Raw genomic sequence first — 143,178 nt, 5'->3', positions numbered from 1 at the left:
TTAGCTTCCTGTCCTGTACTCACCCTTCTTCTTGTGATGATGGGAGATGATAAAACGCCTACGTGATGAGATGAAGTGAGGGGAATGACGTAGGCTCGTGAGGTAGTGTTAGGCCACTAGGGACTTCTGACGCCGTGTCAGATAGAGGAACATCTGCTTCCGGACCTCGGTTGACCACAGGTAACTGAAACTGTGGATGGGGGGAGCTGCTGTAATTTCATATTTTTCATTAAAAACAAGGCCCCTACCACAAGCTTGAGGCCCTACATATAGTTATGGCCCTGCTCCCACTCTCTAACCAACCACCAAGTCCAGACGGCTGTGTTGTCGAAATACATTCATGATCCAACCCCTTCTCGCCACCTGGACGGCTACGACTCCAGCTCAAGCCGCTGCCACCTCTCCCTTGGGTCCCTGTGATAACCCCCTGACCGGCCTCCCTACTTCCTCCCCGTCATGTCCCCTCCCGACAGTCTACTCTCAACAAAGTGAAGAGATCTTTTAATGCAATTATTTAGATTACGTAAGTATTCTGCTCCAACCCCCTCCCCCAATAGCTTCACATCCCGCTCAGAGAAAACCACACGCTCTGAAAAGCAGCCCATACCCCACTTCATGATCTGGTGTCCTTACTGTTCCTCAAACACACCCCACAAAATTTCCCCTTAGAGGTTTGCAATGGCTTCTTCTTCCCCCTAGAAAGTTCTCCTTCGGACATCCCCATGGCCTTTTCTCTTACCTCCCTCAAGTCTTTGCTTAAACACCACCCTCTCAAAGAGGCTTCCCTTGACTTTCCCATTAAAATTTTCACCCACCTCCCTCTGCACTCCTGATTCCACTTACTTTGCTCTCTACTTTTTCTTTCTTTTTTTTCCATAACGCTTATCGCTTTCTAAAACACTGGACAGTTTACTTATTTATTATGTTTATCATGTTCATCTCTCCTCCTTCTAGAATGCGAGCTCACAGGCACAGGAGTCTTCATTTTACTCACTGCTGTATCCCCAGTGCTTAGAATTGAGTGCCTGGCACCTAGTGGGCACTCAATGAGTATTTGTTGAATGGATGAATCAATGAATCAGGAGTGGTCCGGGCAGTGGCATTCCATAACCCACTGGAATGAAAATAAACTTTAAAAAAAAGAAGAAAGGGAAGATCAGCCCCTACTCCCACTGTGTAAGTTAGCGTAGAGGATTCATTATTCATTCAGTCAGTCAGTCAGTCAACAGATATTTATTGAATGCCCGCTATAGGCCAAGCACAAAGATCCAGAGATGAAGAGGGGTGTGGCTTGTTCAAGGAACTCAAAGAAGACTTAAGGAAAAAGATCAAAAAAGGAGAGCGGCCCTAGCAAGGCAGACAGGTAAGAGGTGATGATCTCAGACTAATTTGGGCAGTGACAGTGGATATGGAGAGAGAGAGAAGTGGAAAGATCTTTTGTTTAGGGAGTAGACTCGGGGAGCTCTGATGATGAACCAACGGTAGAAGGGGTTCTGATGAAGGAGTTAAGATGGAGGAAGAGTAGGAGACACCTTTTTCAGCCGGTCCCCCGAGTCGAGCTGGATAGGTACCAGACCAGCCTGAACATCCATGGAATCAGCCTGAGACGCAGGAAGATGCATCTGGATCTCTACAAATGAACATCTCCAGCGCTGAGTATTGAGGTACGAAGTGGGGAGCCATGAAACCGTGCACAGATATTGGAAGATAAACGGAAGGGGGAGGGAGCCGCCGCGTTTGGGCGCCAGGAAGTGGCAGCCACTTGCATGGGGGAGCAGGCGGGCTCCCGGACGGCACCCCCAAAAGAGCAGACTGAGACCGTGAGCCGGGAGCGCGCGCCACGAGGCATCTAGCGGAACACCGGAATCCGGAATCCCGGTGTGCTCACTGGATCCAGACTGAGACCGGGAGCTCCTGGAGTGCGGGCGGGGCGGCTGGCGGTGTTAGAAACACAAAGGACAGAGACGCCTGGGTAGCGCGCAGTCGTTAAGCATCTGCCTTCGGCTCAGGGCGTGATCCCGGATTTCCGGGATCGAGTCCCACATCGGGCTCCTCCGCTGGGAGCCTGTTTCTTCCTCTCCCACTCCCCTGCTGTGTTCCCTCTCTCGCTGGCTGTCTCTCTGTCACATAAATAAATAAAATCTTAAAAAAAAAAAAAAAAGAAAGAAACACAAAGGACAGAGACGCGCCGGCTCTGGAAGTGAGGGCTGGGACGCCGGGTGTGGGGCGCACATCCCGGGACGCTGCAGGGTTGAGCAGCACCAACAGTAACAGAGTTAAAGTGGCCAGAACACCAGTGGAGAGTGGTCTGTGATACCTCTGTTCTGAGACAGAGGCTGAAATTTGGCCGCTGCTGCTCTGACTCTCAGAAGAGGCACAGCAAACCACCAGGGAAAGCCGCCAGAGAACAAAAGCCTGGAAAGACCGGCTACAGTGTGCCCATCCCCATCCCCCCTCGCAGGGGACACGGAGACTCTACCCAAACAGGGTTGCCTGAGTATAGGCGCGGCAGGCCCCTCCCCCAGAAGGCAGGCTGAAAAATCAAGAAGCCCACAGCCCGGGGCGCCTGGGTGGCGCAGTCATTGAGCGCCTGTCTCCAGCTTAGGGCGTGATCCTGGCATTCCGGAAAGGAGTCCCTCATTGGGCTCCTCCGCTGGGAGCCTGCTTCTTCCTCTCCCACTCCCCTGCTTGTGTTCCCTCTCTCACTGGTTGGCTCTCTGCCACATAAATAAATAAATAAAATCTTTAAAGAAGAAGCCCACATACCCAAGATCCCTATAAAACAAGGGGCACGGCCTGGGACCCAGTCAATAATTTTGGCTCTGGACAACCCCGCAACCTCTCCTCATCAGAATGACAAGAAGGAGAAGCCCCCCCACCCAGCAAAGAAAAGACAGTGAGTCTGTGGCCTCTGCCACAGAAATAATGGATATGGATGTAACCAAATTATCAGAAATGGAATTCAGAGTAACGATGGTCAAAATGATGAGTAGAATTGAAAAAAGTATTAACGAAAAGGTTACTGAGAATATAGAATCCCTAAGGACAGAAATGAGAGTGAATTTGACAGAAATTAAAAATTCTATGAGCCAAATGCAGGCAAAACTAGAGGCTCTGATGGCCCGGGTCACCGAAGCAGAGGAACATATTAGTGAATTGGAGGATGGGTTAATAGAGGAAAAAACGAAAATAGAAGCTGGTCTTAAAAAAATCCACGCCCACGAATGTAGGTTATGGGAGATTACTGACTCAATGAAACGATGCAATGTCAGAATCATCGGCATCCCCGAGGGGGTGGAGAAAAACAGAGGTCTAGAAGAGATATTTGAACAAATTGTAGCTGAAAACTTCCCTAATCTAGCGAGGGAAACAAACATTCATGTTCAAGAGGCAGAGAGGACCCCTCCCAAGCTCAACCACAACAAACCTACGCCACGTCACATTATAGTGCAATTCGCAAATATTAGATCCAAGGATACAGTATTGAAAGCAGCCAGGGCAAAGAAATTTCTCACGTACCAAGGCAAAGGCATCAGAATTACGTCAGACCTGTCTACACAGACCTGGAATGAGAGAAAGGGTTGGGGGGGGGCATTTTTAAAGCTCTTTCAGAGAAAAACATGCAGCCAAGGATCCTTTATCCAGCAAGGCTGTCATTCAGAATTGATGGAGAAATAAAGACATTCCAGAATCACCAGTCATTAACCAATTTCGTAACCACGAAACCAGCCCTACAGGAGATATTAAAGGGGGTTCTATAAAGATAAAAAGGCCCCAAGAGTGATACAGAACAGAAAGTCACAACCGATACAAACAAAGACTTTACTGGCAACATGGCATCATTAAAATTCTATCTCTCAGTTCTTAGTGTCAATGTAAATGGTTTAAACACTCCCATAAACGCCACAGGGTTGCAGATTGGATAAAAAGAAATGACCCATCCATATGCTGTCTACAAGAGACTCATTTTGAACCCAAAGATGCATTCAGACTGAGAGTAAGGGGATGGAGTACCATCTTTCACGCAAATGGACCTCAAAAGAAAGCTGGGGTAGCAATTCTCATATCAGATAGATTGGATTTTAAACTAAAGACTACAGTTAGAGACGCAGAAGGGCACTATATTATTCTTAAAGGAAGTATTCAACAAGTGGATATGACAATTATAAATATATATGCCCCCAACAGGGGAGCAGCAAGATACACAAGCCAACTCTTAACCAGAATAAAGAGACATATAGATAAAAATACATTAATAGTAGGGGACCTCAACACTCCACTCTCAGAAATAGACAGAACACCCTGGCAAAAACTAAGCAAAGAATCAAAGGCTTTGAATGCCATACTCGACGAGTTGGACCTCATAGATATATATAGAACACTACACCCCAGAACCAAAGAATACTCATTCTATTCTAATGCCCATGGAACATTCTCAAGAATAGACCATGTTCTGGGACACAAAACAGGTCTCAACCAATACCAAAAGATTGAAATTATCCCCTGCATATTCTCAGACCACAACGCTCTAAAAGTGGAACTCAACCACAAGGAAAAATTTGGAAGAAATTCAAACACTTGGAGACTAAGAACCATCCTGCTCAGGAATGACTCGATAAACCAGGAAATCAAAAATCAATTTAAACAATTTATGGAGACCAACGAGAATGAAAACACAATGGTCCAAAACCTATGGGATACTGCAAAGGCAGTCCTAAGGGGGAAATACATAGCCATCCAAGCCTCACTCAAAAGAATAGAAAAATCTAAAATGCAGTTTTTATATTCTCACCTCAAGAAGCTGGAACAGCAACAGAGGGACAGGCCTAATCCATGCACGAGGAAGCAGTTGACCAAGATTAGAGCAGAAATCAATGAATTAGAAACCAGAAGTACAGTAGAGCAAATCAACAGGACTAGAAGCTGGTTCTTTCAGAGAATCAATAAAATTGACAGACCACTGGCAAGACTTATCCAAGAGAAAAGAGAAAGGACCCAAATTATTAAAATTATGAATGAAAAAGGAGAGGTCACGACCAACACCAATGAAATTGGAAGGATTATTAGAAGCTATTATCAACAGCTATATGCCAAAAAACTAAGCAATCTGGAAGAGATGGAGGCCTTCCTGGAAACCTATAAACTACCAAGACTGAAACAGGAAGAAATTGATTTCTTAAACAGGCCAATTAATTATGAAGAGATTGAGTCAGTGATAAACAACCTTCCAAATAACAAAACTCCAGGCCCGGATGGTTTTCCTGGGGAATTCTACCAAACATTCAAAGAAGAAATAATACCTATTGTCCTAAAGCTATTTCAAAAAATAGAAACAGAAGGAAAGCTACCAAACTCATTCTATGAGGCCAATATTACCTTGATCCCCAAACCAGGCAAAGACCCCATAAAAAATTACAGACCGATTTCCCTAATGAATATGGATGCCAAAATCCTCAACAAGATCCTTGCTAATAGAATCCAACAGTACATTAAAAGGATTATCCATCATGACCAAGTGGGATTCATCCCTGGGATGCAAGCGTGGTTCAACATTCTCAAATCGATCAGCGTGATACATCATATCAACAAGAAAAGACTCAGGAACCATATGGTCCTCTCAATTGATGCAGAAAAAGCATTTGACAAAATACAGCATCCTTTCCTGATTAAAACCCTTCAGAGTGTAGGAATAGAGGGTACATTTCTCAATCTCATAAAAGCCATCTATGAAAAGCCTACAGCAAATATTATTCTCAATGGGGAAAAGCTGGAAGCCTTTCCCTTAAGATCAGGAACACAAGGATGACCAATCTCGCCACTACTATTCAACATAGTACTAGAAGTCCTTGCAACAGCAATCAGACAACAAAAAGGGATCAAAGGTATCCAAATCAGCAGAGAAGAAGTCAAAATGTCTCTCTTCGCAGATGACATGATACTCTATATGGAAAACCCAAAAGAATCCACTCCCAAACTATTAGAAGTTATAGAGCAATTCAGTAACGTGGCGGGATACAAAATCAATGCTCAGAAATCAGTTGCATTTCTATACACGAATAACGAGACTGAAGAAAGAGAAATTAGGGAATCCATCCCATTTACAATAGCACCAAAAACCATACGTTACCTTGGAATTAACTTAACCAGAGATGTAAAGGACCTATATTCTAGAAACTATAAATCACTCTTGAAAGACATTGAGGAAGACATAAAAAGATGGAAAAATATTCCATGCTCATGGATCGGAAGAATTAACATAGTTAAAATGTCCATGCCAATCAGAGCAATCTACACTTTCAATGCTATCCCAATCAAAATACCGAGGACATTTTTCAAAGAACTGGAACAAATAGTCCTTAAATTTGTATGGAAACAGAAAAGGCCCCGAATCTCCAAGGAACTGTTGAAAAGGAAAAACAAAGCTGGGGGCATCACAATGCCGGATTTCGAGCTGTACTACAAAGCTGTGATCACAAAGACAGCATGGTACTGGCACAAAAACAGACACACAGACCAATGGAACAGAATAGAGAACCCAGAAATGGACCCTCGGCTCTTTGGGCAACTAATCTTTGATAAAGCAGGCAAAAACATCTGGTGGAAAAAAGACAGTCTCTTCAATAAATGGTGCTGGGAAAATTGGACAGCTACATGCAAAAGAATGAAACTTGACCACTCTCTCACACCATACACAAAAATAAACTCCAAATGGATGAAAGACCTTGATGTGAGACAGGAATCCATCAAAATTCTAGAGGAGAACATAGGCAACAACCTCTGCGACATCGGCCAAAGCAACCTTTTTCATGACACATCCCCAAAGGCAAGAGAAACAAATGATAAAATGAACTTATGGGACTTCATCAAGATAAAAAGCTTCTGCACAGCCAAGGACACAATCAAAAAAACTAAGAGGCGGCCCACGGAATGGGAGAATATATTTGCAAATGACACTACAGATAAAGGACTGGTATCCAAGATCTACAAAGAACTTCTCAAACTCAATACACGAGAAACAAATAAACAAATCAAAAAATGGGCAGAAGATATGAACAGACACTTTTCCAATGAAGACATACAAATGGCTAACAGACACATGAAAAAATGTTCAAAATCATTAGCCATCAGGGAAATTCAAATCAAAACCACACTGAGATACCACCTTACGCCAGTTAGAATGGCAAAAATTGACAAGGCAAGAAACAACAATTGTTGGAGAGGATGTGGAGAAAGGGGATCCCTCCTACATTGTTGGTGGGAATGCAAGTTGGTACAGCCACTCTGGAAAACAGTGTGGAGGTCCCTTAAAAAGTTAAAAATTGAGCTACCCTATGATCCAGCCATTGCACTACTGGGTGTTTACCCCAAAGATACAGACGTAGTGAAGAGAAGGGCCATATGCACCCCAATGTTCATAGCAGCAATGTCCACAATAGCAAAATCGTGGAAGGAGCCGAGATGCCCTGCAACAGATGACTGGATTAAGAAGTTGTGGTCCATATCTACAATGGAATATTACTCAGCTATCAGAAAGAACGAGTTCTCAACATTTGCTACAACATGGACGGCACTGGAGGAGATAATGCTAAGTGAAATAAGTCAAGCAGAGAAAGACAACTATCAAATGATTTCTCTCATCTATGGAACATAAGAACTAGGATGATTGGTAGGGGAAGAAAGGGATAAAGAAAGGGGGGGGTAATCAGAAGGGGGAATGAAACATGAGAGACTATGGACTATGAGAAACAAACTGAGGGCCTCAGTGGGGGAATGGGATAGACCAGTGATGGGTAGTAAGGAGGGCACGTATTGCATGGTGCACTGGGTGTTATACGCAACTAATGAATCATCGAGCTTTACATCGGAAACCGGGGATGTACTGTATGGTGACTAACATAATATAATAAAAAATCATTAAAAAAAAAAAGAAGGGGTTCTGATGAGAAGAGTGTGGTCATCGGTGCCCACTGTTGCTAGGAGGTCAAGCCACCAAGGCCTGGAAAGTGTCTGTTGGAATTAGTGACAGGGCAGGAGTTGGCAATCTTGTCAGGAGCATTTCCAGGAAATGGAGACGGTGCAAATCCGCCTGCCACGCCAGTGCCAAGTGAGTGGGGTCTGAGGAAGTGGAAGCTTCTTTACGTGTCCACAAAGCACCTGACACCTAGCAGGCTCCCAATACTTTCCTCCCACCTTTCCCTGTATTCTTTTTCTATTTAAGTGATCTCCACCCCCAACGTGGGGCTCAAACTCATGACCCCGAGATCGAGAGTCGCACGTGCTACCGACTGAGCCAGCCAGGCGCCCCTTCCTGTCGCTGGATTAATGGTGTTGCACATCTGCAACAGTATTGCTGATTAAACTCTAGGTAAAGAAAAATGTTAAATTAAAATAATACCATAAGTAGTCAAATATTTACTATTCCTCTGGTATCAGGTTTCCTAAGGTAAAATATTAAATTCAAATATTAATGAGGAAAACAGCTGGTACTGAATATTCAAGCTCCCAGAGGACCACACTAATGAATCATTTTTAAAGCTGGACAGCTTCACACTTAATCTGTTCAAGGAATAGGAACACGGTCATTTCTCAATTATTGTTTTATAAAATGAATATAAATTTCTGATTAGTCTGTTCCTGAAATGGAAACAGCCTTTTAGCATTATAATAATAAATGTTTGTTATAGGAAATTCAGGCATTAACCTAGTGCATAAAGAAGAAAGGGGATAGAGTTTCAGCGTTGCGAGATGAAAAATGTTCTGTGGACGGACAGTGGGGATAGTTGCATAGCAATAGGAATGTACTTAGTGCCAATCAATGGTACGCTCAAAAATAGTCAAAATGGCAAATTGTATGTTATGTAGATTTTTCAATTTAAAAAATAAACCATTAAAAAAGAAGAAGAAGAAGAAAGGGGGGATGATTACTGGGGGGGTGGGGGGGTGGGGGAAATAGGTGATGGGGATTAAGGAGGGCACTTGTCCTGATGAACAGTGGGTGATGTATGAAGTGTTGAATCACTATATTGTACACCTGAAACTAACATAACACCGTATGCTAACCCCCTGGAATGAAAATGAACTTTAAAAAAGAGAAGAAGAAAGGGAAGATCACCCCCTACTCCCGAACTATGTAAGTTGGCATAGAGGATTCATTATTCATTCAGTCAGTCGGTCATTCAGGAGACATTTATTAAATGCCCGCTATATGCCAAGCACATGTCTAGGTGCTGAGAATACATTAGTGAACAAAAGAATGTCCCTTCCGAGCCGAGATGCCCTTCAACAGATGACTGGATTAAGAAGTTGTGGTCCATATATACAATGGAATATTACTCAGCAATCAGAAAGAATGAGTTCTCAACATTTGCTACAACATGGACGGCACTGGAGGAGATAATGCTTAGTGAAATAAGTCAAGCAGAGAAAGACAACTATCATATGATTTCTCTCATCTATGGAACATAAGAACTAGAATGATCAGTAGGGGAAGAAAGGGATAAAGAAAGGGGGGGTAATCAGAAGGGGGAATGAAACATGAGAGACTATGGACTATGAGAAACAAACTGAGGGCTACAGAGGGGAGGGGGGTGGGGGAATGGGATAGACCGGTGATGGGTAGTAAGGAGGGCACATATTGCATGGCGCACTGGGTGTTATACACAACTAATGAATCATCGAGCCTTACATCGAAAACCGGGGATGTACTGTATGGTGACTAACATAATATAATAAAAAATCATTATTAATAAAAAAAAAAAAATAAAAAAAAAAAAAATAAAATAAAATTTTGAGTATAGAAACGGTACGCATACAAATGAGACAGTGACTCAGAATTTGGTATTTTCATACTAAACATATTTGCTTAGTTTAAAAAAAAAAAAAAAAAAAAAAAAAAAAAGAATGTCCCTTCCCTCGCAGAGCTTATGTCCAATGGGGGAGAAAGCAAATAAACAGGGAAGCATGTATTAGGTCAGATGCTGATAAATGATATAAAGAAAAATAAGGCAGAGAAGGGAGAAACTGAGTGATGCAGAAGTTGTAATTTTACATAAGGAAGGCCTCACTGATTAGGTGACATCTGAGCAAGGATCTGAAAGCAGAGCATTCCGGGCAGCAGGAACAGCCAAGGCCAAGGTCCCAAGGCAGAAGCAGGTTTGGCATGTTCAGGGAACAACAAAAAAGCCAGAGTGGCTGGAATAGAGTCCATGAGGGGAGAGGAGCAGGAAAGGAAGTCAGAGAGGCATGGAGGGGCACCAATCACGTGGGTCTCTGAAGGCCACTAAAGGACTTTGGATTTTACTCAGAGGGAGGATGGAAATCACACAAGAGTTTGAGCAGAGGAGGGACCTGATATTAACTCGGTTTTTTTAAAAAAAATCACCCTGGCTGCTGCACTGAGATTAGACTAAAGAGGGCAAGGCAGGAAGTGAGGAGAAAAATTAGGCTATTCCAATAATCCAAGTAGAAGAGATGGTGGCTGAGACAAGGATGGTGGCCAAGAAGACGGTGAGATGTGCTCAGACTCTGGACATGTCTGGAAGGCAGAGCCAACAGCACCTGCAGGACTAGATGCAGGCGGGGGGAGATGGAGGCTTTGTGAGGCCTAGAGCTTATATAACTTGGTGGGGGGTGCTCTGTTAAGAAGAAGGTACAATATCGGGGCACCTGGGTGGCTCAGTTGTCTGCCTTCAGCTCAGGTCATGATCCCAGAGTCCTGGGATTGAGCCCTGCATAGGGCTCCTTGCCCAGAGGGAAGCCTGCTTCTCCCTCTCCCTCTGCCCCTCTTCCAGCTTGTATGCTCTCTCGTTCACTCTCTATCAAATAAATAAATAAATAATCTTAAAAAAATAAGGTGCAAAATTACGTACAAAAGTGAGTGTTTATTTCAAATGAGAAGAGAAATCCCAATATATTACAAATTTATAAAAGCTGACAAAGGGGTGCCTGGGTGGTGCAGTGGGTTAAGCGACAGACTCTTGGTTTCAGCTCAGGTCGTGATCTCAGAGTCACGAGATCAAGCCCCTCACAGGGTTCTGCGCTTAGCATGGAGTCTGCTTAGGACTCTGTCTCCCTCTCCCTCTGCTCCTCCCCGCTGCTCTCTCTCTCTCTAAAATAAATAATCTTTTTTTTTTAAAAAGCTGACAAATACTACAAACATCAGAAAACATGGAAAATAATATTAACTTCCTGCCCCACCCCTACAAGGTCTTTTTTCCTATATTGCTGGTTGCATACCATTTATTCACCTGTCCATATGATAATTTTACAATCTTGTCTATAAAAGAATAGAAGGATAATTCTCTCCTCTAGCATAGTTGATCAAAATTTTGTATTTTATCACTGATACTTCAGTTTCATTTTTACTATCGACCGAGTATTTAATTGTCATTGTGATAGGCTAGTCTTCCTCTCAGTTTACAGATTTAGCTTCCTTCCTTTCATATTTAAATTCTCATGCATTAAAAATTGCCAAAAACATACAAAACTGATCTGAAAATAAGGCATTTATACAGGCAATTAGAATGTGTTTAAAAATTTGGGACGCCTGGCTGGCTTAGTCAGTGGAGTGTGCGACTCGACCTCGGGGTTGGGGATTTGAGCCCCATGCTGGGTGTGGAAATTACTTAAAAGTAAAAGCTTTAAAAAAATTGGCACTGCATTGTATTGAGTTATGTAATTGTATAGTCAAATACTGTTAATATTGCACACATCGATTTATTGATTAATATGTTTAGGCTTTGGGGTGCCTGGGTGGCTCAGCCGGTTAAGCGTCTGCCTTCAGCTCAGGTCATGAATCATCCCAGGGTCCTGGAATAGGGCCCCACCTTGGACTCCCTGCTCAACGAGGAGTCTGCTTCTCCCTCTCCCTCTGCCCCTTCCCCCACTCTCTCTCCCATTCACTTTCTCTCTCAAATAAATAAATAAAACCTTTATATATGTGTGTGTGTGTATCTAGGCTTCCTGTGACTAGAACACTTGTTTCTTCTGGCTAGTTTGCTGTGTCCGTGACACTTGAGTGCACCATTTCATCTGAAACTGCCAGACTTCATCAGAACAAGTTAGTCAGATATGATCCAATACGTGAAGAAGTATAAAACATGCAGGGCGCCTGGGTGGCACAGCAGTTAAGCGTCTGCCTTCGGCTCAGGGCGTGATCCCGGCATTATGGGATCGAGCCCCGCATCAGGCTCCTCCCCTATGGGCCTGCTTCTTCCTCTCCCACTCCCCCTGCTTGTGTTCCCTCTCTCGCTGGCTGTCTCTATCTCTGTCGAATAAATAAATTAAAAATCTTAAAAAAAAAAAGAAGTATAAAACATGCAAATTCACACATGGAGAAAATCACAATTTGTAGTACTGCTATAGGCTCGTGTTCTGCAAACATGAGATTCTGGATAAATTCTAGTTCACAAGATTCCCATGAAATGTGCTGTAGTCACTATGGACGACAGTATGGCGTTTCCTCAAAAACTTAAAAATAGAACTACCATGTGACCCAGCAATCCCACTTCTAGGAGGACATCCAAAAGAACTGAAGTCAGGAGCTCCAAGAAATGTCTGCATGTTCCTGTTCATCACAGCATTATTCACGATAGCTGAGGTACAGAAACAACCTCAGCGTCCACGGATGGGTGGATAAACAAAATGTGATCGTGACGCATGATATGGAATATTATGCAGTCTCGAAGAAGGAAATCCTTTCATGGGCAACAACATGGAAGAAACTTGAGGGCATTATGCCAAGTGAAATAAGTCAGTCATAAAAAGACAAATACTGCATGTTTCACAACGTATATGAGGCATTTCAAATAGTCAAACTCAGAGGCAGAGAATCAAATGGTGGTTGTCAGGGGCTGGGAGAGGGGGTCATGGGGAGTTACTCTTCGATGGGTTATAACATTTCAGTTAGACAAGACGGATAAATTCTAGAGACCTTCTGTAGGACACAGTACCCAGAGTCAACAATAACGTGTTGTACACTTCAAATTTTATGAAGGGGGTAGAGCCTCACATTACGCGTTCTTACCATAATTTAGAAACTGGATGGAGCATTTATAGTTGCACAGGCTGCATTACTGAGTATGTTAGTAACAGACGAGAGTTCCCATTTTGACAACGCAGTGCTGAACCCTTCATATGTAGTTTCACATGTCCGGTGAATGGCAGAATTTTTCACAAGCTAGTTTCTGGCTCTGTACATTCCAAACCTCATTTCTCCTCAACCATCCATATTTCCAATACCAGGTGCTGTCAGGATACATTAGTACCAAGATAAGACCTGTGGCCCTACACCCTTAGTCAGCATAGTGTGACACGAGAGTATTCTTAGAAGCCGTTCTTACGCTAGGATGACCTAGAAGTGACTGCGAGCCATGTAAATGCATCTGATCAAACCCAAAATAAACATAAACCTTGTTCAACTTCCCCTCTGTATGGTCTCAAAATCTCCACAGCCACCCAATGCCAACCTGGTCACGGAGGCAAGAATGACAGAGGCTCAGCTGGAGTGGAAAGAGACAGCTGTCTGAACTGATGGTAATTAATTATTATTATTAAATTTAAAAATATTTCACTCTGGCAGATGTTACAAAAGCACATAGTCAAGTGATCCCACTGTTAGGGCCTTGTGCGAAGCTGCCACAAAGGAGGAACTCTGATGTTTCATTAACTTTGCGGTGAATGTAGGACTAGGTGCGGAGTGTGAGCGGAAGAGAGGAGTCGGGGATGATGCCCGGGGTTTGGGCCTGAACACCTGGGGGAGTGGAGTTGCCGGTTACTGAGATACAGAGAATGAACAGAAGTTCTCGGAGTGAACATCGGAAGTTCGGTTTGGGACGGGAGAAGTTGAAGTTGTCTCTTAGACAGCTAAGAGGAGCTACCGAGTAGGCAGACATGGGCATCCGAAGTTCGTGGAGAGCTAGAGCAGGGAGACGACAGCACAGGGACTGTATTTGAAGCCGTGAGAGCGGATATGGAGTGGGAAAAGGGAGACAAGAGGTGGACCAGGATGGAACCCTGGGAAACTAGCACTGGGGACATTGATGAAAAAGGAGGCTGAGAAAGAAGCCAGTGGGGTGGAAAGAAACTGGGAGTGTATGGGGTCCTGGAAGCCAAGTGAAAACAGTGTTTCAAAGTGGAAGGAGTGTTCACACCTTTCAAGTCACATGAGGACTGAGAGTGGAACATTAGACCCAAGATGGAACGTTCACATCAGTGAGGTCAAGGATGACGGAGAACTTACCAAGAGCTGCCCGGAATGAGTTGCAAAAATGGAAGGAGCAGAATCACAGACATTGGTCATACTTGGTGTTCGAAGATCTGCTCTCGGGATTGTTCCCTATCAGCACATACAGATCTACTTGAGTTTTAAAAAGTTGTTTAGCGCGGGGGCGCCTGGCCGGCTCCATCCGTGGAGCAAGAGACTCTTGATCTCGGGGTTGTGAGTTCAAATCCCATCTGGGTGTAGAGATTCCTTTAAAAAAAATCTTTTTTAATCTTAAAAAGAAAAGTTGTTTAGTGTAAGGGTTGCTCGATTTGTCCAGTTCCCCTTTGATGGACATTTAGGCTGTTCATCCTGGCGATTATAAATAACGCTGCAGTGAATCTCTTTGCACATAACATTTTTCTGCACGTGCAAAATATGTCTCTAAAATAGATTTCTGAATTCTGAAATCGCTAAATAAAGAGTGTGCACATTTCCAGTTTTGACGCATGCTGTCAAATTGCCCTCAATTGACCTTCTCATCAGGAACATATGAGAACTGCCCTTTCCCCACACCTTCCGAAGCACTGGATACTAATAACCTTTCCATCTTGCCACTCTGATATGTTTTTAAAATAGCAACGTTATTTTATTTTGCATGTCTTTGATCACCAGTAAAGTAGAACAGCTTTTTGTGTTTATTTCCATTTGTATTTCTTCTTTTGTGTCACAGAGGAGACCTTTGTCCACGCTTCCATTTGAACGTGTGTCCTCTTTTTATTCTAATCCATTTGTTAGAAGCGTGTCATATACGTTGCAAATATTTTCCCCCAAATGTTGTTTGACTTGTAACGTTATTTATGGGGTTTTTATAGCGTTGGGGTTTTTTCTATGTGGTCTAAGCTTTCATTGTTTTATTTTAATGATGGCTGCTTTCCATATCACAGCTGATCGTTTTTTAACAAGAGCCACAGAAAATAGATTTTAAGATTATTAACCCAAAGCTTAGAGAGAACACGTTCTCTTTTCATAGCTAATCAGACATCTGCAATGGGGACAAAATTGCCCCTCCCCACCCCCAACTTTAATCAAGACGTTTCTCTTTATATTATTGGCAAAAACTACCGCCTAATTGAGACTTCTGAATACTGGATGAATGCGTCTGTGTATTTGGCCTCACAATGCCCAGGGGCTAATAGGACCATGTGCTTTCTCTAACAAACACGAGAACAGACATGACTAAGACAGCCTATTATGGGCTTTTTCAGCCCTTTTGTAAAATATAACATTTGCAGCATGCAAATTACATAAAATGGTAATAATGCAGTTTTCTAGGTTTGAATGTGTTTCAGTTCATCCCATTTATAAAGCAGACTTGAAATAAAATAATTCCATTCCAAAATATTTTTTAAAGATTTTATTTTATTTATTTTACAGAGAGACAGTGTGTGCAAGTGGGGGGAGGGGCGGAGGGAAAGACTCTCGAGCAGGACGTCGGGCTCTAGCTCACAGCCCTGAGATCGTGACCTGAGCCAAAACCAAGAGTTGGATGCTTAACTGACTGAGCCACCCAGGAGCCCCCAAAATACTTTTTAAGCATGAGTTTCTTTAAAGCTCTTTAGGCAAGATGTTTTGCCTTACGTGAGTTGGAAACCACCACTGGCCCATTAAATGAAGTGGTTTCCACTTATATGAATATTGCAAGTTGAACTTTATTTTTTAAATTTATTTTTTAAATTTCAAGTTTTTATTTAAATTCTAGTTAGTTAACATATAGTATAATATTGGTTTCAGGTGTAGAATTTAGTGATTCATCACTTACATATAATACCCAGTGCTCATTACAAATGCGCTCCTTAATACCCATCATCCATTTAGCCCTCGTGCGGCCCGATGCAGGACTGGATCCCAGGACCCCAAGATCATGACCTGAGCTGGAGGCAGACACTTAACCAATTGAGCCACTCAGGCACCCCTGTTTTATTTCTTAAATTCCACATAAGAGTGAAACCATATGGTATTCGTCTTTCCCTGACTTATTCTGCTTAGCATAATACTCTCGCTCCACCCACGTCATTGCAAATGGCAAGATTTCATTCTTTTTTATGGCTGAGTAATATTCCATTATATATATATATATATGTATGCCACCTCTTCATCATCCATTCATCAGTCAATAGACATTTGGGCTCTTTCCATAGTTTGCTTATTGTGGATAATACTGCTATAAACATCGGGGTGCATGTGCCCCTTCAAATCAGCCTTTTTATATCTTTTGGGTAAATACCCAGTAGTGCAATTGCTGGGTCATAGGGTAGTCCTATCTTTAGTAAGCTGAACTTTCTTTAAACCTGAAAGCTGACAAAAAGTTTCAGTATGAACTAAATTGTTGCAGCAATTTTCTTAATGATTAGCAGATCAACCCAAAAAAATGCTGTCAGCTATACACAGAATAAAGATCTCTCAATCTTATTTCTTTCCCAAGGCGTCCCAAGTGTTTCAGAGGTGAATTTGGAATTCAGTAAGTGTCCAAAGTAAGAAAAACTAAATAGAGCCCCTGGACTTCAATTACCCAAAAAAAAGCTTACAAAATCTTTCCGATCACCAGAAACTGTGAAGTTATTAAAATATCAGAATGCAGAAACAGACACATTAAGCACTCCTGTCAGGGGAGCAAAAGCAGGAAAAAGAACATTCTCTGTTTTAAATGTTTTCCTCAGACTTATCTGAGATGACTGCTTATGAGATTATCATATAAAATCAATAATCAGACTTTATCATAGAAGAAATTATCCTATAAGAGTAATAAAACCCATACAATATCTAGGACTAAATAAAAAATGAGCAGGAGGACTTCTAGAAAGAAAAAACTCTTGTAGGACATAAAGTAAGACCTCGATAAACGGAAACATATTTTACCCTTAAATAGGAAGACTCAACATTATAATAATGTCAGTTTTCCATAAGTTAATCTAGAAATCTAACACTCACATAATGAAAATTCTAGAAAGAAATTCACTCAAGAGAGAGATGGGGAACTTGAAAAAATAATCATAGAGTACGTTAAAATCTGGAAAAGGAGAGTAATAAGTAGGGATCGATCCTACCAGACAGTAAAGGACATTATAAAGCCATACTAATTAAAAGAGCGTGATACAGGAATTGACAGGAATTGGCAGTTCAAAGGATCAGAATGGAGTAGAGAAATAGACTCAAATATAGGGGAGAACATAGTACTATATGATAAAGTTGACATGCATTCAATCAACAAATATTTATTGAGCCATATGTGATATAGACATGCAACACTCAAAATTTGGGTCTTAAGTGGAGTTTAAATTCTCCTGCAGGAAAAAAAACACAATAAATAAAATATATAGGACAGCAGTGTCATCAGTCCTATAAAGAAAAGTCAGGCAGGAAAGAGAGATGGGAGTTGAAAGAATTGTGATCTTAAACTGAGTGGTCATGTCTGAGAAGGTGACACTTCAGCGAAGACCAAGAGGTGAAGTCAGGGGCCATGTAGGTACCTGGAGAAAGAGTAGTCTGGGGTTCCTCAACCTGGGCAATATTGACAGCTTAGGTGAGATCATTCTTCGCTGTAGGGAAGGCTATCATGTACATCGCAGAATGTTTAGCGGCATCCCCTAGCCTCTACCCACTGGATGCCAGAAGCATCCTCCCCCAGGTTGGGACCACCAGAAATGTCTCCAGGGGCGCCTGGCAGGCTCAGTCGGTGGAGCGTGTGACTCTTGATCTCAGGGTCATGAGTTTGAGCCCCACGTTGGGTGTAGAGCCTACTTTAAAAAATATTTAATTAAAAAAAAAAAGGTCTCCAAACATCGCCAAATGTCACGTGGCCCCAAATAAGAACCTCTGAAGTGGGGAGAACAGTGAGGGCCAAGGTGGCTGCAGAGGGCGGCTGGCATGTTGAAGGAACAGCAGGGGAGCTACTGTGACTGGAGTGGAGTGAGCGTGGGCCAGGGGTGCAGGTGGGGAGGGAGGCTGGGAGGAGAACTGGTAGAATATAAGATACTAGATTTCCGGGGGGCAGTCTGGGGCAGATCGTACAGAGCCTTGTAAGACACTGTGATGACTTGATCTTTTACGCAGGATGAGATGAAAAAACCATGGGAGGATTTCGAGCCGAGAAATTATTTGATGTTTTATATTTGCAGAGAACCACTCACCCTGTGTGCTGTGTTGAGAGCATATTACAGGGAGCAAGGAACATGCAGGAATACCAATTATTGTTATAAGCCAGAGAAGAGGGGATGGTGACTTCCAAAAGACTTGGACTAGGGACATCGTAGTGAACGTGGGGAGAAATGGTAGGTTCTAGATCTATTTTGATAGTAGACTCAACAGGATTTGCCAACAGATGCGAATAAAAGAGGGCCATCAAGAACAAGCCCTAGCATGTTAGCTTAAGCGACTGAGAGACTTGACGTTTACTGTTTTTTGTTTTTTGTTTTTTTATTTATTTATGTGACAGCCAGCCAGCGAGAGAGGGAACACAGCAGGGGAGTGGGAGAGGAAGAAGCAGGCTCCCAGAGGAGGAGCCCAATGTGGGACTCGATCCCAGAACGCCAGGATCACGCCCTGAGCCAAAGGCAGACACTTAACGACTGCGCTACCCAGGCGCCCCGTTGACGTTTACTGTTAATGGGGGAAACTTCCGGGCTTGCAAATTTTGAGAGAAGATTGGGAGTTGGGTTTTGGACCCGTTGAGCTTGAGTGACCTTTTGTACATCAGAGTGGAGGGGAGGTGGTCAGTGGATGTGTGGCTCTGAATTTCATGAGAGGTCAGGGCTGGAAATAGAAATTTGAGGTTATTAGCATATGGGTAGTATTTAAAGCCTTGAGAGCAGATGATTCTCTCTCTCCCTCTCCCTCACCCCCCCACCCCAGTTCTCTTTCTCTTTCTTAAAATAAATAAATTTTGTTTTTAAAGTGAAGTTGTGTAATGCAAAATTTCGGTGGGGGTGGGGGATAGTCTTCGCTTTATGCCATTTCGGTTTACGAAAGGTTTCAAGCTGACGCTCTACTTTCAGATAGTGGGGGAAACCTGAATAAGGATGTTTACTATATGACGGTTTCTAATAGTAAAACTTGGACACATACAAATATCTATCACAGGGCACTGAATTTTTTTTTAATACCATATAGCCGCAGAGTGTAACATGCTGCAGCAATTTACAAAGATTGGGGCAGCACTGCGTGAGCTGACACAAAAAGCTACTCAGGCAATATTTTAAACAGAAAAAGCATGTTGCAAATCACAGGAAAAAGAGGATCTTTTTTTTTTTTTAAGAAGAAAGAGGGAGGAGACTTAAGTACCATGAGCCGATGACAGCAGTTTCCTAAGGGCGGTGGGAATGGGGCAGGAAAGGGGGTCAGAAAGACTTCACTTTTTACTCTATACAGTTCTAAGTGACTTAGTTTCTACAAGACATTTCTTAATTTTGTAATAATTTTTAAATAAAATATTTTTAGAAATATCAGATGAAAACGGAAAGACATACCATATTTGTGGATAGGAAAACACAACATTAAAATATAACAATTCGTGTGCCTGGGAGTCTGACTTCAACTCAGGTCATGATCTCAGAGTCCTGGGATCAAGTCCCACATCTGTCTCTCTGCCCAGCGGGGAGTCTGCTTCTCCCTCTCCCTCTGTGTTCTCCCTTCTCTTTCTCTCTCTCAAATAAATAAGTAAATAAAATCTTTAAGAATAAAATATATCATTCTTTCTAAGTTAATTTATAGCTTTAATATGATCCCAGTAAAACTGTCTACTTTGGGGGCTTAGAGAAGCTTATCTAATGATGGTATGGAAAAATGAGCGAGGAAGAGTAACCAGAAAATTGCTGAAAAAGGAGAATGGGGCAGGAGGGACTAGTCTTACTAAATACTAAAGCATATACAATATATATAAATAGCAAGGGCGTTTATTACCTCAATAGTTGTATTAGAGACAAACTGTAGATCACTGAAATACCTACCGATAGAGGACTAGTTAAATGTCATATGGTTCAACTATGTTACAGAGTACTAAGCAGTCATTAAAAAGAAGGAAGGAGGGGTGCCCGGCTGGCTCAGTCGGGTGGAACATGAGGCTCTCGATCTCAGGGTCATGAGTTCAAGCCCCACTTTAGGTACAGAGATTAGTTAAATAAATAAAAGACTTAAAAAAATAATGAAGTAGAGGTGCTGACAAGGAAAGGCATCCATGATGTATCGCTAAATCCAAAACAAGTTGTAAAACAATGAACATAACGTAATCCCATTTATGAAGGAAACACACACGTACATATGAACACGCATATATTACATGTATGTAATGCATGGGGATTAGATGGAAATTGTGCCCATGGAACTGATCACAGTGTTTACTTCCAAGGAGGGCACTGGGATTCAGGTAGTGGGTGGAAGGATGATTGATAAGGACTTCTCTTCTATATATTTCTAGAAACTTTGAATCTTTTTTTAAAAATTTTTTAAAAGATTTTATTTACTTATTTGACAGAGAGAGTGAGAGAGCACAAGTAGGGGGAGCAGCAGAGGAAGAGGGAGAAGCAGACTCCCCACCAGACAGGGAACCCAATGCAGGATTTGATTCCAGGACTCCGGGATCATGACCTGAGCCGAAGGTAGACGTCCAACTGACTGAGCCACCCAGGCACCCCGAACATTTGAATCTTTTAGGATGAGAATGTATTCATGTTACCTGTGTAACTTTGAAAAGTTTTTTGTGTGTTTTAAGAAGGCTCCATGCCCAGCATGTGCCTTGAACTCATGACCCTGAGATTAAGATTCACACGCTCTACCAACGGAGGCAGCCAGGCACTCCCTACCTGTGTAACTTTTTTCAAAGTAGCTTATAACTTTACTGCAAGAGCAGTTACAACCTGCTTTCTTGCAAATGTTTGGACAAACTGGACCACAAGCAGTTTACTAACGAGTCAGTGGTGATTCATTCAGTCATGTGTTCATTTCTTCATTCATTCAACAAATATGGCTGAAGTTCCTGCTAAGTGCCAGACCCTTGGTGCCCTTGGTGATTCACAGACACTGCCCCGAGGCAGCTCCCTCAGGAGATGTTTACTAAAGCCCACAGTCAGCCTGAAGGCACTGAACCCCGGAGCAGTTGATAGGGCCTTCATCAATTGTGTATGATTAACGGCTACTAATTAAATAAGAAGTGAAGGCCTAGCTCAAGAATGTCCAAGAAGTGGAAGAGACCATGACATAAGTTGAAATAATTTTTTTTAAGTTTTTTTTTTATTTATTTAAGTCATCTCTACACCCCATGTGGGGCTCAAACTCACGACCCTGAGATCAAGAGCAGCCTGCTCCTTGGACTGAGTCAGCCAGGAGGCCCCCAGAAGAAGAAAGTTTAAATCTAATGATACAAAGAGAAAAGCCAGCAACATTGGAAAATCCAACATGTCTCTTGTAAAACTTCTGCCTCGAGCCTTTCTAGCTCTTGGAAGTGACGATAGACTGGATTCTGCCCTTGCTTGTACTTTCCAGGCTGCCGGAGTGGAAACCCACCCATGGAGCTCTGCATTTTCCTTCTGTACATTACGGACTCAGGGGGCAGAGAGTGGCAGGGTATTGCCAGGGCAGCCGGTGGGGACCTCGGCAACCACAGATCTGCAGCTCACTATCTGAATCCTCCCGTCTTGGGGAAAATGGGTTTTATGGGGCCAGAGCCAGAGGGTGAGGCTTCTACCAGAAGCAGCATAGGCTGCCAAGAACCCAAATAGCAGGTCAAGTCAAAGCCCTTAGGAAGAAGTGTAGGTCTGATCACCAGGAGGACCTGGTGCAGGACCAAATCCGAAGAGCCAAAGGGAAGATCTAGACGGAGCCAAGAATCTGGCGCTATGTCTCCTCTCGGCGTGCCTGCCCCCATCCCTCTGAGCTACTGAATTCCCTCCTCACATTCCCGTTTCCGTCCTCCCACATCCTTTGGACTCAAGGCACTATGTTGGCTTTCCTGTTAAAACCTTGGCTCTTCTCCACATAATGCTGCCTGCCCCAGGCTGCTGGAAAGGCCTGAGACAACCCAGCCCCTGGGACCCTACTACCCAGAAGTCAAGCCTATGCCCAGCATCTCCCCCACCCCATTTGCCCTAGTCCCTTTGCTGGGGGGAGACCAGGACCCAGAATACTGGTGTAAGGATCTCACTAAGGGACCCCTGGCAAGGCCCTGTCTGAACGGCCCTCCCTTCCCAATATTGCTCTCTTGGCAATACTTGCAACACTTGGCAAGCAGAGTTTTCAGTGTAAATTCTCAAATTGCGTTTCTGGATTAGCAATCAATCACTCATAAATCTAGATAGGGCAATTCTGACCCTAGACCAGAAGGCTCCTGGGGAAGCCAACAAGACAAAGTTTCCGAATCTTCAGATTTGAGGAACAGACACTAGATCCTTTCAGACCCTAGGTCCTTGGGAGGCCCTGCTCATACAGCCAGCTGGTTTCTTTCTTTACACCTCATCATGGCAACAGGCAGAGTCCAAGGGATGATCCTGAAATGTAGGACCCTCTCTGGAAAGGCAGGCTTAAGGAGGGCCTGCAGGAGAGTCCCTGGGCAAAGCACAAAGGGTGCGCAAGCATATGGCAGTAAGGAGGGGTCAACGGCAAAAACGAAGATGCTGGGTGGCAAAGTGGTTAAGAATGTGGGTTCTGGGAGTGCCTGGTTGGCTCAGTTGGTTGAGCATCTGATTCTTGGTTTCGGCTCAGGTCGTGATTTCACGGTTGTTGGACTGAGCCCACGTCGGGATCTGCACTCAGTATGGAGTCTGCTTCAGATTTTGGCTCCCACTCTCTTTCTTTCTCTCTCTCTCAAATAAATGAATAAAAATCTTAAAAAAAAAAAGAATGTGGGTTCTGCCTGTGTTTGCCTCTCAGCCCAGCCACTTACAAACTGCAAGACTCTGGGCAAGTTAATTAATGTCTCTGAGGCTGTTTCCTCATTCGTAAAATGGGATCATATTAGCACTTACAGCTACATTATAAGAATTGAACGAGATAGTATCACAGAAGACTTAGCACAATGCCTAACCCAGAGGAAGCACTCAGGAAATATCACCTGTTTCTAGAGGAGAGAGTACAGCTGAGGAGGTTCCAACAGGGAGGAAAAGAGAAATGAAAGAGAGGTGACAAGGGCTCAGATAAACTTTGCCTGATTCTCACTTTTTCTCTAGGGCTGACCTTGAGTATTTCAGGCATTTACCCAGAATGCTTTTGCATGCTTTGTACATTTCCCCATCATTACTGATTTCCAGTCCCAACTCTGTCCTCGTCTAGTTACATGACTTTGGGCCAGTCTCCTGACTGTTCTATGCCTCAGTTTCTCCAAATGTAAAAACAAATGGCTATTATAGAAAAATGTTAAGGTCACTCCTATTCTAACATTCTGGTTCTACCTTACATTCTTGTCTTTTTCTCTAGAAAAGTGTTATGGGTTGAATTGTGTCCCCCCAAAAGATATGTTGGAGTCCTAGTCCCTGGCACCTGTGAACATGACCTTATTTGGAAATAATTACAGGGGCGCCTGGATGGCTCAGTCGGTTGAGTGTCTGCCTTCAGCTTGGGTCATGATCCCAGGATCAAGCGCCATATGGGGCTCCCTGATCGGCAGAGAGCCTGCTTCTCCTTCTCCCTCTGCTGCTCCCCCTGCTTGTGCTCTCTCACTCTCTGTCAAATAAATAAATAAAAATCAAAAAAAAAAAGAAAAGGAAAGAAAAGAAAAGAAAAGAAAAGAAAAGAAAAGAAAAGAAAAGAAAAGGAGGGACACCTGGGTGGCTCAGTCGGTGAAACATCTGCCTTCGGCTCAGGTCATGATCTCCGGGTCCTGGGATCAAGTCCTGCATCTGGCTCCTTGCTCATTGGGGAGCCTGCTTCTCCCTCTGCCTGCTCTGCTTGCCACTCTCCCTGCTTGTGCTCACTCTCTCTCTCTGACAAATAAATAAATAAAATCTTTTTAAAAAATTGTAAAAGGAAATAATTACAGATGTGATCTCATTAAGAGGAGGTCATTAGGGTCGGCCCTAATCCAATATGAGTGGTGTCCTTATAAGCAGAATAGCAGACATTCGGAAACACACAGGGAAACATTTAGCTGTGAAAAATAGGTCAACAGACACATAAAATAAGTGTCGCGTTCCATTTTTACACTCAGAATCATGCTTTTAGAAACAACTGTCTTAAGCATCAAATAACGTTCACGTGCAGATAACGTGACCCAAAATAATTTTAAAAATCATCAAAGACCTTGATATACCTTTCAGAGTATGTATGTCTATAAGATGAAGTAGCATTTCTACCCTGAAATTTTCCCAAACTAAGAAAATAGCCTTTAACAAATTCTCTAGTCTTATTTTTCTGACTTCTGTGGCATTTGATAGCAATTTAAAGCCTTATGAGACATTCCACAGTATTTTACAGCAGCCTGCAAAATTTACCTTCTACTCTTTACTCATGAAAGAAACTTTCTAATAGACATTAATGAATTTTGTATTAGTACAGTAGCATGTACAGAAAACCACGCTGTTTCTCGAGTTTCGATTAATGAGCTGAAAGGAAAGCTACCAATTGTTAAATATAGTGTACTTAAAGTGTACTTATCCTTTCATGAGTATGGAACCCACACCAGGGCATCTGGAAGGCAGGCTTAGTCCACATGCTTTTTTTCTGAAACGGTATTAACACAGCCAAAAACCGTAACCTCAAGGAAGCCATAAAGTTTAAAGCGCCTTAACTTTTAACGTTTCCAATAAAATGGTTTAATATATGCTTTTGTTGCGGCGCCTGGCTGGCTCGGTCAGTAGAGTGTGCAACTTTTGATCTCGGGGTTGTGAGTTCGAGCCCCATGTTGGGGGTAGAGTTTACTTAAAAATAAAATATTTGAAAATATACATATATGCTTTTGTTTAATAAAAAAGGAAAGAAAGAAAGAGAAAGAAAGAAACAAACAAACCACACAGGGAGAAGACAGCCATGTGATGATAGAAGCAGAGACTGGTGGGGTGCCTGGGTGGCTCAATCAGTTAAGCGACCAACTCTTGGTTTGGGCTCAGGTCATGATTTCAGGGTCTTGAGATCAAGCCCTGCATCGAGCTCCACACTCAGCATGGAGCCTGCTTGGGACTCTCTGCCCCCCTTCCTCTCCCCCCTCCCCACCACGCTCGCACGCACCTGCTCTCTCTCTCTCTCAAATATACAAATAAATCTTGAAAAGAAAAAAAAAAGAAGAAGCAGAGACTGGAGCAATGCCTCCACAAGCCAAGGAACACCCGCCACTGTCAGCAAACAACAGAAGCTTTGAGAGAGCGAGAGAAGGAAGCTTTCTTCGCAAAAGGTTTCCGAAGGAGCAAGGCCCTGCTGACACCTTAATTTCAGACTTCTAGCCTCCAAAACTGTAAGAGAAAAATTTCTGTTGCTTTAAGCCCCCAGTTTCTGGTACTTTGTCACGGTAGCCCCACGAAACTAAATCAGAAAGTTTTCCCTGAATCATGTCTATCTTCGGCCATCACACTGTGATTTCCCAGGGTCCTGATGCTTCCATCTCTCCATTTCTAATTAAAGGTAGCTTAAGCACAGCATTCTAAGTTCCTGATTTAGTAATTTCATTAAATGATAAAAATTAATGCATGATATACCAGATATTCAGAAAATGTAAATTGCTAGAAGATTGTTATGGCAACATCCATACTAATTATCATGTCTTAAGAAAGGCCATGCATGTTTAGCAACTAATTAGAATCATACAATCAAAAGAATAAAGAGTACTTCCTTGGAGACGTAAAATAAATAAATAACTACAATATTTTCATTAGATAGTTGGCAATGTTCTTTTAAACCTATTTGAGTGTTAGAAATTGATGTATAAATTAAATGGTTTTATAGTTTAGATTTGATATTTAGAAGACTTAGGCCATTAGAGAAAATTGTCTTAAAATGTACCAAATGTTTGAAAAATGCTATGGTGCTTAGGATGCTATGTGAAGAGAATGAACTGTAGCTCATTTAGAATCTTGAAGAATGTTTTAGAGACCCATTTCCATATTCTTATAAGACCTGAAAATTTCTTAAAAGTTCAGAGGGTTGGATGAAAAAATGCACCAATTCCTAGATCGGGGGTTGGCAAATATAACCCACAGGCCAAATTCATCTCACCACTGGTTTCAGCCCATGAGTTAAGTATGGGCTTTTTTAGATACTCTTATTTGTTTCAAATATAGATTTTTTTTTATTAAGTAAACTCTATGCCCAACGTGGGGCTCAAACTCACAACCCCGAGATCAAGAGTCACAGGCTCTACTGATTAAGCCAAACAGGTACCCCTCTAATTTTTTTAATATTTTATTTTTTATTGAAGTATAGTTGACACACAATGTTACATTAGTTTCAGGTGTACAACATGGTGATTCGACAAGTCTGTATATTTTGGGGTTTGTTTTTTTAAAAAAATTTATTTGAGAGCGAGCGAGAGCATAGCAGGAGGGGGAGAGCGAGAGGGAGAGAGAATCTCAAGCAGACTCCGCACTGAGAGCGTGGAGCCACATACGGGGCTCGATCCCACAACCCCGAGACCACGACCTGAGCCAAAACCAAGAGCCGGCCACTTAACCAGCTGAGCCACCCAGGCACCCCTCGACAAGTCTGTATGTTATGCTCTGCTCGCCATGAGTGTAGCTCCCATCTGTCACCATATGACGCTATTACAATACCAGTGACTCTATTCCCTGTGCTGTGCCTTCTATCCCCTAGAATAGTTTTTATATATTTAAATGGTTGGGGAAAAAACACAAAAAAGCATAATATTTTGTGACACACAAAAATTACATGAAAGTCAAATTTCAGTGTGCATAAATAAAGTTTTATTGGAACACAGCCTCTCTTGTTCATGCATTTGCATATTGTCAATGGCTACTTATGTTAGTGTCCTACCATTGTATAACAAGCTACCACAGACTTCGTGGCTTAAAACAACACAAATTCATTACCTCACAGTTTCTGTTGCTCAGAAGTCTGGGCAGGCCTCAGCTGGTTCTCTGGTCAAGATCTCACCAGGCTGAAAGGAAGGTGTCAGCGGGGGCAGCACTCTGATCTGAGGCTCAGAGTCTTTTATCAAGCTCACATTGGTGGTGGCAGAATTCAGTTCCTTAGTTATAAGACCGAGGCCTCCTGTGTCCTACTTGGCCATCAGCCCTGGGCTGCTTTCAGCAACTAAAGCCCGCCCCTCCCCCATTCCTGGCCACATGGCCCCTCCATCTTCACAGCCCGCTACAGAGAATTTCTCTCATGTTGAACTTCTTTAACACTTTGAGGGTTTTTTTCATTAAAGATTTTATTTACTTGAGAGAGAGCACAAGACAACACAGAGGGAGAGGGAGCCCAGAGAGAGAGAGAGAGCAGACTCCCCGCTGAGCAGGGAGCCCAATGCGGTACTCGAACCCAGGACCCTGGGATCATGACCTGAGCTGAAGGCAGACGCTTCACGGACTGAGCCACCCAGGTGCCCCAGCACTTTGAATCTCTCTTACTGGGAAGAGTCCCATTCCTTTTAAAGATTCACCTGATTAGGGTAAGTCTACCAAGGACGGTCACATCAGCACCTACATTAATGTCTAATGGAACAACCAGAATTAAGTGTGTGTACATCAGGGGCCAGGAATCCTGAGGACCACCCTAGAATTCTGCCTGCCACATTGCTTTCGAGCTCCCACGGCAGGGGTGAGTAGTTGCAGGAGAGCGCATGTGGTCCACAAAGCTGACAATATTTACTATCTGGCCCTTGACAGAAAAAGTTGGCTGATTCCTGCTCCAGACAAAGCTGAGTTTCAAGTTCAAGTTCAATAACTGTGTGATCCCCGTTCAGCAGATACCTCCACAGCTGGAGTGTAACAGCAAGAAGGGGCCACAAGGGTGGGAAAATGGTAGCATTACCAAACTGTTTAAGCTCTTAACTCAAGCATACACCAGAATAAAGGATCCTGAACTGGTAGCACTTTCTTCAAAGGAATCATTTCGAGCACACGCTAGGGGAAGAGTAAAATAACTATGTCATGTCATGACATCATCACTACCCAATTTTGTCCAATCTTCATATTTTTGCTTCTTTCTAAGGAGCAAAACATGGGCACTGACTTGAAGGGGAGAGCCAAATGTGTATTTGGATGAAGACTGTTCCGGGCAGAGGAAGACCAGGGGCCAAGGGTCTGAGGTATGAACAAGGATGTCGCAAATACCTTGTCCTCATCGTCCATGGCTTATTTTTCATTGTGTTCATGATTTCTTTACTTGTACACAAATTTTAAATTTTCCAGGTAGTAAAATGTATCAAGCTTTCACTCATGGTTTATCTCTTTACATTTTAAGAAATCCTTCCCTATCACAAGAACATAAAGACATTTGCCTATATTATCTTTCAGAAGTTCTCAAGTACTTGTTACATTTAGGTCATAAGGCCACTTTGAATTTGTTTTTGTATACAGTGTGCCGTCAGGATGTAATTTTATGTTTTTTTCCGTACAGATAACCAAATGGTTCCAGCAACGTTTATTAAATAATGCCTCCTGACAATAGGGGAAGGGAGGGAAAAATTAAACAAGATAAAATCAGAGAGGGAGACAAACCATGAGAGACTCTTAACTCTAGGAAACAAACTGAGGGTTGCTGGAAGGGAGGGGGCGGGGGGATGGGGTGACTGGGTGATGGGCATTAAGGAGGGCACGTGATATGAGCACCGGCTGTCATATAAGACTGATGAATCACTGACCTCTACCTCTGCAATGAGTAATACACTATATGTTAATTAATTGAATTTATATTTTAAAAAGAAAAAAATTCAAAAAAATAAATAATTCCTCCTCTCTGCACTGATCATGTGTCAAGTTCCCATTTATGTGTGGGTCTCTTTCCGTGCTCTCTCTGTTGTTCCACTGGTCTATTTATTTTTCTCTGTACTGTCTTAATTACTACCACTTACAAAAAGTGTTGACATCTGCTAGGGTATATTGTGCTGCTTTGATATTGTCTTGGCTATTCTCGGTCCTATTTAGAATTTTAATTGGAATTGCATGAAATCTCTAAGTGAATTTAGAGAGACTTGATATGATTACTTACTAAGTTTTCCTATACATAAACATATTTTATCCCTCCATTAACTTAGGTTTTCTTTAATGTCATCAATAAATATTTATGCTTTTCTGCATGCAGGTCTTACACATCTTTTGTTAGATCTATTCTTGGGTGACTTTCAGTATTTCTTGGTACTGTGAGCTCTAATTATTGCCCTACTGGCTTTTTCATATTGCTCTTATATCCTCAAACCTTGCTAACTGTTCCTAATTTTTTAATAATTTGTATATTCTCTCGTATTTTTATGTAGACCAGCATGCCATCTGCTAATCATAACCTTTGTTTCTCCTTTTTCAATCCCTCACTTTTTATTTACTTTCCTTTTCTTACTATACTGATTGGGACCCACAGTGGAATAGAACTGATAGTTTTGCTCCTTTATTATTGCGGTGATCCAGGGGACTTTCTTTTTCTTTTTTCTTTTTAAAGATTTTATTTATCTATTTGACAGAGAGAGAGAGCACAAGCAGGGGGAGCAGCAGGCAGAGGGAGAGGAAGAAGCAGACTCCCACTGAACAGGGAGCCCAATGCAGGGCTCGATCCCAGGACCCTCGGGCCATGACCTGAGCCAAAGGCAGAAGCTTAACTGACTGAGTCACCCAGGCGCCCCTCAATAGATTTTTCTAATGTTAAAACATTCATATTACAGGGGCACCTGGATGGCACAGTCAGTTAGGCGTCTGACTCTTGGTTTCAGCTCAGGTCGTGATCTCAGGGTTGTGAGATCGAGCCCCCTGTCGGGCTCTGCACTCAGCACAGTCTGCTTCAGATTCCCTTTCCCTCTGCCCCTCTGTCTCATGCCCTCTCTCTAATAAATAAATAAATCTTTTTAAAAAGCATTCATATTACGGAGATAAATACAACTTGGCCACAATGTATTTTTATACATTATTATTTCTGATCAGTCGTATTTTGTTTTGCATTTTTGCATGTATGTTCTTAAGTGAAGTTAGCCTGTAGTTGTCATTTCTCATACTAGCTTTGCATCATTTGGCATCAAGTTTACATTAGCCTTATAAAATGAGTTGGGGGCAGTGCCTGGCTGGCTTAGCCAGTAGAGCGAGCAACTCTTGATCTCCAAGTTGTGAGTTCAAGCCCCATGTGGGGTGTAGCGATTACTTAAAAAATAAAATCTTTAAAAAAATGAGTTGAAAGGGATTTACTGTGACCGTTTATGTAGTATTAAGATTATCTGTTCCTTGAATGTTTGATAGACTCATCTGTACAACCAGGTCTCCAGGGTGTGCATGGTGAGTTGCATATTTGCTTACTGGTTGGTTGCTGGATTTTAACCACTGCTTCAATTTCACTAATAATCATAAGTCTGCTTAGTTTTCCCGTTTCTTTTTTTTTTTAGATTTTATTTATTTATTTGACAGAGAGAGAGAGAAAGCAAGAGAAGGAATACAAGCAGGGGGAGTAGGAGAGAGAGAAGCAGGCTTCCCTGCTGAGCAGAGAGCCAGACACGGGGCTCGATCCCAGGACCCTGGGATCATGACAGGACTCTGGGATCATGACCTGAGCCAAAGGCACACGATCAACCAACTGAGCCACCCAGGCGCCCTCTTGTTTATCATTTCTAACTTAATTTCACGATGGTCAGAGATCTCCATGATATGACCTCCGTGACAAATATTCTTTGGTATTTGTTATGTACTTGGCAAGTTAATGATCCGTTTTTTTGAACTGTTATACATGTGCTTGAAAAAAATATGTATCACCTAATTGATGGATGTAAGATTCTATGTATGTCTAGTAGAGAAAGCTTATTAATTGTGCTTTCAAATCTTTTATACTTCACTAATTTCTTGTCTGTGTAACTACTCAAATATGAAGAGAAGTATGTTAAAATCTGTCCTATTTGTGTATATTTACCCTTTTCTCCTTGTAATTTTGCTTTTTGTGCTTTTTTATGATGCTATCATTAGATATATACAGGTTTAGAATTTCTTTATTTTTCATAATAATATTTTTATTATATTATGTTAGTCACCATACAGTACATCCCTGGTTTCTGATGTAAAGTTCGATGATTCATTAGTTGCATATAACACCCAGTGCACCATGCAATACGTGCCCTCCTTACTACCCATCACCAGCCTATCCCATTCCCCCACCCCCCTCCCCTCTGAAGCCCTCAGTTTGTTTCTCAGAGTCCATAGTCTCTCATGCTTCATTCACCCTTCCGATCGGTAGGAGAAGAAAGGGATAAAGAAAGGGGGGGGGGGGTAAATCAGAAGGTTTAGAATTTCTATACCTTCTTTTTTAAATTTTTAAAAAATTTATTTAGGTAAGCTCCACACCTAGCATGGATCCCAATGTGAGGCTTGAGCGCCTTGACCCTGAGATCAAGACCAGAGCTGAGATCAGGAGTCAGATACTTAACCGACTGAGCCACCCAGCTGTCCCATAATTTCTATACCTTCTTGACGGATTGTTCCTTCATCATGATGTAGTGCCCACATTTAGGCCTAATCGTGTTTTCTACCTTAAAGTCTAGTTTGTCCGATATTAATACTGTGGCACCAGCTTTCTTCTGGTTATATTTCCTGAGCATATTTTTTTCTGTCTTCTTACTTTCCAACTTTCTCTGTCCTTAGAGTTAGGTGTCTCTCTCATAAACAGTGTATACATGGATTTTTTAAAAACACGATTTGTCAATATATGTTGTTGAACTTGTAAGTTTCACCTGTTTACACTTTTGCTGCTCGTTTATTGGATCCTTCCCACCACCTTCATTTCTGCTTTCTATTTACCCTTCTTTTTTCCTTTTTCCTTTGTTCGCTATTTATTTGTGCTTGCAGGATTAGTGTTATTTTCATTCTATGGCAGGGTTTGTGGGGGGAGGCATTGAGCAGAGGGGTATTTGTTTGTTTTTGCAGGAAACTTTTTAATCCACACGTACCTTTTGTAAAGATTCGTTTAATTCATATTATCCATGAATTCACTTAACTTGGCAGAGTAAGTGGCAAAACCTTGCAATACACTGGAAACTGAAGAGTTAGTGCAGCAGCACTGCCAGCCCCACCATGTGCGGAACTCCTGCGTCTCCCTCAGGATACCCTGCGTCCTGCTTCTGCCAACTGTCACACGTAAGACTAAGCGAGCGTGCCCATGATGTCAATATATATATTAGACATTAATGTCTTACTTTGTGGTTTAAAAAATGAATATGTATTCTTGGGGCGCCTGGGTGGCACAGCGGTTAAGCATCTGCCTTCGGCTCAGGGCGTGATCCCGGCGTTATGGGATCGAGCCCCACATCAGGCTCCTCTGCTATGAGCCTGCTTCTTCCTCTCCCACTCCCCCTGCTTGTGTTCCCTCTCTCGCTGGCTGTCTCTATCTCTGTCGAATGAATAAATAAAATCTTTAAAAAAAATGAATATGTATTCTAGTATTTTTATCTCCTTCCTCAAAAGGGTTAGTGTTATGGGTTGAATATCTTCCCAAAAAAGAGATGTTGAAGTCCTAGCCCCCAGTACCTCAGAATAGGACCTTATGTGGAAAGAGGGTCTTTACAGAGGTAATCAGGATAAAATGAGGTCATCAGGGTAGACCCTAGTCCAACGTAACTGGTATCCATTAAAGAGGGGAAATTTGGACACACAGACAGAGACCTAGGGAGTACTCCAGGTGGAGACGAAGGCAAAGATGTGTCTACAAGCCAAGGAACACTGAAGACTGCCACCAAGGCACCAGAAGCTAGGAGAGAGGCATGGAAAAGATTCTTTCTCACAACCCTCAAAAGAAAAAAAAAAAAAGACCTGGGGCACCAGGGTGGCGCAGTGGGCTGGGCATCCGACTCTTGGTTTCAGCTCGGGTCATGATCTCAGGGTCGTGGGATCAAGCCCTGTATTGGGCTCTGTGCCCAGCATGGAGTCTGCTTGGGAGTCTCTTCTCTGTCTACCCCTCCCTTCTTTAAAATAAATGAATCGATCTTAAAAAAAGAAAAAAAAAAAAAAGAAACAAAGCCCAGGAGCGCCTGGCTGTCTCAGTCAGAACAGCATGCAACTCTTGATCTTGGGGTCCTGAGTTTGAATACCACATTGGGTATAGAGATTACTTAAATAAAGAAAAACTTTAACACCTTGATCTCAGACTCCTTGTCCCCAGGACTGTGAGACAATAAATATCTATACCCAGTCTGTGGTCCTGTTACTGCTGCTGTGTTAGCGATATAAATTAATATTAATATTAGTGTTACTGATGCAGTTGTGAAGCATTGACCTTGTCCACCACATTACTGGAACTAGAGAGCCATAAGGGCAATTTTTTACTTCTCAAATGCACAATTTTTTTTAGGATTTTAAGTAACCTCTATGCCCAACATGGGACACAAACTGACAACCCCAAGATCAAGAATTGCAACTTACCAACTGAGCCAGCCAGGTGCCCGTCTAATACACAACTTTTAAAATGCTTTTACTCGATGACAGAAAACAATAAGAGGATTACTAGAGTATGGTGTCCCAGGGGCAAATAGATGGAGAGCCAATAAGGATATTGTAAAGCAGCAATAGAAAAGAGGCTGAGGGTAAAACCCCAATAAAAAGCTATGATCCCCTGTCCAGTTCCTGACCTGAGTCAGTTTTCAGACCCAAAACCCGTTGACTAAAGACGTGGCTGGGTCCCCAGGAGGAAGAACACTGCATCACCATGGCAAATAATTACCATAATAATAGTACCAGTCTTGGACAGCTACATGGAAAAGAATGAAACTAGACCACTTTCTTGCACCATACACAAAAATAAACTTGAAATGGGTTAAGGACCTAAATGTGAGATCTGAAACCATAAAAATCCTAGAACAGAGCACAAGCAGTAATTTCTCTGATACTGGTCATAGCATCTTCTTTCTAGATAGGTCTCCTGAGGGAAGGGAAACAAAAGCAAAAATAAACTATCAGAACTACATCAAAATAAAAGACTTCTGGGGCGCCTGGGTGGCTCAGTTGTTAAGCGTCTGCCTTCAGCTCAGGGCATGATCCCAGCGTTATGGGATCAAGCTCTGCATCGGGCTCCCTGTTCCGCTAGGAGCCTGCTTCTTCCTCTCCCACTCCCCCTGCTTGTGTTCCCTCTCTCGCTGGCTGTCTCTCTCTCTGTCAAATAAATAAATAAAATCTTTAAAAAAATAAAAAATAAAAGACTTCTACATGGCAAAGGAAACAATCAACAAAACTAAAAGACAACCTACAGAATGGGAGAAGATATTTGCAAATGACATATCTGATAAAGGGTGAGTATCCAAAATATATAAAGAACTTATACAACTCAACACTAAAAAAAACAAATAATCCAATTAAGAAATGGACCGAAGGGGCACCCAGGTGGCACAGTTGGTTGAATGTCCGACTCTTGATGTCGGCTCAGGTCATGATCTCAGGGTGGTGAGATCGAGCCCCACATCAGGCTCTGCGCTCAGAAGAGAGTCTGCTTGAGATTCTCTCTCTCTCCCTCTCTCCACTTGCTCTGAAATAAGTAGATCTTTTTGGGGGGCGCCTGGGTGGCACAGCGGTTAAGCGTCTGCCTTCGGCTTGGGCGTGATCCCGGTGTTCCGGGATCGAGCCCCACATCAGGCTCCTCCACTGGGAGCCTGCTTCCTCCTCTCCCACTCCCCCTGCTTGTGTTCCCTCTCTCGCTGGCTGTCTCTCTGTCAAATAAATAAATAAAATCTTAAAAAAAAAAGAAAGAAAGAAAAAGAAACAATTAAAAAAAATGAAATAAGTAGATCTTTTTTAAAAAAATGGACTGAAGACATGGACAGACATTTCTCCAAAGAAGACATCCAGATGGCCAACAGACACGTGAAAAGATGCTCAACATCACTCATCATCAGAACAATGGAAATCAAAACCACAATGAGGTATCACTTCATACCTGTCAGAATGGCTAAAACCAAAAACACAAGAAATAACAGGGGCAACAACATGGATGGATCTAGAGAGTGTAATGATAAGTGAAATCAGTCAGAGAAAGACAAATGCCATATGATTTCACTCATATGTGGAATTTAAGAAACAAAACAAACAAGAAGAGACAAACCAAAAAACAGACTCTCAACTCTAGAGAACAAACTGATGGTTACCAGAGGGGAAGTGGGTGGGGGATGGGGGAAACAGGGAAAGGGGATTAAGAGCACAGGTATCTTGATGAGCACGGAGTCGTGTATAGCATCATTGAATCCCTATATTGTACACCTGAAACTTCTAAAACACTGTATGTCAACTATAATGGAATTAAAATTTTTAAAAAATACTTCCAGTTCTTCCCTGCACAGACTTATAACCATTACTTCGGTGACTGTACACTGAGGAAAGGGGGGACATTTAGAAGACGATAGGACGTTAATGACCAGAGATCCAAGGTGCCCCTTGATCAAGGGGTTCCAGGTAAGAAATAGGGAGATGGAACATAAATTTGGATAAAAGATAGTTTATAAATATAGAACTATTCCCCTGGGATACAGGATCTGACACCCTGGCAAGGACCCTGAAAGATGAAAGGAACACACGGCTAACATGGCTCCTAGAAGCACGGAAAACATGCTGATTCTAAGGTGGGTAGAAATGCCTGAACCGCCAGGACAGGCAGTGATCAGTAGGCTCGGAGAGGTGGCAGGCTGGAATGGAGAAGTCATATGGGGCCAGAACACGCACTAGCGGACTAGATTGTACCGAACAGCTTGGGGCGCACACTGTTCAGCAGGGCCATCAGGAACACGCTGGAGAGAGGGGCACCAACAGCACAAAGTTCCTGTGCCTCTCCTCTGCGGGGCAGGGCAGCCAGCAAGAGGGGCAATCCCAGCACTGGGCTTATGACTAGCAATGGGGACAATGGGACTTCTTCCGTCCCGGAAGGACCAGCCCTTCTTTCTCACGGAAATGGACACTTAGTCGTGGCACGGTTTCGCCTTTCCTGCCCCCAGGACCTCAGCCAGCATCATGACCCAGGGACTTAAGGAATGCCCGATCCACACCACGGAATCTGACACAGCACAGCATCCAACCAGGGACTTACTTCAAAGGAAGTGTGGGAGTATGCCTGTGACCACAGGACACGCTGGGCGCATGCCACACCACTCAGAAGTGGCTGACGGTCAAGCAGTGGAGTGGCTTGCTGTACGTACAGCTAAAGCACCAACTTGGAAGCTGTAGCCTGCAAGGAGCTGCTACCATCCTCCAGGACCCAGTGTAAATGCCAAACCAGAGACCTCTAGAGGACACCACCGCCCCAAGAGGAAAAACACGTGGGTGCAGGAACCAAGGGGTGGAAGCAGAAGTGACCCCATATACATTCATTCCCAACAACGTCCTAGGAAGGAGATTCTGTGCTTTCAGCCCCCATTACTTTGAGCTCTGCAGTGTAAGAGGTACTTGCCCCCAAAGGGGGCACACTCCTGCCAGGGGCACAGCAGGAGTCACACGAACTATAAATTAGAGTTGCCGTCAGTGCCCTGGGGAGGCTGGAGGACTGGAGGTAGGACTCCAAAAGACTGTACAGTATTATTTGAAGGTAGACTGGCTGGCTCATCAGTAGAGCATGTGACTCTTGATCTCCAGGTTATAAGTTAGAGCCCCATGTTGGGTGTAGAGATGACTTAAAATCTTTAGGGGCCCTTGGGTGGCTCAGTGAGTTAAGCATCTGCCTTTGGCTCAGGTCATGATCCCAGGGTCCTGGGATCCAGTCCTGCATCCAGGTCCCTGCTCAGCAGGGACTCTGTTCCTCCCGCTTCCTCTGCCCCTCCCCCTGCTCATGCTCTCTCTTGCAGGAGTGCACGCACTCTCTTTCTCTCTCAAAATCTTTTTTTTTAAGATTTTGATTTATTTGTCAGAGTGAGAGAGAGCACAAACACAAGCAGGGGAAGTGGCAGGCAGAGCGAGAAGCAGGTCTCCCGCCAAGCAAGGACCATCCCCCAATGCAGGACTTGATCCCAGGACCCCTAATGAGGGACTTGATCCCAGGACCCTGGGATCACGACCTGAGCCAAAGGCAAACACTTAACCGACTGAGCCACCCAGGCATCCCTCTCTCAAAATCTTTTTTAAAAAATAAAAAATAAAATAAAATAAGATCTTTAAAAATGTATATTATAAACTCTAGGGCATATATTGGTATAATTAGTATACTAAGAGAGGAAATAAAATGGAATCAAATAAAAAGCTCAATTACAGGGGCACCTGGCTGGCTCAGTCAGTAAAGCATGTGAATCTTGATCTCAGGGTTGTAAGTTAGAGCCCCACGTTGGGTGTAGAGATTACTTAAAAATTAAATCTTAAAAAAAATTCAACTGCAGCCATAGAAGACAGAAAAAGAGGGTGGCAAGGAAACAAAGAACAAATGCAATAAATAGGAAACAGTTATAGAGATGCAGATATTAATCTAACTATATCAATAATCACTTTAAATGAGAATGGTCTGGATGCACCAATTAAAAGAAAGATTGTTGGAGTAGATTAAAAAAAAAAGCTAGACCCAAATATATGTTGTCTATAAGAAACCTGCTTTAGGTATAAAGACACAGGTTAAAAATTAAAAGGATAGACACAAATATACCATCAAAACACTAACCAAAAGATAACTAGAGTATCTATATTAATATTAGACAAAGTAGGCTTCAGAACAAGGAATACTATCAAGAATAAGGAGGAGCATTATCTAATGATAAAGGGTCAATTCTCACCAACTGAGAATTAAGGTAAAAAATGGGCAGAAGACATGAACAGATATTTCTCCAAAGAAGGCATCCAGATGGCCAACAGACACATGACAAGATACTCAGCATCACTCATCATCAGGGAAATGCAAATCAAAACTGCAATGAGATATCACCTCACACCTGTCAGCATGGCTAAAATCACACAAGAAACAACAGGTGTTGGCAAGGATGTGGAGAAAAAGGAACTCTTGTCCACTGTTGGTGGGAATGCAAACTGGTGCAGCCACTCTGGAAAAGAGTATGGAGTTCCTCAAAAAGTTAAAAACAGAACTACCCTATGATCCAGCAATCACACTACTGGGGATTTACCCAAAGAATGCAAAAAAGCTAATTCAAAAGGATACACGCACCCCTATGTTTATAGCAGCATTATCTACAGTAGCCAAGATATGGAAGTACCCCAGGTGTCCATCAATTGATGAATGGATGAAGAAGATGTGGTGTATATATGCAATGGAATATTATTCAGCCATAAAAAAGAATGAAATCTTGCCATTTGCAACAACATGGATGGATCTAGAAAGTATAATACTAAGCAAAATAAGTCAGAGAAAGACAAATACCATATGATTTCACTCATATGTGGAATTTAAGAAACAAAACAATCGAGCAAAGGGGCGGGGAGAGAGACACACAAACCAAGACCCTTAGCTCTAGAGAACACACTGGTGGTTACCAGAGGGAGGTAGGTGGGGGGCTCGGGAAATAGGTGATGGGGATTAGGGAGGGCACTTCTCGTGATGAGTAGCAAGTGATGTATGGACTTGTTGAATCACTGTATCGTACACCTGAAACTAACATAACACTATGCTGACTATACTGGAATTAAGATAAAAATTTAAAAAACCAAAAAAAATGTTAACTTCATGCAGAAACGCCCTTACAAACACAACCGGGGGAAAAAAAAAAAAAGAGGGTCACCTGCCTGGCTCAGTGAAGCATGCGACTCTTTTTTTTTTTTTTAAGATTTTATTTATTTATTTGACAGAGATAGAGATAGCCAGTGAGAGAGGGAACAGGAGCAGGGGGAATGGGAGAGGAAGAAGCAGGCTCACAGCAGAGGAGCCTGATGTGGGGCTCGATCCCATAACGCCAGGATCACGCCCTGAGCCAAAGGCAGACGCTTAACCGCTGTGCCACCCAGGTGCCCCGAAGCATGCGACTCTTGATCTCAGGGTTGTAGGTTCAAACCCCATGCTGGATGTAGAGATTACTCAAAAGTACGATCTTAAAAAGAAAAAGGGAGGAGGAGGAGCATTACCTAATGATAAAGGGTCAATTCTCAACAACTGAGAATTCTTTTTTTTTTAAGATTTATTTGTTTGAGAGAGAGACAGAGAGCATGTGAGTAGGGGGGGAGGGACAGAGGGACAGGGAGAGGGGGAAACTCAAGCAGGACCAACTCCCCCCCCCCCGCTGAACACAGAGCCCAACCCAAGGTTCAATCCCAGGACCCCCCCTGGAGATAATGACCTGAGCTGAAATCAAGAATCAGACACCCAATGGACTGAGCCACCCAGGTGCCTCAACAATTGAGAATTCTTAACAGAACAATCCCGAATGTATTTGTACCTAACAACAGTGCATCAAAATAAATGAGGCAAACACTGACAGAACTACAAGGAAAAATAAATACATCAACCATTATAATTGGAGACCTCAATACCCTTTTGTCAGTAATTATAAGTCAAGTAGACAGAAAATCAGTACATGTGTCGAACACATGTCAGAGAAAGGAGAAGATGAGAGCCAGTGGCAGCGCTGATGGCAACTACAGCAAGGTGTAGCACTTCGCACTCACCTCTTCTAGGTTTTTCTTCAGCAAGAGAAGTCCACAGGAACATGGAGCGGGTGTGGAGAAGTGCATCCATGAGGCACGAAGGGTGGACGGTGGCAGGAATGATGCTGCATGCTGGATCTCCCCTCAGGAAAGGGTTTGCCATGTATCTCTGAGGGGCCCCGTTAGCTGACAGCCTCCAACTGCAGCACCTGGCAAGATCAGCTGCAGTAGTCCTGACAAAACCATGTGTTCTTCTGGAAGATTCTAGCCAATGACCAAGCACAATGGCAGTACCAGGGCCTTGCCACTTCAGCCCAACATGCGACTCTTCTACAGGCAGTCCTTCTTCCAGAACTCCCCATTGGGTTGACCAAGGATTTGTCACATCTGCCTTGCAGTCTAAGGTAGTTCCACCCATTTCCCTTCCTCCCCGGTCCCTTGCACATGGGGCAAATCTGCATCGTGGTCTAAGGGCTCTCCCTGCCCATTCGTGCTCCCTGCCCTTGTGTCTCTCATGAGCATTGTCCCCAGTCAACATCTTGCATTCCTAACTCCATATTAGCATCTGCTTCCTGGAGGACCCAAATTGGCACAATTAGCCACTCACCACTGCCATCCACTTTGGAGAAATTCTGCAGAAGACACTTAATCAAGCATTTCAAGAGTCTCTTCATTAAGATCAAAATGTTTACAGCAAGTTCCTCAGTTGAATTCAAAACTAGGTAATTCAGGCCATGAAAAACGTTTCACACCCCGAACCCCTCATCTCCATCAAGGCGGATGTGCTAAGGCCACAGTTTCTGCCATCTTGGCATTCAGTTTCTCTTGCATGGCACAACACTGACGAAGCATGCTGTAAACTGGGGCTGTTCCAAGTCAGTCCTCATCATGCTTATGATCATTCAGATTGAAGAAGTCGGGTTTTTTTTCCGCAGGAAGACACAGATTTTTCTTAAGGCTCAAATAGTCCCTCTCCCACTGCCCCTCCCCCCCACTCATATGCTCCCTCTCCCTCTCAAGTAAATGAATTAAATATCTTTAAAAAACAAAACAAATGAACCCTGCAACATCAGTGGCATAACACAAAGGTTGATTCCTCACTCACACAGAGTCCCATGAGATGGTTCCTGTCCAAACAACTCTCCCAGGCAGGCTTCCTCAAAGTGGCAAGCTCGAGGATCCAGGTTCCTTGCATTCCGCTCGGCCATTTTAGAGTCTTTTGCTTCCAGCCGCACCAACAGGGTCTCAGCATGAAAAATCATGAGGGCTATTGTACGGGTGCAGCCTGGAAGTGGCAGTTTTCGACCCCGCCCCACGTTCCATTGGCCAAAACGAAACCACGTGGCCCCACTCAGCTGAAAGGGAAGCTGGGAAATACACAGAGGCACACAGGTGTTGGTGTTGGTCTCTGCCCTAATAGACTTTGCTTTCAGTGTAGCAGCTTGAATATACGAATATACGAAACGAGCCGGTAAATCCGGTTGGATTTACCAGAGCTTCGACATGCTTCGTACTTCATCTTTATACATCACTTTCAGTCTGTCAGTCTTTCTCTTTGACATCTTTGAAGTGCAACAAACCTCATGCAAACTATATGCAAAATAGCAGCAACCCGGCAATACTGTGACAGGTCGGGCTAGTCTCCAGGCAGGATGTTAAACACCAGAACCATGTACGGCACACTCGCAGGAGGAGTTCAGCCCTGTGACCCCCAACTTGGCCCTTGGGCCCAATCTTGGAGAACACCCGGAAGGGACAGTGAAAGCCATCCCCGGTGCCCCAGTAGCAAAGGGCCACATGGCTCATGGTAGCCAGCTGCTACTTTCCCTGTTACCGCCAACACCAGCTGGCTAGAAGTAAAGGGACATTTTACACTACTACAGCTGAACCTTACAGGGAGGTGAGGGTGAGGATGAGGCTTAAGTTAGGGTTAGGGCTAGGTTAAGGTTAGAACTTCCCATCCATGATGGGCTAAGTCCCTAAAGCCTTGAACCTCTCCTCCGGATGTCCCCTCCACATCCTGCTGTCCTTGGCTGTCTGCTAACCCTCTGAAGTGCAAGCTGTCTATTCTGTCACCTCCCCGCAGCTCAATGCCTCCAAGAGAGCAGGACGTGGAGTTGGGGCTCTCCTTGCTCCCCAAAGCCACGTTAGGTCTTTGCTCCTCCCCACTCTTGAGAAACCTCCTCCTTGGCTCTCACCATCCCATGCTTTCACCTTTTCCCCATCCTGGTAGTAGTCTTGCTACCCTCCTGGTCACTGCCCTCATTCCTGAAGGCTTTAGTTCTTGGCTCACCATCTGTCCTCTTTGACTCAACTTCTCCCATCTTTTCAGTGATTTCAACGTTCACCTGGTCAACCACCCAGCACCCTGGCTTCTTGTTTCCCAGATCTGCTCGTTGCCAATGACCACTGCCATTTTGGGAAGCACTTCACAACCCCAGTATGGGGCCTTGTACCTTGAAGGTCCGTATACCTCAATGCATTCCTTTCATTGGTACATCAACACATGATTTCCAGAAGCTGATAAACTTTTAGTACAGGAAGTATGTAAAGGCGTGTATCGTTTTTATTCGGAATTAGGCTTGTGCTTCATTCTTCTCTGTCTTGTTTTCTGTTGAACTCAACATGGGTTGGTAATTACAAATGGGATTTTAAAGTTTAGCAGTGGATGAAGACCCAGCAATACCAAAATACATTTGCACCAAGCTATTCATTGTAATATTGTTTATAATTGCAAAATATTGGAAACAACTGAAATGTCCATATTTGGGAGTGCGGTTGAATATACTGTGATACATCTATACAATAGGATACTATGTGACTGTATAAGAGGGAGAAAATTCTGTATGAACTGAGTTGGAGTGACTCCTTGGATATAGTATTCAGTGTAAAAAGCCAAGTGCCAAGATTATATCCACAGAATGTTACCTTTTATGTAATAAAGGGAGATATTTTCATACAAATACCTATACACAAATATTCCTGGAAGCTTTATTCATAATAGCCCCAAACTGGAATCAGCCCAAATGTTCACCAATAGATGAACAGATAAACACACGGTGGTACGTCCACACAATGGAATACTACACAGCAATAAACAGGAAGAAACTATTGATGAACACAACAAAATAGATGAATCACAGAAGCATCGTGCTGAGTGAAAGAAGCCAGTGTCTAAAGGTTACATGCTGTATGCCTCCATTTATATGACATTCTCAAAAAGCAGAACTATAGGGACAGAGAGAAGACCAGTGGCTGCCCAGGGCTGGGAGTAGGGGAGGCCTTGACTGCAAAGGGGCAGCGCATGACAATGGTGGAGGCAGAAGGAGCAGTTCTGTGTCCTGAGGTGGTGGTGGCCACACAAATCAATATGTATGTTAAAACTGTTAGGACTCTACCCCCCAACGAAGTAATTTTACTACACGTGAATTGTCAACAGTGTGGAGCTGGAGTTTATGATTAAAATGTGACAAGTTTAGGGGCCCCCCAGGTGACTCAGTCAGTTAAGTGTCTGACTTCAGCTCAGGTCATGATCTTGGGGTCCTGGGATTGAGCCCTGTATCACATGGGGCTCCCTGCTCAGGGGCAGTCTGCTTGTCCCTCTTCCTCTGCCCCTCCTCCTGCTTGTGCTCTCTCTGTTTCTCTCTCAAATAACTAAATAAAATCTTTTTTAAAATGTGATGAGTTTAGAGTAGGCAGTTAGTTAGACATGAGCTAGAGGCAAGGACAGTGATCAGTAAGTTACACTTAGAAGCCCAGGGGCATGACGTTCTGACCTTGTGACTTTCAAGACTCTGGAGCTACCAGACCAAGAACCACAGGTGAAGAGCATGGGCTCTCCCCTTCCACCTCTGCCCCAGGGTAACTCCTAGACTCATTATAATGCGTTTGCACTGTGGTTATAGCCCCCTCCACGGAAAAAGGCTGCCATGACAGTTCCGTACAAACCTTGTAACTCTCCGTCCCAACCTGTGGGGGAAGTCCCCCAAACGATTGGAAGCAGCCTCCATTAGAGATCACAGTGTCCATGATGCAAGACCCCACTCACATAAAAGGAAAGGACCCCTGTAGCCTCAGGGCAGTTACCACCTCTGAGCCTGGCACTCTTGCTCTCCCACCTTGAGGGCGTACTGTCCTTAATAAAGCTGCTTTCTGCTTTCACTTGGGGCGCCGATCTCCAATCCTTTATTACGTTGGTGCTAAGAGCCAAGACACAGGCTCTTTTGCTGACACTAGGTCTTCCAATAGGCACTAGACACGTATCACTCTATCACCGGGACCCTCTCTTAGAGCTGTAAAAATACCAGCAGCCAGGAAACTAAAAGTATCACAGGACTACCATTAAAAAAACCATTGAAATTTGGAGTACTATGGCCTGGTAATGGGAGCTAATTAAATTCCATTAGGTGACGGCATAGTTCCTGATACATAGTAAGTATTGGATAAATATTTGTGCAACAACTAAATGAGCGATTGATGGAATGAATAAAAAGCCTCACATATTTTAATATGAAACCTTCCTGCTTCAAACTTCATCAAAACTTCTGAAGCAGAATGGGAGGATATTTGAACATCACCTAAAGTTAAATGCCATGTGCCAAGGGATAAAAATGCAAAAGCCGTGGAAGCCACATTTCATTTATTTATTTTAGATTGATTTATTTATTTGAGAGAGAGCACGAGCAGGAGGGGCAGAGGGAGAGAGAATCCCAAGCCAACTCCACACTGAGCACGGAGCCTGACACAGGGCTTGATCCCACGACCCTGAGATCACGACCTGAGCCGAAACCAAGAGTCAGACGCCCACCCGGGTGCCCCTGTATTCATTTTGTTTGAAGTTTATTTATTTAAGTCATCACTACACCCAGCGTGGGGCTTGAACCCACAACCCCGAGACCAAGTCACAGGCTCCACCAACCGAGCCCGCCAGGCACCCCTGCGGGGTTTATATCTCATTGCAAAGGTTAGCGATGCTGAAGTTACTCATTGCTGACACACTTGCCCAAACTGCTGCTGAAGACGTGATGGAAATGATGACTGGGGAGAAAGCAAGCGGCTCTGTCAGGTACCAGGTCACTTTAGAATTACCGATGTGGCTCTCAGCCGAGCATGGCAAAGCGCCAATTCAGACACGGCTGAGTGTTATTCACGGGAAATTGAGGCAGCCACTGGTCTTGTGAATTGAGCTAACCTTTTGCTATTTATCATACCTGAGTTAAAACATTTCAGGAAGACATTGTGTTTTGTTTAGTCTGTGCCAAACTGTACAACTGGAAAAGAGAGATGCCGTCCCTCCCTGCCTTATTCTCCCTTCCTGTGACTAATGATTGCCGAGCACGATGTGCCAACGAGCGTTCCAGGCATGGCTCAGAAAAGAAAGGCAGCAGACAGGGATAAATGCTGCACAGGGAACTGAAAGACAGCAATGTGGCAGGGTGAACGGGGCCTCTGTAGATCAGGTGGAAAGGCCAGCGCTGTGACAGCGGTAATATTTCAGCTGAGCTCTGAATGACAAGAAGGAACCAGCTCCGCAAACATCAGGGCAAAGAACTTTCCAAGTGCCGGGAGCAGCAGCTAGCCCTGTGGTTCTCAAAAGGAATGGCCCTGCCTTCCAGGGGGCACTTTGAAAACTGGGGGAGGGGATGCCGCAATGATTGGGGTACTCTGCTGGCATTTAACGGGCAAAGGCCAGGGATGCTGCACATTTGCAATGCTCAAGAATGTTCTCCATCCTTCATGACCTTCACAGATTCTACCAGACACCGTGTGGGTGGAAAGCTGTTAATAATTATTGGAGCTGAGGACCTAACTCTGCTTAACTCTTAAAGAGAAAAAAAACATTTTTTGCACAGTGTTTCTGTACACGGAATTTTCCAAGGAATGCAAGTACCATGTAAAGAGAAGGTAGGTCCTATTTGGTTTCATTCCGAACCTCACCGAGAGCTCTTCAACATTTCGAAACCAGCCCCTTCCCAATGACAAAACAAATGTCACAGGAAACACTGTACCTAATGGGAATGCTTCAGAGGACACTGATGATGGACGAGAGGGAGGGTTTTTTTTTTTCATTGATAAAGAGTTTTTTAATTGGGAAAAAGAAAAGAGTGGGGGAAGCCAATAGTACTGTGGGGAAGGTAAAATGACCTCTGCCCTCCAGGATTCTTCTAGCTGGACTAAGAATCAAATTGACATGAGACAAATTGACAGGACAAAATGAAATTTAATTTTGCACGCATAGGGAATCCGCACATGCATGAGATTCCAAAGACAGTCAGACAACATGAAATCATCCTGAACTAAGGAGAAAGGGGAAGGGGCCTGAGACTTCAAAGGGAAGGGATGCAACTCAGGAAGAATGAAAAAGAGCAAAGGTTTGGTAAACGAATGTTTATCATCTAGAAACAATGGGACATAGGATTTTGATCGACAGGCCTTGCTAAATTCCTCCCTGTCTACCAAACCAAGTTCATATTATAATGTGGGTGTCTATGGTGATAGCTCTCTTCCAGGAGCAGGCCTCTAATCTAAATTCTTTCAGGCAGGGGTGCCTGGGTGGTGGAGCGGTTAAGTGTCTGCCTTCGGCTCAGGGCGTGATCCCGGTGTTCTGGGATCAAGCCCCACATCGAGCCCCACATCGAGCCCCACATCGGGGCCCCTCCGCTATGAGCCTGCTCCTTCCTCTCCCACTCCCCCTGCTTGTGTTCCCTCCCTCGCTGGCTGTCTCTCTCTCTGTCAAATAAATAAATAAAATCTTTAAATAAATAAATAAATTCTTTTAGGCAGTTTTGGGGGGAAGGTCAAAGTTTCTTTCTGAACCATCCAGGCCTCGATTGTTTTTAGCTCAGCATAATCTTCACAGCTAAGTGACACATCTTGGGAGCGGTCGGCCTTGGCCCTTACAACACGAAAGGGCACAGTCCAAAGTCAATCTCCCTTGGACCTCTGTTCCCAAGTCTCCCAGTTTCCTTCCCCAGAGATAACCTAATTAACAGCTTTTTGGATATCTCTCCCAAGATTTTATCTCATTTTTGTTTAAAAGAAAGGCAGGCGGGCCGGCAGGAAGGAAAGAGGAAAGGGGGGAAAGGAAGACTCAATAATAAAAATTCAGCTGAGTACATTTAAAGATCAAATTGGCTTTATCCAGCGATTCACAAATTGGGCAGCATCCCATGTAGCAAACAGTAAGGAGCGCCACTGAGCTGCCAAAAAGAAAAGGTTTTTCGAGGTGGGGGTGGGTAGGATGGTATTATTAGCAAAAAAATGCATTGTTTTAGGCAAGGCGGCCTTCCTAAGGGGACTGGAAGGTTCCATCAGCGGATTACCTCCTAATGCTGACCAGAGCAATTCCAGGCTGTCTGGTTAAAGATCACAGTTCTGGGAGAAGCTGGGGAGCTGCAGTTAGATCAGGTCCCAAGTTCTGGTGGGGTTTAGTGTAAGTGACTCCAGTTTTAAGAGAAGGAATGAAAGGAGGGAGGGAGAGAAGGAGGGAGGGAGGGAGGGAGGGAGGGAGGGAGGGAGGGAGGGAGGGAGGGAGGGGAAACCCCTGTAAAAAAGAATATTTGAGCAGGAGAAAAATGCAAGGAAGGATGCTCTTACCACTGTTTAACTCCCAGCACGTGCAGGGGGACTTAACTCTCTAAATACACTTCTGTGCTGTGTGTCCTGGTGTATGACAGGTAGTTGCTACTTTTGTAATTTGCAAAATTCCATAACGCTAAAGAATGAAAGACAAAGAAAGCAGGAATCAACCAACGTTGGTATAATTACAGGAAGACAAACTATAATCTGACAAACATCAGCAAGTCGAACTAAGCTAATGTATTATTTTTTTAAAAAAAGAAGAAAAGAAAAACAAGCGCAAATGGGAGTCACTCCCCCCTTCCCCAAGACAGCAAACCAAGACCGAATTACAGTTTCTACCTCTCTGAGAAATGTGACTTTTGAAGTCAATCTGAAACGTCCAGATCAGCACTAGGAACGTAATCTGCATGAGAAACACCCCACCATTTCCTTCCCCCCCAAAAGAAGATATCCTAGCCTAAAACCAATCCTTTCTTTTCTTTTGTTAATAACTTCTTGCCCCACCACCCTCCTGCCCAGAATGACCTTCCACTTCATACAGTTTCTCTGAGCATCTCTACTTGCCACAGGGAATGCTGCCCTAGTCAAGAATCACTCAAGAGAGGCGCCTGGGTGGCTCAGTCGGCTCAGGTCATGATCCTAGGGTCTTGGGATCGAGCCCCACTGCGGGCTCCCTGCTCAGCGGGGAGTCTGCTTCTCCCTCTGCCCCTTCCCCTGCTGGTGCTCGCGCACGCTCTCTCTCTCTCTCTGTGTCTCTCTCAAATAAATAAATAAAATCTTTTTCAAAATCACTTAAGAATCACTTAAGAAAGAGGAATCACTTTAGGGGCCCCTGGGTGGCTCAGTGGGTTAAGTGTCCGACTCTTGATTTCGGCTCAGGTCATGATCTCAGGGTCTCAGAATCGAGCTCCATGCTGGGCATGGAGCCTGCTTAAGATTCTCCCTCTCCCTCTGCTACTCATGCCCTCATGCACGTTCTCTCTCTCGTTAAAAAAAAAAAAAAGGAAAGAAAGTCAATTAGATCTTCAAAGTTATTTGGTTGAATTTTTTTTTAACAGTACAGTGGAGAAAAGATATCACTTAGAAGAGAAAGTGAAAAATGACAGTTGTTGAATTTAAAACTGTTAGCATCTCCCAGAGCCTGGCCAGCGTGACAGGAGACTGCTTGCCTAGTGCCTTCGAGCAACCAGCCACCTTTCTCCTTCTGTTGAATTACTACTTCTCTGTTTGTTCGTTTGTTTGTTTTACTAACTGCCTCCTTTTAAAATTTTTATTTTAAAGTAATCTCTCGATTTCTTTATGGGGCTCGAACTTACAACCCCCCCGAGATCAGTAGTTGCACGCTCTACTGACTAAGCAGGTGCCCTCTGCATCCTTTTTTAAAAGTTATCATACATTTATTTTTTAAGATATTACGTATTTATTTGAGAGAGAGAGCATGAGTGGGGAGCAGAGGGAGAGGGAGAAGCAGGCTCCCCACTGAGCAGGGAGCCCGATGCAATGCGGGGCTCGATCCCAGGACCCTGGGATCATGACCTGAGCCAAAGACAGACACTTCACTGACTGAGCCACTCAGGCGCCCCTCATACATTTATTTTTAGCAGAGTACCCCAGTTTCACATCACGTGCCTTTCCCAAAGTTGTGGGTCCTTAACCTGCTATGTTTCTTCACAGACTTTTCACCAAGAAGCAGGAACGTTAGCCTGAGTCTCCAAGGCACCCTCCAAATACGTGACACACTCAGGAATTGATTAATGCTTAAGACCATTATATATAATGTTCCCAATGGTTAGCAAACGAATGAGGCTCTGACTGAAAATACGAACACAGCTCATTCTGTTGGCACCCTGTCACGAAAAGACAGAAGGCAACCAATACACACTTTGCTGTTACTCATTTTACTATTGAACCTGCAGTGAAACAAATATATACATTTTTACTGTCTAGGTTAAAATAAACCATCAGCTCCTGATTTCTCCTGGCCCACCACTATGAAAAGTACAAACCGTGCTTCTTGCCTCCAGTTCACCCGAACCATCTTATTCGCACGGGACAAAAAGGATGGCGGTGGTAAGGAAAGGCGTGTCCATCCCCGTCCCCAGGATGGGTGCCGTGGACCGCCTCACACAGGTTGCCTCCCAACAAAACGAAAACTGGCTTGAGCCAATCTCCATACAATGGGGTTACTGCATCGACTGTTTCATTCGCAGGACAGAGCTCCCGGAAGGAGCTCTAGGACAAAGGGCTACCTGAAGGTTTCGTTGCTGTTGTCCCCAAGTTCCAGTTCAAGGCCTCTTCAAGTCCATGGTCATAAGCCTCCTTTCCGCACCCTCCCTCAGCTGTGAAGTCGGCTGACAGCAGGACGGGAGAAGTCACAGAGTATGAAAAGTACGCGTTCTCCCATCTTTGAGAGCAGAGCAAGGCTTCTGTAATGAGAACGAGTCCTCTGAATCTAGGCCCTGGGATGCCTTTTAGAAAAGGTTCCTTTATCGTCTTGTGTGTTAGTAAATTGTAGGAAATAACTAGATAAGCCTCAGAGCAACCGTGCACCTGGGATGTCTTACCCTCGCAGATCGCTGACTGCCGCTTTCCTTTGCACTGTCATCATCAATGTGGCTTTTCAAAAAGAGAGACAGGGAGAAACTTGGAATTCTTTTTAACTTAACAAAATTCTTCTTGGATTCTGGCCAAATCGTTCTTAGCCCTTCTTTGCCTCCATCGTCCTCTTAAGCTAACAGAGCCACTGCAAATGTCCTTGCTTGAGTTATACTCTGCAGTCACAGGGGACAGGTAGTGTTGCTGTTAGTTGGCATGAAATCGACCTAGATTTGAATCCAGAATGCCTCTTGGAGCTGTGACCTAGAGTAAGTCAAGCTCTCCGTCTTAGTTTCCGCTTCCGCAAAACAGTATCTGATCACAGCTAACACACAGTGCTGCACAGGCCAAGGGCCGGCTGCCCCAAGATGGGCCACTTTGGCATGCCGACTGTTTTGAGCTGAGGCAATCGAGACCACATGAGCTCAAGAGAAACCTTTGCCCCTCCCTGAACTACACAAAAGAATCTAAATTGGGGGTCTTGTCCAGAATAAGGGTTAGTACCAGAGATACATTTTATGAATGACACATCTGCCTGGCAGGGCAAACATCTCACTGCCAAACATCTGCTCTTCTTTGTATTGTCCCGTGGAGTCCCAGACCCCTACCCTCTTCTCCTCAGCTCGGGGTGGCATGGATAACCTTGTTTTGACTGTCTTTGGAATGTCCACGGCAGCGTGGATTCAGCGTGCATATAAAATTAAATTTGATTTTCTCCTGTTACTCTGTCTCCTGTCCATCTGATTCTTAATCAGTCTAGAAGGACCTGGAAGGGGCCCGGAAATTCTTGCTGGGGCTGGCCTCTGTCATTGTTCGTTTAATCCTTACGACAAGCCCTAGAGGAAGCCCCTACAGGGGAAGCAACTGAGGCACAGAGAGGGGTTGGAGTGCCGCCCCCCGCCCAGGTCACGCAGCTGGAAAGCTGCCGAGCCAAGATGCGAAGGCGGGTTCCGGAGTCCAGGGCACAACAACGTCCTCCCCAAACGAGGGCAGTAAACGAGGACATGCCCATGAAGGGCTCTCGTGAGGATGAAACGAGATCGTGCACGGGACGCCGGGCGCTTGACAAGTATGAGAGGCAGCCGCGGAGGAAGCGAGGCCGCTCTCCCCTCTGCACCGCGCCGCGGACACGGCTGCTTCTCGGGGCAGAAAATGAGAGGTTGGCGGGAGGAGAGCCCGGGCCAGGGGTGGAATGTGGAAAGGGAGAAGGGGGGAGGACGGATGGGGGGACAGGGGAGGGGAGGCGGCGGGGGGGGGGGAGCGCTGGACACTGAAGGAGCCAGAAGTCGAGCCGCCCGGGCGCGGGGAGCACGGCGACTCTGCCCGGTGCACACACACCCCCGCCGGCTGCAGAGCACAGTCCGCGGGCCGGGCCTCCGCCCCGGGGCGGCCTCCCCACGCCCAGCCCCGGCGCCCAGGCCGGCGCGCGGGCGAGGACCCGGCTTCCCGGTCCGGCCGCGGCCCGCCCCACACGCCGGGCGGGGCCCCGATCCGCGCGCTGCGCCGGGGAGGCCGCCGGGAGCCGCGGGCCCGAGCCACGCGGTGGTGCCCCCCCCCAGCCGGGTCGGGCCGCGCTGGGCGGCCGGGGCGCCATGGCGACGTGGCGGCGGGACGGCCGGCTGACCGGCGGCCAGCGGCTGCTGTGCGCGGCCGCGGCGGGGGCGCTCAGCCTCAGCCTCACCGCGCCGCTCGAGCTCGCCACCGTGCTGGCCCAGGTCGGCGGCGCGCGGGGCCAGGCCCGGGGGCCGTGGGCCGCGGGGCTCCGGGTGTGGCGCGCCGAGGGGCCCCGGGCCCTGTGGAAGGGGAACGCGGTGGCGTGCCTGCGCCTCTTCCCCTGCAGCGCCGTGCAGCTCGCCGCCTACCGCAAGTAAGAGCCGGCCGCGGCGGGGCGGGCCCGGGCGCCGGAGCCGGTAGGCCGGCGGGGGGCGGGGGGGGTCCGCACTGCTTCCCGGGCTCGGCCTCGGGAGACCCCCCCGCCCCCCGCGGGGGGCCGCGGCCTCCTTCCGGATCGCGCGCGAGCCCCTCGGGGCTGTTCGGCCAGGAGGCGGCACCTGCGCAGGCCCCGGGGTGCACTTCGGGGCTCCCCGCCCCGCCAGGGCCCGTTTTGTGGGGCGGCCCCCCGGAGCTGGATGGGCGAGGAGGTGGAATGGGGCAAAAGGAGACTGGGGAGAAGGGGTGAAGACCTCCCCAGAGAGATGGCTCCGGACCGACCATTCCCAGCGTCCGCTAAGTTGGAAATTTTGCCTTGGGCTTAGGAGAGAGAGACCCTTCGGACGGTGTGTGTGTGTGCAGTTGTGCCTTTGCGAGCAAAGCCCCCAGGAGGTAGTGCTTGGTAGGGCCAGAGGGCCCAACCCATGGCCGCAAGAGGCCACAGATTTCTGCCCCCCCCCCCATGAAGCTTTGCCTTTAGGGCCCGACAGAGGCTGCAAACAGGTCCCTCAACTTACTGCCCCACCCCACCCTCTGCCCACCGGCCTCATTCTTCGCGCTTTTTTCACCTTCTCCAACAACTGCGGCTTCTTGGGAAAAGATCTAAACATGCAAATGCCAGAGGAGTCGGCAAAGGTTCCTCAGAGCTCAGAGATATTTGCATTTTAACTGAAAACAAGCCTAGAAGAATGAAACGGTACTGACGGAGCTTCAGGGCTCTTCCTGAAGAGGCTTCTGTACTTGGGGGAGGGTCCCTGTGCGCCTCATTCCGTGGGCACAGTGCCAGCTCTGAGGACTGGCCTTGGCTCTGACTCAGACAAACAGCTCACAGTCTTCGCCACCTAGTTGACGCCTTGGAGGCTAACAGTCGGGATTTTCACCTTTGGTGCTGGAAGGCTCACCTGGCAGCTGACAAGCCGGATGGAACCATCCTTCTCACTGAGTCCTCTGGACCAGTGCACATGTCACCTAGGTTTGGGAGAAGTTCCTTCTCTTCCCCTGGGGAGGAAAGGTAGTGAGATCCTGGGGCATTTGTCTCAAGGCTCTCTTTCCTCCTCAGCAACATCTGGCCTGATGTCTGTAAACAGTTCTCCCCACGTCCCTCTGTTCTCCACAAAGTGGTACGGAAATCTTCCTTTGGAATGTACGCGAAGGATTAGGAGGCAGAACTTTACAAGCGGGTTTAAGTATTGTGGCTGTTCTGGTCATCACCATCTGAGAGGAAGACCTTTTCCTCTGTCCAAGGTTCTTCCAGCCAGACGAAGAATTAAGTGGACGGGAGACAGATTCAAAGGAGAAAATCAAACTTAATTTCCTCCGTGCGGGGAACCCACACACACGAGTTTCCCAAGACAGGCAAAATGAGATACAGATGTCCTTCCGAGCTAAGGAGGAGGAGGTGGGGGTCTGGGACTTGAGAAGGAAGGAATGCAAGTCACAGCAGGATGAAAGAGAGCAAATGTTTGGTAAACAAGTGTTTGCTCGGCCACTCAGGAACGAGGGGACCTAGAGAGGAATTTTAACCGACTTGGCGAAATTCTTCCCTGTTTACCACCCCTAGTTCCTGTGTTATTTATGGCGAGCGCTCTCTTCCTGGAGCCGGTCCTCTAAATGCTTTTTAGGCAGTCGAGGGGGGTGGTCAAAGTTTCTGCCTGAGTCTTGGGCCTTGATTGTTTTCAGCTCAAGATCATCTCCATGCCATTGCTGCCCATCGTGGGGCGGCCTGCCCTTGACCACCGAGTATATGTACGTCATTGAATTTTGTTAACAGCCTTATTGAGATATCTCGACATATAAAAAGTGTGTACGTTTAAGGTGTACAACTTGATGTTTTGACGTACATACACATCAAGCCAAGCAATGTAGCCATCGCGTCTACCTAGTTACCCTTGAGTGCGTGTGTTGGATTTCTACAACTCCTGCCTCCTGCCCTGGAAGGTCCATCGAGTGGGAAGTATCATGCCCATTTTACAGATGCAGAATCAGGCTCAGACTGGCCGCACCCCTCCTCAGTGATAGAGCTGAGACCCCATCACCTGACCTCTGCCTCCAAATCCATTCCTCTGCAACATCACGCCGCCTTTCTCTCTGCATTCATTCGACATCAATACAGCCAGACTTCATTAAGTACCCACCGTGGGCGTGGTGTGCGGACAATGCAGGGACGAAAGGGGCGTGGTCCCGGTGCTCCAGGGCTTACAGAGGACTAGAAGAAGAGGAGTGTGTCTGTAGCACGTGGCTGAGTGCTACAGAAATTCACACTGCTGGGGCACCTGGCTTGGTCAGTCGGTAAGGCATGCAAGTCTTGGTCTCAGGGTTATAAGTTCGAGCCCCATATTGGGTGTAGCGATTACTTAGAAATGAAACCTTTAAAAGAAAATAAATTCACACTTCTGATGAGGAGGAGACGACGTGAGGACCTCACAGAGGAGAAAAACCACCTGAGTTTGGTCTGGGGAGAATGAGTAGGAGTTTGCTGGGCACAGATGGGGAGAAAGAAAGATTGCAGGTAACGTCATGAGCCAAGGCGCACAGGTGGGCAGGCATGCAGCAGGCCTGGAACACAGGGTGTGTCTACAGCAGTAATGGGAAGTACAGCAAGAAAAGCAGCTTGGAATGCGGTCTCAGAGAGCCGGGTTAAGGACTTTGGACTTCGTTCAGTATGGCCAAGGTTAGTTGTGGGAGATTTTTGAGGAGGTGGTAGGTGGTGGGAGGGTGATGACTAAAGCAACTCAACAGGAATTACCGTCACCTGGTGGCAGGGTACAATGACTAGAGAGGAGGAAGACCGGTGGTGGCCGGGCCAGTTAGGAACCTGTTGCACTGGTCCGTGCAGCAACTGAGGGCACCTGACACAGGCTGGTGGCTGGTGACCAGGAGAGGAAGAAAGAGAGAGTTCCCTGGCCTAAGTTTGCTAATAATGTTTCCTGCGAGATTGTTTTCCTTCTGGAAACTAAAAGGGAGTATTTCAGTAAATGGCTAAGCACAGAAAACAAAGCGGTTGATTAATCGTGGTGCCATCCTTCCTACGTAGGGATGAAACCTTTGGTCTGTCGTTTTATTGACTCATCTCTACTCTTTCCTCGCCATGAGTTTGCAAAAACAGTTGGCTGAGGGTAATGGTAGATAGCCTAGGATCAGGGATGTGAACAAAGCGTAAACATCTAGAACGTTCAGGAAATGGAGTGATTAATTGACTTGTCCCCAAAGAGAATTAATAGCAGAGCTGGAGCTTGAAACCGGGTCTTCTGGCTCCTTAGTCCCGGGCTCTGCCCGCCATTGTGATGCTGATACGTCTGCTCGCTTGGATTTATGATCCAAAGTCCGCTCGGAAGAGTCTATTAGGAGCTGGGCCCCGGCAGTAGATAGTACGTTACACAGCGGAGGGCTGTCAAATACATCAACCCGTAGATCCTCCTCCAGCTTCGCTCCACAGCTGCTTGTCAAGCTCTATAAACATTGCTTTGGGCCCCTGCCGCCCTGGAACAGTCGGTAACCCGCACCGCTGTCTTACCGCATAACCACTTCACGAGCTCGTGTTCGGCGGCGTTGGCAGTTCTAACTACATATACCCAGGGGGTGTGTGATATCCTGTGGCTGAAAGGAAGGGGTTACTGCTGTTCACCAGCTTAGCCAGTCTCTCCGGGAAAAGCTTCTGTGCATGTGGGGAGCGGGGTGGGGAGAAGGAGAGAAAGGGGAACACTGCTGCCCCAGCCAATCAGACAAGAGCTGAAGCCCTGGGGCCCAGGATGATGTCATCGATGGCCTATCAGGGTTGCCCGCCTTGACTCTGCAATTCTCAGGGGCAGGGTCGGGGGGGGGGGAGGTCCTTGTCTCTATTAGATGATAAGAGTCTGAGAAGAAAGGACTTGCTTTGGTTCTTCTGAATATCGTGTATTTGATAGTAAGACCCTACTTTATAACCCAACTGGGTTCCTATTCCTGGTCCGTCAAGTCGTTGAGCGAACCAAGGGCCTATTTCCTCTCCCGTCGCCCCTCTCCGCCACTGCTTGGGCAGGGCTGGTGAGCTCTTTAGGACCGCTGCCGAGGGCTAGCACAGGGTCTGGCACATCGCGGATGTTCGATAAATGGGTCCTGAATTACGTCAGGCCCTGGAAGTGGCCACGGAGAGGGAATAGGGCGAGGCGATGAGAAGGAATGGCGTTTCTTTGGGCATTTCAAACTCCCACCGTCGTCTAGATTGTTCCAGCTTGCTGCAGACCACCCCCGCAGTCAAGCATGTCCATGTCCTCTGTCTCCCCTGTCCCTCCTCGGGCTCCCCTCCACCTCGACTGGCCGAGGGAGAGAAGAGGGAGGAACAAGGAAGTGTGCAGTGAGGCAGGCCAGTGGCCCGTTGGCGAATGCCGGCTTTAGTTACCTGCATCTTTCAAAAGTCGCTGGTTTAACTCAGGACTGCATTTTTTTTAATGACTTTCAATTAGCGCAATTAACAGGTCAACAGTAGGTTGACAAAATGAAGTTAAGACCTTCTTACAGCTTGAAAAAGATGCTTTTATTTTTTTTAAGATTTTATTTATTAGAGAGAGAGTGAGAGCGAGCACGCACAAGCAGGGGGAGTGGCAGAGGGAGAAGCAGGCTGCCTCCTGAGCGGGGAGCCCGACTCGCGGCTCCATCCCAAGACCCTGGGATCATGACCTGAGCTGAAGGCTGATGCCTAACCGACCAAGCGCTCCTCGAAAGACAAGCTTTTAATCAATGAGTGTTTACTTGGGAGCAAAGGAACCGTCCTAGGACTCCTCAAATGATTTCACCTGAATCCCACTTATCTTATTTATCACGCAGAGGGCCCTGGCTTGCTGCCAGCCTGAAGGAACAGGATACATGCCTCTTTATGGGAGATTTGAAAGCCAAAGAACTGGGGATGGTCGGTCTCATTTTTAAAAAACATACAGGGTGCCTGGGTGGCTCAGTCAGTTAAGCATCTGCCTTCAGCTCAGGTCATGAGCCCAGGGAGCTGGCATCGAGCCCCACATTGGGCTCCCTGCTCAGTGGGGAGCCTGCTTCTCCCTCTCCCTCTGCCCCTGCTCATGCTCTCTCTCAAATAAATAAATAAAATCTTTTAAAAAATAAAAAGATACTTTTTTTTTTTAGCCTAGCCCTGTTCACTTTCCTTTTATTCAAGCCCCTGCTATTCCTCTCCCTCTCCCCTACCTCATTCTCTGGTAGAAAATACTATTTGTCCTGGTTTCCAAGCCCTTCTGGATTTTGTTCTCATCAGCAAGGAGTAAAATTCCTTGGCTTCCTCGGCAGGGAATGTGTACCGTGTAAAAGTGCCTTAGAACAATTTCTGCCACGGTAGGTCCTCATGACTGGGGATGCGCTGCTTCCAAAAAGAGGGACCATAACAGTGGCTTTCTGGCTTGCATTTGGAAAAGTCCACCCAAAGCCATTTTTGACTACATTATAAAACTGTAGAGAAACACAAAGAAGAGTGCCCATGTACCCACCATCCAGAAGTAACAGCATGAAAGACAGAATGAAAGATACTTCAGGTATCTTTTTTTTTTAAGATTTATTTATTTATTTATTTATTCGACAGAGATAGAGACAGCCAGCGAGAGAGGGAACACAAGCAGGGGGAGTGGGAGAGGACAGGCTCATAGCGGAGGAGCCTGATGTGGGGCTCGATCCCATAACGCCGGGATCACGCCCTGAGCCGAAGGCAGACGCTTAACCGCTGTGCCACCCAGGTGCCCCTCAGGTATCTTTTTGTAATACAAGAAATAAAAGATTCCAGAGAAAGCTGAAGTCCCATTCATTCTCATTTCCTGGGGAGCTATTTTACACTTTTTTGTTTAAGGTTTTTTTTTTAAAGATTTATTTGTTTATTTGAGAGAGAGAGCGAGCACAAGAGCCGGGCAAGAGGCAGAGGGAGAAGCAGGCTCCCCGCTAAGCAGGGAGCCCGATGTGGGGCTCGATCCCAGGACCCTGGGATCATGACCTGAACCAAAGGCAGACGCTTAACGACTAAGCCACCCAGGCGCCCCTATTTTATACCTTTTTAAATATGTAGCTTTATCTATCCATGAATAATATAAGGTATGTTTTTATGGGTGTGTTTCTTAATTTAACTAGATGGTTGTCATACACTATAGCTCACCCTGCAACTTGCTTTTTTCACTCAACTTTATGCTTTTATGATTATCCGTATGAATACGTAGTCGCAAGCTCATTGTAACTGTAGTATCCATTGTATGACTACTACAATTTATCCATTCGCCTACAAAGGGACTTTTAGGTTGTCCGACTTTTCACACGAACACACAATGTTGTATGTGTCTTCACATGTACGTGTGTAAGAGCTTCCCTAAGATATGCACCTAGGAATGGAATCGCTGGGGTGAAAGGAGGCATTATCTCAGTTGTGCTGGATATTACGAAGGGGCTGGACCAATTTACATTTCCAACTGTAGTGGGGGAGCATTCCTGTCTCCACGTGTCCTCCGCATCACTTGATATTATCAGGCTTTTTCATCTTTGCCAATCTGCTGGGTGAGAAATGGTATCTTGTTTTTATTTGTCATTTCCCAGACGACTAGGAAGGTGGTGGCCCATCTTCCCTTATAACTGTTAACCCAATACATTTTTTTAAAGATTTTTATTTATTTGAGAGAGTGACAGAAAGAGCACAAGCAGGGGGAGGGGCAGAGCAAGAGGGAGAGGGAGACATAGAGTCCCTGCTGAGCAGGGACTCCCACGTGGGCTCAGTGGGACCCTGGGATCATAATCTGAATGAAATCAGACGCTTAACTGACTGAGCCACCCAGGCACCCAAGCCAATACATTTTTTAAACTCCGTTACTGGGGGGGGGGGGAAGGGGGAGTGTGGCGCCTGGCTGGCTCAGTCCGTAGAGCATGAGACTCTCGATCTCCGGGTCATGAGTTCAAGCCCCACATTGGAAGTAGAGCTTACCTTAAAAAAAAAAAAAAACTCAATTACTGAGGATTCTCCAAGTCGTCATTTCAAGCGATTTCATTTAAGTTTCAACAGCACACATTCCAGTTCAGTATTTACCAAGTCTTCCTATTCATTTATACCCCACAGGCAAGCCAGGATTGACAGTTTTACAGATAAAGGGGAAAATGCTTCAAATGAAGTGGGAAGAACTTAGGGTAGACATAAAGAAGAAGGTCAGGCATCGTATAGTAATTTTCACTCTGTAAAACATTTCCAAATACTGGGAGATATTGCAAGAAGTAGTATAGAGCACTCTAGCACAATCCATAGCTGATTCTCTTGGGGTTTTCCCCCTTTTTTTTCTCCTAGGTTTGTCATGCTATTCACGGATGACCTGGGCCATATTTCCCAGTGGAGCTCCATCATGGCTGGGAGTCTCGCAGGCATGGTTTCCACCATTGTGACATACCCTACAGACCTCATCAAAACCCGGTTGATTGTGCAGAACCTGCTGCAACCATCTTACAGAGGGATCCTCCATGCTTTTTCTACTGTTTATCAACAGGAAGGGTTCCTAGCCCTGTATCGAGGAGTTTCCCTTACTGTTCTAGGTAAGATCGAAGTTTTCACCTTGTCCAGGGAAAGGTTGTGTTCTTTGATATAGACGAATATTGTATACCTTTGTTTGTAACCAGTTAAATGCGGTTTTTTGAGGTCAAGGTCCTATGGATTCAACCCACATAGAGCCAATTAGCTTCGTTCAATTCCATAGCCATATACCCCACTCCTAACCTTGGCCTGTCCCATCCCAGGGAGGGGACGAAGAGAGAGTGAAGGTGGCTCAGCCCAAACTGATAGGAAGATAATCCCACACACCCCATCTGACTGCGGGAAGGAGACTCAGCATGCGTACACACACGTGTGAGCACAACCAGGGTAGCAACTGTAGCTTCCGTGGTCTCTGGAACCTTTGCCAAGGCTACACACGCAAGAGTCACCAGAGTCCCCCAGCTGCCAAACCCGGCAGACTCTCACCCAGTATCGGACCTTTGTTGCAGCATTTAATGAGACTGATCACTCCTTCTTCTGGAAACCTGGCTTCTAGGACCCCACCAACTCCTGGATGTCTTTCCCACCTCTCTAGCAGCTCTGTCTTATCTGGCTCATCGGATGCCACCAGCCCCTTACGTGTCCCTGTTCCCCCGGGGCTCCTTCCTTGGCTTTCTTTTCATCCTCCATCCCCTCCCCAGGTGGCCTCAGCTAAGCTCGTGGCTTAACCAAGCATCATGATACTCTAATGACCTCAACTCTGTGACAACAGTGACTAACATTTACTGGTGCCCGCTCTGGGCCTGGCATTGTGCCGAATGCCTCGCTTACAGTTTCCTATTTAAGCCTCACCTTACAGACAAGGAAACGATGCTTAGGGAAACAAAGGGATTGCCTGAGATCATATAGATAGAAAGCGGAAGAACCTAGCGATGTCACCCCAGAGCCCTCTGTCTTAACCACTGACTGCTACCCATTCCCAATGGCAGGATGAATACCTGCTATTGGACACCTTCACCGGCTGCTCCCTGGGCGCATCCACCTCAAGACTAAACCTGACGTCCTCGTTAGTCTCACACCTGCTCCTCCTGGGTTCCCTAAAGAACGCGACCACCTGCCTTTCACCCAGCGGCCCAAGCCGGAGGAAGCCTAGAACCGCTTCAGCTCCTCTTCTCTCTCCACTGGGGCTTCCGTCACCAAGTACTATCAGCTTGACCTCTTCACTCTCAGTCTGTCGCCCTCCTCCATCCTCGCCTCCTCTGCCCCTCATCTTCATCCTTCCTGCAGACACTCACGAGAGGGTCCTACCGGGTCCCGGTCCTGGGCACTGCTAGCAGGGCCTGGTGACCTTCCAAAACTGAAGTCGGCCATTCCACCACCCTCATTCCACTGTCCTCCATCCCAGCCCTCCCTGACTCCTGAGCTACGGGAAAAGCCCAAATTCCTCATGGCACACCATAGGCTCCTTCACACCTGGCCCCAGCCAGCCCATCCCACCTCGCCTCCTGCGGTCCCTCTGCCTGCCCTCATGCTCCAGCCATCCAGAAAAACTTGCAATTTCCTGGAAACACCAGTCCCTTTGTTCCTGCTGTTCCCTCTGCCTGGACTGCCTGTCTGCTCTCCCGATGTCTGGCGAAGTCCTACTCAATCCTCCAAGACCCAGTAGGAAAGTTCTCTCTCTTCTGTGAAATCCTTCCTGATTCCTCTAGGCAAAATTAATCCCTCTGGTCCTCGTGTGCTTAGAGCACTTTGTATCCACACCCCACCCCACCCAGTTATGGCACATATCAGCTGTCCATCTCCTCCAGGAATTAGCCTACACCTCTTTGTATTCCCGGCACCCAGCATAGGGCCCAGCACATCACATAAACTCCGCAAACATTTTCTGAATGAAGTTAAAGGTGGGGGGGGAGTTGGTACTTCATTTGTAATGTGTTATTAAATAGATATTACATTTTCCTCAAGACAAGCAACCCCACTGATGCTAGCCCCCCTTTTAAATCTTATTTTGAGGGAGAAATTTAGCCCCTCTTTAAGCTTAAGATAGCTCCTGAAGTTTCTGGAAGTTTCTTGAAAGGACCACCTAGCGCCCTACCTGCTTGCCATCTTTTCCTGGGTCCTGATATGGCCACATCATTCCCCAAAGCAAGGTCAAGTGCCTTCCCTCACCAGGACAGCCCCGCTCTCTAGTTCGCACAGAATGTCTCCTTCTCAGCCAGAGACCAGTCCCTCTTAGCCTCCAAAACCTGACAAAAGTGCCGCTCACTTTTTCCTCTATGGGAGTGATTTTTTCCCCCAAGATTTTATTTTTAAAAATTTCTAACACCCAAAAACGTTACAAGAATCGGAAACACCCACATGCCCCTCATCCAGATGCTCCAATGAACACGTGGCTTTATCGTGTATATGTCCTTCCCTCTGGCCACTCACCAGTCCATCTGACATATTTCTGCACGACTTCCATGTAATTTGCAAACATCAATGCACTTCACCCCTCAACCGTTCAACACGTCTCATTAACTAGAGTTCAATATTTGTTTGTGGTTCTTTCTAGAGTAAAACTTACATACAGCAAAGTGCGCCAACCTTTAGTGAATCGTTTGATGCATTTTGACAAATAACACACCCCCTATCAAAATGGAGCACATTATCGTCCCCGAAGAAAAGCTGCTTCGGGTGGCTCTGGCTGGAGTGCCTGTAACGGGCCCCGGAGCCAGTCCTGTTGGCTTCACCCGGACTCCCCACAGGCATTCACGTTCTCAAGCCAGTGGCACCCAAGACAGCAGCAGCCTCTACCTGGCCTTCTTTTTGCAGGTGCTCTCCCCTTCTCCGCTGGCTCCCTTCTAGTTTACATGAACCTGGAGAAACTCTGGAATGGACCCCGAGATCGGTTCTCTCCCCTCCAGAACTTTGCCAATGTCTGCCTGGCCGCCGCCGTAACCCAGACGCTCTCCTATCCTTTTGACACGGTGAAGAGAAAGATGCAGGTGAGGAGTATATGGGGGGGGGGGCCATCAGGTAGGAGGGGTGCCTTGCTGTGCTTGCGGGCGGTAGTGACTGCGAAGAACAGTGACCCTGAGTGATGCCAGGTTTCCAGGGAGCTCATGAAGGCTCACACAAATACCATGCAACCCCCCCCCACACACACACACATACACTCCATTGGCATTTGTGCTGCTAACCTCAGGGCTGCTGGCTCGAGCCCAAGCGGCCTCCCTGTTCCCATACTCCGCTTTTTTAGGTCTTTGATGAAGCGTCCAGATGAGGCCCACTTTTCTCTCCTCTCTTCCTTAAAAGCTGTCTCAGTGAAAGAGCCTGGAAAGAGCCAAAGTCAGCCAGGAACTACCGATCATAATTCAGTTGAATCCCATTTTAAATGATCAGTCCCTGCTGAGTCTTTGTCGGCCGTCTCTAACTTGTCTCTGCGGGCTCGGTTACCCCTTGCTTCTCCTTGCAGCTTTCTTGGCTAGGCTTGGGCCTCACCTTCCTCAGCACTGAAAAGTCCAAAAGGACCGATCTCAACCTATAAAGAAAAACTGCCTTCAGAATAGTACCCATCACAATGACCCCCCCATTCTGCTGCCCCCATCCATCAAACTTCATCTGTCTGGGTTGTATTCGGTTCCTGTCCTTTGTCCAAACAAATAAATGATGGCCACATTATTGTAATTATAATGTAGGTGTAAGTTTAGCACCTGCTGAGTTCCCGCCTCTTCACAAAAACCATTATTCCTAATTTTTTAAAAGGTTTTATTTATTTGAGAGAGAGAGAATGCGAGAGAGAGAGACAGAGAGAGAGAGAGCACGAGTTGGGGGGAGGGGCAGAGGGAGAGACAGAAGCAGACTTCCGGCTGAGCAGGGAGCCTGACACGGGGCTCCATCCCAGGACATCGGGATCATGACCTGAGCAGTACGAAGGCAGACGCTTAACTGGCTGAGCCACCCAGGTGCCCCCATTTTTCCTAATTTTAAAAGTAATGTACATACCCTTAAAATGGTCAATTTTATGTTATGAATGTTTTACCACAATCACTTCTCGGCCTTTTGGCTGAGATCAAGTGTCGTATGAATGTTTTACCACCATAAAAAAAAAGTAATGCACATAGATTATAGAAAATTTGTGACACACGGAAAAGTATAAAAAAGAAAATAATTACTTATAAACCCAACACCTGTGCACTATGATTAATGGGTTTTCTGCCTGTTTGTATGTGTGTGCATGTATATATGCGTGTGTGCACACATATATATGATACAGGTAGATGGAAGGGCTTCTTTTTTTTTTTTACAAAATTATGTTCCCACCATATATAAAAACTAGTATCCTATTTTTTTCACTTATTATATAATGGATATTGCCTCAGGCCATCAAGTATTGAGAATACCTTTTTAAATTTTCACGTAATACTCCACCATATGGATATCCCATAGATATTTTCTTAAAATAATGATTTATTCTCACAAAGTTCTGCTGGCTTGAATTTTAATATCAAGGGGTTGGCAGGGCCGGGCCCCATCTGAAGGCTGTAGGGGAGGCTCCTTCCTTGTCTCTTCTAGCTTCTTGGTGCCCTAAGCATTCTTTGGTTTGTGGCCTCATAACTTCAGTCTCTGCCTCCACTGTGCCGTAAATAAGAATTTCTCAGTTTTTAAATATTTAGGCTATTTCTAATTCTTCAGTAACCCTTGTATTTTTTTCACATCTATAATGCCACCCTTCAGCTATATTCCTACAAATTGACTTACAGGTCACAAGATAAAAATAATTCTGGGACACCTGGGTGATTCAGTCGGTTAAGCACCTGACTTTTTTTTTTTTAAGATTTTATTTATTTATTTGAGAGAGAGAGAGTGAGAGAGCACAAGAGGGGGGAGGGGCAGAGGGAGAAGCAGACTCTCCGCTGAGCGGGGAACCCGATGCGGGGCTCAGTCCGGGGACTCCAGGATCATGGCCGGAGCCGAAGGCAGCCCCTTAACTGACTGAGCCACCCAGGCGCCCCAAGCATCTGACTCTTGACCTCAGCTCAGGTCTTGATCTCAAGGACATGAGTTCGCCTAGCGTGGAGCCTACTTAAAATAAATTTTTAAAAAGATAAAAATAATTTGAAGGCTCTGAATGAACTGTGCCCCCCAGAAAGGTTGTAAGTTTACACCTGCAGCAGCTGTGAGTGAGTGGCTCATCTCAACAATCATCAGCAGTGATTACTATCACTTTTCAACTTTTTTTTTTAACCACAACACTCTACTATAAACCAGGGTAAGATACCCTAGAAGTGGGTATTTGGGAATAAACTTGATCATCTTTTCCGTGGTATGGAAACCTTCTTGTAATAGATACACAGAGCTTCAACAAGAAGCTTTAAAATAAATGCAAAGTCATGATGGTTATAAAAAAAAAAAAAAAAAGAATCCCAAAGACGTAATTGCATGGTTTTCATAAAATATGATCAGCATCCAATTATGAATAACATCATAAATATCATCCAAGATGTAGGAAGTGAATTCTTAAGGTTGCGGCCAAAGTGTTATTTTACAGACGTTAATAAACATAATAATACCTCATCCACCCTACTTTAAAAAAAAGTAACTCGCTAGACAGAACCACAGGCCGCTTTTCAATGAGAACATGCACTGCTTCCTCTGGCCATTAGATGTCGCTGCAGTAAATGGAGCGTTGCTGAGCCCTCTGAGGGGATTAGCCTTGCAGCCAGTGATCTCTGTCCAGTCGACAACCTCCTAATCCCTGCTTGAAATACACCTTCAGTTCGGAGCACAAGGAGCCTGGAAACAACAGGCTCACCCTAAATTCTGCTGTGGGGCTTTTTTCCTGCAAAGCACACAGTCCAGCTTCTCCGAGAGAGCTTCAGTAGCAGTCTCCCCCCAACGGGAGCTGGCAGGGTTTGCCAGCTGAATTTATAACGAGGGAACTTTGCAGGGCAGCCAGGCTGCTCCGAACTGAGCACGCTTAATGGTAATATTTGCATTCCCCTGGCTCTCTCTCCTCCTTGCGCCGCCCGTCAGGAAGCAAATCAACGTCAGATATCTGTTAGATAACCAGCTGGACAGGGAATTTTCCCAGCTCTCGCACCGACTGGCCACTTAGTCTGAATGTCTCGCTCTCCTAATACGCTTTTGTCCAGACACACACACACACACACACACACACACACACACACACACAATCTGCCCATTTAATGCTACATCAGGTTGGAACTCTCTTGAACATTAATGACAATGATCAGAAGTCTTGTTTAACCAGCTGAGCCCTTCCTGCACCATGCTTCCACTCATTTTATTCCTTTCTTTTTTCTTGCCCTGGGTTCTGGCTGGCATGCTAGAGAATGGAGAGGTAAATAAATTATGTATGTGCGTGTTTTGATGCAATGGTTTCTGGTGGGAAAGGGGAGGGGGGTGGGTCAGCCCTGTGCACAAATGGAATGAGGTGCCCCCCCACACCTGGTATGCTTTCACGGCCCCCGAGACAGCCCGGCCTGAAATTGCCTTCACCGCACTTCAGTGCCTCGTGGCTCAAGCTCTTTCAGGTACGGCCCGGCCTAGTCATCTTCATTATCTCCCCCGCCTGGCCCAGAGCGTGGGCCTGAAATGGCCAGCAGCACTTAGTGTATTCAGAGAACAAGGGGGAAGGGTGAAATGTTGATGGAGGTTAATTTGTCTGATTAATCTGTGGGCCCCTACTAAGAACCAGGGAGTCCTAGCAAAGGGTTCTCTGGACAGGTGCACATGGAAGAGAGAGAGAAAAGCTACCCTGAAACTCCAGGGAGCAGCTGAGAACGTGGGAGCCTTGGAGCCCCTGGTGGGCCCTCGGACAGGATCAGGTGGGAGGCACCAGGCACAAGCTTAGTCCCCCCGCTGACCCCCGCAACTCTATCACCCTCCCCGACGGCCCATGTTAAGTGTCTCCATTTCATCAAATATAAAACCAAGTGTCTGCCTGTTGCTCGCTATCCCGGGGGACTTTGACCCCATCAAGGCTCGCAAGCCACGCAGGATTGGGCCAGGTCAGCATTTGAACTGAAAGTACATAAACTGAAGGACAAAGGTGGCACCCAAGGGGCACAGCTGACCGAGCAGAATACACACGGCCCCCGAGTGAAGAGAGGCCCCAGTGCTGTTCAAACACAGATGCTGCACCCGCCCGAGATGCTTAGCACCTCCGGCTGCCCTCGCCAAACTGGGCACCCTCCTGGTTTCTCACGTTCAACGCCACATCCTCGGCCCCAACCCATGCTTCTCACGGCCTGCTGCGCGGCGCCGCCTTGGCTAGCCCCACTACACGGCCACCTCTGACTTAGTGTGTACCAAACTGACCTCTCCGTCCCCCGAAACCTGCTGCCCCGACTTTTCCATTTCAGTACCGTCGCCCGCACCAGCCAGTCACCCAGGCTGGAAGTCCAGAAGTTGTCTTTGACTTTTCCTCTGGCCCCTCTCCCAGGCAACCTTGAGCCCGGTGGGTTCTTCCCGCCTGCTGCTCCCGCACTGGTCTGTCTTTCTGTCGCCCTCCCTGCCCTCATCTCGGGCCTTGTTAGCTCCTAACCAGGCTATGGCAGCAATCCTCTCATTGGTCTCCAAGATTAATCACAGACATGCTCACACGCACAGAGCACGAAGGTACCACGCACTGCGCTAAGTGCTCTATGCCCATTATCTCACTGAATCCTTAAAACAGCCCTACGACGTGGATACCGTTCATATCAAGCCCATTTTACAGAGGAGAAAACAGAGGCACTGAAAGGCTCTATAGCCTGCCCAAGTCCACCCGCCCAGGAACTGAGCTGAGATTTAAGACCCGGTAACTTGTCTCCGAGGTCAGTACTCACTTCAGTCCCTCCAGCCCCAGCCTGTGGCTCCTGCCAGACTAATTTTCTTAAGACCTGCCTGTGTTCTGTCCTTCTGTAATCCCCAAAGAGAGTAAAGGCGGAGGCCGAGCCCCTTGGCCTTGCATGCGGCTCTTACCTGCTTCGCCACCCTCGCTGCACAGAGGTCCTATATTAGGAGTTGCAAAATCAAACGCCAACAAGAACTTGGCAGTAACAGGAAGAAGAAATGACAGGAAGAAGAAATGCTGGGAAACCCAGATAACGTGCACTCATCCGCTAAAGACAGCTTTCAAAGGAGTCCTGAGCCATCACAGGCTTTTGGCTTGCAAAGCATTCTGGAGAGCTAACTTGCTCTGTGCTCGCAAAATGTGATTAGCATCTAAATACCGATAGCAGGAAGGAATAAAGCAGGCCAGTGGAGGCCAAGACAAGCTCCTCTTCTCTAACGATTGGATGCCATTTTGAAATGTGGGCCCAGTTTTTCAAGGGAGCCGAAAATCCCGATTTTTCAATGTTGGCAAGTACAAATTGTCGAATCTCGCGGGGGCTAACTAAACCACGCCTTTTTATAAACTCTGCTCTAGTCAAGCCTCCAATTCCGCCAAAATGATCTTCGTCCCCTCCCCCCAGCCCCCTAAAGAATAAATGAGTGTATTTCAAATTCCTGTCACCTCCGCCTGGAGTATCTGTCTTCCTCTTAAAGGCTCCACTGAGATTTGCCTCAGTGGTGGCTGGCTCTTCTGACCGAAGGGAGCACGTTATCTGTTGGTTTTGTTTGATAAATGAGTTGGCTTTTTCCCCACCCCCAACCATCCTATCCTGATGGATAAAGGCAGGTGTTTCGCCCTTGCAGAACCACAATGGGGGCAGTCCAGACCACCGAGGAGGAGGGGACTGTGGGGCAGGAGAACCTGAGTTAACTCACAGTGTGCTCTATCAATAATTGCAGATGCTCTGTTTTCACTTTCACCGCCCCCTCCCCCCAGGGTATAGTTATTTTGTTGCAAGAGCTTTGCGGGTGAGTAATCCCTTTTAAATGATGCCGTTAGTCTAGAAGGCCCTCTGAGCCAGCCCGTGTAATTGCCCTAGCCTTTCTCTACGTGCCCCACCTTCCCCCGTGTCCACACCATTGTCTCCGCCCTGGCAGCGCCACCCCCTTCTGAATGCCCATAGCTCACTTGCACCGTGGCTGTCTTCTGGCTCACGTCACATGCTTTCCGGGGTTATAATCCTCGGTGCCATGATTCCCTCGACACTGCAAGCTCTTTGCCTTTGGGAAGCATGGCTGGTTACCCATCTGTGTATCCCCACAGCACGTAGCCTCATGTAGCAGGCACTCGATACTTGTTTAAAAATGAATGAAGTTCAGGGCCGGCTTAGGAGATCTCACTGTCTGTGAGCACAGAATTGAACCTTAGCCTCCGTGGGGCGAGCTCCGAGTCATGTGCTTGTCCCTAACCAGGCTGAAGGTGAGAGCAGCCTTCTCCTTGCCCGGCCTGCTGCCCTGGGTAAACCTCCGCTAGTCCCCTGTCTCAAAGTGCCTCTAATCCTCCCTCTGATACCGCGCTATCTTGCGTCGCCTACCTTAGCGGTCAGGTTCTGCGTCCCACAGCCCAAACAGCTGTGCACATTTCAACGTAAGCAAATAGGCGCAAAGGACAAAAGAACAGCATTTTGACACCATTTTGATGCACAGCCCCTCTTCACGGCAACCTCCCACTGCTTTGTATGGTGCCTGGAAGGGCTCAACTGATCACAGCATCATAGAATTTGTATTTGTTTGTTGATTTCAGTAAAGGTGACCCGGGGTCAATGAATGCGGTCTAAACCTGTGGTCTCTTGCGATGGGGAGGATTTGTCATGGGTAAGGGCGGGGGGGGGGGGGGGCAAAATATGTCAGGAGGAGGGAATGAAAGGAAAGCCTTCCCTGGGACTGAGAAATTATTAAGAACCTGATAGTAACTACCATTTATTGGTCATTTAATATGGGCAAGGCAGGGGCGCCTGGGTGGCTCAGTCGGTTAAGTGTCTGCCTTTGGCTCAGGGCGTGATCCCAGAGTCTGGGGATAGAGCCCCATGGGGTGGGCTCCCTGCTCAGCGGGGAGTCTGCTTCTCCCTCTGCCCCTCCCCCCGCTTGTGCTCACGTGCTCTCTCTCTCTCTCAAATAAAATGAATAAAATCTTTTTAAAAAATCATTTAAAAAAATACGGGCAAGGCAGTTTATTATCCCATTTCATCCTCTCTATCAACTCTATGGAATAAGTGCCAGTGTTATTGCTATTTTCTAGATGAGGAAATGAGGCACAGAGAGGGTCAGTTACTTGCCCAACAGCCACACAGCCAGCAAGTGGTGGAGCTGGGACTGAACACCCGTCTCTCCTTCCTCCGGCCCATGCTTTATCCTCCAGGAAGGAGTACAGGGGCTTGTTCCTCGATGCTAGGTAATCCGCTCATTTCTTTCTGTTCCCTTGGCCTGGGTACAGGAGTAGAGGACGAGAGAGGAGACCTGACCTTGGCAACTGGGGGCTCACAGGCTCAGTGCAAGAGTAATTGAGAAAAAAAATAATAATAATGTGCAAGCTCAGAAATGGACAGGCGAGAGCCTGGCTTTGGTCAGGAAATGGTTAACTCAAGTTAAAGGAGGGGGGCAGTCTTCAGAAAACCAGGCTGCTGGAGGGCCCGCTTTTAGTCCCTGGCAGCCTGACAGTGGAAGGCTTGAAGCCAGCAGATCGGAATGAGGAGTGTAGATCATTCCACAGCCCTGGCCCTCTGGCTGGCCACAGACTGACCATGCCTGTTCGGAGGCACTGGGAAGAAAGCCCCACTGGCTGGCTCTCCGAGCCCCTGGGGGAGCAGGCACAAAGTCCCAGGAGGGGACAGTAAATTATCATCACGCCTCCTAGGAAGTGCTAACAGGTTCCAGGTTTTCTGCCTAGCTCAACATTTCTTGGTTGACATGGCATCTATTCTCAGTAGGGCAGAGCTCCATTTTCCCAGCAGGGCCACCTCACCTGTCCTGAAGTACAAACACTGCTGAGTTCTAAGCTCTCGGGGAGCCGGAGAGGATGGGAACATTGCCTTTACTTTGTTCCATTTTCAACTCCTTGCTGTCTGCCGGCTTACTTTGGGGTCTGGCCCCACTGGGGACTAACTTCTGCCTCAATCAGTAGCCTTGCCTTGGCAGTCTGCAAAGAAAGGACACTTTTCGGATCCAGGTCGATGTCTGGACATCCCTTAGGCCGGGTTGAGCATCGTTGTTTGGGTGTAGGGAAAAGAGAACTCTCCCCCTTGTTTTCCCAAAAGGTGTAGAGTGCCCTGAATACTTGAGGGATGGCAGTTGTTGATCCTGGAAACAAGACTGTCCCTAGAGGGCAGGCGAGGAGGGAGGAGGGAGGAGCCTGCCCAATTCCACTCTCGTAAAATCACTCTACCCTGGTCTCCTGACCTGAGCCAGCTTAGTCCTTCCAAGAGATCAAGTCTGGGAAACAAAACAGCCACCCCCGTGCCCAGCAGGCTTCTCTGAGCTCCCGCTGAATGGTAACAGCAGTAACAGCAGCCGTGATGGGAGGTGACCCCCCTCCGCAAAGGGGATGAAGGAGGAGGCAGGGGAAAGGGAAAGAAAGGTCCCAGAAAAGGCCTGCTGTCAGCCAGGAGAGAACTGCAGCTCCTGCTGAGGGACCCCACCACCCCCCAGCTGGCCTCAAGCCAGCTCAGACATGCAGGCAGCCCCAGTCGTCCCCTCCTCTCCCCCCACGGAGCTGTTGTTTGTTTGGTTTTGACAGCTGGGCTCATCGGAGGTCAAGAGCGTGGGCTTGGGACACCGGCCCTGCCCCTCACCCCCCACGGGAACCTGGGCAAGTCGCCTGGCCCCCCTGAGCCTCATCCTCCTCATCCGAAAGCCCTGGGGACGGGCATCGTGCCTGACTTGGACACGGGCAAGAGCACCGAATCGGGTTCTTGCGGATCCGGAGCGGCGCACATGACCGCCGCTCAGTAAGGCTGGGGTGCTAGTTCCATTGTCCCTGAAGCATCTCTTCAGAATCCGTGCATGGCCCTGGAGGCCTGATTCAAACTATAAAAGCCAGCCCAGGTGTGTTTCCGTGTTTTCGATGATTGCTGGAAACACACAAAGGAGCTAGCTAGCCTCGTAAAACCTCAAAGGACCCTCGATCTCTACAGCTAATGGCGAGCCGGGGTGGTAGGAGAGCTCATTATTCATCCACTCCGTGAGCTGAACAGGCATTTACCTAGAGGCCACCATGTGCAGGCACTGGCCAGACCTGTCTATTCCCAGCCTCCTGAAAACGCTCTCACCATCTCTCCCCTCGGCCCCCTCGGGGTGACACTAGCAGTGGGCTCTTTGGGGGGGGGGGTCACGCTGCTCTGTGCGCTGCCCCCCATGGCCTCAGCCTGGGCAGCTATGCTGCCTCTCAATGGCTTTTCTCCAGTCTGGCCCAGCTGCGCCTCTGGTCTCCCCACCCCCCACCCCCCAGCCCCCACCCAGCACACACACACACCAACTGGCTGCCTCCCCTCTCCCCAAGCACAATACTAACCTGCTGGCCCTTTGCTGGCTGGGATCCCCACCGTTATCGCTACCACGGGCTCTCTGGGCAGCGAGTTGGTCCCCTGGTCTGCTGGGAGGTGAGGCGCGTGCAGCCGCAGGGGTGGAGGGTAGCTGGCAGGCGGCCCATGCTGGGGACGGTCGCCCACACCCCCTCGTGCAGACATCCCCACCGCGGAGCCGGGGCGCTTCCCAGCTATGCGAGGACAACTCCTGGGGGTCTGGCTCTGCCAAGAGAAACTCGGGCCATGTGGTTCCCAGGACAGAAAGGTCCTTTTACTCCAGTACGACTGGCCTGTTTTTGTTGTTTGGTTTTTGGGGATGGGCCAAAAGACAAAAGCTTCTTGCCACAACCGCCTTCAGCGTAGATACGCTCAGATGGTTTGGGAAGTGGGCAGCTTGGTCTTCGGGCTGTGTCTTACACATCTAGGAAGAGAAAAGTTGTTTCCCATAACAAGCAAGAGATTCTGAGCTCCTGTTTGCTTCAGCCAGAAGACTCCTTTCTTCCCCCTTTTCTTTCTTTTGTTTCTCCTTTTAAATACTCTTTTTAAAAATTTTAGGTTCAGAGCAAAATTGAGAGAAAGGTACAGAGATTTCCCATACACCCCCTGCCCCTGCCCCCTGCCCCCTGCCCTGTGCACAGTCTCCCCCATAATCAACATCCCCCACCAGAGGGGTATGTTTGTCACAACTGACGAGTCTGCACTGACACATCATCATCGCCCAAAGTCCACAGATTACCTGAGGGTTCACCCTCAGTGTTGGACCTTCTCTGGGTTTGGACAAATGTATAGTGACGTATACCCATCATTCTAGCGTACAGAGGCACCTCTGGGCTCTGCCCACTCATCGTCCCCCCAAACCCTTGCAAGCACCGATCTTTCTACTGTCTCCATCGTTTTGCCTTTTCCAGAGTGTCATACAGTTGGAATCATACAGTATATAGAGTTTTTTCGTTGTGTTTTTTTTTTTAAGCAAACTCTACCCCCAGTGTGGGGCTCGAACTCACGATCCTGAGATCAAGAGTCACATGCACTATGGACTGAGCCCGCCAGGCGCCCCTCAGTATATAGACTTTTCACACGTGCTTCTTTCACGTAGGAAGATGCATTTGAGGTCCCTCCATGTCTTTTCACGGCTCGATGCCTTATTTCATTTTCATGCTAAATAATATTTCATTGTCTGGATATAGTTTATTTCTCCATTCCCATACTGAGAGAGGACATCTTGTTGCTTCCAAGCTTTGGCAATTGTAAACAAAGTTGCTTTAAACATCCGTGTGCAGGCTTTTGTGCGGGCATTAAGTTTTCAACTCCTTTAGGTAAGACCCAAGATCTGATCTAATCAGTGCAATCACTAGACCATGTGCTAAGAGTATGTCTAGTTTTACAAGACACCACCAAACTGTCTTCCAAAGTGGCCGTGCCATTTTGCATTCCCACCAGCAGTGACTGAGAGTTCCCATTTCTCCGCGGCCTCAGCGGCCTTTGGTGATGTCAACATTCTGGATTTTGGACATTCTAATAGGTGTGTAGTGGTAGCTCATTTGTTGCTTTAATTTTTTTAAAGATTTTATTTATTTGTGAGAGAGAGAGGGAGAGAGCCCAAGCAGCAGGCAGAGGGAGAAGCAGGCTCCCCGCGGAGCAAGGAGCCCGATGTGGGACTCGATCCCAGGACCCTGGGATCCTGACCTGAGCCGAAGCCAGACGCTTCACTGACCGAGCCACCAGGCGTCCAGCAATGCGTATTCTGATCACTAAGAGAGACGTAGCCGGACAGAGGAAAGGGCAGGTTCGAAGTCCTGGAGGCAGGAAGGAGGAGGACCAGCAGCTTGGATCAGAAAAGCAAGAAAGGCCCTCAGGGCATCTAGTTCCAGTCTCCTCACTCGACAGGTGAGAAAACCAAGGTTCGAAGAACTTCAGGAGCTGAGCAAGGCCGTCCAGAGAGGGGCAGAGCCAGACCGAAGAGCTGGCTTCTCTGGGTCTTTCCAGACGGTGCCGTGGCACGTTCTGCAGACGCCTGCCCTGGGAGTGGTGGGCCTGGGCTAGATAGTACGGGATAGTTGCTCGGGTTTGTGTGGAGGAAAGATCTAAGTTCAGGGCCTCGTGACTAGCAGCCTGACATGTTTTGCTTCTCTTTACTAGTAAGATACAGTTTGGGCAAATGGCCACCTCGCGTGCCAGTCTAGTGCGTCGGTTTGGTCTTCGGCATCCTTGTCTCTTCTCCAAGTTTAGATAATAAATAATAATGATTCATCATGATGGTTACTTTTGTAGCGCTTGCTATATGTCGAATGCTGTTCGAGGCACTTTACACGTATTTCATTTACTCTTGACAACAATCCTGTAAGGTAGATATTCTGATCACCCCATTTTACAGATGAGGAAATTGAGGCTCAGAATGGTCAAAGCATTGGCTCCAGGTCACAGAGCTAGCGAGTGGCTCATGTGCTGTCAGTGTCAGCAGCGGGCTGATGGACTCAGGTCTGCGCACTGAGCTGCCTGCAGCAGTGACCCTCAGCCCTGTCTGCACACCACAGTCAGCTGGGGAGCCTGGCCCGAAACTGCTGATGTCCAGCCCTCCCCCCGGGTCGGTTAAATCACAGTCTCTGGGGGTGGATCCCAATCACTGATGGTTTTGAAAAGCTTCCCCGGTTAGTCTCCAATGAGGCTGAGGGTTGAGAAGCACTGGTCATTAGCATTCCTTCTTCCTTTGGGGGTATCTTCGTCCGGGCTGCAAGCACAGAATACCCTAGACCGGGTGGCTTGAACAACAGATACTCCTCATGGTTCTGGAGGCTGGGGAAGTCCAGGAGCAAGGTGCCGGCAGACTGGGTGTCTGGTGAGAACCCTCCTCCTGGTCTGCAGACAGCCACCTTCTTGCCATGTTTTCACACAGTGGTGTCTCTTCTCGTAAGGGCACCAGTCCTATTCGTAAGGGCACCAGTCCCGTTCATGAAGGCTCCACCCTCGTGACCTAATCACCTCCCAAAGGCTCCACCGCCCCATACCATCACAAGGTGGCTTCAGCATAATGCATGTTGGGGGCGCACAAACGTTGTCCATAGCAGGGGACAGCCAGGAATCCAGGCTTGCCTTTATAGTCATTGAGTCTGACACTGGTAGAGGCATTTATTCAAAAATACCATGAGTTCTGGGGCGCCTGGCTGGCTCAGTCAGTGAATTGCGTGACTCTGGATCTCAGGGTCATGGGTTCGAGCCCCATATTGGGTGTACAGATTACTTAAAAAAAATTTTTTTTTGTTTAAATCTTTAAAAAAAATACCATGAGTTCCAGTCTTAGCCTAGAGAATTCATTCAGGGTACACACTGTGGTAGCCACAGTCAGTGACGATTGTATGGTGAGTGTGCCAAGGGCTAAGAGAGTATTTTCTCAGTCCTGGGCATCAGAAGACAGTGGGGCTTTACTGGAATAGAGCTCGATTCTGAGTCAAGGAGACCCAAATTCAAGCTGATGCTTTGTCTCATGTTCTGTGATTTTGGAGATTCGGCCTTTTATAGACTCTATTTTGTCATCTATAAAATAGGGCTGAAAAGATCATACTCCCTATGGGCTGCCTGGGTGGCTCAGTTGGTTAAGCGTCTGCCTTCAGCTCAGGTCATGATCCCAGGGTCCTGGGATCGAGTCCCATATCGGGCTCCTTGGTCAGTGGGGAGCCTGCTTCTCCCTCTGCCTGCTGCTCCCCCTGCTTGTGCTTTTTCTCCCCCTCTCTCTGACAAATAAATAAAATCTAAAAAAAAAAATCATGCTACCTATAGTTCATGAGGCTTTTGTTAGGATTAAATGAGATGGTAGGTGTCATGGGGCGCCTGGGTGGCTCAGTCATTAAGTGTCTGCCTTCAGCTGAGGGTGTGATCCCGGAGTCCTGGGATCGAACCCCACATCAGGCTCCTCTGCTGGGAGACTGCTTCTTCCTCTCCCACTCCCCCTGCCTGTGTTCCCTCTCTCACTGGCTGTTTCTCTCTCCATCAAATAAATAAATAAATAAAATCTTTAAAAAAAAAGAGAGATGGTAGGTGTCACGTGCTCAGGATAATGCCTGACACCTAGCACTGAGGAACCATTACTCATTTTTTTGCTTTATAACCGTCCATGTGGCTTATTTGAGCCTGGTCACAAGTTAACAGTTGCATTTGGGCAAAGCTACTGGTGACACCGATACCGGAGGGGAATTTGATTTGACATTGGATGAGTGTCTGATCCGTGAGATGAAGAGCATTAGACCCTGAAGAGGTAGGACAGAAGGAGGGCCTAGTGCCTGATCCCAAGGCCTGTGGGCTGCCAGCCCAGGTTTGCACTCAGATAACTCATACTGGGTAGACTGTACCAAAGCAGAGGTCCAAACAAATAGCTGAGAGAGCACAAGACAGGGAAAAGAACCTCGACTCAAACAAAGAAGCTATAAAATAATTACAAGGCAATGAAGGAAGTGTGAACACTGATCGAATACATGATATTAATTCATTATAATTTTTAAGTGTGATAATGGTATTATTATATATATTTATATTTTAGAGAAGAAGCCATTATATTTTCGAGAAGCATAATTAAATACTTAGATGAATTGAAATGATGTCTCATAGGGGTAGAGATGAAAAAAGATTGGCCGTGAGTAGCTAACTGTTGAAGCTGGGTGACGGAACTCTGTGTTCATTTTACCCCTTTTGTATACGTTTGAAATTTTCTACCATAAAAAGTTTTTTGTTTGTTTTAGAATAAAACTGACATTTCTTAGTGTTACCTGCAAGCTGCGGTGGTAATGTAGTGGTCAATATTTAACAACTGATTCTCTGGGGAGAAAAAAAGCCCTGAGTTGTAACATTTGCCAATTTCAACGGTATCAATACTCTCACATGGCCGATTTCAAGCTACCATCTGTGAGGTCCACCAGCTCCTGGATTTCCTGTAATTCAACAATCAGCTCTCCCAGGGCACCGGGTGGCTCAGTCGGTTAAGGGACTCACTCTTGATTTAGGCTCAGGTCATGATCTCAGGGTGGTGAGATTGAGCCCTGCATTGAGATTCTCTCTCCTTCTCCTTCTGCCCCTCCCCCATTCATGCTCATGCTCTGTCTCTCTCAAGTAAGTAAATAAACAACATCTTTTAAAAAAATCAGCTCTCCTCAGCTGATAGGAGCTGGCTCTAGCATACTACTCAAAGGTTATAAATGTTGCCTAAGTGTTCTATAAAGCCATTACAATATTTTTAGCAGATGAGTAAAAAGATCTGATTCTGGGGTGCCTGGATGGCTCAGTCATTAAGCGTCTGCCTTCGGCTCAGGGCGTGATCCCAGCATTCTGGGATCGAGCCCCACATCAGGCTCCTCCGCTGGAAGCCTGCTTCTTCCTCTCCCACTCCCCCTGCTTGTGTTCCCTCTCTCGCTGGCTGTCTCTCTCTCTCTGCCAAATAAAAAAATAAAATCTTTAAAAAAAAAAGAAAAGACCTGATTCTTTAAAAAAATCTCTCTGGCAACTCTATAGAGAATGGACCATAAAGGGGCCAGGCAAGGAGTCTCAAACTCTCTCTGTCCCAAGGAGACCAAAAGGGAGCTACATAATGGTCCATGTCAGCTTACTGTCTTTTTGTTTTAGTTGTGGTGGGGGGTACCAGGTTACAAAATGATTACCTTGACTCATGACTCAGGGCTTTTCTGTAGTTTTACTGGAAACCAGCAGAAGATAAATCAATCATATGATTTCATATCAGAATAAGGTTAATTTCCTGCATGAACATAATCTCTTTTTAATATGTCAGTCTTACAGTAGCAGGAAGAACTTCAAGTCTTATGATTAGGCAGATTCTTTCTAAAGGGAAAGGAAGCTCTTAATATCTGTTTGGCAATGGTTCTTTATCGGCGGGGTGAGAAGGAAAGGAAGCCGGGTCGCAACAGTGTCCAGGTAAGCATTTTAAAGTAAGATAGTCACCAAAGACCCCTGACCATTTTGGCTCCTGAAACTCCAGGCTGGGAGACTCAGCTTGTCCATTTCATGTTTTATTTCCCATACTCTGGTCTGTACTTGACTGGTACTGTACCCCAAAGGGAAGGACTAACCCAGAGGTTCACCCTTCACCTTGATAGAGGACTCTATTATGGTTAAAGCATACAACATGGATCCTTCAATGGGGCGCCTGGCTGGCTCAGTTAGTAGAGCGTGCAATCTTGATCTTGGGGTTGTGAGTTTGAGCCCCACATTGCGTGTAGAGATTACTTAAAAATAAAATTTTTAGGGGCGCCCGGGTGGCTCAGTCAGTTAAACATCTGCCTTCAGCTCAGGTCATGATCTTAGGGTCCTGGGATCAAGCCCCACGTGGGGCTCCCTGCTCAATGAGGAGTCTGCTTCTCCCTCGCCCCTCCCCCCCTTGCTTGTGCACGCTCGTGCTCTCTCTCTCTCTCAAATAAATAAAATCTTAAAAAAATAAAAATAAAATCTTAAAAAAAAAAAGAATGTTGATCCTTCAAGCTGGATTAACAAGGAAAGACACAACAATCTTTCATATAAAATAAAGAACTGGGGAACCTTATTAATTTGCATGGCACTAAAGTTATAATAACAACCCAGGGTTCGGTAAGGAAATGAATAATATAAATAGCAGGACATATTCTCCTCCCCATTTTTGAAATGAGGAAATCGAAGTTCAGAGAAGTTAAGGAACTTGCTTACAATCACAGAGCTAGTGAGTACAGGAGACAAGGGTTCAAACCCAGGTTTGTGTGATGGTAAAACCCAGGCACATGACCTTGTGCTCCACATAGGCTTCCACAAACTGCTTGGCTAGATGTCAACGTAGGGCCCAGAAAGCCTGTCTACTACGCTGCGCTTTGTTAATCCGGTTTAGTCATATAAAATAAAATGGAATATCCTTCCAAAATTTCATAATTTAGCCTTCACTAATTTAAACTAGCCCCCCCCCACATATACACATTGGAATTACTGACGTTTTTCTGTATTGTTTATCGAATGCCCTTATGGTGGGGGTTCACGAGAGAGGCTGAGGTCTGACAAGAAAGGACGACTGTCCTTGCCAGGGCCGTGCAGCAACAAGTGGCAGGGTGGGGTGTCCTGCGAGGGCACGAGCTAGGTAGGGGTCAGGTGCAGCACGCGTTGTCATTTTATGTCTTGGAACCTAGAGACCAAGGTCAAGGAGTCACTGGGAGGCAGGGTCCCAGAGGACAGACTGCAGTGGCCCAAGAGGCAGAGCACCTGGCTTTTGTCACTCTTGGTCACTCTTCCTCTCAAGATCTTGGGTTTCCATCTGTAAATGAAGGCCTTGGATCAGAACATCTTTTTTTAAGGATTTTAGTTTTAAGTAATCTCTACTTCCAACTTGGGACTCGAACTCACGACCAAGAGATCATGAGTCACGTGCTCCACTGACTGAGCCAGCCAGGTGTCCCCATTGGACTGGAATATCTTAAGATCCCTTTCAGATATGAGTCTGTGGTTTAGGGATTCGGGGTTATTGGGGGCTGGAGTCACGAGATCCGTGAACCAGAGCGAGAACAAGAAAGGGCCAGGCTTCATGGTCAGAGACAACAAAAATCTACAGGCCACAAGGCCTGACCCTCTGGGTCGTTTGTTTCAGTGATTAAAATTGAGTTTTAGCGCTACTTCTCTGGTTGCAATTTGTTCATACGATCTACAGGGTTTTATGGTGGATGAAGAGGAGAAGCTGAGTAAGACGTCGGTAGTCCCAGCCATCAGGGATCACAGTCTCCCAGGGGAAAGAATATGAAACAACTAACTCATATGAGACAGAATAAAATGTGTTACTTACGAGCCGTATGACCTTGATCAAATCACTTAGCCTGTTCCCAAGCCTCGGTCTCCTCACCTATAACAGGCACATAAGCAGTCAGTAAACGTCTATGTATTAGTAGCAGCGGTAGCAACATCATTACGGATATTTTGTACTTGGATATTATCACTTCTTAGTCAAATAGACCTATATACACACTGTTGTTGCGAAGAGAAGAGAAATCATATGAAGTTTGATCCTTGTTTTCTAAAAAGAGTCTGTATCATATTGTATCGGTTTTGACCCACCATTTTTATAATTCGTGCGTAGCATTATGTCAAAATGCTTTCATAATTGCAGACCACTCCTGTACTGAGTGTTTCAGGCATTTATTGAACAAACCATTCACTCCGAGCACCGGCCATGTGCCAGCTGCTGGGGAAGGCACCGGAGATATGGAACTGAACAAGACCAGTCCTTACCGAGTGCACAGCCCCCTGGGAGAAGCAGACATGTGAATCAGACCTGGTTACAGTACAGTGTGAAGGGGGCCTCCTGCAAAGAGCTGTCCCTATTCACTGCCTCCAGTCTTTCTCTTCCCATCTCTCTTGAATCATTCCAATCGGTCTTTTGCCCTTGCCACTCAATAGAAACTTCTCTTCTTAAGTAAACAATGACCTCCATGTCTCTAAATCCAATAGTTGGGACTCAGTCTTCATCTTCCTTGGCCATCAGGAGCTCACCACACCCTGTGACACACTCACTGCCCGCACTTGTCTTCTTTACCAGTCTTCCTCTTTTCTTTGACTTCTAAATGTTAGGGTGTCCCCAGGCTCGAGCCCTACATGATCTCAGCCAGTCTCCTGGCTGTCGATACCATCTAGGTGTTGAGGACTGCCAAATTAGATCTCCAGCCCTGACCCACTCTCCTGAGCAGCAGACTCGTGTAGTCAACTCCCCATCTCCATTGAGATGTCAAAGAGGTGTCACACGGTTGAACTCCTCAAGTCTCCTCTGCCCATCCTCCCAAAACCCCTGCTTCTCCCATAGTTTTCCCCTTTTGGCTAAGGGCACTTCCATCTACCCAGTTGATCGGGCCAGAAACTTTGGAGTCATCAACCCCCGCGACCAGCATCCCAGTCCAAGCTACCATCCTTTCTTGCCTCAATTCCCCTTGTAATCTCCTAACCTGTCTCCCTCCATCCTTTTACCCTTTTCCCTGGCCTTGAATCTTCTCAACACAGCAGCCAAAGGGATCCTATTAAAATAATAAACTAGGGTTTGTCGCTCTTCTGTTGAAAACCCAGCAGCATCTCCCATTCTCACTCAGTAATATAAGTTGAAATACTTAAAATGGCCTACCAGCCTTATGAGGTCCAGTCGTGTCTAGTCACCAGTTACTTTTCTGATGCCTTGTCCTGTTACTCTCTCTCTTGTTCATTCCATTCCCACCACATTGGCCTCCTTGTTGTCTAACATTCCAGGCATGCTTCTGCCCCAGGGCCCTTGCAGATAACTATACAATTCACTTCCTTCAGATCTTCACTCAAAGATCCTCTTGGTGAGTCTTCTGGGACCACCCTAATAAAAACTTCAATGCCCTCCAGGCACCCCCTGTATCTTTTCTCTGCCTTTATTTTCTTCAGAACATTCACTGCCTTTTAATATTTGGTATAATTATTTATTTTCTTTGTCTGTTCCTCCCCCACAACTAGAATTTCAGCTCTGTGGGAACAGGGACTTTTTGTCTATTTGGTTCACTGCTGTATCCTCAGTGCCTGGTACATAGTAGGTACCCAATAAACATTTGAAAAAATGAAGTCTTCAGAAGGGATAACGGGAGCTAACAGAAGTACAGAAATATTGCTAAGGAGTGCGGGGAGAGAACGATGCTTTTAATGCTAGGAAAATTGTCATTTAAGGGCCTTGTATATCATTCCAAGGAGCTTGGATTTCATCCTATAGGTGGTAGAGAGTCGGTGAAGGAGTCAGTGGTCTGCACTGAAACGTCAGAGATGCGTTCTGAATGCACTGGAAAGGACGGGAGTGGGTCGAGGAGGCAAGTTAGAGACAGTCGCAGTGATCCATGCATGAGACGGTGGTAGCCTGAACTAAGAGAGCGGCAGTTGAGAACGTAGAAAAGGGCATGGATCTGAGAAGTGCTGTATTTAGAAGATAAAATTGATCATACTTGATTGATTGGCTTAGGACAGTAAGACTGAGAGAATGAAGGAACCCTAGGTTCCTGGCTTGGGACAGCAGGTTGAACAGTGGTGCCATTTACTGAGATAAATACAGAAGAGGAGTGCCTGGGTGGCTCTGTCAGTTAAGTGTCTGACTCTTGATCTCGGCTCAGGGCTTGATCTCACAGACGTGGGTTCAAGTCCCACGTTGGGCTCCATGTTGGGTGTGGAGCTAGCTGCGTAGCTAGCTAGAAATACAGAAGAAAGCATAAACTTGATGCAGTCAAGGTGAAAGGCAGCACTGGGGGCTAAGTGTGTCAAGTTTTGAGAACCTGTGTGCTGTCTGGGTGGAGATGTCCAGTAGGCAGCTGGATATTTGATTTTGGAGCTCAGGGTGGGAGGTCAGGGCCAAAGAGAAAGATTTGTAAGTCATCTACCTGTAGATGGTGTTTAAAGCCGTGGCTATGGTAGAATTTCCTAGAGAAATTGTATAAATTGAGGAGGACAAAAAGTTGCTGGTTATTAGTGTCAAACACTGCCCCAAAAATCCAATAAGAAAATATAAAAAAAAAATCTACTAAATTTGGCAGGTAGGAGGCCCTGAGTGAATATATTTCATTTATTCCAAAATTTCTTGAACATCTGCTACTTGAACACTTGAACAGTGTTGAGGATACCGGAGATACAGTAGTGAACCAAACAGGCAAAAATCCCCTCTCCCACAGAGCTAAAATTCTAGCTGGGAGGAGTAGACAAATAAGAAAAGAAATAAGAAAATCATACCAAATCGTAAAAGGCAGCAAGTGCTCTGAAAATAAAAATTTTAAAAATTTTAAAAAAAGAAAGGCAGGGAACCAAGGTAGGCCTGGCCAGAATCTGCAGGCAGAGTAATGGACACGGGTCCAGATGGCAGTGAGTAGAGCAGTGAGTGGGGAGGGAGGCAGTGGAGTCAGCCGGAGTCTGCTGCTGTTTCAGTAAGCACAGACGGAAAGGGAAAGGGATGTCCATTAACAGCCGAGTGGATAAACACACGGTGGTAAGTCCACACAACGGAATACTACGCAGCGACAAACACGAAGAAACTACTGATGAACACAACGACATGGATGCATCTCAGAAGCATCGTGCTGAGTGAAAGAAGCCAGTCTCGAAGAAAGTGCGACTCTTGATCTCCGGGTCGTGAGCTCGAGCCCCCCATGGGGTGTAGAGATGACTTAAATAAATAAATCTTTTAAAAAATACTTTCAGAAGCCAATCTCAAAAGGTTACATGCTGTTTGCTTCCCATTTGTATGACATTCTCAAAAGGCAAAACTGTAGGGACAGAGAAAAGACCACTGGCTGCCCAGGGCTGGGAATGGGGGAGGCCTTGACTGCAAAGGGGCAGCATGTGACATTGGTGGGGGCAGAAGGAGCAGTTCTGTGCCCTGATGGTGATGGTGGTCACGGATCGATACGTATGTTAAAACTCCTAGACCTGTACCCCGAAACCGGGTAATTTGACTGTATATTAATGTGGGAATGAGAGGTTGGACTGTATCTAAAAGGCAAAGTCAAGATCGGTGGAAGGAGTTGTTTTGAAGATGAGAGGGACTTGAGTTTATTCATTTGCTAAGGAGGAAAGTCAGGTCTCTTGGGATGGGTGCCCAAGAAGAGTTCAAAGGTGTGAGATCCAGGGCACCGGTGGGAAGAAAAGATGTTTATGCGAAGAAGCAAAAGCTGAGGCCCTGTACCATCTGTTTGCTCTATGAACCGGGAGACTGGGTCACCTACCTAGAGTAGAGGAAGGGGTGCGGGGTGCCAGGCGTCAAGGGCTGTGCGAAGGTTTGGCAGAGCTGCGCTGAGGACAGGCAAGGATACTTTGAAGGCTCGGTTCGCAGTATGAAGGCCCAGCAGACGTTGGCAACCTCGAAGCTTCAGTGGTACCGATCTGCCCCTTTGTGGATTCGTCTTCAGTGGCTTGGGGCAGAGAAGGGGTGTGTGGGTGAAAGCGGCTGAAGGACAAGGGGCAAGGATTTTGAGAGTAAGAGCACAAAAAGCTGGGCGAGGATTGGAAAGGGAAGGCACTGAAGCCAGCAGGGAACTGGGGGCCCCGGGGGAGACAGGAGGGGGCAAGTGCCCGGGGGCTTAATGATCTAAGCGTGATGAATAATAATAGGAACTAGCGAGGGAGGGGGCCAGCGGATGAGGACACTGTGGTCCCAGGGGTTCTGAAGTCTAAGATTTCAGATGTGGGTGTGAAGAACTAGCAACGTTAGGTAAGGGATTGTGTTAGTACTTAGCATACTTTATTTTTTTTAAGACTTTATTTTATTTATCTGTGGGAGAGAGAGCACAAGCAGGGGGAGGGGCAGAAGGAGAGGGAGAAGCAGACGCCCCACTGAGCAGGGAGCCCAACTCGGGGCTCGGTCCCAGGACCCTGATCATGACCTGAGCCAAAGGCAGACGCTTCACCCACTGAGCCACCCAGGCATCCCTGTTTAGCATACTTTCTATGTTACAGTAATAGCAACGCTAGCTCCTATCCGCTGATCCTTACTACGTGCCTGACACGGCCGATCGCTTTACATGCATATCTCATTTAATTCTCACAGCAGCCCCAGGAGGCGGGTACTGTGAATAAGGAAACTAAGGCTCAGGAGGGTTAGATAAGTGCCGAGGGTCACATGGCCTGTACGTGAAGCGGCCAGGGCTAGACTCTGACTTGTCCGACTCCAGAGGTTCTGCTTTGGCAGACTGTTAGACTATACTGCCTCTCCCACGTGGAAGATCTTGTTGTTGTTGTTGTTGTTTCTTTATTTTTAAGTAATTGCTACACGCAACCTGGGGCTCGAACTCATGACCTCGAGATCAAGAGTCATGTGCTCTTCTGACTGAGCCAGCCAGGAGCCCCTCCCACGTGGAAAATCTTGATTCCACTTCACTACGATGCTATGCTAGTCTCAGCTAGACTCTGTTTCAGAAACAAACCAAAATATGTGCAAAGCTTCATGTGAACTGGACACCGTTACTGAAAGCCAGCTCTGAGGGGCTGCCCCCTCACAGTGGGCAACAGGTGTCAATTTTGTATAGAGATGGTCTACTTTTCAGTCCTTTCATCGGATCCCAAAACTGTTTTCTACTAAAGGACAAAAATGTTACTTTCCAAGATGGAGCATGTTGGTGATTGGTCAGGATAGTTCTGGGAATCGTGATGAAGTCCGTGAAGTGACCAACGTTGTGGGCGGCCGAAGAGGCGTAAAAGTAAGGATCACTGACATCGAGGTCCAGGAACGCGGTGTGGGATGAGTTGTCTTATAGATGCCGAAGCTCCTTCAGATGATGGTGAATCTGGAAGAGGGGGAGCTATCAGGTGGCACAGTCTTCAGTGAATGGAGAAGACCTTCAGGAGGTCAAGAGAGGCAAGCAGCAACAAGGAGTGTGGTTGAGGGACACGAGCCCCAGGCAAGAACTTCGGGCACGAGAGGGAAGGCATCAGGGTCTGGGCACAGTAAGAGGGAGCGAGAAGAATGCCGCCATCACTCTGCTCTTCACCCTGGGACACCTGGGATGTGGGGAATGAGCAGCCCACGCTCGAGAGCTTCACAGAGGAGGCATCAGTTAAGACAAGGAGACCGGGGGAGGAGGGGGGTTTTTTAAAGGTTAAGGGCACAGGACAATTTTTATCATGTCCAGAGGGCATAGGTTGGGAAGCAATGTTAAGTCCGAAGTTTAGTCTGTCCTGAATGGTTGCTTCCTTCCAAGCCAAATAAGCCACAAATAGGTGAACGGGGTGTCGTGATTTCACTGCATGTTAATATTCACTCTGAGCCCATCGAACAAGGGCCCTGTGGCAGCCGTTCTTGGTGGGCATCTTGGCCAAGAGCATAGCGACCAGAGGGCAGACTTGAGACCCTGGCTTCCCTGACTAGAACATTCCTTTCCTGGTGACGACATCACCACGTCCCATCTTCTGTATTTCCCGCCAGGCTCAGAGCCCGCACCTTCCCCACCATGGAGGAGTAGATGTCCATTTCTCAGGAGCAGTGGACTGCTTCCGGCAGACGGTCAAAGCCCAAGGGGTCCTGGCGCTCTGGAATGGGCTGACAGCCAACTTGCTGAAGGTGAGAAGGGCGGTCAGTCCCTTGCTTCCCCACCTCTTCCGATTCTAGCCCGTTCCCTCGCTGCTCCCCTCCGGGTTGCCTGGGGACAGCCCCATCTAGCCCCGACGTTCGCACAGGACCCATGAGCGCAGGCTGGCAGTCACCCCTGAGAGAGGGGACCCTGTGCAGTGGTGGGGCATCTGACGCCCCGTCCTGGAGGAGCTGAGCATTTAGTGTAGAGGCTCCTGACGTGGGGGTTCACGGATTCCTAAGGGGAAGCTAATCCCCCAGCCTAACAGCGTATGCAAAAACGTGTAGGTACTTGCATACATGCACCTTTCTGGGGAGAGGATCCATAGCTGTCATCATATTCCCAAAGAATTTCATGACCCCTCCCCCCCCAGAAAAAAAGGTTAAGAACTCTGGACTAACCTTGCACAAGTGTCAGGTTGTCTACAGGCATATTAATCCAGGCCATGCTTCCTCGGGGCATGCCTTTATTTTTTTTTAAGATTTTATTTATTTATTTGACAGAGATAGAGACAGCCAGCGAGAGAGGGAACACAAGCAGGAGAGGAAGAAGCAGGCTCCTAGCGGAGAAGCCTGATGTGGGACTCGATCCCAGAACGCTGGGATCACGCCCTGAGCCAGAGGCAGACGCTTAACAACTGTGCCACCCAGGCGCCCCAGGGGGCATGCCCTTTAATCTCTGCCATTCCTCTCCCCCGACCCACACTGTGCCAGCTTTCATTCTGCCATCTTCCCCGATTCCAAAAAGAATGATGTTGTATTGTCCACAGCCCTTACCTCAGTTTACCCTGGTCCAGGTTGACTGCAGATGCACTGATACTTTCTTTTTAAGATTTTAACATGATTTTCATTTCCTTTTAAACAGGTAGTCCCATATTTTGGAGTTATGTTTGGCACCTTTGAATTCTGCAAGAGAATCTGTCTTTACCAAAATGGTTACATTGTGTCTCCTCTGAGCTATAAATTGACCCCAGGGGTGGATCAGAGTTTGAAGCCCCAGGAATTGCGAGAACTTAAAAAGTTCTTCAAAACTGGACAGCTAAAGTCTAAAAAACCAACTCTTTAAAACTGAATGGAACAAGAAGTGCACTGACCAAAGGCGTGTTACAATCATAAAAAAAATGTCGCCCCATAACTGTGCGCGCGTGGAGTGACGAGAGGATCCCCCCATCTGCTGCTCTTGGAAATGAGAAGATTCAGCCACATACCAGTTCCAAGCTCCAAACTGATGTCCTGGTGAACACCTGCACCACGGGAAAGCTTCCCAGCGCGACTGCCGCACGGTGGCGGGCCGCCAGATTTTATAACAAAACCCAGCATTAATGAAAAGTGCTATTTACACTCTGTAGATGTGCAACTTACACGACGCCAAAGCAGGGGCATCACCGTGGCCTCAGAGAGACAGGGAGTTGAAGTGGCCGAGCAAACAGCACACCAGGAGCTCAGTCATGGGGTCGCAGCTTGCACTGACCCACACCGGCCTCTCATTGCTCCATTCGACCCTAGTCTTCCCGACACACTTTTTTTTTTTTTAAGATTTTGTTTATTTATTTGACAGAGAGAGAGAGACAGCCAGCGAGAGAGGGAACACAAGCAGAGGCAGTGGGAGAGGAAGAAGCAGGCTCCCAGCGGAGCAGGGAGCCCGATGTGGGGCTCGATCCCAGAACGCTGGGATCAAGCCCTGAGTGGAAGGCAGATGCTTAACGACTGCACCACCCAGGCGCCCCATCGACACACTTGTTCGGAAATTCCTAATGTTTGCTGACTTCTGAGTGCACACACCAGAGTGTAAATTATGCCTTATCAGAAACCAAGTTAAAGGGACGTGTGGGTGGCTCAGTCGGTTAGGTGTCTGCCTCGGGCTCAGGTCGTGATCCTGGGGTCTCAGGATGGAGCCCCAAGCAGGGAGCCTGCTTCTCCCTCTCCCTCTGTGCGCTCTGTCTCTCTCTCTCTCAAATAAGCAAATAAATCTTTGCTTTAAAAAGAAACTAAATTAAAACCTTTAACATTCTAAAGTCATCACCCTGTCGTAGTAGAACCATCCTTCTTTATTTAAATGTGAAGCATCTCAAGCGTAAGAACTTCAGGCATCTTCTCTCAGGAAGGCAGTTTTTGCCGTGACCACTTCATTAATGACCTTCTTCCAACTGAAGTCATGTTCCGTTGAAGCGGCCTGAATTCTCTGCCTTTTTAACTTGCTTTGCAAGCCTACCCTAAAATAAAGTATCTAGTCAACCGAAGTGATTCTCACAAGATGTCCCAGTTGCCTAGGAAAGGATCAAATAGAACATTTGACACACATATCAAAAAGAAAAAGGGAACTGAACGAAAACACTTCAGGCTAATCATCTCTACTCGATTTTTTTAAAAAATCAAATTTTGGATTATTCACCTTGAGGACTCCATGTCAAGTTTATATAACCGTACTTCCAAACAGTGCCTATCTATGCATTAAAAAGCAATAACAGTAAATTGCTAATTTACACACACACACACACACACACAGGCTTTCAGTATGTTGAAAGTGTTTTTCCCTGTTAAATTTCTTTTCCAAAGAAAAATGTCGTTTGGTCATTTGTTACTAAGGTGAGTTATAGCAGAGGAATAGCAGCTCATACACACAGGAAGATCTCATCTGTAACCCAATCTGTTAACATTGGGAGGGTGACAAATTCTTTACCCACAGGGAATAGTCTATTTATTTACTCTTCATTTTCCCTCAAGTGAACAATTTTTTTTTAAGTTCTGAAATCTGCAAAAAAAAAAAATTTTTTTTTTTACTAGAGCTAAAATGCTGACCTCAGGTTACTTACATCATGTTAATATCTTCTGTGTATTCTTCTGCCCGTATTATGAGATGGACAGCCACACTCTTGCTATTGTCACACACGGGAATGCTTTCTGAGCTGTAGTTTTGATGTTTTCAATAAAGTTAAGTGGGGAAAAGGAATGCCTCATTTTTCTAATTTCAGGACAACTCTTAAAACTCTAGTTTTTAGGGGCTCCTGGCTGGCTCAGTTGGAAGAATGTGCAACTCTTTTTTTTTTTAATTTTATTTATTTATTTGACAGAGAGACAGCCAGCGAGAGAGGGAACACAGGCAGGGGGAGTGGGAGAGGAAGAAGCAGGCTCCCAGTGGAGGAGCCTGATGTGGGGCTCGATCCCAGGACTCCAGGATCACTCCCTGAGCCACAGGCAGACACTTAATGACTGAGCCACCCAGGCGCCCCAGAATGTGCAACTCTTGATCATGAGTTTGAGCCCCATGTTGGGTGTAGAGATTACTAAAACTAATAATAATAATAAAATTAACTTTAAAAAAACCTCTAGTTTTGTTCCTAAAATGAACTTCCAGCTTATTTTCATTTTCTCGGGGTGTGAAGGGAGTGTTCTGCTTCTCTGCTTTATGGCTGGCAGTGTGCACCAAACTGGACTCAGTACTTTAGGAGGATTATAAAGAAGTGCGATATAATATTAACCCAGGAGAAGCACAGTCTTAAAGACAAAACATCCCTACATAAAAGAAATGACTCTGATTACAAAGCAAATACAAGTAAAGACACGATCATGTGGCAGCAACTGTCTTTAAGACCACCAAGGAGCTCCCTGTATACCTACTGAATCAATGATTAAAATGGCACCTGGGTGGCTCAGTCAGTTGAGTGTCCGACTCTGGATCTCAGCTCAGGTCTTGATCTCAGGGACATGAGTTCAAGCCCCGTGTTGGGCTCCACAGTGGGTGTGGAGCCTGCTTAAAAGGAAGAAAAAAGAAAGGGATCATCATAGGTGAGAGGAGCTAGTAATGAGTCTTGAGCTAAGTTTTGAAGGAAAGGAGAGGATATTAGTGGGTCAAGAATAGGCTGGAGGTCAAATAGGTCAAGGATAGGTTGCAGGTTGAAGGTGGGGCATATGCGGTGTCGCAAAGATGGAAGCAAGCAGAAAGTGGGATAGAGTAAGAAGACTGGCTTTCATACATGGATCTGACAACTGTTGAGACCTCTAGACACAGTGGTAAGTAAAGCAGATAAGTTCCTTGCCCTCATGGAGCTTACATTCTAGGAGGGTGACAGGCAATAAAAAAGTAATCTGCAAGTCAGGTAATTACAGATTGTAAGGTTTTGAGGGGAACGAACAGGGCGCTTTATCAGAGAATTATGTCGGGGTGAGGGAAATATTTTAAGTCAGGGAGTCAGGGAAGGCTGCTCTGAGAGGTGACATTTGAGATGAGACCTGAAAGAGGACAACGAGCCAACCGTGCAAAGAGCTAGGGAGAAGAGCATTCTGGCAGAGGGAACGGAAGGTGCAAAGGTGCTACTACTGGTAGCGGGAGAAGACCGGTAGTGTGGTGCGTGAGTGAGAGCACATGTGAGACGAGGCTGGACAGAGGGTCAGATCATATGTGGCTGCTGGCGCCCTAATAAGAAGTTAGATGTAGGGGAATCTGGGTGACTCAGTCTGTTAAGTACCTGCCTTCGGCTCAGGTCATGATCCTGGGGTCCTAGGATCAAGCCCCACGTGGGGCTCCCTGCTCAGCGGGGAGTCTGCTTCTCCCTCTCCCGCTGCCCCTCCCCCCTGCTCCTGCTTTCTCACATTCTCTCTCTCAAATAAATAAAATCTTTTAAAAAATAAAATGATGCCTTAGATTCAAATGGTAGCACTAACAATGGAGAGGAAGGAATGGGTTCGACACATATTTTGGAGTTGAACTCAGCAGGATTTGATGAGTAATTGAACATAGGGAATAAAAGGAAGCAATCAAAGATGGCGCCTAGGTTTTTGGATTTTGATTTGATTGACGAGGTAGATAATGTTGCCATTTGATAACGTAGGGTAGACTTTTGGTGGGGAAGGAATTAAAAGTTCTCTTTTGGACATGTTAAATGTGAAATGCCCATGAAACATCCAAGCAGAGAAGTCAAGCAGACAGTTGGCTGGAGCAGAGGCTCTCCGTGTAACTGTCCAAACCAGCTGTGATAGAATAATGATCCCCCCTCAAGGGTAGCCACATCCTTACCCCCTCGAACCTGTGACTATTTACCTCATATGGCAAAAGGGACTTTACGGATGTGATTAAGGTTAAGGACATCGAGATGGAGAGATGATCACGGTTTATCTAGGTGGGTCCAATCTAATCACACGAGTCCTTAACTGTGGAAGAGGGAAGTGGTAAAGAGCAGGTCAGAGAGACTCAAGGACGGAACCAGAGGCAGAAGAAATGGGGCAGGAGAAGGACTTGACTCATTGCTGCTGACTTTGAAGACAAAGTTGCCCACGAGCCAAGGTATAGGGTGGCCTCTAGAAGCTTAGAATAACCCTCAGCTGACTGCCAGCAAGGAAAGAGGATTCCAGTCTTACAACCACAAGGAGTTGAATTCAGCCAACAACCTGAATGAGCCAGGAAACGGGCATTCCCCCCAGGGCCTCCAGAAAGGGCCACAGTCCTGCTAGAAGCCTGGATTTTAGCCCAGGGAGTACCATGTCAGACTTCTGACCTGCAGAGCTATAAGATAATAAATGTGTGTTCCTTAAGCCACTGAGGTTATGGTAATTTGTTACAGCAACAACAGGAAAGTAATACACCAGAATGCTACGACTAATTATGCCAGAAAAAAATGCATAAACCAGGACCGTCCTGGGCAAACCTGGACAAGTCTGGATGGAGTGCAGGGGAGAGTGGTGGCCAGAGACAGAAATCTGGGTGTTATCAGCTAAGAGATGGCTTTTAAAGCCAAGAGACTGGAAGACACCACCCAAGGAGTGGATGGGAAGAAACTCCGGGGGACAGGGAAGCAACGTGAAATCACAAGGAAGAGATGGGGCTAAGACCTCACGATGCGAAAGAACCGGAACTCTGGTACTCTGCTGCTGGGGATGCGAAATGGTACAATCATTTCGGAAAACAGTCTGACAATTCCACTTCTAGGTACATACCCCAAGAGAAATGAAAACGGGTCCACACAAAAACTCGTACAGGAATGTCTACAGCAGCATCACTCGTAATAGGTAAAAGGTGGAAATGACCCAAATGTCTATCCAGTGATGAACAGATAAACAAAATGTGGTGTATCCACGCAGCCAAATACTACTTCGCAATAGAAAGGAATTGGCTACTGAATCACAAAAAAGCACAGATGAATCTCAAAAGTATATATACATAGATATAGATATATAGATATAGATATATCAAATGAGAGAAGGCAGACCCCCCCCAAAAAGGGTACATACTGTATGATTCCATTTCTTTATTTTTTAGAGATAGTGTGTGCACGAGTTGTTGGGGGGCAGAAGGAGAGAGAGAGAGAATCTTAGGCAGGCTCCATGCCCAGCACAGAGCCCAACAATGGGCTTGATCTCACAACCCTGAGATCATGACCTGAGCTGAAATCAAGAGTCAGACACTTAACCAACTGAGCCACCAAGGCACCCCAACCATTTATTAAGTTTATTTTGTTTAGTAATCTCTATACTCAATGTGGGGCTCGAACCCACGATCCTGAGATCAAGAGTCACATGCTCTTCCCACTGAACCAGCCAGGCTGCCCCTGTATAATTCTGTTTTACGTGAAATTCTAGGAAAATGCAAACTATAGTGACAAAGCACAGCAGGGGTTGTTTGGAGAAAGAGGGAGAATTTTTAGTGTGGTGATGGAAACATTATCTTAATTGTGGTTTCACAGATGTACACATACATAAAAAACTGATCAAATTGTATACTTTAAATAAGCATAGTTTTACTGTATGACAACTAGACCTCAATAAGATTGTTTTGCTTCTTTGTCTTAAGCAGTGGCCCCAGGGCTGGAATCCATCAAATGCTTTCTAAGCCTGCCCAGAGGGGCTAGAAATGAAATCCTTGGTGGGGATGGGAGGGAAAAAGGCTTCCAATGCTAAACTGAGGCAGTCAGGCTTGACCCACCAAGCAAAGAGGGAGGTGTTTCTTGCACAACACAGGGATGTGATGAAAACTGGATATGGGGGCACCTTGAGTGGCTCCATTGGTTAAGCATCTGCCTTCGGCTCAGGTCATGATCCCAGGGTCCTGGGAGCAAACCCCACATCTGCACTGGGCTCCCTGCTCAGCAGGGAGCCTGCTTCTCCCTCTCCCTCTACCCCTCCCCCCAACTTGTATTCTCACTTGCTCTGCTCTCTCTCTCATAAATAAATAATCTTAAAAAAGAAAAGAAAAGAAAGGAAAAGAAAAGAAAAGAAAAGAAAAGAAAAGAAAAGAAAAGAAAACTGGATGTGAGCAAGACTGTTCCAGAAGCTGAAGTAGTAAGGATTAGAGACCAGAGACAGAAAGATTGGCGGATAAACGATGAGCGTTGTCTTCTCGCAGTAACTGCGCGGCGAACACCAAAGTGATGTTACAGTCTTCCATATCGCAAATGCAAGCCAGGTCACAAAACCCAGAGTGCTTTTTCTGGGTGCCTCTTAGACACTCAAATCCTGCTTAAGTGGTCTCTGATATGGTTGCCAGATGACAGGCAGGGTCCTTGCCTGGGACTGAGACCTGGCTTACCACCCTACTTCAGCAAGGCTGGAGTGACCTGTCCATTAAAACGCAGAGTTGGTCATCCTGAGCTAGTATTTTTCTTAGTATTTTTTTAACCTTTTATTATTATTTTTTTAACGTGAGCTCTATGCCCAGTGTGGGGCTTGAACTCCCAGAGATCAAGAATCACATGCTCTACTGACTGAGCCAGCCAGGCGCCCTGGTGTTTATTTAGTGTTAATAAAATCTAACGTGTACTGAATGCTCACTCGGTACCAGACTGTTTATGCAAACATTATCTCATTTAATTGTCCCTACTTCCTTCTAAAGAAGGATAGTTGGAAGAAAGGCAGGCAGGGACAAGGGGCCCTGCACTAAGACGAAACCACCCTTAAAAGAATTTTACACCACCCTGGAAGGAGCCCTCCACCCTTTCCCGCCTGATAGGTAGATGACAAAAACCTGCTTGGGTGACAGGGCATGAGGGTTAATCAGATTAAAACCGCCCTCCAGCAAGCCCATAAAAAACCTAGACTTAGGAATTCCGGTGGCAAACCTCTCTGGTCCCCTCCCTCTCCTAGAGCTTTGTACTAACGCTCAGTAAACTTTGCTCTGCTGACCACCACTGTCCATCTGGTCTACCTTTTCACTCTTCGAAGCGGCGTGAGCAAGAATTGTGGGTACTGAAGGAAACAAAATCCCGTAACACTTTGAGATATAGGTACTATTATCATTACCATTTTACACCAGAAGAGATTATAAGTTTGGAGGGTTTAAGCAACTTACCCAAGGCCTGACAACAAGTGGTAGAGCCAGTATTTGAACTCTAGCAGCGTGTCTCCAGAGCCCACCCTCTTGACCCCTGGGCTAAATTACCTCTCTCCTCCTATTTTGTCCCAGATTCCCAAACTCAGATGCTCAAAGCCATTCAAACTTATAGAGATACAAAGAATACATAAGATACATAGATAGATACATAAGAATAAGAATAAGATACATAGAATCTTAGAATTGGAAGGGTGCAGAACTCTTCCCCATCGACACAACAATCTCCTCTACAGTGATCCTAACAAGCAGTCATTCTGCCTCAACTCTTAACATCTCCAGCGATGAGAAGTTCCCTACATCGTAAAGCCACCCATTTCACCTTTAAGTAGCTCATATTTCAGAAAGTCATTTCTTGTTCAGGTGAAGTCTCCTTCATGATACCAGCTGGTGTTGACTGTCCATACAGAATGTCTGATCATCTTCTACCTGACGGTTCTCCAATTTTGAACACAGTTATTTTTTTTAAGTTTTTTTATTTATTGAAGTGATCTCTACACCCAACATGGGGCTCGAACTCATGACCCCGAGATCAAGAGTTGTATGCTCCTCCCACTGAGCCAGCCAGGCACCCCACAAACACAGTTATGATGTCCCTCCTTGACCCAAAGCTCTTTCCCAGTATTTCTCATTCGAATATTCAGCCATTTCTCATACAACACGATTTACAGGCACTTCACTTTCCTAATGCCTTCTTTAAATATGTTCTAGTTTGTTGATGTCCTCTGAAACGTGGCATCCAGAAGTGAGCATGAATTCTCTGGGCCAGCCAGCAAGAGGCCCTGATCTGTTCACCACCATCCTCTTGGCCCAACTCAAGACTCACTAGCAATTTTTGGCGTGGCCAACTCCCAGTTGACGAAGACCCCTAGTTCTTCATCATACATGCTACCGTCAAGCTCTAACGCCTCATCCTTAACCGTCCTGCAATAAATATAACATCAGAATCTTTTATTGTGGTCCATCCCATTTTATAAGCCTGGGTTTATTCTGGACTTTAGCCCTTCTGACTCAGTTCCTAGAGGTTTGTGATACTCTTTGGTCTTTGTCCTTAGAAGTCCAGCCCTCCTGTCATCTATATATGTACTTTTAAAATCTGAGCTCTTCGGAGAGTAATCTGTAAGGACACTTGTATTTATCTCTCCTGAATTTTTCTAACTTGTACAGGTTTGAATTTTATCTTTGGAATCTCTTGCCCTCTTGAGCTATCTTTCTCTTTTGGTATTTGGCCAGGGCATCTATTTACCTTTTCTCTGATCTTTTTGAAGTCTACCCCCCCCACACACACACACACATTAGTTAACCTCTCTAACCATGCTCAGCAGTCTTCTGCTTCACAGATCCAGACGGCATGGTCAGTTTCCCCAAGCTTCTTGTCACTTTCACTTTGCTAACCAGATCTTCCTTCTTTATTGTCAGGATTAAGCCCAGTTTAGCAACTGACCTCACTGATTCTTTAGTCTTCAGAGAGCTGTAATTATCAGCAAGAGAGTTAAGAATGTATCCAATGTGTTGTTATCAGAATAATGAGACTTACAGCAGGTATTCAGATGGTTTATGCCTCTGATCACCATCTCTCGCCTATGTGACGCTTTTATGAAGTATTATTCACAGCTGTTATCGAACCAGGCAGTTCCTTGTATACTTCCACAACCACAATCACTTTCATTTCTCCCTTTCATTTTCACTGAATGCTTCCCCCCCACCCCGGCCAATGAATTATTGGTTATACCTCCTTGATATATTACTACGCGGCTGTCCTCCTACACGGTATCTCGCTGAACCAGGTTTCCCCTTCCTTTTCCAGACAGAAGTCCTACTCTACCAAGTTGGCACGATACCTATAAAATTGTGTTTTCTTGCTTGCATTAACATTGTACATTCACTTTATTACCTATATTCTGGGTGTGTTGGTACATACATAACTGAGGCCCAAGTATCATTTCTGACCTTCTTCCTAGTTTTTTCTTGAGAATTACCAGGCACTACCTTAGCTTTAGTTCCTCTTTCTTAATTATACATGTATTCTAAAAGGCTTCCAGTAACACAGTAGTTACTAACACAGAGCCCCCACCAATGCTTCACTGGAGGAATTCGTTTTTAATGAATTGACCAGCCATATATCACCACCAACATCATCATTATCATCATTAATATTAGTCTCTATTTTTCCTGGGCTCTTGTTCCTGGTTTCTTTTTTTTTTCTTTTCTCTCTCTCTTTTTTTTTAACTTTCAGACATAAATATTTTGCACACACACACACACACACACACACACACAAAGTATAAAGAATTCCTAGGGGCACCTGGGTGGCTCAGTCAGTTAAGAGGCTGTCTTCGGCTCAAGTCATGATCCCGGGGTCCTGGGATGGAGCCCCACATTGGGCTCCCTGCTCAGTGGGAGTCTGCTTCTCCCTCTGCCTCTGCCCTGCTTGTACGTGCTCTCTCTCTCAAACAAAATAAGAATTTCTATATTTCCTTCACTCGGCTTCTCCAAATGTTACCATCTTACATAAGCACTGTAACTAAGAACAGTATTGGTGGACTACCAGTAACGAATCTACAGATACTCAAATTTCACCAATAGTACCGTCAATGTCCTTTTGCTGGTCCAGCATCCAATCCAGGATCACACATTGCATTAAGCTGTCATTCTCCTTAGTCTCCTTTAATTTGTGACAGTTCCTCAGTCTTTCTTTGTCTTTTATGACCTTGACACTTTTGAGAACATCTATCTGACTCCTTGAAGCATACCTAGTCATAAGCAATGAAGAAAGCTCGCGCCCACAGTGGATCTAGCAAAATACAGAATCAGGGCATGAAGTTGCTTTGAAATGACCCATCTCATATTTCATCTTCAATAAAACTACACTTAGGCACCCAAAGACTGAGAAGGGACAAATTCTATGTAATTATTTGATCATCTTTTTTCAGTGAGATAGAAATCTGACAGAACAGTACATGTGAAAGTGACTGAAACAGCAAAAGAGCTTTGGAATAGAAAGCAGTAGGGACATCACGCTCCAAGGGAGTAGCAGATGTGGCCAGTGAAAGACAGAAAAGGGGTACCTAAGTGATGGCAAGGGGTATCATAGCGTAATTAACATTTCAATAAAAATGCATTAACCAGGACATCAAAAGTTCAAACTGGAAAGGTTCTGAATTCTACTTGGAAATGCATTCTAAAAACCACCTCCATCTAAATAAAATGCTCTGTAGATTTTTGTTTTAGCTGTTAATTCTCTCACCAGTAAAGGTAAGAGGAGGGACTATCACTTTCAGAGAATATACTTCATCACTGAAACTCTACAGTAAGGTCATTTCTGTATCCAGCTGCATCACTGTTATAATCGACTAATGAGAAATGGAGCAACTTCTCACGAAGGCAAGTCCAGGGTTTCACCCCCGATCAACAAAGCTGGATTCCAAACTGCTCTACTTTGAACACTCTCCGTGTGTGCTCATCACTTCGGATTCTGGGGTTCCCGGGGAAGACTTACAAATTGCAAAGTATAATTAAATGAAGGACCTCACCATCCTGGAGGAGCCCTAGAACTGGGCCCTTCAATGGGCAGATCTGGAGAAGGTGGGAGAGGGCAGGAGAGGAAAGGAAGGGAGACACCCCATGCCCTCAGTGTGCTGGGCAACCTCCGGATCGGCAGCAGTCGCACTTTGCAACAGTATCCTCATTTTTATAAACATCGTTGCGATTAGTTAGACATATGATATGTGATTATACTCTCCGCTACTGTTCCGAACCTAAGAGGGTGCACTCAAGATAGCAAGTAGGTTTTTAAGGACTTGTCTGGCAAATGCTTACCCACTGCAGGGATTAAGGGGCTCAGTAAGCACTTGTCCATGGACACAATGGCTGTCAATCAAATTCTATTGATTCCTCTAAAAGCTTCTGGAGTTCAGGAATCTACTCAATCCAAGAGCACTTTACTATGCGTCCAAGGAGCTAAATGCCAACCTAGTTCGCACAGCCTCCTAACCTTCCTGGTACAACCTCTTTATTTGGCTGCTGGCTAAAATAATGTCCCCACCCCCAGCCGAGTTCTTTGGACTCTCCTCTGCCAATTCCCAGCAAGATCTTTGTTAACGCGTTTTTTGCAGAGTCTGGGGCACGCTGACAGTGTCCCAACTCTGCTGTTCCCCCAATTTCCTCTGGCTTCACCTGGGAAGCGACAGAGCAGTGCCAGGTCTAGGGTGAAAAGAATGAGGCTCCTGCCCTAGCACCGAATTTAAGGGGCACCAAACAAGTCAGTAACCAAAAGAAATGATTTCTAGTGCACCATTTTTAAAAAGTCAAAAGTAAGGCCAAAATCCATGATGAACAAATTCTCAAAATTTAAAATAAAGACAGGATCGTATCCCGCATTTGCAGGACCCTGCCTCACCGTAATCCCAACCCTTGGGCTCCAATTCAACTTTATTTACAGAAACGGGCGACGGGCCGTAGTTTGCCCACATCATTTTTTTTATACATTGCATTAAATTGTATCTATCTTAGTTACCGAGATTTTTTTTTTTTTTTTTTTTTTGGTGTCCCCTTCAATGCTGCAGAGGTTTCTATCCAGGCACACCGCGACCTCAGCCGCCCTTCCCACTCGCAGGCCTCTGCCAGAGTCCGACGGCCGGGACGAGGGCATTCCCGGGGCCGCCGGGGCCGCGGGCCGGGTCACACGCCGCGGGCGAGCTGCGCGGCGAGGAGGGCGGCCCCGGGCCCGACTCGGCGGCTCCGCCTCCCGCGCGCCGAGCCACTCAGCCACCCCGCCGGCCCGCGCGCCGGGGCTCGGCGCCCGCCCAGGCCCGCCCCCGACGCCGGTCGCCCGGGCGCCGGCTCGCCCTATATAAATCGGCCATTTGTGTCGCTCCGCCCCAGAGTCCCGGAGTCCCAGCCGGTTCCTACCGCGGTCCCGCAGTCGCCCGGTTCATTCCTTCCAACATGACAGATGCCGCTGTGTCCTTCGCCAAGGACTTCCTGGCGGGTGGAGTGGCCGCGGCCATCTCCAAGACGGCGGTCGCGCCCATCGAGCGGGTCAAGCTGCTGCTGCAGGTACCCCCCGGGGACTGGGGAGTCGGACCAGGAAGTGGGGGAGGGGGCGCGTCGAAAGCCTTGCCCCGGGGCTGGAGGGGGCCCCGCGCCTCAGCCCTGTCGGGGGAAGCGACCCGTGCGGGCAGAGGCGGACCTGAAGGCCGACGGCAGGGAGGTGCTTTGGTGACCTGAAGTTCCGGGGCGAGGAAGGGGTCGGGGCGGAGGGAGGCGAGGAGGGCCGGGGCCTTGGCGTCCCGGCGGGGGGCGGGGGGCAACCGGCCGCGGCCGTCGCCCCGGGGCCCGGAGGTCAAGGGCGAAGCCTCGAAGCCGCCGCCGGAGGGAGGGACACCTGGCCGTGCCGAAGGCCTCAAGGTCGCGGCAAGGAGACAACATCACAGCCTTGCGGAGGCCATGCGGCAGGTCGAGGGGCCGCGCGGCCGGCGGACGCGCTCTCACCTCGCCGGGCCGGAAGCCGGCGCCGGGAAGCGCGTGTGCCTGCTGCGTCCGCCCCCGCGCCGCCGCCGCCCGCCGCCCGCCTCCCTGCGCCGCGCACTCCCGCTCCGGCTCTAGGGGGCGCGCCCGCACGGGCGTAGGGCTGGTGGCCCGCGGGTCACCTCCAGGAGAGGAGCAGGGGCGGCGCGGGAGGGAAGCCGCTCCGGAGACCCGAGGCGTAGGCCACGGTCAGCAAGGTGACCGCGCCCTACGTGGGACAGGCCCAAATGCCTCTGAACCTGGGTCTGAGGTAATGACCTTTCTCCCAGGTCTAAAGGTCACCGGTCCAACCGAGGATGCCCCCTCCCCACCCAAAGGGGTGGAGGCTTAATGCCTTCTGAGGGTGCAGAGCACTTCTTCCACGGCGACAGCCTCAGAGGGTCAGGAGGGTCCATCCTGTATGATCTAGAAGACTAGATGTGGGAAGTGGCTAACTTTAAAGCCCCGCCAGTGATTCCGAGGTTAATATTCTCTTTTTCCCTTCTCCGTGGTTGTAACTCTCCCTATTGGTCTCCTTCTCGTCTGTCAGGTGCAGCATGCCAGCAAGCAAATTACTGCAGATAAGCAATACAAGGGCATTATAGACTGCGTGGTTCGGATCCCCAAGGAGCAGGGAGTCCTGTCCTTCTGGCGCGGGAACCTGGCCAATGTCATCAGATACTTCCCCACCCAGGCTCTCAACTTCGCCTTCAAAGATAAATACAAGCAGATCTTCCTGGGTGGTGTGGACAAGAGAACCCAGTTTTGGCGCTACTTTGCAGGGAACCTGGCGTCAGGTGGTGCCGCTGGGGCCACATCCTTGTGTTTTGTGTATCCTCTTGATTTTGCCCGTACCCGTCTAGCAGCTGATGTGGGCAAAGCTGGAGCTGAAAGGGAATTCAGAGGCCTCGGCGACTGCCTGGTTAAGATCTACAAATCTGATGGGATTAAGGGCCTGTACCAAGGCTTTAATGTGTCTGTGCAGGGCATTATCATCTACCGAGCCGCCTACTTCGGTATCTATGACACTGCAAAGGGTAAGTTTGCTGTGTGCTTTGAAGCTGTGTTCCTGTCATCTGAAACATCATTAATGCCGTCCGAATTTTCCAGAGCCAGAGATTTTCTGTAATGGCTATAGGAAGCCACGGTCATCCAGTACAAACCTGATGTATGGATGAGATGGGGGGGTGGCGGGGGTGTAGGAAACAACAAGCCTCTAAAACTCTGCTTTCTAGTAAAAGTGTCTCTTTCCGGTTCTCAGGAATGCTTCCGGATCCCAAGAATACTCACATCTTCATCAGCTGGATGATCGCACAGTCCGTCACAGCGGTTGCCGGGTTGACTTCCTATCCATTTGACACTGTTCGCCGCCGAATGATGATGCAGTCGGGGCGCAAAGGAAGTAAGTTCCACTCAAGCAAAAGATAAAAAGACTGCGGGCCTGGGACAAGCTGGGGCCACAGGCTAGCGATGCCTGGCTTTAAAAATGTAGTTTGTTCTGATGGTGGGGTGGGGTTGATGGTGTCTGCCTCTGAGCAGGCCCTTTGGATGCCTATGAATGAGGGTGCTTAAACGGTATTAGAAGTTAAGACCAATGAGTAGTCTGCATGGCCCTGTTCTCTACCCCGGCTTTAATATTTTAGCATCGCCCACACCAATGTGTAAATGTCGGATTTCCCGGAACTGCCATCCGCTCTTCGAGGTGGGGCTCTGGTTTTGTCTAGTAAGTCAGGGGAGGACTTTCATCATCGGCCTTTGGTCACCAACTCTGTCTTTATTCTTTGCAGCTGACATCATGTACACAGGCACAGTTGACTGCTGGAGAAAGATCGCTCGTGATGAAGGAGCCAAAGCCTTTTTCAAGGGGGCGTGGTCCAATGTTCTCAGAGGCATGGGTGGTGCTTTTGTGCTGGTCTTGTATGATGAAATCAAGAAGTTCACATAACTTATTTCCTAGTTTCTCCCCCGGGAACAGGCATGTTGTATTATATAGCATATCTTGAGCATTCTTGGCAGACTGTTGGCTGTCTATTTATCAATGGCAACTATTGACTGGTTGAAAACGGGAAGCAATAATACTCATCTGACCAGTTTTCTCTTAAAGCCATTTCCATGATGACGGGACTCAATTATATTTTTTATTTCAGTCACTCCTGATACATAAATTTGAAGAAATAAAAAATATCTGAAATATATTTTTGTCCGTGACTTAATTTGCATACTTCAGAGAGTGGTTACATTTGAGCCGGTGTTACCTGTTGAACAAATGCTACAGTGTCTCCTGAGATGGAAAGCTTTCTTTTCAAACCAGTCTCTAGCCCTTCCCTTCTCAAAGAAGACCTTGGTTATATGACCCATCGATACTCCCAATACAATAGCAAAATGAAATTCAGGCCCAGTGTATCCAAAACGCGACCGGTCCAATGCCCGTGGATGGTTGTAGCTGAATGAGCTTTCTCCAAAAAGAACCATGTACCCAACTTTTCCCAGTCCTATGGTTATTAATCAAGAAATATGAACTGAGTTGTCCACTTAAAAATGGTAGTTATATGAATTTAATCTCATTTAAACAAGAAAAAGCTTAAAAGGTAATAGCAAATTTTCATCCAGTTGCCTTCCCTCACCCATCTTGACCTGGCCCAAGCCATTTTATTTTAATCCCGTTCAAAGCAGAGGATTAGATAGAAGTGCCGGTCGAGATTACTGAGTGAGCAAGACAGCTCACCACCCCAAAACTCCTTTCATAAAAAAAATGTAGCATCTGCTGCATTCTGTCAAACATGCTAATACAGGAGCGCCTGGGTGGCTCAGTCGTTAGGCGTCTGCCTTTGGCACAGGGCGTGATCCCGGCGTTCCGGGATCGAGCCCCACATCAGGCTCCTCTGCTATGAGCCTGCTTCTTCCTCTCCCACTCCCCCTGCTTGTGTTCCCTCTCTCACTGGCTGTCTCTCTGTCAAATAAATAAATCTTTTTTAAAAAAACCATGCTAATAAAAAGCCCAGTCAATGGAGGACATTTATGTTTCTTTTGGATAAGCCCTTACTTGGGATCCACATGAGAAATGGTTTAGGGGTGCCTGGGTGGCTCAGTCGGTTAAGCATCTGCCTTCGACTCTGGTCATGATTCTGGAGTCCGGGATTCGTGCCCCACCTCCGGCTCCCTGCTCCCTGCTCAACAGGGATTTTGCTTCTCCCTCTGCCCCCTCCCCTGCCCCCCTGCTCATACTCGCTTGTGCTCTCCCTTGCTCTCTCAAATAAATAAAACCCTAAAGAAATGGTTTTGTTTCTGTAGCTCCTGGCCAAGCCTCAGAAATCCAGTGGATTTTGCCTGTAACCCAAGATTTGTATGAAGAATAAAGCCCCATGGCTGTCAAACCGCAACACTGAAAGTAGAAAGTGACGGGTGATTCTCGTGCACCCATGAAACCCACTCCTGAGCCACAGTGCACAGCCCTGCACAGTGAAGTGCTGCTCACGGCCAGGGTCTGCTTGGTGGGGAGGTAGTGCCGAGGGGATCTTAGAGGTGCCTGTTGCCTGCCCCCTGGCCAAGCACCAGGATCACAGTATGGCTTAGTTCAGAACACCTCACAATGTCTGCATATATCAAGACCTCAAGTCGTACACCTGAAATACATACCATTTTTATATGTTAAAATATCTCAGGGCACCCGGGTGGCTCAGTCGTTAAGCGTCTGCCTTCGGCTCAGAGTGTGATCCCAGGGCCCTGGGATCGAGCCCCGCATCGGGCTCCCTGCTCCTCTGGGAGCCTGCTTCTTCCTCTCCCACTCCCCCTGCCCGTGTTCCCTCTCTTGCTGGCTGTCTGTCTCTGTCAAATAAATAAATAAAATCTTTAAAAAAAAGATATCTCAAAGTTCTTTTGTGGGGTTTTTTTTTTACGATTTTATTTATTTGAGAGAGAGAACACACAAGCAGGGGGCGGAGAGGTAAAGGGAGAATCAGACTCCCCACTGAGCAGGGAGCCCGATGAGGGGCTCCATCCCAGGACCCCGGGATCATGACCTGAGCCAAAGGCAGACACTTCACCGACTGAGCCACCCAGGTGCCCAATATCTCAAGTTCTTAGAAAACTAAAAATTCTGTTGTGGTATCACAGAAGCCTGGATCATGCTGTTTGGTTGTGCTGTTAGGCAAGTTACTTGATTTCTCGAAGCCTTGGTTTTCGTCATCTATACAATAAGGATGATTATGCCTGCCTCAGAAGGTCGTTGCAGGGATTAAATAATTTATGCAAAGCATCTACCATAGCAATACATAAGAACCACTCGGTAAGTGCTAACTCTGATCACAGTTCAGAGGCAGTGAAGGCTTTGGGGCTCCAGAATCAGAAGGACTTGGATTTGACAGCCTGGCTGGCTCAATTGATAGAGCATGTGACTCTTGATCTCAGAGCTGTGAGTTCGAGCCTCACCTTGGGTGTAGAGCCTACATACATACATAGGCTAAATTAAAAAAAAAAAAGGAAGTACTTCAATTTGAATCCTGGCTCTTGTTTACTTAGCTGTATGACCTTGGGCAAGTCACTTAGTCTCCCGAGTCTCGGTTTCCTCATTCATAAAATGGGGATATAATAGCGCTAACCATATTTCCTAGGGGTGTTGTGAGTGAGGAGTAAGTAGCATAAAGCATTAGAACGAGCGTGACATCTGGCATCTAGTAAGTAAGCACTCCAATGTGAATTTTTCATAATTAGGCTCCATTTTGTTCAAAGACATATCACACATTGGAGTGCTTACTTAAGAATGAATTCAGCCAACAGATACGTGGAAAGATGCTGAACAGCACTCATTATCAGGGAAATGCAAATTAAAACCACAATGAGATATCACCTCACACCTGTTAGAATGGCTGCGATCAAAACGGCAGAAGAAAACAAGCATTGGCGAGGCTGTGGAAAAGAGGGAAGCCTCGTGTACTGTTGGTGGGAATGTACGTTGGTGTGGCCACTAGGGAAGTTTCTCAAAAACTTAAGAATAGAAATACCATATGATCCTGTAATTCCGCTCACTGCTGGCTATTTACCCAAAGAACATGAAAACACCAATTCCAAGACATAGGCACTCCTGTTCACTGTAGCATTGTTAACAATAGTCAAGATACGGGAGCAGCCTAAGTGCCAACTGACAGATGAATGGATGAAGATGTGGTATATACGTACGATGGAATATTACTCAGCCCTGAAAAAGAATGAGATCTTGCTATTTGCCACAACATGGATGGACCTGGAGGGTACTATGCTAACTGAGAGGAGTCAGAGAAAGCCAAATGCCATATGATTTCACTTATATGTAGAATGTAAAAAACAAAACAAGCCAACGAACACATACACACACACTCACACATAGACACAGTCTCAAGGACAGACAACTGGTGGTGGCCAGAGAGGAGTGGGGTGGGGGGGGATGGGCAAAACAGGCGAAAAGGATGAAGAGATACTAATTTCCAGTTATAAAATAAGTAAGTCACAGGGATGAAATACATAGGGAATACAGTCAATAATATCAGAATAACATCGTCTGGTGACAGACAGAGACTACCCGCACCGTGGTGAGCGTTGTGTAATGTACAGAATTGTTGAATCACTCTGTCGTTCCCCTGAAACTAACATAATATTGTATGCTGACTATACTTCAATTAAAAAAAGAAAGAATGAGTTCAAGCCTACTTTACTTTTTCTGCGACAGACTAGACACATTATCTTGTGTAGAATTTATATAAAATAAACTTCAGCTTCGGTCTTTTTCAGGTACAGATTTGATCCTGGAAGGGGACAAGGGGCTCTCCACTTAGGGCCACAAACCACAATGCAAGGGAACCCCAACCCCCTTTGTGGTTATCACGATAGATGTGGACTCACTGATTGGGTAGCTATTAAAATAAACCTGGGACCAGGCATTAATGATCAGAAAGCAAGAAGTTGTATACCCTATAATTGGGTGGCTGACACAGACGAGGGGTTTTTGTTGTTGTTCTTTCTATTCTTGTTGTTCAATGATTTTTGAAATTTAATTTAAAGACAAAGTGGTTTTAATCTCTCCAAGCTGTGCAGGATAGTGCTATAGAATTCATTATGTCCATTATGTTCATGCGAACATTGATGGTACACAATCTTAGCAACACCCTAATTTATGCTGTTGTTTTGTTACTATTCAATGCATAACAGAAGCCGTGAAGCCTGATTCCAGGTGAGACAGCCGGAATACAGGTCAGCTCGCGCACTGCCGCGCTTCCCGTTCTAGGGGCCTCTTCACTCAGTCACTGGAGGCGGCGTGCGGCGGGTGCTCCGGACTGCCGGAGAAAGGAACCAGGGGTGTCTCCCCACAGGGGCAGTTTTCGTGGATGGTAAGTCATTTAAGCCATTATTTTTGTATTAAAAGAGATGCAGATATGTTAGAGAGTGTCTTGCACAATTTGAATGCATTTTAAAAACAGAAGCTGCGAAGAGACTTCTTGCGTACTGAGGACCGTTGCTGGCACTGTCCCCAGACCCCTGGGAGCTCCTATTCAGCCTCTTCTGCCATTATGGAGACTTTGGTAGAAATTTTTTAAAAGTACTGCTGTGCTGGGTAACAGATTTTCAAGTGTCAGTGTTCCTGGTGTAAATTTCATTTCTCCTGTGAAGTTTGTGAGGATAGTATTTCTAATTAGGTGGGTTTTTTTTTTTTTGGATTTGTAACACCATTAATATCTGAACATGGTAATCAAAATCAAATAGTAAAGGAGAGATACAAGACGAAAAGCAAGCCTCTGTCCTCCTTCTCCCATCCCCTGTGCCCCTCCTGAAAAGTAACCATTACGAACAGTTTCTGGTAAAGCTCTCGCCTCCAAAATTGACGCATATGATAATAGCAGCTGATCTGTTTTTATCGGAATCAGAGTCTGACCGCTTGGCTTCAAAATGGCATGATTTTTTCAGACCGGTGTCAGACTGTGGGGTCTACCAGGACTCACAGATGCTGTCGGAGGCAGGAGCCTTGTGGAAGGGGTAGCTTCTGGACTCGGAGCCAGGATTTATTTCTAAGTGCGACCCTTTATTAAAACCCCAAACCAGTACTTTGCTTTCGGGTTTTAGCTTTGGTTGCTGAGCGACCTGGGGGCAAGCCACGTCTCACACCAGAGCTTTGGTTTCTCCTGTAAAGTCCCCTCCAGTTTCAGATGTCCTCGGGCTCCATCATTTTTACATAAAGCCAAATCAGTGAAAAGACTAGGATTAGGTGATTTAATCCTTTCAGAGAACATTTTTAAATATCGAACACAGTTGTAAGTGAATAGTCTCTGACTCAGAGCAGTCATTTGCAGACTGTGTGGGTGGGTTGGCGTTGGCAAGTGAAATTACAAATGTAAAGATTTACATTAATTTCGGGACCAAGAAGCTGAGCAACAAAATTACAGCTCGGAGTTGGGGTCAAAGGTGACCTGATTTACCTCCAAATAATTAACATCTGTCTTTTCAAAGCCCAATCTTATTATGTATAATGTGCACTTCGGTATGCGGGTGGGGATTTGTTTGAACAACAAATACTGGATGCGGCAATTTCTGGACACAAAAAATGCCTTGTGTTCCACTTAAAATGTTTGGAGGAGCTTTCCCATCATTTCAGCCATTATTTGCTTTATGTGCAGGTGAACAAGTTCAGATGCATGGTGCTCTTCTTAGCCAAAGGCTTAACAGAGCCTTTGGTATCCTGGCAACAAATATAAACAATGTTCAAGTGACAGATTGAACGGTTGTTTTTACTGGACCCTCTTCAGAGACAAAACTGAGTTTAATTAAAGGAGTCTGTGAATCCATGTCTTTTCCGTGACTGTCAATGAAAGGGACAGGGGAAGAGAGGTCTGCGTTTGATGGTGAACATTCATCCTAGGATTTCATTTCCTTGGGCAACTTTTGCAAGACAGGCAGGAAATGTAGCACTCTCGAGATTTAAGAGAACGTGCCAAATGTGATCACGTGACCCATTTCACGGACGCTAACGTTTTCGCTCCCAAATGGGAGATGATTGTGGCTGGAAAGGCAGAACCAGAGAGCGACGTCTGTACTTCGCTGTTGACAGATGGATTCCCCAGGGCCTCATGTTGGGGAGTGAAAAGGAAAAGTCTTCCATCAAAAGGAGATTCCAGTGCCCTGCTCAGCCAGGAGCAAAAAACGTCTCCTGGCCAGAGGCAGATGCGTGGTGAGGCTAACGTTGCTTGGGCTTCAGAGCAACCCCTTGCCCGGGCCCCATAGCAACGTATTCATGGTCATGTGGTCTTGTAAAATGTTCAAAAGTAAGATAGGCTTGAGGGTTCCAGAATTATATAAGCCGATGTCCCCACAAAACCTGTACCGGCTCCTGCTGGGGGAGCTGGCGTAGAGGAACGAATTCGGGGCCAGCCCTGTACGTCGGGGCAGAGGCTTCACCCAAGTCTGGGACTTCCTTATCACCCAATCTCCCCGCTGTTCCCCATCTTCCCACTCAGGACTCACTCGTGGGACTCTTGAGCTCAAGGTCTCCTTTTCAAACACCAAACTTTCTCACGTAGCAACTATCCAACTCAATGGCTCTGCTGCTCGGTTTCCCCCATGTGGCTTATGTGGCTGCCACGAGTTCCTACCCCACAGGCATAGATTAAAAGGGTTAATATGTGTAAAGTGCTTAGAACAATGCTTTACATTATTTTCATGTTATTCATGGGATCTATCCCTGCCCTCCCGATTTTCTAAAATTGTCTCAAGATGGGGCGCCTGGGTGGCACAGCGGTTAAGCGTCTGCCTTCGGCTCAGGGCGTGATCCCAGCGTTATGGGATCGAGCCCCACATCAGGCTTCTCCACTATGAGCCTGCTTCTTCCTCTCCCACTCCCCCTGCTTGTGTTCCCTCTCTCGCTGGCTGTCTCTATCTCTGTCGAATAAATAAATAAAATCTTTAAAAAAAAAAAAAAAGAAAATGCCACAGGTACTGTAAAAAGTGAAACACGCACGCACACACGCACACACACACACAGAAAATTATGAAGAAAGAAAAGGACACCTTTGAACTGGACCGAATAGGGACATTGCTTATAGTGATAATTCTGAGCTCTAACTCAGAGCACTCATTTTACAACCGTGATTATGAAACAGAGCAAAGGTCAAAAAAAAAAAAAGTCCCTCCTGCCTCACACCCAGACCCCACTCACTGCTGGCCCATTGGGCACAGTGCGATCACCAGAGCTGCCTTTGCTCTTACACTATTTCAGTGAATCCGTGGGGTCCCAGCCTGATTTCCCAACCCTGGGACTTCACTCCCCAGGGAAAGAAACTGCTAGAAAGAGACGACATACTAAGACCTTTGAAAGCAAGAGATCTCTTTGCATTTTTGCAATTAAGCTTGCTGCTCAGGAGTGCATTTATTATAAAAATTGAGCCTTGAGGTGGATTTATCCTAGAAAAAAAGGTCAGGGGGTAAAGGCAGGTGTGTGGGCACTAGGCAAAAGCATGCCGTTTGCCAGTTAGGATAGAAAGCTGAAAACCTGGCCAAGCGACATTGTCATTTCACTTCAGCCCCCGTGCTTCTCTGTGTGTCTTGGGTCATCATGGGTTAGTGCCTTGGTCTATCCACCAGGAAGAATGGATATCAATTTCTCTTGTTGGAGTTTCAGTACCGTTTCTTAGTTCTCCTACTAGGGGCTATGGCCCTTTTCTGAATTTCTAGAGCCCGACAGATTGGATGAAGTGAAGCCTGTTTCTTATGATAAAACAATTGATACAACCAAGCACCGGGGACTTCTCAGAAACTCCAGAACCAGGGTAGGATCATGGCTATTTTGACCTCTTCTGTGCCTGATGTCGTGCTAAGCGCATCACGGGACGTAGAGTAACTCTCCCGATCCTCTCGACAGGCCTGAGAGAGAGGAATTGTAATTAATTCCATTTCACAGCGGACAAAACTGAGGCTTGCCGAGGCAAGATAATGCATGCACTCTGAGCCGTCTGACTTGACGGGAGTTTCAAAGAGCACGGCACAGTGAACCTGTCCAACATTTTATTGTGGGTCATGAAACATATTAAAATATGAAAGCCGGCTAGTTTCAATAACAAAAGACAGAATCCACTTGACAAATATTGAAGAGAAATTGTAATAACCAAAGCACGGTTCACAGAATCCATTTTTAGAGAACAGGTTATTATCTCTTTTTATTATTTTTATTGTTTTTTTATTTTTTTACGATTTTATTTATTTATTTGAGAGCGAGAAAAAGAGAGCATGAGCGGGGGGGGGGGCAGAGGGAGAGGGAGAAGCAGGCTCCCCGCTGAGCAGGAATCCCCCCTCCATGTGGGGCTCGATCCCAGAACCCTGGGATCACGACCTGAGCCGAAGGCAGACACTTAACCATCTGAGCCACCCAGGCGCCCCTGTTTTCTCTTTTTAGCCAATTTAAGAATTATTGTTGTAAAAAAAAAAATCACTGGAACCTAAAGCTCTCGAGTTAAGTTTGATTTTATTCAAGTTGCGTTAACTTTTCCGGGACAGACCTTCCTTCTAAATGAAGGCTCTTCGCCAGGAATGCAGAGCTCCCTGTAAGGCTGCACGCCTGGCGGCTGGGAATATGGGGCCCTGGGGTAGGCTTAGCCCAAACCGAATACCACAAGCACATGGCCAGATAGTGTTGGGCGCCCCTTCGCCCCTCCCCAGGCTTGCAGAGACCTGGCTGGGCCTTGGTCTATCTTCCCCAATTGCACCTTACCCGGAGAGACATTCCTACTACTCTTCTCAGCACATGCTCTGTGGTCCCAAACCAAGCCACTTGCCATCCCCTTGTCACGCTGCCTATCCACTTTGAGGTTTCCAGACTTGGCTGTATTACTCCTCCCGCCCTCTGCCCCGCTGGCCCCTTGACCAGGACACAGTCCTTCAAGACCCAGCTGAGATCCCACGTCCTCCTCGAGCCTTCCCCAGACCCCAGCGCCCAGGCTCTCTGCCATCTTCTTCGAAGTGCTAAAGTAGTCTATCTGTATCAGCTCCACGTGCACAGGGATTTTGTCTGGTTCATTCATGGTTGTAGCCCCTGTGCCTAGAACAGTGCCTGGCACGTAGTAGGTATTCAAGAAAGTCTCGTTAAGTGATTGGATTAAAATGTTTATTTCATGGTATGGTAGCCACGTGTTTCCTTGTCTGTTTCCATTAGGGGTTCTCTCTGGCTCCTCTTTACATTCCTAACACTGAGCACAGAACCTAACACACAGTGAATGTCCATTGGAGAGAGAAATGAGGGAAGGAAAGAAGGAAGGAAGGAAGGAAGGAAAGAAGGAAGGAAGGAAGAAAGGAAGGAAGAAGGAATGCCATGTGGCATTTGTTCCTCTGGTTATCCATCGGCATGACTGTATTTGGGCTGGATCCAGCCTCTCGCTACCTGGGGACAGTCCTGCAGTACTAAACTGCACGGGGCCTTCCTGACTTGCATCTGTTGTTTGCCTCGCCCCTGGGCTTACAGGGAGGATCTGGAACAGCAGGGCTTCGGAAATCCTGTACTACTGTTATGTTGTCCATGCTAGGGAACTAGAGAGCCAGGGGCTGGGGTTGCATCCCTCCCCAAATCTGCGTAAAAACAGGCCTGAGTCCACATCAGGTGCTCCTACCAACCTGTGAGCACACGCTGCCCGTTTGAGCATAAGCCCCTGGCACAGGGTAAATACTTGATGGGTATCTGATTGTGATGGTGACAATGCTGAACACCGATTGTCACACAAGATGACTCAGGCCACTCCAGGGGAGAGGAACAGGCATGTTATTGGGGCACCTGAGGACGCTGCCATCAGAGCCGTACCAACGGCACACCCACGTGACCTATTAGGGCTGATTAGACCAGACATACTTCTGCGCCTGGGCCTGATGTTCCCAGCTCCTAAGACAGCGTAGCGTGCTCATTGAAAGCGGTCAGAACCCTAGAGTGAACGTGACCCTCTTTGACCTGCTCTGAAAGCAGGTGAGTTTGTTCTTTCCCTTCCTCTCTCCCTCCATCTCTGTCTCTGTCTCTCTGTGTCCTTCTCCCTCTCCCTCTCCCTCTCCCTCTCTCTCTCAGGGCGATGGGAAGCCCTTAGGGGGAGCAGGGTCTTGGTCTATTGCTGCTCGCCATTCGTCATTTCTGGAGCGTTTTACTATGGGCCAGGCACTCTTTACTTGCGCGTGGATTCTCTCATGCAGTGCTTTCGGCAGCTTTATGATGCAAGGGCTATGATGACCATTTCTCAGATGGGAAGACTGAGGCCCCTGGCATGCCACATAAAGCCCCTGCAGCTGAAAGCAGAGGCCCGGCCTCTCAGAGAGGGCCGGGCAGCCGCGCAGGATAGCGCGATGCCTGGAAAATGACCAGGGAGAGCTGAGGAAGCGGACTGCTTCCGCCTGGGAACCACCGGCCTGTGTGGGGACTGGCCCAACGTCAGCCGTGAGGAGAGGCACTTGGTATCGTGCTTTATTAAGAGCATGACTCTGCCTCTTTCCAGCTGCAAGACCGTGGGCAAGGTCCTAAGCGCTCGGCGCCTCAGCTTGCTCAGCTGTGAAATGGGGTCAAGAGCAGCACCGTAGTGCGGACGGCATCAGTGAGTCAGGACCGGCGAGGTGCACGGGCTAGAGCTTGGCACAGCCTGTGAGCTCACGCGGGAAGGCCCCCTCGTCCGTGCAGAGGCCGGCTTTTTCCAGGGAAGCTTTGTAGGGGGCGCTCTCGGCGTGTTGGCGGTACGGTAGTCTTTGCTGTCGACGGGGGAGCGGCCGAGGGAAACGTACCCACCTGCCACTGGCGGAACTGGGGGCGAGTACCTGGCCGAGCGGAGGGCTGGGCACGCCCTGCGGAGACAACACGGCTGTCGTGGGCCTCGTGGCGACTGAAAGCGGCTGGCGGTGCCAGGCTGGGTGAGAGAGGCGACTGAGAAAGCCCCCCGCGCGGCCGCCGCCGCCAACGGCGAGCTCACGGCCGCCGCGCCCCGGGCCGGGCTCCGGGCACCTCCGCGCGGCGGCCTGCAGAGGGCGCGCTCCCTCGCTCCCGCGGCCCTGCCGCCCTGCGCCCCTGCTCCCCTGCGACCCCGCGCCCCTGCGCCCCTACGCCCCGCGCTGCCGCCGGCCGGCTCCCGGTGCGGTGCCCTCTGCGCAGGCCGCTCCCCGCCCATATCCGGCCAGCCCACCTCTCCCAAGAAGCCCCCTCAGTCCGCCAAGGCCGCACGCTTCCGCCCGAGAACCCCCAACCGGTCGTTCGCACTTGCGTAATTTGAACTTGGCTGTGCGCTGGCTGGTTCCCTAAGAGCCGGCACAGCAACAGCAAAGCAGGTCCCCCCCCCATCACACACAGCCCCTGGCACCCTGGGAGCGAGTGCCCAGCAAACACTTGACTTGCCTTTATGAGGTCTCGCTGTAGTGACTCCCGAAGGAGAGCCCCCGGAGTGGCAGAAGAGGCGCCGGGCAGGATGCCTGCATGGCCTCAGTTGTCGCCTTGAGCCTCCACTCACCTGGTGGGACTGGTAGGCCAGGCCTTGGTGCGGAGGGTAGCCGTCTGCGGGAGCGCCGGCTAGGTGGAACACTGCAGTAGGAGCCCTGCGCTGGCACCCAGGGCACAGGTATGAACAAGCTGCTGGCCCTTGGGGGAGGCAGCGTGGAAAAATGGAAATGAGAGATTTCGAGTTGGGAAATCCCCCCCCCCTCCACTAGCTGTGTGACCTTGAGCATACCATGTCACTTGTCTCAGCCTGTTTCCTCGCCTGCGTCTCTGAGGGGGTGTGGGGGGGTGGGGGGGATGGGGTGGGGTGCTCAAAGAATACTGGAGCCAGGTCTGTAATGTTTGCGTTTTCACGAGGAGAATGTATTTATCTACTAAGTAATTTAAATTACATTTGATTGTCAGTTATTTATTTATTTTTGTAAGAGTCTGCGTTTTTAAAGTAATCACTACACCCAACATGGGGCTCCAACCTACAACCCCGAGATCAAGAGTCGCGTGCTCCACCCACTGAGCCAGCTGGGCGCCCCTAAATGACATTTTATAGTTGAAAAGTAAAATGGCAGGGGTAGCATTTTGTAACAACCAAATGATCAAATATTTATGAAAGCTCTTCATTCATTCAGGGGGGCTCCACAAAGGTTCAGCGGTTTTTCCATCGCTCAAATACACAGTAGCCACTTGCTAACTGCTTCTGGATGAGAAAGAAAGTGTGTGCTGGGTGATGACGGGAATAGGAGCAAGTCAAATGACAGGATCCACATACCAGTGTGAAAGTTAAGGATACGAATGGCTGGCGTGTGCCAAGTGACTTGTGCGGACACCCGAGCTGTCCAGATGGCAAACGCTGGGTGGCCTCAGAGCTGGGAGTAATGACCCATCCCTGGGAGTGGGTGCAGGCTCCCCGGTGGGGGCCAGGCTCAAGACGGGCTTTGAGGATTGGACTGGATTTCAGTAAAGAGGCATAGGGAAGGGCATCTAGAAAGAGGGAATGGCATGAGTAAAGGTGCAGAGGCAGGAAGTATGAAAGGTTAGGCACGGCAAGTGCCAGAGACCCAGGACCTCCGCCTCATTTCACTATCATGTCCCAGGGACTAGCACGGTCCTTGGTACGTGGTAGGCCCTCAGAAAGTGTTTGTGGAAGGAACCAACAAATGAGCGAATGAATTTGACCAAGTTGAAACCAAAGTTTCCCATCCATTGAGTCGGGACAAGCAGACAAAAAGAAACCAGAAGGACACAGGGGCTTTCAAGAACATTTTCTCCCCCGCCAGATTGGAAGCTCCAAGAATCGGGGACAGAGCCATGCCTGGCTTGTTCCTGCCTGTATCCTCAGCACCAAGAACGGGACCCAGCACACAGAAAGAGCTCTGTAAGAACTCAGTGAAGTGAGTGGATGGATGTGGCGGTTTGTGGGAAGGCATAGACCGTGGAGTCCGAGAGCCCCGAGTCTGAGGGTTGGCCCTACTGGTTATTGCTTCGGTGACCTCCGACAAGTTGCCTAACATCTCGGAGGCTCAGTTTCCCTTCTGATGATAACTCCCACTTCACAGGGTTGTCCTGAAGATTCAGTGACAGAACGTGTATCAAGGGCCTGCTGCCACCTGCAGGGACGGTTCGGAGCCCTCGCGCTCACACCCCGTCGGCTGGAGCAGATGCGGGAGTCCGAGTGGGCAGCGGGGGAGATGGAGAGAAAGGGATGAGGGGGAAAGGAGGCTCGAGGGCCCTGGTTATTTCTGAAGGGAGACCGCAGGGTGCACGCCTGCAAACTAAAGGGAGAGATAGGGACGAGCTCCGGAAGAGGCAGACACCTGCCAAGTGGGCTTTACCGCCGAAGAGCAGGGTGCTGTCTGGAGCCCCCAGGCGACAAGCAGAAGAACCCAGAAGACTCACAAGGGGTTCTGCTGTTCCTGGTCAAGGAAAGCCGCCGTGGCTGATTCCCAGACCCTGCCAGGTTTTCGGGTATTTTCGCAGGAATTTTAGAGACTCGCATGTATTTTCTTCTCTTCTCCCAAAATGTCACAAAAGCACAGTCCACAAGGGGGCAGATGCTGTCTGGCGGAGTCCAATCACCCTAGAAACGCGGGGATATCAAAAGGCCAGCTTCCCCCATAGATGCTCTGGCAACGGAGCAAGCGATGGCAGGGTCACTGGTGACAGTCCCTCCCCCGCCTCATTAGCAGAGGTGTGCGAGTCGTGATGTGGCCACGAGGTGAGCGCTGGGAAGCCGCGGGGCCCTGACTGACGCCAGGGGACATCGGTGATTGCTCAGACTCGGCAGGGCTCCCTGCTTCTGGTCTAGCCTTGCTGTTTGCGTCTCCCTCGCAGGGCCGGGGAGAAGCAAAGGGCCTGATGGCCGGCAGGCCTGACGGGGTGAGCAGAACTCCTGCAAACAGATCTGGCCCATGCCCACTCCATGCAGGGCCCGGGATTGGGTGTCAGGAGATGGAAATCCAAAAGAAAGCAGAAGAATCTAATGGAAATGAGGAGGCAAACCCACACTGATTCAGGGAGTGGCTCTGGGATTAGAGAGGCCTGGGTTCAGATCCCAGCTCTACCACTTCTTAGCTGTATGTCCTAGGACAAGCTTCTTAACCTCAGTTTTCCCGTCCAGAAAATGGGGAGAGTAATCACGGTGCTCACCTCATAGGGTGGTTGTGGGGTTTCAGTGAGATAACGTATCAATGAGATAGTGCCTGGGCAAACGACCCTCAATAAACGGCAGCTGGCATCCTTGTTACTGCTTGTAGTGACAATGAAGCAGTCTGGCACATATTGAATACAGAAAAACCTGGAAGACACAGCGGCAAGGTATGCGGAGGCGGGTTTTACCCTGAGTTGTTGAAGGTGAAGAGGCAGGAGTTGTGAGCACAGAATGGGGAGGGCGTAAGGGTAGAGGGAAAGGGAGGAAGTCTTCAAGGTCAGCAGGTGGCCTCACTGGGGCTGAGGGGCCGCAGGCCCTGGCGGGCCAGGCGAGACAGGCTGCTTGGCTCCCCTTCTCTGAATTAGGAAGCCGGGGAAGTGATGTAAGGAAAAGAGTGTCTCAGGTGATTGGTAGAGAAGTCTCTTGGTTTCCAGCCTCAGCATTTTAGAAGAGGAAGGCGAATCCAAGAGAGCAAGTGCATCAGAATTCTCTAGAGAAACAGGACCAATAGGAGGTAGACACAGATTGATGATAGAAAGGTAGATGGATAGATGATAGATAGATAGATAGATAGATAGATAGATAGATAGATAGATGATAGATAGATAGATTTCTTTTAAAGATTTTATTAGAGAGAGAATGTGCACATGCGAGAGAGAGAAAGCGAGAGTGAGCGAGCAGGAGCAGAGGGAGAGGGAGAAGCAGACCCCCCACTGAGCAGAGAGCCTGATGCGGGGCTCGATCCCAGGACCCCAGGATCATGATCTGAGCTGAAGACAGATGCTTAACCAACTGAGCCACCCAGGCGCCCCTAGAGAGATAATTATTAGAAGAATTAGCTCATGTGATTACGAAGGCCAGGAAATTCCCAAGAACTGTCATCTGCCCCTGGAGACTCAGGAAAACTATTGGTGTAACCCTGTCTGAGTCCAAAGGCCTGAGAACCATGTGGCCGATGGCATGAGTCCTGGTCCAAGTTCAAAAGCCCAAGACCAGAAGCATCAATGTCTGAGAGCGAAAAAAAAAAAAAAAGCAAATTTGCCTTTCCTCCATCTTTTTGTTCTATTTGGGCCCTCAATAGATTGGCTAATGCCCACCTGCATTGGTGAGGACAATCTTTACTCAGTCTCCCAATTCTAATGCTAATCTCTTCCAGAGGCACCCTCACAGACACACCCACAAATCATCTTTTACCAGCTAGCTGGGCCTCCCTTAACCTAGTTGACATGTAAAACTAACCAGTACAGCAAGCCGAGGAAGAGAAGAGTCCCAGTGTTCTCTCTGCAGGTGCAGACCCAGGGGGAATAAACTGAGAATACAGAATAAAGGAGTCAGACACGTATATGGAATTCCACCACGGTGACCCAGTGGGACCTAGAGGTCAGCTTCTACCCACAAAGCCCTCAGCTATCAGCTGCAAACACTCATCCCCAGGCAGTGCCCTCCCCCAGCCCCCACCCCAGGGCAGTAAGTTGGAAGGGGGTTCCTGGCATTTGGAATCCCAGGCCCTGGTCTAAGGCTTTCATTTCCATGCTGATTTTATAAGCTTAACTTTCCCTGTTAGCAGATCTTTTTAGGGCCTTGACTCAGGGCCAGCGGAGCTGGGCTTATTTCCTGTCTGCCCAAATGGTATGTACCCAGAGAACCCTTGGTCCCATAGGTCCCTGGGGGGAGGCCTCAGCCCGAAGAGCCCCAAACAAGCGATAATAGAAGAGCCTTTTATATTTAGCTTTAGGATATCATAAGTGATTTTTTGGCAGCACATTTCCCTTCGTAAATAGGGCCGGATTAGGCGACAATTAAAATTAACTTTATGAGAGGCAGTAGAGCAGAGTGGTTAAGAGCCTATAAGCAAAGCGCTGATGGGCTGGTAACCACATGGACCGGTTTCCAACAGGTCCCCACCACTTACTAGCTGTCTTTGCGAGGCTGAGTTTCTTTAACTGTAAAAGGAAGACAGACAGAAGCCCTTCCTCATGGGATGTCCGCGAGGACTGCTCGAGAGAGAACGCGTGTACGGTGCTGAGCTCCGTGCCCGACCACAGAAGCGCTCCCGAAACAGTAGCAGTCATGCTTATTATCACATGGTTACTATTTCCCAGCAGATGGGATGCGCTTCGCAGAAGGGAGCCTGAAGGTAGCCTGGGGGTGGGGGGTGCAGAGGGAAAAGTCAGAGCAGGATTCAAAACGGCCAGCACACGGTCCAGAAAAACCACGCCACACCGGAAAACTGACTTGTCCACCTGCCCTCCCCGAAACCACCAGAACCTACTTTGCCAACCCTTGTTCTCAGGCTGGGGCTAGCTCCTTAGCAGGTTTCGGCTGGATCCAGCCGGAGGCATTGGCTTCTGCCCAGCTGGCCAGAGCCGATCGGGGACACACTTCTCTGGGCCAGGGCCAGGCCTGGCTGGGGACAGGGGCGTGTCTGCAAGGTGATGGGCTGTCACCCACGGAGTCACCTTTGTCCATGAAGGGCGGATGACGCAGTCAAAGCCCGTGGAAGGACAAACTCCCTTCTGCCTTGTCACCTGCCTCCGCATTCTTGCCGGGTTATCAGTCTCCTCATGTGATGTGCTTGGAAAAACGACAAGAAAACACCCACCTCTTTCTAGCCAGGACATGGTAAGAAGACCTCTTGGAAATAATCGCTGTGGCGAGAGCCCAAACAAAGTGTGTCCCAGGCCAGGAAGACCAATTGGTCAATTCCGTTGGTATGTCCTGGATCCTTCGTCGTTGTCAACAACCCTGGCACTTCAAATCTATTTTTTTTAAGTTTTATTTATTTAAGTAATCTCTACACCCAACATGGGGCTCGAACCCACAACCCAGAGATCAAGAGTCGCACGCTCTTCCGACCGAGCCGGCCGGGTGTCCCTCATTTATTGTCTGCATAGGTCATAGGTGCCTCTGATAGCAAATTCACAAGGTGACCGCTTAGTCTCTCTCCCACTGCTGTAGCCAAACCACTCACAGGCAACCCGTTACAACGTTCTGCTCTTGCCGTCCCCAGGTGATCGATGCATGGGCAAGCATAGATCATATCAGCACAGATGGTAGCATTTGTACTCATATTCGTAGTCCCTGTGCCCAGCGGAGTGCCAAACACGTCTCCCTTTAAAGAAAGTTCAGTGGTTGAAGGTTTTGGCTCCGAAGTGTGTTGCCCTCGTCCCAGCCCCGGTGCGTGCGCTGTCTGCTTGCTATTTCCACAGGCAGAGAGGCGCGTTACCAGTCGGGGCTTGCAGCTCTGGTCATACTTTCTCAGGACTGAGATTTACAAGGAGGCCACTGGGGCCTGGCTCACTGTAAACAACTTGTTATCTACCCCGACGAACTCGTTTTCTTCCCCGTTCTGTTCAGTGTCCGGCCAAAGCTTAGCTCTGGCCGCTCTTTGGTGGTGGTTTTTGCCTGAGGCTAGGGTTAGAAAGATTGTGATGCCATGGTCATCTCTGGGGAGTCCCTAGGCACACTCAGCTCAGAATTTGGGCTCGGGAAATGAGCTGCAGGAGTTTCCGAACCCTGGAGGTACGCCTCACCTCTGCTCGAGCTGACTTTTCCAGAACCATCTGAGCATCCAGACAATGTCCTCATTTTCTTTCTCCCTCTCTCTGTCTCTGGTGTGACTAGGGGACAGGCTGGACCCCTGCACTTCATCCATATAAAAGGGCCTATGGAAGAGAGTTGAAAAGGGGAAGTAGGAAGGTTGCTCCTTGTCCTGCTCTGTTCTCACAAGGATAAGCCCAGGGAGGCAGCAGGACAGAAAAGTAAAGAGAACAGAGTCTGGGGTTACACTACCTGGGCTGGAGTCACTCTGCCATTTATCAGCTGTGTGACCTTAAGCAAGCTATTTAACCTCTCTGTGCCTCAGTTTCTTCAACTATCAAATGGGGATGATGACTGGACCTACTTTAAAGGGTTGTTATGAGAGTTAATGAGTTAACAGATTGCAAAGCATTTGAAACTGCCTGGCATATGGTTAATGCTATATAAGAGCTTTAGAAATAAAAATGAAAATGATCGTGTTAGCAGTTCCTGCGTTAGATCCTTTTCCCCCTAGTCCCTGGCTGTAAGTTTCCGGGCCGCCACTCGTGGATCTGGGGCCCGCTGGTGCATGTTTTTTCTCTTGGGAAAAAGCTGAATGCTGTGGGGTGTATGGCGCATCTCTGACCCAGAGAATAGCCTCTATCTAGACAAAAACGCCTGTATAAAGGCAGGACTGTGCTAAAGTCCTATGATGCCGACCTCTGCCTGGGGTTGCCCTGGGGGCTCCACCCCCATCTCTAAGGGGCTGAGAAGAGCCCTCCCGCGAGCTTCCCCAGCCAGTGCCTTCTGGGAGAGGTTGCTCTGGCTTCTGCACTGGGCGAAGCCCTCAGCCTCCCCAAAGGCGCTTGTGCTGCCATGGCAACGCGCAGCGGCCCTGCGGAACTTCGGAGGGAGACACCAGCCCGGAATCCAGGTCCGGGTCTTGGTGGGCATCCGAGCTCATTCTGCCAGATTGGCAGGCGGGGCTCCAGACCGCGGAGGTGCCCTGCGCTCTTCAGAGGGCTGGGTTATCAGCCCAACTTCTCCTACGCCTCCTCCCCAAGCCTCTCCTGTTCTGTTTTATCCTGACCCAAGCAGTGTGGCTTCCGAGTGACCTAGCTCCAGAAAGACTTCCCGAGTCAGCTTGGCCAGGGCATCCTGGAAAGTTCCATGGTAGAAGCCAGGGACTGTCATCTAGGAAGACTTCAAAACCTCAAGGATGGGTCCCGGACCTCCCTCAGTCACCCTTGGAGACTCACTCAGTTTTTGGCATCCCTCAGTAATGGGAACCCTAATGACCTTGACCACATACACTTACATTTCCTGTGCGCAGGCAGGGCCGGGCCCGACTGTGCCAGAAGAGCGGGGGTTCAAAGGGCACGGCACCTGGTTCCCAGATGTCACCCAAACAGAGCTTAGTGCGGTTCTGTGGAAAGGTGGGGGAGGGGAGCGTATCCTTATCAACCAATACACATCCGGACTCGGTCAGCAAACCTTTGTTGAGTGCCTGCTATGAATCAGGCCCTGTGCCAAGTATTGAGCGAAGGGGAAGAGGATACAGAGATGAGTTAAGTGTGGTTCTTGTCCTTAAGGACTTTGTCCTCTGCCGGAGAAGCCAGCGACATGTATATATACAGCTAACTAACTAGCTATAACATGAGACCAAACTCATTCACTGATCTGACATTTGAATACATATTCTGGGCAGGGCACAGCAGAGAGCAAGAGAGAAAAAGCTGTACCCTTGAGGAGCTTGTAGCCCAATGAGGGAGGCAAAGAAGTAAGAAGAAAATTACGATACAGTGTGACGAGGGTGTTGATACAGCTTCGGGAGCAAAGAGCATGAATGCCTGACCAGTGCTTGGGGAATCTGGGAAAGCTTCCAGGAGGAAGTTTCATCTAAACCAAGACCCCCAGCTGCCACTTGGCATGGCCGCAATGTGAATGGCACCCCCTGGAGTTGTGCACCATTTGTGGCAGCCCAGGCTGAGGGACGGATAAGAGTTAGCCAAGAGTACCTGGCAGGTGTGGCAAACGGACAGTGGCTCATAATGGCTAGAGTGCAAGGACCAATTGGTGACTGTGGATGGAGGGAGTGTGGGAGTTGGAGACTTGTCATTTTTTTAAAAGATTTTATTTTGAGAGCGTGTGTGTGCATGAGAGCAGGGGGAGGGGCGGGGGCAGAGGGAGAGAGAGAATCTCAAGCAGACTCGACGCTGAGCGCAGAGCCCAACATGGGGCTCAATCCCAGGACCCTGAGATCACGACCTGATCAAGCGTCGGACATTCAACCAACTGAGCCACCCAAGTGCCCCGGAAACTTGTCATTTTGCAGCTATCATTGTAAGGACTGGATCGGACAAGAATTGCCAATGGATGCTAAACTCAGTGGAGATTTTATTTTTATTTATTTATTTAGGGGAGGGCAGAGGGAGAGGGAGAGAGAGAATCTTAAGCAGGTCAGGTTCTATACCCAGCGCGGAGCCCCATGTGGGCTTGATCTCAGGAACCTGAGATCAGGACCTGAGCAGAAATCAAGAGTCCCAGGCTTAACCGACCGAGTCCCCCAGGTGCCCCCCAGTGGAGATTTTAATGAGAAGCAGGACATTTGATGGTCTTAAAGTGTCTCCCCACAGACTGTTTATTATATGCAAAGGAGAAAAAAAAGTAGCTATAGGGTCGAGACCTCGGGCACCACCTTGAACTGGTGATTGAAATTCGCATCACCAATGAGAGACAGATATCAGCTGCGCGCCCCCAGATTGCAGAGCCCCGATCTAATCATGAGGAAACACCAGGTAAGCACAGCATGAGGAGCCTTCTGCTGAGAAATGTTGGCAGGAAAGAAAAACGTGAATATTTATATTGGCGGGAGGGGGAAGTGATCTGTGCAAAAACAGCAAGGTCATAAAGACCCAAATGCGTGGGGTGTTCCAGATTAACGCAGGCTACATAGAAAGAACAACGCCGGGGCGCCTGGGTGGCACAGCGGTTAAGCGTCTGCCTTCGGCTCAGGGCGTGATCCCAGGGTTATGGGATTGAGCCCCACATCAGGCTCCTCTGCTATGAGCCTGCTTCTTCCTCTCCCACTCCCCCTGCTTGTGTTCCCTCTCTCACTGGCTGTCTCTATCTCTGTCGAATAAATAAATAAAATCTTTAAAAAAAAAAAAGAAAGAAAGAACAACGCCATGCAACACCTGACGCTAGAGTAGCTCCTGTACTGGAAGGGAAGAAATGTTCTAAAGGGCATCAGTGTGGATTAAAGTATTGATTGACTCTAGGGGCGCCTGGCTGGCTCAGCCGGTTGAGCGTCTGACTCTTGGTTCCGGCTCAGGTCATGACCTCAGGGTTCTGAGATCGAGCCCCACGTTGGGGCTTCGTGCTCAGCGGGGAGTCTGCTTCTCCCTCACCTTCCCCCTCTCCCCTTCCCTCCGCGCGCTCACTTTCTCCCCTTCCTAAAAAAAAAAAAAGTATTGTAACACTGTTCCATGTAGGAAACAAAGCCATTCTCTGGCTGTGGGAGAGGATGTCTCTCTGCTTAGGAAATTCACTGAAGTGTAGGAGTAAAGGATCATGATACATACAACCTCCCCTCGCGTGGCTCAGACAGGAGTGTGTATGTGCGAGTATAAGATGGTATTCAGGATGTATATATGTAATGTGCACATACGTGTGTGTGGATAATGTATACACATGATGTGTGCGTGCGGGCAGAGAACCCAAATGATAAAGGCAATGGGATAAAATATTAACAATAGGCTTATACAAGTGCTCCTTGTGCTATTTTCATTCTTCCAGTGTTTTCTAAATTGGAAATTCTTTCCAAATAAAAATTAAAAAATGATAACCGGCTGTCAGGTACAAAGGAACAGGGGTTGGGGGAGCGCTGAGAGGTAAAAACAGCAGCCGGACCTTTGTTTTTGCAGCTTTCCTGAGCTGTAATTCGCAGATAACACCGTGTGAGTGTAAGACGTACAACGTGATTTGTATATTGCGAAATGACAAGCATCAGAGTGTTCACTAACACGTCCATCCCGTCACATGCCATTTCTTGTTTGTGCTCAGAACATTTAAGATCGACCCTCCTAGCAACTTTCAAGTATATAATACAGTCTGATTAACTATAATCACCATGCTGTTAGGTCTCTAGAACTTACTCATAAACACAAGTGTACCCTCTGACCGACATCTCCTCATTTAGCAGCCGCCAGATCTTGAAGAGACTTGCAAATTATGATTGGCATCTGGACTTTAATCCCGAGGACAATGAGGTCTACACAACCTGTATCTGTAGGGAAAAAAAAAAAAGACCTTTCGCCACAATGTTGACTCATGTTTTGTTTTGTAATTTGTAGCTTTGGGTAGTTTGGGGATTTGGAACCCTCCCCACCTCCCGCGTTACAGGGCTGCGGGGCTGAGAGAGGTAAAAGATGGATTCCCAAGGACTGCAGGGAGAGGGGTTGGCCTCAGAGGAAGAGCCAGCACAGAAGACGGGCCCCTTGCAGGCTGAACGGGGAGAGGCATCGGGGTAATTATGTTTGGGGGGAAATGTGGGGCTGTCACCTCTTGGAGTCAGAGGTCTCCGAGGGGAGAATGGGAGCTCCTTCTACAGCCCCACCCCCAATTCCCTCTCCCTGGTTTCTGCCCCCTCTGGAAGGAAGCCCAACCCCCTCCTGGGAGATGTAGCCCTCTCCCTCTGGGAAGTCTCGGATGGCTCCACCCCCGAGAGACCCCAGGAGGGAAGTTTCCGTCCAGTCACTGCAGGAGCTGGCTGGTTCCCACCCTCCCTTCCCCAGGTCAAGGCCTTCCTCTGGGCACACTTTCTTCTAGGTGGTCCCTTCCAGACCCAGCCCAGCCCTTTCCCGGAAGCCACTTTTCTCGAATCCTGGGAATCGCCTCTAGCCTTGCGGACCTGCACATGACCCTACTCTGGGCCTTCCCCTGCCTTTCTCATCTGTGTCAACGCTTACTTTTTATGTCACATTTCTTCCTTTCTGCCCAGGAAAACTCGATGCCAGTAGGAAAAGTCAGAGAAGCTGGGTTCTGCTCCAGAGCGAGCTAGCTAATAGGTCAGCCATGTCCCCAGAAACTACCGAAATAAGGGGCATTTCAGGCACCTACAAGTTGGAGAGAAAGATGCGTTTGGGCAGGTGGGCCTTGTCCCCGCTGCCTTGGGCACATCATTCGGGACTGGTTTAGGGACAGGGCTGTGGGACTGGTGTGGGGGGTGCAGCCGGGATGCTGGGAGGATTGGAGGCAAGAAAGCACCTCAAGAGGCTGTCACCGTGCTTCGAGAAGTTGGTGAGCTGACCTGAGGTCTTGGCAGGCTGTGCAGGGCCAGCTGGATGAGGCTCAAGTGTGCAGGACAGGACAGGCTTGACTTGGTGGCCAAGGGAAACGGGGCTGTGCGGTGAGGGAGCGCCCAGCTTTCCCGGTTGGCCGCGGAGCTGAGTGGCAGCGCGATTTCTTGAGAAAGGGATCATGGGGCAGGAGCGACTGTGGGTTCGAGGGGGAAGGAGGGGACGAGAAGCGTAGGGGATGTGAAACAGCAGTTGCCTGTGGGACATCCAAGTGACACCTGGACTGGGGGCTCCGGAGCACAGGAGAGTCTGGTCTGGAAACACAGTTTTAATATTTCCACACACACACACACACACACACACACACACACACACACACAGACACGGGCACTAGAACTTCCAGCCTGGCACCCTCGGAGGGTCACAGCCCAGGACGTGTTGAGAGGAGTGGCTGCGCTCCCCGGAGCCGGGCATCCGGCATTGTAAGAAGGACGGCAGCGACCGTGGGCCCAGAGACAGCTCGCTACGGGTGCTCCAGTGCCCTGCCTCTCTGTGGGCTTCCTCGGAAGGCCTGCCCTCTCTCTCTCCCCTCACCCCCGTGAATGGTGTTGTCCGAAGGCGTCTGCCGGAGGACAGTGTGTGGATGCTGGGGTGGGGGTGGGTGGGGTGCGGGGGCTTGGCAGGGAGTGGACCGCTTGTACCTCTGTCTCCTGGGATCCCTCCCGCTTCAGAGGGTCCTGAGCCCGTATTGTCTCCGTCCTCACCCCGGGCTGGTCGCTTCCCATCCCGCGCCGTCCAGGGAGGGCCGGCCCAGCCTCTCAGCGGTACAGGATGTTCTGGGGCTTGACGCCAAGAGCAGCCGCTCCCAGTCAGCACTTGGGCCAGCAGCCGGGCAGGGGAGGCGCGGCGTGGGGCGGCGCACGCCGAGGGCTGAGGGGTAAAGGTGACTTTTCTCTTAGGTTGGAAGGAAGACATTGGCGTCCAAACTTCCTGGTTACCGAACAGCTAACTGGTAAAAACCGTGTATGCGTGGAGGTGGGGACTGGGGAGTTTGCCCCCCCCCCCATGTTAGCAATCTAGAGGACGCTTCTTGGACAAGATTCCAAAATGAGCGCTTCCACACCGGGCTCCACACTGTGATTCTGCTTCACCAGGAAGCGATCTTGACTGTCCGCCAGGCATGTCCTCATTGATGCATTCAGTCACTGAGGGCTGGTCCTTGTGCTGAGTGCGCGCTGGGGTGGGGCCGGGCACTGGGCGCTTGGAGAGCTGCCAGCCGAGGTGCAAACACAGCCCGCTCATTCATGCGGTGGCATCCAGAGCCCAGCAGGGCCCAACCGTAACCGAGCAGCTGGACCTGCTAAGTTGCCTGGGGGTGACCTAGAGAGCAGAGACAAGGGCATGTGGCCTGGAAGGAAACAGGGTTCGTCTGTGGCCTGTTCTCGGAGGATGGCCTAGAATGCTGGGTAGACTTTCCACCAGACATAATTAGATTCCAGAACAGACTTGGCCAGTCAGGAAGAGGCCCAACCGAAGACCCAAAGTCACTGCCACCCTCTCCTACAGCAAAGGAAATGGGCCCAAAAAGTAGACTCCAAGAACGAACTTTGGACCGCCCTCGGGAGTAGCTTCCAGGGCTCTGGCTAACATCCTAGAGGCAGGAGGGAAGGGCTTGCCCCCCTTCCCTAACCTACAGTCTCCAGGGTCACCAGCCTTTCTGGAAAGCCTTCAATAAGAAATTATAGCCCAGGAGTAGGGCCAAGTGGACAGAGGGCTGTGCCTTCCAGGCTCACCGCAAGTGTCTCTGGCTCTCTTCCACCTCTGCTTTTTTTCTCAGGTAGAAAGAGGCCACCCAGCCGTGGAAAAGCCCCTGGTGTCCCTCTGTCCCCAGGGCCCTCACTCAATGTGGCAACTAGGGTTAGCTCTGGAATCTAGGCGCTCCTCATCCATGGCAGTGGGCTGGGAGGTCTAGACTGAATGGCAAAGCGGTGTGGGAGTGGGGATGCGGGTCATTCAGGACCTGGAAATACAGCCAGGCCCAGGCGTGTGCTGGAGCTGGCTCCTTCTGGCTCGTGACAGCCAAATGCTACATTGTCACAAACGTGAGCTGGCTGTTAAAGCTACACTGAAATAAATTCTATTAAAAATTTGGTAAGAAATAGCCCCACACTCATCACTTCCTAATCATTTTACTCTATTTCACGGTCATCTGTGCACTTACGTGATCATCTCCCGCACCTGTGTGGTGGAAATACCGCAGGGAAGCTGGTGACTTGAGATCGTGGCGGAGTGCTTATGACTCAGAGATCAGTAAATACTCTTAATCAGGCTTTGCTTTATTTGTTGTTGTTGTTGTTGATTTGCTAGACCTAAGAAAGTGAGGCGGGGAAATGTTAGTAATGCAGATTAAACTCTACTGTGAGCCAAGTCGCTAGCTGCCGCACTGTGAATAATACCAAATCATGGGGCAATCATCTCCCAGTGTCTGAAAACCATGATCCTAGTCAAGAGAGAAGTCACTCACATCACTGAGGAATGAATGAAGTTCCGACGTACGTCTTTGTTGTTTCACACATAAATGAAAAGGTCAACTAACAGTCATGTCGGAACTACATCTGTTTAGCAATGGCAACCACAAGTTGGTTACAGATACAAGAGTCCAGCAAAAACCCACGAAAGCATTCTGCGAGAATTGGTCAGCTACTGATTAACAAGTAATACTAAAATTATTACTTAATGCCAACAATATTATTAATGATAATGATGTGTGGCTAAGAAACTAGTTGAATACATTTATAAATTAATTTATTAATAATGAATCTTTTATTAATAATGTTATATGCGTTTTATAATATGTGATGTGTGTTGCATGCATACTTAATATCGGTAAAATTTAGAATTATCTTAGGTACACATATACATGTATACACTTCCCCCCAGAGAGGTGACTGTTAAACATTTATCACACGCCACTGGTTAAGCCCAAGGTTCAGAACTCCTTTGGCACCAGAAACAAGTTTCAAAGGTCTGAGAGCTACTCCAACCCCCACCAAAACTTGGTAGACGATGGACATGTGACTAAAACTCATGTGTGTGAGTTTTTTAAGCCAACAAATAAAAACCTTTCTTGGATCTCACGAGGCTATCAAGTCTACGAAGGGAGGTAGGGACTTTGCCCTTCTCATTCATACTGATAACCCGGGCACCCGCTCCGCGCCTGGCTTGTACAAGGTGCTCAGTCACGTCTTCTTGAAAAAAATGAACGCTTCTAGGTGCTAGCTTGGTGTCTCCACTCCTTGACAAACCACTTAGGTCTAGCCGCCAACTGTGCCTGTATGGACAGAATGGAAAGAAATTAGGGCAGGGAGGGAGAGTACAGGCAATGAGGGAAGTTCAGAAAAGTACATCCCAGATGGGAAGCCATTTGGCTTGGGGAAAAAACAAACATAGACCAGTCTCCTGACTAGCAACCTATGGAAATTTCTAGTTCAACCTACCACTAGTGGCTGGGAGACCTTTGACAACCACTTTACCTCTCTGATCCTCAGCTGGCTGATGTAGAAAATGATCTCGGGGGACTCCTCTAGATCTCCTTCACCAGCTTTGCCGGCTTTGGGGGCTGCTGCTGGTACGTACCCCTGCAATCTAGGGGGGATTCTGATGCACCAGAAGATGGCATCGCTTGATGCTGGGGAGAGGTGTGTTTTTCAGAAACGAATTTCCCTGTAGGAGGAAGCAAAAGCGTGCGGAAAACATTCCAGTCGGTGAGGCCGACTGAAAAAAATAGGGCTGCAGCATCCGAAAGGCTTGGATAAATGCATGGCTGACCGTTTACTAAAGGACTCGAGGGCATTGGGGTCTTCGCAGCCCATGATGTCCTTGTCCGAGTAAGAGGAGTCGGGCCTCACCCACAGTGCGGCATATTCACACTCCTGTGTTCTCGTGTCCTTCAAATGCTCTGGCTCAAGTCCCTGCAACCGCATAGGCATGCCCACACCTTCTTCCCGCAGGAAACCACCGCCGCAAGGCAGGCAAGGTGATCTGCAAAATGAAGCCCAGCAGCTTCCGGAGAGCAGACAGGAAGCTGCTCCTCGGCTCCGCCCCCCCCCCCGCCACTTCCTGTCCCCAAAGGCAGTGTGGGCTCAACTCCCTGTGAGTGCAAGTCCTAGGCTTCTCGCTCTGCTCTGCCCCATCTCCTGATGCTGTGAGAAGGGTACGGCTGGCGTTTTGCAATCCTGCCGCCACACTGCTCATAGCAGTGGGAGCCTTCCCCAGTGGTGCTTTCCTCCTGCTTCTCTGCTGTTCAGGATGTCTCCAGCTGCCTGCTAATTTGAGCCCAAATTCATGGCCTCACCTTCGAGAAGTTACCATGAGTCGACACGTGCTCTGTGCCAGGCATATCGAATCCAAGCGTGGTCATAGCCCCTGAACCCAGTAGCTAGTCTAGGTTAGGCTGTCTGCTGTCTGTCACATGAATGAGTGAAGAAGTCTTCAGAACAACCCTGAAAGGCACCTGCCTTTAATTCCCTGTTCTACCAAGCAGGAGACTGAGGCATAGGGGAGTTAAGTTTAAGTTGCCCGAGGTCATGGTTAATAAGAGGAAGAGTCAGGATTCAAGCCCAGGTCTGCCCGACTCCGAATCCTGGAGATGCTTTGTATACATGGTTCTTCAAGTCTCTCCCTCCCTCAGCCTCCCTCCCCCGGGAGGGTTCTGGCCTGGCACACTCAGCCCTGTGATATTTTGGGTTCCAGTTACACCTGTGGAGCAGCTGCGCCCTTCAGGCGGGGGGCACCTATAGCAGGTGCCCCGTCTACAGGTTCACTGCCCTTCACACATGGCTTGTCACATCCAGAGGATTGGCCGGATAATAAGGCGCTGCCCCTGGGAATTTCGCCCGCCTTCCCGGGATAAGCAGACCATTGGCCAGACCCAAACCCTGGTACATCAGGGGAAGAGGCACTTCCTAGAAGTTCTGGTGGTAGAAGGATTTCCTTTCACGTAGCTGCTGTGCAGCCGGGAACCAGGTAGGGGAGCAGGGAGGATGGCTCCGCCTTCCATTAGGAGGGATGCCCCCAGACCCCCCACTCTGCTGCTATGGAACCTACTGACCCCTTGTGGGCAGAGTGTAAGTGCACTGTGACCAGACAGCCTTCGAGGGCTCAGCCCCACAGCCACCTGCCTCTCCGGAAGCTGGGCTCCCTCATCTTCCTGTTCTTTGGAAGCCTTTTTACCACGCTTCCCAGGTTCGAGGTTTGATCTGTCTCTGACAGTGCTGTGCGGTAGGTCTCTGGACCTTGCTGCGCCTTGCTTTCTTTCCCTGGAAAATGGGGATTAAAAAAAAAAAAAAGACCCCTGCCATATTTTAAGACACGAGGAAAAGCTTCAACTGGGGGGGGGGGAATGTATGGGTAAATTCAAGACGCCAAGGCCCCAAGTAGACATTCAAGAAATTCTTGTAGCCTGATCAGAATGATTAGAGATCATTTGACGATATTAATCAAACTTTTTCATGTCACAGCACACAGAAAATATTTGGCTAGCGCCCTGGGAGAGAAAGGAAGAGGCTTCTGTGGGGCAGAGCTGCTCAGGCTCGGCCCAGCTAGCCCAAAGGCCAAGGGCGCAGACAACGCTGCGTTCCTGGAGTCCTTCTGCAGCCCCTGAGCTATTCCTGGCCGCCGTAGACAAAAGCCTTGGTGACATTCTCTTTCCCCTCTTTCCTGTGGGTCAGCCAGCAGAGGGCTGGGGTGGGAGGCCCTGCTCTCTGAGCACTCCCCCCCCGGGTGGGAGTGGTCGCCGGGCAATGGGCAAGGGTCTTCTCTGCCTGGCTGTGGCCAGGGTAGCCGGCTCGCTTGCGCTCCTTTCCTTTTTTTTTTTTTTTAAGATTTTATTTATTTATCTGACAGAGATAGAGACAGCCAGTGAGAGAGGGAACACAAGCAGGGGGAGTGGGAGAGGAAGAAGCAGGCTCATAGCGGAGGAGCCTGATGTGGGGCTCGATCCCATAACGCCGGGATCACGCCCTGAGCCAAAGGCAGACGCTTAACCGCTGTGCCACCCAGGCGCCCCTTGCGCTCCTTTCCTAATGCAGGAAGGTGAGGAGGCCACAGCCAGCCACAGACCTCGAGGCAAGCGAAATCGTGAGAGGGGACATCTGCCTTCTGTCTCCTCCCAAGATTCTTGTTCTCTTTTCTCCTCCTGCTACCCCCTCACATCTCATTGATGCATCCATCCCCAAAGCCCTTAATAAGGGGCAACCAATTGCCAAACCCCGTGCCCGGTACTGGGATTACAGGATGGAACAGTTGGCTTCAAGGAACTCAGTCCGGTAGAAAGAAAGACCTGGAAGGAGAGGCAGTGAAGAAGGTGCCCTAGGTCTTATGGATGTCTGTAAAGAGGAGGGAAAACGCGCGGGCTGGAGACAGCCTCGGAGAGCCTCGGAGAGCCTGGGAAGTTTGCAAGGACACTTGCAGCATAGATGGGGGCTGGGGGAGGGAAGAGAAGCTGGGGAGTCATGAGGCAGCTTTCCAGAGAGAAGGACGCGCACAAAGGAGGCATTGAGACATGGGAGAATGAAGCATGTTCAAAGCACTTCAAGCAGTCCAGTTACGCGAGAATATAAAGCACTAGACGGGGTGGGGGGTGAGGAAGCCAGGCAGGCGGTAGCCAGATCAGAGAGGCGCCAATTACAGGCGTCTTTACTTCATCCTAAAGGCAACAGGGGGCCACTGAGGCATTTGGAACAGGGGAGCACCATGATCCAAGTGACTTTGAAGGAGCACTGCTCCGGCAGCAGAGGGAAGGGCGGTGTCAAGGCGGAGAGGCTGCTGAGGAAGCTTGCTGCAGTCATTGGGGTTATATGGGTCCAAAGATCAAACTAAGACATTGTCAGTGAGGGCAGGAAAGAGGGATTCGAGAACCTTCGAATGAGCAGAATCAACAGAAGGTGATTGTTGTGGAGAAGTAGGTGACATGGGAGGGGCGTCATGCCTAGAACAGTGCCGGTTTTCCGGCTTGAGTCACGGGGTACACGGTGGTCCCATTCACTGAGACTGGAACACAGGGAGGACGCAGGCTGTGGAAGGGGTGGAGACGAGCGCCATCGTGGATAGGCTGGCGTTGAGGTACTTGCGCGACGTCAAGGGGGGACTGTCTCATAGCCACTTGGATTCAAAAGTGTTATCACTCAGCGGCAGAGGTCTGGGCTGGAGGTAGGAATTTGGACACCTTCGACATATGGGAGTGGTTGAAGCCATGGTCATGAATGACTTCCAGAAGAAGGAGAGGGCTAAGGGTGGGGCTCTGGACATCACATCACTGAAGGAACGTAAAGAAAGTGGGAGAGAGCCACGTGTCCTGGAAATGAAGAGAGGAGAGAATGGCCGTCAGAGCCAGATGCCCCAGAGAAGTCAAATGAGACAGGGCCGAAGCCAGACAGCAGCGGGCCAGTTCCAGAAGCTTAGACTGCGAAGGGTTAGAAAGAACAGAAGCTCGAAGGGGGCTCCGTGTCAAAGGAGGTTTTTGTCGAAGACAGTTGTTCAAATTTCCATGCTGAGGGGAAGAGATGGAGGGGGTGGGGAAGTTGAAGCTTCGGGAAAGAGAGAGAAAATGAGTGATGGAGCAAGGCCCAAGGGGAGGTGAGGGGGACCGGACGCCAGCACACCAGAGAGGTGGGTCTCATCCTTGGGCAGGAGGGGGGGGTGGGGGTAGGAGAAGAGAGCGTAACAGGTTGGGTTTGCTGAAAAGCCAATTCTTTTTATTTTAAGATTTTATTTATTTATTCAAGAGAGAGAACTGGCAAAGGGAGAGGGAGAAGCAGACTCCCCACTGAGCAGGGAGCCCAATGCAGGGCTTGATCCCAGAACCCCGAGATCATGACCTGAGCCGAAGGCAGACACTTAACCGACTGAGCCTCGCAGGTACCCCGAGAAGCCAATTCTGAGATCGAGATCAGCAGGTTTACTAGGGAGTGCTCTTGGGAGGACTTCCACCACCCACGGAAGGGAAGGAATGGGAGCAGGATGGGAGGAAGGAGATGTTGGGCTGCAACGTGGGTTCCACAAAGCCTCGGGCAGCCCCATGGGAAGCTCTGAAGCTAGGAGTGGGGACCAGGGGGTTGGCCTTTATACTCAGTCCTTCATGGGGTGCAGGCTGCCCTGGGAAGGGGGCTTTCTTCAGCTGAAGCGATCCCCAAAGGGGGCTGAGGGCTGAGGGCCGTGGGCCACAGGCACCGCTGAGTCCTTCAGTCCGGAAGGGGGTCCCGGAAGCACATCCAGTGCCCACGGCAGAGAGGAAGGGGGCGCTGTTGCATTTGAGTTGAATCTGTGGGCCAGCCAGTGGCACTGAAGAGGAACTGATCAGGGACATGGGGCAGGATTGCCAAGTGGTGTTGTGGTCTTAGTTAAAGCTAGAAGACGAATCATTTAGACACACCCAAACAGTGCTCAGATTTCAAGGTCCCTCATCTTTGGCCACTTGGATCCGTCTTCTCTCCCTTGGATTAGTTTGTACCAGGAAATGTGTATATTATTTAGAGAACATTTTACGACACTGTGTTCCTAAATTCCCCAATTTTTTACCTCAACGATTTCCTTTTTTAAAAAAAGGTTTATTTTTTGTCGTAACCTACACCCAACATGGGGCTCGAACTGACCGCCCCCGAGATCAAGAGTCACATGCTCTTCTGGCCGAGCCAGCCTACCTCAACTACTTCCTAAACGCGACTCAGATCCAAGGATTTTGGTAGATAACCATTATTTCTGTTATGACAGTCGTTACTTATGTTAATGCCAACAATCTAAATCACAGGTAAATAAAACTGTGGATATTGCGTGTTATAAAAACCCCTCAGGAAACTATTTCTGAGCAATGAATAAACACTTGTCTCTGAGCGGATGAATGAAAATCACGGGCGTCAGGACTAAGCCTAATTAGTAGGCAAATACAATATGTAGAAAATGACAAAGGAAAACTAATTATAAAGCTACAAAGGGACACGCATGGCAGTGTGGCCCGACACAGAACGGGCGGTGCCCCGGGTACTACAGTGACAAAAGAGAAGTCCGCTGCCTAATTACAGGGGCTTTCTAAACCCATACAGGAATGACACAGATGACCTTCAAAAACAGAGAAGAAAGGGTCCCCGCGTGGGGGGGGGGCAGAATGAGAGCCCCCTGGGCTTACAGCGTGGGCCACGCCGTCCACTGCGCCTCACTCAGGAAGACAGCTTGCCAGCCCAGAGCAACTCTGAGCCAGTGGCAACGACTTTTCTAACTGGCCGTAGCAATGTGGTTCCTAGGACAAAATGAAAAACAAAGTCAGCCTTGGTCACGGGGCCTCACCCTGAGCCCCCACACAGGTTTGCCGCCGAGCATACATTTTAACGAAGGCTTTGTCGCTCGGGTGATGGGTGACTCTGACTGCAGGAACCTTAGGACACAGAGAGTGGCAGAAGGGGAGGGGAGCTCTTTAGGAGGGATCACCTTGGTGTGCCCTAAAAACCATTCTAGATGGAAGAGCAGTCAGTCCTGCTGCCAGCCCGGCCTTCGGGGGTGAGATGGGGCTGCTTACAGCTTCTAGGGGCAGATCCGTCCTAGCAGATACCATCTTCTAGATCCTGCCACCAGCCTGCCAGACCACTGGGCGTAAATTCTGGAACCAACTCTTGTTCCACATCCTCAGAAACACACACACACACACACACACACACACACACACACACACACACACCAGGTGGTCTTCTTCTCCAATGCTAATGCCTACCTTATCACATTCCAGACATTCTACTAGGGGCTTTGCCTTGTCTTTTTCCCTCCAGAACCCTGTAGGGTAGGCACTGCTGTTATCCCCACTTTATGGAGAAGGACACTGCCACAGAGAAGTAAAGTGACTTGCCCAAGGTCACAGGCAGGCGTGTGACAGAGCCCCTGAAGGTAAGGTTGTGCCCTTCCCATGGACTATTATGCCTCCCACCGTTTGAGTACCAGACCCGTGATTCCCAAAGCATTCTTTCTTTTCTTTTTTAAAGATTTTATTTATTTATTTGAGAGAGAGAAAGAGCATGAGCAGCGGGCAGAGGGAGAAACAGGGAGCCCCTGAGGCGGGGCTTGATCCCAGGCCGCTGGGCTCATGACCTGATCCGAAGGCAGACCTTCACCGACTGAGCCAGCCAGGCGCCCCTGCCCATTCTCTCCTCACGGGCCCCTCTGGTGAAATCAGTGAATCCCCTTCACAGAAAAATGCCCATCTCTCGCGTGCACACCAAATATGTTTAATGCCAAGGAGCGCGGGCCGCACCGTGGAGCGCGGCCGGAGCGCCGCCGCCGCAGGCTAGCCCGCCCGCAGCAAGCAGCCCGGCCCAGACCAGCTCGGCTGAGCGCGCCCTAGCTTCCTCTGGGACACTGCCGACCCGGCTTGGGGGCTACCCCGCGGCTGGGGTTCGGAACGCTCGGCCTCTGTAGCCCCGCACTCGTGCCCTCCTGTCCCCCGCGCCCCGTGCCCGGGCCAGCCCCCGCCGCACCGGACTGAGGTCTCCGGTGGGCTCGCCCAGCCCCGGCCCGGAGACCGGAAGAAAGCTCTAGGCGGTTCCGCGGACAGACCGGGGCCCTGGGCTCCGACTGCGGCAGCGGAGACGGAGGGAAATCGAGCTCCCGGGCAGAGCCGGTGAAAACGGGGCGGGGGGGGTGCGTCAAGGGCGCCCCAGGCCCTGCCACGGGTAATGCAGTCGAGGGAGGATGCAAGGGGACGCAGAGGGAAGCTCGCCCTGAGGGCCTCTAGGGTGGCTGCTGCGGCTTGGCTCCCCCTCCCAGAAGCGCGGCAGAGGCGAGCCGTTGGAGAGAGCTCAAGGAGCTGGCTCTGTGGCCGAGCCCAGGACGGGGGCGGGGGGGACCCCATCTGCAGCTCATTCATTGCAGAAACAGGGAGCCCGGCCCCCGTGCTAAGCGCTTGACAGACACGAACCCGCTTGGCGCTCCTAACGCCAGATGAGACCGGCGCTACCACTGTCTCCCCCCGACAGATGGGGACCCTGAAGCCCGAGGGGGAGGCGGCGACTTGCCTGAAGTTACACAGCGAGTCAGAGGCAGAGCGGATTCAAACTCGGGCGGTCGCGCCCACAGCACCCTTGCTCGGCTCTGCAGAGAGCGCGGTCCGGGACCCGGCTGGTGACTGGCCAAGGAGCCGGGAGCGGCGCCGCCGCAGGCTCTGCCCTCGAGGGGCTGACGCTAGACGGGCGACAGGTGATCACGGCCGTTACCATGCATTCCGCCGTCGGGGTGGGGCGGCTGTGGCCGCGCTCCGGAGTGGCCGGGGCTCCAGGCTCCCCAGCAGCAGCTCGCAGGTTGCAGGGATCCCTTTCTCGGCCCGGGACCGAAGGAGCCAACGGAAGGAGGGGAACCCTCCCTGGTTGTGGGCCCACCCGTGCAGCTCCCACGCCGAAGCCTGGAATCCAAACAGCTGTGAGCGAGGCTCCCGTCAGGCAAGTGTCCTCACTCCTGTCTGGGGTATCCGAACAGGGGGTCCCTACAGGCCTGTCTCATCGCCCGCTCTCGCAGAGGCAGCGAGCTCCCGAGGGCTAGACGTAGGCTTGCATCTTTCTCCATCATACCGCAGGGCCTAGCACAGCCGGCGCAGCAGCCAGCGCTCAGCGTCTGCTCGGCCCGTGCACTCACTCCGCCGACGTTCGCTGAGCATCCGCGATGTTACCGGGAACGCTGCTAGGCTCTGGCATACAACAGCGACCCCAAAAATAACCCCTCTCTTCGCTGAGCTTACATCACGATGGGAGTGCCAGACAATAAACAAAACGAGCGACAAAAATATATGGAGCCTGGGGAGGGGGATGGCAGCAAGAAAGGAGGGTAGGAAGTACGGGCAGGTGAGGAAATTTTCAGGAGAATGGACAGCAAAGACTTCTCTGAGAAAAGGACATTAACGTCAAGGCCCGAAGCAGGTGAAGGAGCAGGCCACACAGATACCCGAGGAAAGAGCGTTCCAGGCAGGGGAACGGCAAACGCGAAGGCCTCAGGCGGGAACGTGCCTGTGAGAATGAGGGAACGAACCTGTGAGAAGCGGGGAGGAGACCGCAGGGGCTGGAGGGCAGTGAGCGCGGGGGGATCGCAGGAGTTGGGGATCAGAAGGAATGAACAAGCCGTGGAGATTGTGCGTGGTGCCTAGGAGCAGGGGAACCAAACTGGATCCCCGGCTTGGAAGCCGTCCAAATCGGGCCGGGACTCACGGGGGGAGGGTGGGGAGGCCCCGCAGGAAAGTCTATTAATAACTCACTCTCTCCAGGGCTCCATTCCAAAGGCATGACCGGGTTCCCTCCTGCACCCCCAACCCCCAGCCACCCGGGAGGACAGGCAGGGGCTTCCTGGAAGCTCATCCTTGCTCTCAGTCTTAGGCTGGGGCTGAGCTGGAAGGGGCAAGCTGAGATTAAGAACGGACCTTTCAGGGCGCCTGGCTGGCTCAGTCGGTCGAGCGGGGGACTCTTCACCAAAAAGAGAGAGAGAGACTTGACCTTTAGAGTTGACTCGGTCTATCCTTCCACCTCCAGAGAGCACTCCACTCACCTGTCCTTTCAGGGTCTGTGACCGAGGCCACGATGGGCTGGGGCCACCTGTTCCCCTGGTCTTTCTGGGAGGAAAAACCCCGTTCAGTGACGGGTTTTCGACAGCAAATTCTATTTCAGAGTCCTACCTTCCCACCTCCCTCCCTCTCTCTGGCTCTACCTTCAGAGGCAAAAGGAGTCAGTGGCCTTGGCCTCCTTGTGGGGTGTCTGTGTCTGACTGCCAAAGTCAAACCCTCTATTGTCTAGATGATTTGTAGTTCTCTAGAGATTTTGGACATGAGCTTTATACTTTCCTGTATTACAAGAAATATCTTCACCCGCTCTGTGGTTTGCTATTACACGCTCTTAATGGTGTTTTGTTTTGTTGATGAACGGAAGCTCTGAATTTTAATGTAGCCAAATGCATACCTCTTTTATGGTTAGTGCTTTTTGTGTTTTGATTGAAAGGTCTTTCATTTCCCAAAGATAATGAAAATATTTTACTATAGTATTTTCTAGCCTTTTTTTTTTAGAAGTTTTGTTTGTTTTGTTTAAAGATTTTATTTATTTGACAGAGAGAGAGAGCACAAGCAGGGGGAGCAGCAGGCAGAGAGAGGGAGAAGCAGGCTCCCCGCTGAGCTGGGATCATGACCTGAGCTGAAGGCAGACACTTAACCAACTAAGCCACCCAGGCGTCCCTAGAATTTTTTTTTTTTTTAAGTAAACTCTACACCCAATGTGGGACTTGATCCCATGACCCTAAGATCAAGAGTTGCGTGCTCTACCAACTGAGCCAGCCAGGCTCCCCATTTTCTAGAAGTTTTTTTTATTTTACCTTGCTCATTTAGATCTATGATTTATCTGGAATTGATATTTACGGATGATATGAGGTAGTGGTCATGTTTTCTTTTTGCCATATGGCCAGGTAATTGTCCTGGCGAAATTTATTGGAAAAAAATCCTTTTCCTACGGAGAAGCAGTGGCACCTTTGTTACATAGCTGTTGTATCTGTGTGGGTCTGTTTCTGGATTCCCTGTTCTGTTCTATTGGTCCATATGCCTATCACTGGGCCAATATCATATTGTTTTAATTACTTTCGCTATATAATAAGAATATCTAGTAGAACTATCTTTCTACCTAGCTCTTCGAGAGTGCCTTGGCTATTCTCGGACCTTTTCCATAGAATTTAAATTACCTTGTCAAGTCACCCCCCCCAACACACACACACATACAAATGTTGGGATTTTTGAATGGGGTCTCATTGAATCTATAAATCACTCTGCTGAGAATTGACACCCTAAAGCTATCGAGTCTTCCAACCCATGAATATCACTCCATTTATTTAGGTTTTAATTTTTCTCAGTACTCTTTTATATTTTTCTAGGTAAAGGCCTTACCCATGTTTTCCTAGATTTATCTGTAGGTATTTCTTATGCTATTATAATGACTTAATATTTATTTTTTTAAGTTTCCAAATGCTTGTTGCTTAGAGAAATACAATTAATTTTCCATATTGACCACATGTCCAGCAACTTATGTAAATTCATTTAACAATTCAAACGTTTATCCTTCAATTCTTTTGGATATTCTTTGTACACGGTTGTGTTTTCTACAAATGATGACAGCATTATTTCTTCTTTTCTAGTTCTTTAATCTTTTTGTTTATTTTTCTTCTTTTATTGCACTGGCTAGGATTTCCAATACAATGGTAATAGAGGGAATCCATGTCTCATTTCCAATTCCAGGAGGCAAGCTTTTAAGTATGATACTTGTTGTACAATTTTTTGTAGATACCTTTGATCATTATTAAGAAATTTCTCTTCTATTCCTAGTCCCTTACTCCCATGTATATCTTTACAATTAATCCCTATTATTTAAGATAACTTGAGTACCTGTTCCTAATATCCAAAAAAACCTTAATAAAACAATGATCATTTTGTCACTTCCTTTAAAATATTTATACCTCTCAATCTTCTTATTTTATTCAGGAAGGTAGAACTTCCAGAATAATATTGAGTAGTAGCAATGATGGCAGGCATCCTAGTCTCATTCCTGACATTAATGAAAATGCCTCTAGAATGTCATCTAAATTCTACTTGTTAACATCTTATTTAGAACTTTAGAACATCTATATTCAGGATTTTTTTATATGTATATTTTTAGGTGAGATTGGTCCATACATTTCTTTTTCCTGCTATCATTGTCAGGTTTGGTATCAGTTATCCTATTTTCATATAAAGAATTGGGGGAAATGATCTTTTTCTATTCTCTAGAACAGTTTAAGAACTGTCTGTTCATTGAACTGTTCACTGCTAGAACTCAATGACACATTCTCATTACCCAGAGATCACTGCTGTTAGTATCTCAATGCATATCCTTCCAGATCTTCCCCCTCCCCGTGTATACATGTGTATACATGAACAGATACATAATAAACCAAGTAAGATCACTCCATATACTGTTTTGCAAACTGCTTTTTTCAGCCAATAATCTTCACCATTTTAATAAGCTTTCATCTCATCGAATACCACATATGTATATTATATTTTCCCAATTGACCCCGAAATGACCCTTACAGCTGGTTTATCCAAAGCATAACCCAATCCAGAACAAGGCATTAATTGCATCTGATTATTGTGAAAAGGAAAGTTTTTCTAACAATTATATCTGCCTTAAAACGGAAATGGCTGCTTTGTAAGACTGGAGACTCTCAAGCAAAGGCTGGGCCAATATGTGTCTGGGGGGCTGCCCGGGGAATTCCTGCATGTGGGAGGTTAGAGCACACAATTTTTAAGGTGTTTTTCCAAAGCTGAGTGATGAAGATACTAGGACTGATTTTCTACAAACAGTATTATTGTATCATTTTGCACTGGCTCCTATCCCCTCCTGTCCACTCAGGTAGATTACTCCAGTAATTCCCTCTCCTGCATGATCCATTTTTACTTCTCTCTTGGCTTTTTCCTCATCAGCATTCAAATATGCTGTTATTTCTTCTATCTTGAAAATACCTACTGTCAATCTTACTTCCCACTTCACATACCACTTTTCCTTTTACAGCAAAACTCCAAAAAAAAAAAAAAAAAGTCATCTGTATTCACTGCCTCCAATCCCTCTCCTCCCATTCTCTCTTGAATTCACTCCTGTCAGGCTTTTGCTCACACCACTCTCCTGAACGGCTCTTCTCAAGGTCACCGGTGACCTCCACTAAATGCAATACTTATTTCCAAGCCCTCACCTTATTTACACGTGCTGGCCATTTGCCTATTTGCTCTCAGAGCCACCCCCCCCCCACCTTTCCGCTCTTGTTGTGTACAATAGACAACTACATTTCCCAGGTGCCCTTTTCCTCTGACTTCCGATCGGGTTTGGCCAATGGGAACCACTGGCTGAAGACTGGCGCGCAGGCGGAGGGGAGGAGCCAGGGTACTCCCCTCCCTTTCCCTCTGTGTGGAGTGTCATCTCTAACAGTGACTGCACCTCTTCCGAGGCTCCCCCTGGATAGGCCCTCCTCCCTCCACGGACCCAGCTCCTGCTGGGCCAGCCTTCCTGCTTCTGCTGGTTACCTACTTGAGTAACACCACCTCCTACTTTTACCTCCTGGGGAGGGGAAGCAGCTAGAAGCCCTAGAGGCGAAGCAGCTTCCTGCTGTTGCGCAATTTCTGGGTAAATTCACCATCCCCACCTTCGCTTCTCAGCGCTTCCTGAGAGGAATAGCTCTCACCTGAGTAACCAACTCCTCATGTTAGGTTCTTTCCGTTTAAAATTCTGAATGTGGTGTCTGTTTTCTATCTGGCCCCTGGCTGACAGAAAACACCCACTTCTCTCAGCTTTCAGGATAGTTCCCTCTGTTTCCCTCCAACCTTACTAGCCATATCTATTCAGTCTTCTTCGCTGATTCTCCTCATCTCTTGACCATTAAATGTTGGGAGCGCCCCAGGATTCAGTCCTTGCACCCATGCTCTTCGCCATTGACACTTATGTCTTTGGGACTCTCCTCCTGGCTCGTGGCTTTAAACAACATCTATCTACCAAAACCTCCCAAATTATCATCTCTATAGCTAGTCCTCCACCGTTGAGCTCCAGACTACATCGCCAACTGACTGCTTGACATCTCCACTTTGATAGGCAGTAGTTATTTCAAACATAATACATCCAAACGGTGTGTTTGGCTTTCCCCCGAAAGCTGTTCCTCCGCATCTCAGTAAATGGCACTTCGATTCACCCCCTCTAGCCACAAATCAAGAAGTTGTCCTTGATTTCCCTCTTCCACTCACTTCCCACATCTGATCCATCAGCTCATCCTGATAACAGAACCTCCTTTTTTTTTATACATATATATATATGTATATACATACACGGCCCGGCTCCTACTCACTCCTCTGACCTCACCTCTTGCAGCTGCTCGTTCTCTCGCTCCGTACAATCTAGTCCCACTGGCCTTCTTTCTGTTCCTCCAACATGCTCAGCGTATCCGTCCACTGGGCCTTCATACTTCCTATTGCCCTCATCTGGGTTGCTTCCCCCTCCCATCCTTACCTGGCTGACTCCTTCTCATCCTTCGGGTCTGACAGGCTCAACGGCCCCTCCTCAGAGTCCGTCCCTGACCACCCGTCATTCTCTGCCACATCATACTATTTTAACTGGTCCATTTCTGGCTCACCTGCTTGTCTGCCACCCCTGCCCCCGGACATGAGCTGCTTTGCTCTCCACTATGTCCCCAGCTCCTTGTGCAAAATCTAGCCCATTATCGCTACTCAATATATAGTAGTTGAGTAAGGTACCAGATGAGCCTTGAGCAGGAAGAGGGCCACCTCTTCCTCCGGGACCAGGAGGAGAGAAGATGGGGAATGGATGCAACTAAGGGTGCCCCTATGTCCTTGGTGCTTTGGGAAGAAAAATGCTGAGAGAGGGGGGGCTTGCCAGCAGAGAGGTTGGGGGCAAGCGGTGAAGCGGTAAATTGTTCTGGGGGGAACCGGAGGGCTGCTGACCGAAATGCACAGAAGGACTGGCGAGCTGTGGCGGGACCCCATCTGATTCTGAAACCAGATATTCATGATGTCAGACTCCACCCATTTACAAGCAATAGACACTCATCTATCTGGGTAAAAGGTCAGAGAAAGCAGACAGTGGGTCTGCTTCTAAATTGGGAGTTTGCAGGGCAGACGTCATACTATTAAAAGGAGGTGAGATTTATCTAATTATGTTTCCAACGAAGCACGGTTGCTGTAACAGAAATCAAGGCCAGGGTATTGATCAGAATGTTTGATAATTAGGAATCATTGGCAGTGGCTTAGACTATTTGGGCAGAAGACTGTTACTGTATAAATTTGGCTAATTTTTTTTTTTCAGAAGAACTGCAGGCCTGGCCTCCGCACACCGGGCTCTAACCGCTGTCACTAGGATGGCGTGGCATTGCCTCTCACCCACTTCCCACACCTGCTGTAATTCCAGACCGGCTTGCCTAGAGACCGCTGAGCCGAGAGACAACAATGCATCCCCCGGACACTGCCACAAACACGTATTTTGAATTTTCTTTATGGCCTTCCCCAAAAGGTCCTGCAGCTATTGACCAAAGCTCCTGTCCGCTAGGGAAGGAGAGCCAGAATACCGCCACCAGACAAGCCAGGCTGGGGGCTCAGAGCATGGGGTCAGGAGACAAATGCAAGTTCAGCCTGCGTTCATATCACAATAGGTCTCAGTGAGTTTGCAGATCCACTCGGAGATTATTTTCCTTGTTTAAAAGGAAGTAAGGTTTGGGGCACCTGGCTGGCTCAGTTAGTAGAGATGCAACTCTGGCTCTCGGGCTTGTGAGTTCGAGCCCCACATTGGGTGTAGAGATTACTTAAAAATAAATGAAAATTAAAACAATTTTAAAAAAAGAGGTAAGGTTTACAATAGCACCAGAAAAAACAACAACAACAACAAAGTACTTAGGTTTAAATTTAAACAAAATATTTGCCCAATTTGTACAAGAAAAACTACAAAATACTGATCAAAGAAACCAAAG

At 47.7% G+C, this 143,178-nt stretch overlaps 2 protein-coding genes and 2 long non-coding RNA genes across 8 annotated transcripts; 2 read left to right on the top strand and 2 right to left on the bottom strand.

Annotated features, from left to right (window-relative positions):
• The first annotated feature begins 51,581 nt into the window (after positions 1 to 51,581).
• SLC25A43 (solute carrier family 25 member 43) lies at positions 51,582 to 88,822 on the top strand. The gene is made up of 5 exons (XM_087859762.1): positions 51,582 to 51,895; positions 59,246 to 59,487; positions 62,240 to 62,412; positions 85,733 to 85,867; positions 86,742 to 88,822. The coding sequence occupies exons 1-5, from the start codon at positions 51,621 to 51,623 to the stop codon at positions 86,940 to 86,942; spliced, it is 1,026 nt and encodes a 341-aa protein (XP_087715888.1). The 5' UTR covers positions 51,582 to 51,620; the 3' UTR covers positions 86,943 to 88,822.
• On the bottom strand, positions 55,807 to 86,771 carry LOC123787793 (uncharacterized). 2 transcript variants are annotated; one of them, XR_015723350.1, is made up of 5 exons: positions 86,654 to 86,771; positions 83,538 to 85,094; positions 79,622 to 79,678; positions 71,817 to 72,250; positions 55,807 to 58,891 (listed from the first exon to the last, which is right to left on the bottom strand). It is a non-coding gene; the product is annotated as an uncharacterized LOC123787793 (long non-coding RNA). The 2 variants fall into 2 exon arrangements; XR_015723349.1 differs by lacking the exon at positions 86,654 to 86,771 and having other exon boundaries at positions 83,538 to 85,736.
• A 10,237-nt stretch (positions 88,823 to 99,059) lies between the features above and the next one.
• SLC25A5 (solute carrier family 25 member 5) lies at positions 99,060 to 101,896 on the top strand. Its single transcript, XM_045790685.2, has 4 exons — positions 99,060 to 99,251; positions 100,252 to 100,738; positions 100,963 to 101,103; positions 101,489 to 101,896. The coding sequence occupies exons 1-4, from the start codon at positions 99,141 to 99,143 to the stop codon at positions 101,644 to 101,646; spliced, it is 897 nt and encodes a 298-aa protein (XP_045646641.1). The 5' UTR covers positions 99,060 to 99,140; the 3' UTR covers positions 101,647 to 101,896.
• Positions 101,897 to 117,276: 15,380 nt separating this feature from the next.
• Positions 117,277 to 133,746, bottom strand: LOC123787796 (uncharacterized). Of its 4 annotated transcripts, none has more exons than XR_015723395.1 (8): positions 128,160 to 133,746; positions 126,848 to 127,957; positions 125,328 to 126,006; positions 124,638 to 124,940; positions 124,297 to 124,443; positions 123,484 to 123,614; positions 120,645 to 120,752; positions 117,277 to 119,472 (listed from the first exon to the last, which is right to left on the bottom strand). It is a non-coding gene; the product is annotated as an uncharacterized LOC123787796 (long non-coding RNA). The 4 variants fall into 4 exon arrangements; XR_015723396.1 differs by lacking the exon at positions 124,638 to 124,940 and having other exon boundaries at positions 117,277 to 118,919; positions 119,341 to 119,472; XR_015723394.1 differs by lacking the exon at positions 124,638 to 124,940 and having other exon boundaries at positions 126,848 to 126,995; positions 127,749 to 127,957.
• Between the last annotated feature and the right edge of the window lie 9,432 nt (positions 133,747 to 143,178).

The sequence above is a fragment of the Ursus americanus genome, chromosome X (genome assembly GCF_024610735.1).
Source record: "Ursus americanus isolate L20-20 chromosome X, mUrsAme1.1.p, whole genome shotgun sequence".
Lineage (NCBI taxonomy): Eukaryota > Metazoa > Chordata > Mammalia > Carnivora > Ursidae > Ursus > Ursus americanus.
This window is presented reverse-complemented; position numbering and strand designations above follow the sequence as displayed.

Coding starts and splice junctions, on each gene's coding strand:
- SLC25A43 (XM_087859762.1), top strand. CDS start 51,621: ATGGCGACGTGGCGGCGGGACGGCCGGCTGACCGGCGGCCAGCGGCTG. Junction 62,413..85,732: donor CGGTGAAGAGAAAGATGCAG/GTGAGGAGTATA, acceptor ATTTCCCGCCAG/GCTCAGAGCCCGCACCTTCC. Junction 85,868..86,741: donor TGACAGCCAACTTGCTGAAG/GTGAGAAGGGCG, acceptor CCTTTTAAACAG/GTAGTCCCATATTTTGGAGT.
- SLC25A5 (XM_045790685.2), top strand. CDS start 99,141: ATGACAGATGCCGCTGTGTCCTTCGCCAAGGACTTCCTGGCGGGTGGA. Junction 99,252..100,251: donor GGGTCAAGCTGCTGCTGCAG/GTACCCCCCGGG, acceptor CTCGTCTGTCAG/GTGCAGCATGCCAGCAAGCA. Junction 101,104..101,488: donor GCAGTCGGGGCGCAAAGGAA/GTAAGTTCCACT, acceptor TATTCTTTGCAG/CTGACATCATGTACACAGGC.